The sequence below is a fragment of the Lepisma saccharinum genome, chromosome 20, assembly GCF_977018435.1.
Source record: "Lepisma saccharinum chromosome 20, izLepSacc3.1, whole genome shotgun sequence".
Taxonomy (NCBI): domain Eukaryota; kingdom Metazoa; phylum Arthropoda; class Insecta; order Zygentoma; family Lepismatidae; genus Lepisma; species Lepisma saccharinum.
In genome coordinates this window covers 13,064,743-13,187,030 of record NC_139248.1, presented here as the reverse complement: position 1 = coordinate 13,187,030, position 122,288 = coordinate 13,064,743, and the positions used below count along the sequence as shown (strand labels likewise).

The window sequence follows — 122,288 nt, the reverse complement described above, 5'->3', positions numbered from 1 at the left end:
AATTAGAAGATATCAGACTGAATAAAACACATTATATTAAGATCTGCTTCCACATTCACAATTTTTTTTTGTTGTTGTTTTTTTCACTTCATTGAGTTTAAGCCGTTATGGGCCTGGCTTGATTATGTAAAATTCAGGATTGTTTAACATTTTTCGTTAATACTAACATGGACCAATGAAAATGCTAGCTATTACTTATTAATATTTATTATTATTATTATTATTATTAAACATGATTTCTTAGTTGAAGGGAAAAAGTAGTCGAAAAAGTTAAATTTTGCCCCTTACAGAGGGAAATTGTGCCAAAAGATTGTGGCAACACTGTGTGTGCGAAGTTTCGTAGCGGTGTCATTGTAGTTATTGCTTCTGTGAGTGTATACAATGTTCAAAAAAATTGCAAACGTCACCACTTGTGAAGTTAGGGCTGTATCAGATTTCTCAACACCAGGAATGTGCGACCATTTGATATTCAATGTCAATTAAAGGAGGTTTATGGAGACAATGTTATTGATGAGTCGTCTGTTCGGTGCTGGTGTCGAAACTTTAACTCGGGGAGGGTGAACGTCCATGATGACGAACGTCCGTCTGTCATTACGGACGAACTGCTGAGTGCAGTTGACGAATTCATCATACTGCTGAGAAAACACAGCAACTTCTCCAACAATTTAAGTGGGAAATTTTCAACCACCCACCCTACATCCCGGAACTGGCTCATTCAGATTTTAATCTATTCAGAAAACTAATGGACTTTTTGGGAGGAAAAGAAGGGGTGGCTACTTTTCTCAATGGACTGGCGGCAGCTGAAGCTGAATTATTAAAACTCGTCAGACGTTTGACAAATGCTTAAAGGTACATGGTGACCATGTAGAGAAGTAGTTTAAAGTTTGCTGTTAACAGTTTTGTCAAAAGATATTTGTTAGTTTTTTTTGTTGTTTTTTTTTTAATTAAAAGACGGGTACTAGTTTCCGGATGCACCTCGTAGCTTGTTATATAAACTCGCTGAAAGACAAACATTGCCTATTTTCACTTTGGCCAGTATGATGGATACATAGGGCCTCGCCGATGGCGCAGTGGTAGCGTCTTCGCCTTGTAATCAAGGGGTTCCGGGTTCGATACCCGGTGGTGGCACATAGTGGTTCGGATCCCACTTTAAACTGTAGGTCCAGTCCCGATTAGCCTTACTGTGCATAAAGTGGACTTAAAACACCAAATCAATCAATCGTTGATGGATATTTATTGAAATGAACTAAATTGGTCTCTTGCCTTTTTATAGATAATCAAAATAACAATGATTCACTGTTAAACCACTTCTCTAGAATGGAAGAGAAAGTTCATGAAATAAATATAATTATGTGAGTGTGTGCAAGTTGGGAACTTGAAAACTCACAAAGATCACGTATGCGCAGTTTGGGATTCAAACCCGGGACCTCTAACGTCGTAGTGCGCTGAGATCACCATGCTTTTTACCTGTTGGATATTAGCGACAATGAGGATGACTGATGAATTTATGACATACATCGGTGGATCTCAAACTTTCTTTCTCATTGTACTTTTAGTCGTAACTAAACATCTATTGTGCTACAGGCACACGTCTACATGTAGACTATTTTATGTACGTAGATAACGTAATCTATATAAACAACATGACGAAAGGTAAAAACTTAGCTAAGGGCCCTGTAGAAGTAAAATAAAGTTATACTGCGTATCCGTTGACACTGTGTGAGAAAAACATTTCATACTCTTCCTTTCAATTTTGAACAATTTCTCGCCTAGGAAAGAAGCGCAGCAGGAAATATTTTAGTGTTTTGTGTGAAAAGGACTACTTTTACCTCACGACTGCCATCTGTTGTCTTTTTTTTTTTTGCATAAGATTTATTTTCTTTCGAAGTTGGCAGAAGAGAAGAGAGAAATTTTGTTGTAAATAAGATTCTTGTCAGTTCGTTAGGAACAAATATAGTTATAAATGTACTTGAGATTGTCTACGTAGTCTATGTAAACTACAACCCAATGTAATCTACGCGTTGGTTACGTGTATACAACGCATGTAGAAGTAAACTTATAGTGTATGGCACATCACTGGCTGTAGGTTTTCTTCGAATAGTGGCTTTCGAGACCTTTTTTTGGCTACATTTTTGGTGGGACGTTTCTGATATGTCGGAGGCGTGTATCTGGAATAGAGCAAAATGGCATTCGGGCTGATGGTAAACAAATAAACATTAGAATCCTACTTTTATTATTTCATTGGTTGTTCCTATGTTAACAATCTTTTAGTTACAAAAATAAAAATGTGAAACACATACATTCTAAGGAGTATATAAAAATCATTAATTTTCATATATTTTTTGGAAAATTTTTGAAAAAAAAAGTCAAGAACAAAAATAAGTTTGTAAACAAGCAGTCGAGTAGAATTTTGAAGTTTTTATTTTAAATACTCAGAGTTTCTAGTGTGAAGGATGTGCCTGCATAGTCACACAGTTTCTTCATGTCTGGTTGTGCATTTGAAACTTTCAAGCGGAGATTCGGTTCCAAATTTAGTCTATTATAGATTTCGAACGAGTATTTTATTTCAAAATGACAAAATCAGCCTTATTTCCTGTTGAGTGTTAAAGCTTTGAAGTCTGAAACAATGAAGTCTGATCTTCACACTTGCAGTAAAAATGTTAGTACTAGTATCCACCCCAGTTGAACCCTATGAACAATAAATTTACAGCAAGTGTTCTCCCCCTCCCCTATTGTTGTAAACAATCACACGTGTGCACATGTGTACATAAGTTGTAAACAAGTTTGACATGTAGTGAATAGAAGTGGAGGGTGAATATATATAATGTTCTTTTGTTATTCAAAAGAACGAGAGGGGAAAACTACATGAAAAGAAACGTTTTGTATATTTATATGCAGTAAACCCTCGTTAACACAAACTCGCTTAAGACGAACACTCGGTTAACATGAACAAAATGTTGCTCCCGGCAGGGAAGTATTATATCTTATAGAAAGTTTTATCGGTTAACGCGAATTTCGGTTACCACGAACTACGAACTGTTTTTTAGTCCGTTGCGTCATTAGATCTCATTTAACACGAACTTTCAAAGTTTTTCATAATTTTTTTCTGTGGTTCCTCTGTCGTTCCTCTACTAGGTATGTAAGAAATCACTCAACAATCTCTATCATCTTGTCAACAATCAACTTATACAGTATTGTAACCAACAGATTCAGATCAACAATGTGTTCAAATGTGTTTTTCTATTCTTTAAATAGCCAGTACAAGTAACATCAAGATTAAAACATGGGTACAATTGCTCGACAATCGCGATCATCGCGTCAACAATGAACTTATATGTATTTAACCAACAAATTCAGTTGTGTGTTCAGATGTGTTTTTCTATTCTTTAAAACGTAGCCAGTACGAGGAACATCAAGTTACAAGCAGTAAGACAGGAGTGATGGCCAAGAGGAAGCAGACAGGCATAGATCTGCAAACAAAACTGACAATCCTAGAGGAAGTAGACCGTTGTGCATTGAACAAAATGACAATTGCTGAGCAGTATGGAATTGCCAAATCTACATTATCTACAATACGTAAATACGTAATACGTATTGTAAATGGTTAATGTGTAGAAAGAACTGTATTGCAACAATAAGATTTGAGTCCCCGGTTAGCACGAATTTTTTTTTTTAACACGAACTCTTAATTTTTCGGTCCCTTCGGATTCGTGTTAACGAGGGTTTACTGTAAAAGGAAACCGGAAAATTAATGGCGGTCGCGTTTTTCACAATAGTGCAACCTCGAGAGCGCAGGTGTTTGGAAGATGAAACGGTATATGTATCGGAGGAAAGTGTGAAGGTATAGTTGCATTATGTTTCTACGAGGTACAGTTTGCATTATGACTTGGTGTATTAAGTTCCTTTTATTCACAAATATACGTATCAGGACTCGACCTACAGTTTAAAGCTGGATCCGAACCACTATGTACCTCCACCAAGAATCGAACACGGACCCTTTGATTACAAGGTGGCGACGCAACCGCTGCGCCATAGTCGGGGAGGCTTTCTTTCTTTTTTTTTTTTTTGGGTGATACGTTTCTACGAGGTATTATACCTTTTCATCTTCCAAACAGCTGCGATCTCTCGGTTGCACTATTGTGCAAAACTCTCGCATCATTCACCTTTGACACGCATACAATATAAACCCTCTTTCATTTTATATAAATATACAAAAAGTTTATTTTCATTTACTTTCAGCCTTCGTTATTATTATTTATAACAAAATAACATAATTTATTCACCCTCCACTTCTATTCACTACATGTCAAACTTGTTTACAACTTTAGTGTACACACGTGCACTTGTTTACAACAATAGGGGATAGCACTTAATGTAAATTTATTGTTCATAGGGTTCAACTGGGGTGGATACTACTAATGTTGTCCTGTTTGTATTCTCGACATTCCTGTTCAGAGCTGATCGCGTTCCCCCTCCAAGTCGTTCATGTATCCCTGGGGGTACGCGAACCACAGTTTGAGACCCACTGGCATAGATGATAAGATAAACACATGACTCTTATGGCCTGTCCAGGGTTTGACAGGGACCTCTGGTGTCGTAGCACGTTATGATGACCACTACGCCACCTAGGCCAGCGCTTGTCTCTTAGGAAGGTTTCAGAACGAAAAGATAAGCGACAGGCCACAAGAAACACTCGAGGCCTATCGCTTGGAAGCTAACTTTCAGAAAAAAATGCCCCCTCTCATACCGAAGCGACACGACATGCTGCATGTTTCGCTCGGACTGTCGCCCTGGTCTACAGGTAGCGCATGCGCAGAATGACTTTCTAGACCGGATGGGACTCGTGTCGCTTGTCACTTCGGTGTGAAACCCCCGTGTCGCTTAAATATGAGAGCTACTGAAGCGACAAGTAACACTCCCATTCCAGTCTATAAGAGAGCATTCACTGCGCAGACTGAGGCGACACAATGGACGACTGTGAAAACAACCCAGTACGAGCGATAAGCGACACGTGCAGATATTCGTGCCACTCCTGTACGAAAGTTGCATTCCTTTCTGAGCGTTCACTTGTCACGCGACAAAAGACAAACGTATTCTCAAGTACTATGAGAATACATTTCCGTACAGCAGATGGCATGTTCTCTTATATAAGGATTTTCATATGCAACAGAACAACATTTACTATGAAAAATGTAGAACAATTCCAATCAATTGCAATAATAACAAAAGTCAATAAATATACTAGTAGCAAAGAAAATTGAAACAACAGTCACCTTCACTGCTAATTTTGATGCGTTTTCAAGTGCCTATATTAGAGATTTTAGTGTATATAAATCCGCCACATATAAAGTTAAATCGCTATATTTTTCATTAATTGTTAAAAATGCTATTAATTTTTCCCTGGAAAAATAAAAGTTGTTATTTGTACGAGGGTTTTCACATAAGGCATGCCCTAAGGTTCGCCAACTAAAACAGAAACTTAGGAAACAAACAAAGCCATGTGTAGCATGTACATCGTACGAAACTTCTATACAGTTCTACAAGAAGTTAACTAGTGTTACCTTTGTAAAGATGTAACGATGTCCGGTCAAAAATTCCAAATTACAATAAGTGTGTATTTATTTGTAATTGGAAGAAATGCGGTTTTTCTATGATTGAATCAATCATGAAGCTGTAGTACTGCATTTACTTATTGATGTAACCTCGTATATATTTGTTAGTGTTCTTTCATGCTTGGGACATGGACAGGAAACGGTTTCTTTCTAAAGGGTTTGTGCGGGGCACGCTCTGCTCCTAACAAACGCCAAAACTAAATGCTAAGAGTTCTAAACCTTGCCCTCCTAACCTAAAACCTAACAGTTCCTAATCTACAATTCTGCTTAAGTCTAATAAAGCATATGTGGTTAGATTAGGAGGGCAAGGTTTAGAACTCTTAGCATTTATTTTTGGCGTTTGGTAGGAGAAGAGTGTGCCCCGCACCAGACCCATTCCTAAAGTTAAGTCAAAATTTAGAGTACGTTATAAATACGATAAGTACTGTTCAGTTCTATTGCAGCCAATTGCACAATTTGTTACATTTTTGCCGTTTATTTTATCTAAGAGACTTCTCCTCTAAGTATTTATTGAGTACATAATTTAAATTTTCTCATAAATTTTTATTTTTCTAAAACGTTTTAATATTTCTGCTTTAATACAGTATTAAAGGATTTCACAAAATATTACTTATCACGAGAAATATAAAATCGTTTTTAATTAACTTATGTTCCGACATCTGCATTCGCTATTTCGTAACAAACTAAACAATATCCAAGCATGTTCAAAAGGTAGGGTTTCTCATTTGTGGAACTGAATCCCGTGCATTAATTCAGGCATATATTTCCATCCTTTAATATCAACTGTCTCTACCAAAGAGAATATTAGATCGTTGGTTGTCGGAGCGACATAAATAACGTCGAATTCTCGAACTACTCCGTAGAACGTTAGAGAATGAAGATATCTTAAGATTGATTAAGATGTCAGGTGGAATTCAATTCACACAAGATGAAGGAGGATATGTAAAGAATATTGGTTATTCAGTGTTTGCAGTGGCGTCAAGGGAATTACGATTACGTGAGCTCATGGATGAACGAAATACTTTCCAAAGGGCTCTCATTTTTATCTTTCCTTGTTCATAGATTCTCTTCTATTCTATCTTTCTTCCTCTCTATGTCTCTTTTTCTTTGTATATTATATTCTCTTTTTTCTTCCACTCTTCTTGCTTCTACTTGCACTTTTTGTACCTTCTGTTCTCCCTCTCTCTCGGTTTCTCGTTCTATTTTGTTCTTCCTACATTCTCTCCCTCTCTCTGTCTCTTTCTTTGTACATTATTTTCTCTCTTTCTGTTTCTTCATCTCTTCTAGTTCCTAATCTTCTTCCTCTCCCTTTCTTCCTCCATATGTCCTACTTTTTATACTACCTTTCTCTCTCTCTCTCTCTCTCTCTCTCTCTCTCTCTCTCTCTGTTTCCCTATTTTTTCTTACTTTCTCTTCCTCTCTATGTCCCTGTAAATTATTTTCTCTGTTTCATCTTCTATTTTTGTTCCTACTTTCTCTTCCTCACTCTTTCTTCCTCTACATGTCCCACTTTCTATAACTTCTTCCTTATCTCTGTTTCTTCCTCACATTTCTTGTTTCTACTTTCTATTCCTCTCTCTCTGTCCCTCTTTCATTCCTTCCTTCTTCCTATCTCACTTTCTCTCTCGTACTCTGTTCCTTTTTCCTTCTCTCTAATTTCCTTTCATTCTATTTTCCTTTTTCTTTCTCTCTCTCTCTCCCTTCTTCATCTCTGTCTCCTTTTATTTCGATCTTTCTTTCTCTTTCTTTCTACATTCTTCTCTCTTCCATTTCTTCCCTCTCTCTGTCACTCTTTCTTCTTTTCCTTGTTATTAGTTTCTCTTTCTTTCTACACATTAAAGCTGCTTAACATAACTAAAAACAAAACGTGAGGACTTATATCTCTTTGCCCTAGGTTAAAAGCTGAGGCTGCAAATGGACACTCAGCTCATATAAGGGCAACATACGACCCTACAGAGACGTCAGAGCTCGTTGGCAAACAACATTGCATTTACTGGCGTGTATTGCGTGCTGTGGGGCGGGCGCCATGCGAAGGTCAATTCGAGCTGTACAGTCTGCCATATAGTTCTTATCAGATTTTTAACTTTCTCATTTGACTCCCGCCGTACATGAAAATATGACAAAATATAGTGCAGTGAATACTAAAAATACATAAGTTCGTCTTATGGTCAAACTTAAGAATCCCGGGTTCGAATCCCAGCGTTCTTTGTGAATGTCCCTTCACCAATTACATCAAATTCATAACTCATATTCATCTTCGCCTTTAGCCAAAAGCAGAAAAGCGAAGTAAATTAAAGCAAATCAATTAATCAAACTTAAGAAATTCCTGGACAACTAAATGACAAGTCTTGCTAAATATTTCCGATCGTAATTTATTGACTTTCTTTAAAATAGAAATGTTACTATCACACGGACGAAGAGACGCACATTACCCTTTTTTTATATATTTATCCAGAAACGAAAGTTTTAGCTCCAATTGAAAATTGGCGTAAACGCCCGAAGCGCTCACGGGAAAAGCCGAACGTCGAACGATCCATAGACGTAAAAAAAACTTTATAGAGGAAACTCACGTCCACATAATTTCGGACGAAGGTTGTTCAGAGTGAAGAAAAATGAGTTTTCGTAACCCCACCACTGAGCAGGAAGTACGTGTAGCAGCACTTGAACGGCATTGGTCGATTTTTAGACTCTGCGCTCACGAGATCATCAAAACTACAACGTCGATGCATATCGACCTAAGCAGCGTGGGTTCGAGACAGATACGGTAGGCGTCAGTATTTCCAGAGAGGCTATTGTGCGCTGTTAACGTTCGTCGAAGGTTATTGTATCTTTCTGTCAGGTAAGTCGGCAATATTGTTGTTGTTATAGTTATTATTATCTTCATTATATCCTAATGTGGAACTACTTTGAAATGCTTTACAAACAGATTGATTGATTGATTTAAAATTGTTGGGTGCGTCGCCACATTAGGCCATTAGGCCCTTCAATGTTGTAAAAGGACCTGAGCAAGACAAGCACATGACATTAAAAAGTAAGAATATACTAAATGCTTCCTCACAAGCAGTGGAAGAGACCAGCTCAAGCTAAAACCTTTTGATAATGCTTTGTAAGTAGCGGTGATATGAAATACAGTGGCGACGGTTGAGTGCCAAAACTGGGGGAAAGGATAATTTCTCTCGGTACTCGGTTCTCAAGGCTTAGAATTAAGAGGCTATAGTTCGGGACAAAGTGAGGGCAGTTTCCCCCCCCCCCTTAAACGTCGCCACTGTGAAAATACGCTTGAAAAATACACATTGTACTAAAAAATGTGCGATATGAAAAATATAATTTTCAAAGAAGGCGGTAAGATGTCGTTGTAAGTCATTCAGGAGTTACTGTCGGTGAAACAGATATTAACTACTGTTTTTTTTAACAGGAACCGTATTTTTTTTGGTAGAATCAAATTCTACGTAAAACATTGACACTTTTAATCCCAAGAGTCTTGATAAAATTGTACATTTAACAGTCCTTACAAACAGCATTTGAAAATGTTAGTTCCTATGGTTTAATTTGGTGACAATGAGATAGCTAGTGGGATGCTTTGCCAACACTTCGATATATCGCTTTCACTTCGAGCACTGCAGGGTGCGAAATCCTGGGGGGACGGGAGGATTTCCCCCAACCAACAATCTTTGCCTCAAAAATCCCCCCACCAAAAATTTCCCGTGGGGAGAGTTTTTGTTATAACAAACAAAAGATAAGGAATTACTTTTAGTTTCCAATAAACTTTACTAAGAATAATATCGAAAACACACAAATTAGTGTGGTTGCGAGTGTTGAATGCTTTCTCTCTCAAGAGATCATTAACAAAAATACATCAATACGCACAATGAAAGTAAAACAAGAATGTAAGACAATAATAACTTGAAATCTTATTGATTTATATTAACATAAAGCAAAAAACTAATTAAAAACTTATATATAATAAAACCACTTCAACTTTTTCATAATTTATTAACATCTTTAACCGGTTAGTAAAGGAAGTAGTTGCTGCTTCATAATGAAATGTTCTGTGTCATCACCAAGCTTAACAGGCTCGAGCACAGGTCACAAGAGTCCCAGGTTCGATCCTCAAATTGAACAAAATGTAGTACAGTAAAACCTCGTTAATCCGGATCCCGATAAACCGGACTTCGCTTAATCCGGACAGGCAAAAGGAAAAAAAATAGCAGAATGCAAGGTTTTAAATGTGGCTAGAAGTCAACAATCGCATTGTATGTACAGTATTGCTTTATATTTTTCTGTACTGTATAGGTGGGTTTCATGTGACGTCAGGATTCGCACAGCCGCCATGTTTGCGGCAAAGCTGTTTGTCGTCTGCAAGGAAATACCCAGCACGCAGCGTTCGTTACACCTGCGCCAAGTGCACGTTTGTTGTTAGTACTGTGTAAAATGTCGATAACATTGCATAAAAATGCAACGAAAAGGGTAACTCTAGTTCACCTGTGTTTATTTACTTGAACCAGCTACATGGAATCAGTTTGTTTTCGTATTTATTAGTGGTTCGGATTCCGCTTGAAATATTTACAACCAGTAAGTAACCTATGCTTCCCGCTCGGGGTGGGAGAGAGTGGTCATGGACGACCTTGAGTACAGATAAACTGAAAATTCCAAGACTCAGCCATTATCTTCTGTTTCCTTTTAACGTGTGTTCAAGCGCAGTAATTTGAGTTGTTCAAAAGCAGTAATTTCACTCCTTGCTTTAACAATTTGGGATATCCAGGCCTCAGCGACGGAGTGGTTAGCACACCGCACTACGATGCTAGGGGTTCCCGGATTCGAGTCTCGGCCTGGGCATGACTGATCTTAACGACTAGCCAAATATAGCAGAAAAACGAAGTAAAATAAATCAATCAATATGAGATACTTTGATATATCATTAACATACTTTAACCAAGCAGTGCTTTTTTCTGACAGTACGCAAAACCTACTACCGACACCTTTACTCATGAATAGGATAACAATTAATAACAGTTTGTGTTAATGAATGAAATATAAATAATCAGGTACAAGCGTGCAATTATCAAGATGAATTCAAGTTTGAATGTTATCATTTTTATCGTCAAACTTATCAACACCTTTCTACCAGATAAAACAATAACGAGAAAACGCTACTTTCAACCAGTACAATCCATTTGTACTAAAAGTCACAGAGAAATGTGATATATGAACTCACCTGAAAAGAAATGTTTACCCCACCGCACTGTACTGTTTGTTTTGTTCATTATTGTTGGCACGATTTGTTCTCGCCAGGACGTGCGTATTCTAATCAACAATCGGAAAATTCTGTACCGTGAATTGCACCTTCTATTCTTTCTTATAAATAAGCTAGGATAAACGTGAGTGCCTGTTAGACCTAAACAACATAATATTGCATCGTAAAGAAGGTTCAAATCTCCCGCCCGCCAGCTTGAATCCCTCGATCCCACAATGCAACAGTTTGTGACGTAGGTCAAACACACCTATAGTGTATTTAGGCCTATGCCCTTTAAATACACCATAATAGACGTGTTTAGTTGCTATAAACGGATATTAAATGCACTTTCTACTATTCTTTGAGGTTATTTCAGTTAATCCGGGCTTTCGTTAAACCTGTCAACTTATCCCTCCCATTAGTCCGGATTAACGAGGTTTTACTGTATACGTGTATATGCTGGAAGAGCTAGAAATTTTTCCTTTCATATTTTCAAATGCAGAACTTATTTTTAAAAGGCCAACAAGAATAGTTCAAAACTTAACAAAGTATGCTAGTTGAGGTCCATTTCTTACAATTTCGTGTCTATTCTTCTGTATGAGTAACTTGGACTTCCACGATTTTCCCTAACTTCCTTTACAAAGGTGCGACATACTGATACTATTAGTAACTCAATTAACTTCCTCGTAATTTCAACGTATTCCTTACTGTCGCGGTTAGACCAAAAGCTATAGAAAAAAGATAATCAAAATACTGCTCGTTCTGCCACCTATACTTGTTATTGCGAAGTTTGAAGATCGATAGTGTCTGTCTCAATCTGAACCTGGCACGAATTGAATATTCACTTCCCGCCACTATTATCAGATTGAACCGGTTGATAAACACCCCCCCCCCACTTTCTTTCTGCTCTTTTTGAAGATTACCACGTGACGCAAAATCGATTCGTGTTCAGTGGAAGTGTCATTTATGGCACTATACGTAATACTTCTGAACTCACCTTCATTGCAAAAAGGGTTCGCAAGAACTGGAAGTCAATGTTGCCAACCCCGAAAAATATATCTGAATTAAAAATAGAGAGACAGGGAGCGAGAGGCAGATAGAAATGAAATAGAGAGAGAAATTGAGGACTAAAAGTGGTAAACGTTGTAAGTGCCAAAAGCGAAAGTGTTGGGAAATCTCATCGTTCCGCACATCAGCCCGTAAGAACATGCACACTAGTGACCTCTTTACACGCCCTTTGAACTACTTAGAGGGCTACCAGCCACATTTTACGTTTACCACATTACGAAGCATGGCACATTTCACAGTTTAACGTGGAGAACGGTGTTTGAATTATTGTGGCACATACAGCGTTTACCAATTTTAGTCTTCAGTTAAGAAAGAGAAATATTTATTGACTTGCTTTATTTTACTTCGTTTTTATGCCACTTTTGGCTAATTGCGAAGATGGGAATGAGCGATATCATGGAATTGATGAATGTACATTCAGAAACATCCATGCCGGGATTCGAACCCGGGACCCCTGGTGTCGTAGCGCTAACCACTCCGCCACGGGGCTGGCAAGAATGAGAAATAGAGAGTATGCCTCATCTCTCTCTCTCTCTCTCTCTCTCTCTCTCTCTCTCTTTCTCTCCCAGACAAAAAGAGGAATGGAGGGAGAGAAAGATGGAGTGAGACAGGGAAAGAGTACACTTGTCAATACTTCGTCCACCCTTGAGACCCCGAAACGAAATTCGTTGGGAACGCCACTGATGCAAAGTAAGAAATTGCAAGAAGCACTGACAAATCTCTGAATACGCCACTGGTTGCAAAATACGGAAATTGCTTGCTTGGTTAGCAGAGTGAAATCATTTTTCCTCGTGTAAAAACCCTCCAACCTTGATACAGATGCATCACCGCTGTGGAATTCCACGGGACAATGGTGTTTCCTGTTTCAATGTCCAAACGATCCCACACGTGACAAATCAACACGTGTCAATTCGTCACACAATCAATGCTAATGCCTTCGCGACAGCCTTCCGCGATTATAAACAGCAGGAGGACAATCATTTGTTGCTGCTGATTGTTATTTACTAGCCTGTGAGTCACTTCCGTCTTATCTCAACGAGGAGAAAAGAGCAGTGGTATCTCAGTTATACGTAGGGAACGGAAGTTTAGGTAAATAAATGTTGTTGTTTTTTTTACTGCGATAAGATAGAGACCCTCGTTTTTGCCAAAATTCTGATCATAGCCTTATATGTCAACACAGCAAATTTTATTTTTTTCATAAAAGCACATATTTTCCAGTTTTCCGTATGTAAATACATATTTTGCAAATTTTCATTTTTAATACATAAAATCGCTCATTGACTTCAGCTACCTCGAAATCCAAGAAGGAAAAATGTTTATTCTCCGCACCTCTTTCATATCGAGAGCGTTACGTTTGTTTTGTCTTTGAACACACTCGCTGGCAGACTTCTACGATCCTATTGGGGGAAAATATTACCCCCACTGGATCTAACGCACAAGTGCTAATGTCTAAATGTACAGAGATTTTGTGGGGAAAACCAAGGTTTTCAAACGTTGTGCCAAATTGCATGTCTTTTGGAAGGAGGTGAAGTAGAGGAAGAGGAAGCTTTGGAAAACTTCAGCGTTAGAGGCATTCGTGCTTCAAATATGCAAGAATTGTTTATTGTGACGTGGAGCGATCTTTCTCACAATATAAGATCCTTTTTAGAGATAATCGTCACAGATTTACAATAGAGAAGTTGGAAAAAACTATGGGGATCCACTACACATAAAGTTCCGTTCCCTAACGTATGAATACATACTTACATACACACACATAAAATAGTGTGTATATATATATATATATATATACATACACGTATAAATATATATATATATACATACACGTATATATATATATATATATATATATATATATATAGTGTAGTGGTATCGTCGTCGACTTGTAATCAAGGGGTTCCGGGTTTCAAAATCCGGTGGAGGCACACAGTGGTTCGGATCCCATTTTCAACTGTAGATCGAGCCCCGATTACCCCTTCTGTGCATAAAGTGGACTTAAAACAACAACTCAATATATATATATATATATATATATATATATATATATATATCTTCGAAAGTCGGTCATACACTCTAGGAGTTTTGATCATCATATGCCGCAATGTAATCTACGAAGTCTTATTTAACATAAAAAATGCATAATTTTACCTTTAGCATATAAAACTCATGTTTCTAGGGTAAGAACATAAAATGTTCATATTTTAGACAATCCCGACAAATAAAGCTTCCTTAGATAGATTTTTCATATATTTTATTACATAGGGCCTCCCCGATGGCGCAGTGGTTGCGTCGTCGCCTTGCAATCAAGGGGTCCCGGGTTCGATACCCGGTGGAGGCACAAGTGGTTCGGATCCCACTTTAAACTGTAGGTCCAGTCCCGATTAGCCTTACTGTGCATAGAGTGGACTTAAAACACCAAATCAATCCAATCCAATTTTATCTCATCTCCTGTGTGTGCCTAATTTAATGGGTTTCCTTAGCGTACCCGTTGAACAAAAATTTCAAAATTACAATAGCATGTAGGCAATAACCCTCGAGAGACTGCCTGCCCCACTCCCATCGACAGAAGTACATGCGTAATCAAACAGTGTCGACGATTTTCCTCTAGTTGGCACAGGTTTCCCTAAACATTACCATGGTACCCAGGGCCGTACCCAAAATATTTTTAAGGGAGGGGCCAGATCCAAATTGTGTGTATATATGCAACCAATATACGTATATCTACGTAAAGGGTTACAAAATATTTGTAATGTTTTTATTTAGTCTTCGGCTGAAATTAATTCTTGCTTTCTATTAATAATGAGTAGGGCACGGAAGTTGAGGAAAATCCTTTTTTTTCCTAGTGTCCGAAGACGAGGCCCAACATAATATATGTTCATTTTGGGTCATTGTAGGCCAGAAAAAGGTGGGTTTTATTTGTCCTCTTTTGCCTTTTTCGGCGTTTTTTGACATATTGGTCCTTTTTTTAGCCTTTTTTTAGGTCTTAACGGCTTTTTTTGCAACTTCACCTTCTTTCGACTACGTTGTTACTGCCCATTCTCAATTCGAATCATCATCAGTTCATCACCTCTTAAACATCCTTTCTGTAGTAAAGAAATAATAATAAAAAATAATATATTTAAACCATCCCTGAAACGAGAGAAAAACATTTTTGGACGACTGAAGCAGGTACGGTACAAGGTCCTTTAACCGTAACTTGTCTGGAAGGTCGCGCTGTAAGTGGCAACTTTCTCTTGTTTTGAAGCTTTCAGGACGGTGTATACGACCAGACAGCACGCGCCTACAAAGATCTCAAGTCAGATAAGGAGGCATATTCATTAAATATGTAATTAAAACTGAAGTTATTAATTAATTTGGATCACATTTATACGTCCTTTTTTCCGTTTTTAGCTCCTTTTTTTATATTTTTAGGTCTTTTTATAGGTCCTTTTTTTTGGCAATTTATAGGTCTTCAACTTCCTAGCCCTAATAATGATATATATGTATAATTAAAATTTCATATTTATAATGTATTGCATTCGTATTTTATCTTTATTTTTGTATATGTTGCTAAGGCCACTACCCAGGGTGTCTTAAAAGAGGGCGTGGTAGGAGAATTTCAGTTATTGTTTTAGGTACACTTAGGCTAATCCGCACTGGACATACAGTTTGAGGTGGGATCAGAACCACTATATGCCTCCACCACGGTTTGGTAGACAAGGCTTAGCATTATGCAGGGGCGAAAGTAGAAAAAATATGGGGGCAACTGTCCTCCCATGCCCGCTAATCGCCGCCAATCTTGTAGCCTTTCATCAATGTTACAAGACTAAAACTACCAAATATTTCAGCGCAAACAGCAGACCTTAGGAACCTACCTCTCTCAACAACAAACGTATTCATATTTACAAAAACAAAACTGATTTTTTTTTTACTAATTTGTTATTTTCGAAGCTTTGTTTTTGTTCATATTAAAAGATTTCATGGTTCGATGGGGGGCATGGCCCCTCCCCTGGGTACGGGCCTGATGGTACCCATTCGTACACCGAGGACAGAAGGATGGCGCCTTAGACCGCGTGGCAACGGTGGAGGACACTACATAGTAAGGACAAATGTAAATATTAGCTCGGAATTAACCTCCCAGGTGCTTATGTATTAGCCAAGGAAAATTTCCAGCGCGCCACAAATTCAAATGTTTATTTCGATAAAAACAATTCTCGGTAAGAATGTAGAATACAGAGAATGTCTCCAATTTCGTTAATACTTGGTATACTAACTACTTTTGGCCTTCTAATCACGAATCTGTTCTTAAAATGCAGGGGTCACGTGTGGAAATTTTACATTGTGCACGGGTAGCTCCACAAACCATTCACGGATAGCCCCACGAACAATTTCCGGTAAGGTTAGGTTAGGCAAACTTAGTTAAAATTTTGTTCGTAAAACAATGCGATACAGCTCTAAAAAAATCCACTTATATCGGCTTTTTTTCGATTTCCACACGTGACCCCTGCATTTTAACAACAGATTCGTGATTAGAAGGCCAAATTTAATTAGTATACCAAATATTAACGAAATTGGAGACATTCTTTATATTCTCATTACTAGCTGTTGAAGCATTTGAAAATTAGATCTTGAGAGGAGACCACAGAGCGATTTCAAACAGTACGTAATGATCACACTCATGGGCGTCCGGAAGGGGGGCAAGGGTGCCACGCCCCCACCCCACCCCCTGGAAAATGAATGTTTACCTAAAAATTATATATTTCACACATAGTTTCATTTCAGTCACAGTAATTTATGTTAATCATAAATTCGTTGAAGAAACATGATAATTTAAGAGTGAAATAGTGTTTTTTGAGAGGGCATCACTATTTTGGAGGAAAATATGTGTCCTTTGCCCCCCTAGAAAAAAATTATCTTGCTTGCCCCTCCTGCGGACGTCCATGATCACGCTTCCTAAGAGGCACCAACACGTTGCATTGCTTTCCAAACATGACGATAATATCACACACACCGAAACATGCAAACGCGTACAACTGCATAACATTTTAAACACAATGAAATGTCACACTTATAGAGACAAGTTTCGAAATACTCTACAAAGAATACATACCCATTGCCGTGTGTTTAAAAAGTAAAGATTCAACTACACTCTATACCCTGTCCCAACTATCTCTGGAGCAGGCGAACGGAAACATGTCTCTGCGCAAGTACTGACGTGAGACGGCCGCAACAATGAACATGTAAGAGGAAACGGGAGTGCGTGGAGGGGAGAACAAGTGCAGTTACCAGCCTTCGCAGCAGAGTGTACTGCTTCTGCTCCCTCCCCTTCTCTGACGCTATGCGCTGCCTTTCTCCATACCTGGGACAGGGTATAGTTCACAATCCAAAGATATAATCACTTGCTAACATGGCCACTGTCGACGAAGACAGTCATGCACAAAAAGTTATCAATTCTCCATGTTCAGAAAGAAACCAGTTATTGACCAACAGGGACCAAGTCGTCTACACATTTTGTTTAATCTAAAGATAATTTCTTGACGCAATGCCACCAACAAATAGCTTAATCAGTTCAAAATAGAAAATCACACGAAAAAAATTGTAAGCTTCCCACCAGGAGACTCGAACGTGAGCTCGTCATGGAGACTGAAGCCTTACCTCCAGCGAATTTTTTTTTCCAGTCAGCTTGTGAATGCGGGTTCATTTCTTGCTCTCTGATTGGCTGTTGGAAAGTTATGGTGCTCTAACCTAACGTACAGCGCAAATAAGATATTCTCACAATCAGAGCACCGTAACTTTCCAACAGCCAATCAGAGAGCAAGAAATGAACCCGCATTCAAAAGTTGACTGGAGAAAGAAAGAGCGAAGCCCCACATAGCCGCGGCACGCGACAGGAAACAAAGTAACGAGATATGTCGACATCAGCTACGAATTTGCTAATCATGTTCGTGACATAAATGCTGTATATTCTAGCCAAGTAATTTCGCTACCAGTCGTATACAGAATAGGGATGGCCAAACGGATCCGGGTCTGAAAGTTTCGGATCTGGATCCGGATCCGAAAGTTCCGGATCTGGATTCGGATCCGAGAGTTCCGGATCCGCGGATCAAGGTTCCGGGTCTGAAAGTTTCGGATCTGGATCCGGATTCCAGAGTTCCGGATCCGAAAATTTCGGATCTGGATCCGGATCCCAGAGTTCCGGATCCGAAAATTTCGGATCTGGATCCGGATCCCAGAGTTCCGGATCCGAAAATTTCGGATCTGGATCCGGATCCCAGAGTTCCGGATCCGAAAATTTCGGATCTGGATCCGGGTCCGAAAGTTTCGGATCTGGATCCGGATCCGGATCCGAGAGTTTCGTATCTCAATCCCATTATAATATTACCACACCTTAAAAGGTATTATGATCTTCGATTACAAAGAAATTTTTCGTTAGTCCTACAATAATTTTTTTCAAGTGTTGTTCCTAAAATACTTTGCTACGCATCGGCTAACACACTCGTGCACAAATGTCCGAGGTGATTTTGTATATGCCATTGAAACGAATATGTATTCATTCGAATGTATTGGAAATGAAAACACACATAAATGTGAGACATTCCATTCCAGGATGAAACCTTTAACACATATAACAAGATAGAAATGTTATACAAAAATTATACAATTGTTCTACAGTTACAGTTTTACAAATTAAAATAAAACATTATAATATATGCAGTGTTAAATAATTACAAAGTGTAAGACTAACAAGGGAGGTTATCTAAGTGTCCCCCTCCGATTTCCATGAAACTTGGCAGTATAGTGGGGCCCAAAGGAAGAATTACGTGTTTTTTTTGTTTCAGCTAAAAAACGGTTTTAGGGGGCAAAACCCCCTCAAATGTCAAGATGAGGACAAATTGAAGTGAGGATCTGACCCCTGTGTCCCTCCCATTTCCATGAAACTTGGCAGGTGTATAGTGGGGGCCAATGCAAAAAATACGTGTTTTTTTGTTTCAGCTAAAAAACTGTTTTAGGGGGCAAAACCCCCTCAGATGTCAAGATGAGGACAAATTGAAGTGAGGATCTGACCCTGTGTCCCCCTCCGTTTTCCATGATACTTGGCAGGTGTGTGTATAAACGGGCCCAAATGAAGAAATAAGTGGTTTTTTTTTGTTTCAGCTAAAAAAACGGTTTTAGGGGGCAAAACCCCCTCAGATGTCAAGATGAGGACAAATTGAAGTGAGGATCTGACCCCTGTGTCCCTCCCATTTCCATGAAACTTGGCAGGTGTATAGTGGGGCCCAATGGAAGAAATACGTGTTTTTTTTTTCAGCTAAAAAACGGTTTTAGGGGGCAAAACCCCCTCAGATGTCAAGATGAGGACAAATTGAAGTGAGGATCTGACCCCTGTGTCCCTCCCATTTCCATGAAACTTGGCAGGTGTATAGTGGGGCCCAATGGAAGAAATACGTGTTTTTTTTTCAGCTAAAAAACGGTTTTAGGGGGCAAAACCCCCTCAAATGTCAAGATGAGGACAAATTGAAGTGAGGATCTGACCCCTGTGTCCCTCCCATTTCTATGAAACTTGGCAGGTGTATAGTGGGGGCCAATGCAAGAAATACGTGTTTTTTTGTTTCAGCTAAAAAACTGTTTTAGGGGGCAAAACCCCCTCAGATGTCAAGATGAGGACAAATTGAAGTGAGGATCTGACCCTGTGTCCCCCTCCGTTTTCCATGATACTTGGCAGGTGTGTGTATAAACGGGCCCAAATGAAGAAATAAGTGTTTTTTTTTTGTTTCAGCTAAAAAAAACGGTTTTAGGGGGCAAAACCCCCTCAGATGTCAAGATGAGGACAAATTGAAGTGAGGATCTGACCCCTGTGTCCCTCCCATTTCCATGAAACTTGGCAGGTGTATAGTGGGGCCCAATGGAAGAAATACGTGTTTTTTTTTTCAGCTAAAAAACGGTTTTATGGGGCAAAACCCCCTCAGATGTCAAGATGAGGACAAATTGAAGTGAGGATCTGACCCCTGTGTCCCTCCCATTTCCATGAAACTTGGCAGGTGTATAGTGGGGCCCAATGGAAGAAATACGTGTTTTTTTTTCAGCTAAAAAACGGTTTTAGGGGGCAAAACCCCCTCAAATGTCAAGATGAGGACAAATTGAAGTGAGGATCTGACCCCTGTGTCCCACTCCGATTTCCATGAAACTTGGCAGGTGTGTGTATAAACGGGCCTAAATGAAGAAATACGTGTTTTTTTGTTTCGGCAAAAAATTTGTTCTACGGGGCAACCTTCAAATGTCAAGATGAGGACAAATTGAAGTGGGGATCTGACCCCTGTGTTCCCCTCCAATTTCCATGAAACGTGGCAGGTGTATAGAGGGGCCCGAAGGAAGAATTACGTGTTTTTTTTGTTTCAGCTAAAAACTGTTTCAGGGGGCGAAATCCCCTCAAATATCAAGATGAGGACAAATTGAAGTAAGGATCTGACCCATGTGTCCCCCTCCGATTCCCATGAAATTTGACAGGTGTATAGAGAGGCCCTATGCCCCCTGTTTCTTCATATGCCATATTTACGTGGTTTCGGGGTCAGATCCCCACTTCAATTTCTCCTCATCTTGACATTTGAGGGGGGGGCCTCTATACACCTGCCAAGTTTCATGGAAATCGGAGGGGGAGACTTAGACCTCCCTAGTAAGTGTATTAATTAATTATAAATCGCACACGCGCACACACACACTATATATATGTGTGTATGTATATTATATATATATGTATATTAGCAGGTAACAATATGTTATAAGCAGATTCTTACTTTCCAAAGAAGCGCATGTGGGATGGCAAAACGGATCCGGACCCGAAAATTCCAGATCCGGATCCGGATTCGAAAGTACCTGATCCGGATCTGAAAGTACCGGATCCGAAAGTTTTGGATCCGGATCCGAAAATTCTGGATCCGGATCCGAAAGTTCTGAATCCGGATCCGAAAGTTCTGGATCCGGATCCGAATCTGAAAATTCCGGATCCGCGGATCCGGATCCGGATCCGAAAGTTCTGGATCCGGATCCGGATCTGAAAATTCCGGATCCGCAGATCCGGATCCGAAAAATTTTAGGATCCCTAAGGATCCGGAACCAACCGGATCCGGATTTCGGATCCGCCAGGATCCGGATCTGGCCACCCCTAGTACAGAGTAGAATGCAGTAAATATCTTCTTTCTCCAATGACATCAAAAAATCGAAAAACTACGAGGGGTATCAAAAAGTTCGTGCAATCTCCTGGAAGGAAACAAACTAGAAACCCCCTCGGATATGTGTATTGTAGTACAATGGTCCTTCTAGGTCAAGCACACAAATTTTTGTCTGTTTTGGATGTTTATTGCTATCCTTTATTGACAGATGAATAAAGAAAAGTGTCGTGATTTACAAAATTGAGGCACGGAGCGTCATCAAATTCCTGCATCTCCACGGGAAAGCAGCGATGCAAATTTACGATGAGATGAAAGCAGTGTACGGGGAGGAAAGCTCATCCTATGACATGGATTTCAAATGGAAACGGCAGTTCCAAACCGGTCACATGGTAATTTCCGATGCCCCTAGGACAGGGAGACCGTCCTTCACAAACGATGCCACATTGATGGAGAAAGTGAAGAAGATGATAATGGAAGACAGGAGAATCACGATTGAAAGTGCGATGTCTGTAATCGGTGTTAGTTATGGGTCCATCTGGAATATCATCCATCACCAGTTGCACCTTCATAAAGTGTCGGCACAGTGGGTGCCAGAATTGCTCACCTCTTTCCAGAAGAGGACTACAGAGGAAGAAGCACTAAAGATGTTAGGCCGCTGTGAGCTGGATGAAGAGGATTTTTTCAGCAGACTGGTTACAATGGACGAAAGCTGGATGTACCTTTATGACCCAGAAACAAAGGAGATGAGTAAGCAGTGGAAACACAGCTTCTTAACTCCCCAAAAAGGCAAGAGTGCAAAAGTCAGCTGCTAAGGTGATGCTGTCCGTTTTCTGGGACTATGAGGGAGTCATCCTGACGGACTACCTGACACAGGCTCACACAATCACAAGTGACTATTAGTGTAATCTCCTAGCTCGGTTACGTCAAAAATTGAAGGTGAAAAGGCGAAGAAAGCTCACAAAAGGAGTCCTGCTATTGGCAGACAACGCACCAGCCCATTCTGCCCATGCATCCATTTCGAAAACAGTTCAATTAGGATACGAAATTTTGCCCCACCCTCCATATTCCCCAGACCTGGCACCGAGTGACTTCTTCCTCTTTCCGGAAATGTGGAAAGGACGCCACTTTGACACGAGGAATGATGTCATTTCTGAGGTGGAACAGTGGATTCAGGCCAAAAATGCAGTGTTCTATAAAAACGGCTTACGCAAGGTGAAAGACCGCTGGCAGAAATGTGTCACCAAGCATGGCGACTATGTAGAGAAGGACTAATACCACCATGATTTTGTACTTGTCCAAAGTTGTTTCCTTCCAGGTGATTGCACGAACTTTTTGATACCCCCTCGTATAGACACTCGTTTCATCAGCGATAATGCACACGTTTGTACCAAGTAATGACATTTTCAACTTCTTACAAACTGCCGCTTATTTTCTCTCTTATTGAAATATCTGTCTTTAATTCTCTTTGATAAAGCAGCCCATTAGGGTGTGCCTAGGCACACCCGGCACACCTCGTAGCTACGCCTATGATTACAACATAACTTTGCAGCAACACAGAATGAAATCATGTTCGAAAACAGAACTAATCGAAAAAGAAGGAGATATTTTATTTAGCTTACGTGAGTTGCTCCATTTTCCCCTTTGTATTCACGAAGATACGTCACGGAATTGAATCAGCACGCAACCCTACCTTTCGATAGTTTCCGATCGTCAAATTTCACAGGGAGGAAATCTTTCATACGTCACAATCAGGTCGCAAGTTCTTGTTCACGTGACGTATACTTTCTGAACGAACAGATTCGAATTTTCATGTATCGAGGTGTAACGAGAAAGTAAATATTAGATGGCAGCATATATGCTAGAAATAATTCTTGAAGTTTTCCTGGCGGCGAATATTGAAGATGTTTTCTCGGGCAATCAGCCAGGTGATTTCCGGATAGGCTTCCGAGTTTTCGAGAGCTAACGCCACTCTCTCATCTATGAGTGACGTTAGCTCTCGAAAACTCGGTATCCTTTCCTTAAATCACCTGGCTGATTGCCCGAGAAAACCTCTTCAATCATTATCAAGTCAATAATAATATTCAATGTTATCAAGCATTTGAGACCATGCAACAAGCAGTAAGAAAAAACCATGTAAAAAAAATTCGCCCAACGTGGGGCTCGAACCCACGACCCTGAGATTAAGAGTCTCATGCTCTACCGACTGAGCTAGCCGGGCTTGTGAACATATACGCTCGAAATTAACATATTATGGACAGACTTTGGAACTGCAATGATCACATATGATCCTCTGTGATAAGAGTTGCTCTCCAAATAGATGTGAATTTACGAAATGTCATGTGGATCTTTTTTCGCTTCAAAACTGTGTTGCATCTCCTCTGTAGGACCGATTTCTGTCTTTCTCATGCAGTGCAAATCAGTATAAATGATGACGTTAGCGTTCGTAAAGGGGGGAACCAAGGGGCCAAGGTCCCAACTCCTGGAAAGTAAATTTCATTCAATATTTGAATCGGCAGGTTTAAGAAGGGAATAAGTCCAAAAACTAAATTTATGAGAAATCTAAAAGAAGTGTATAAGTGGTAGGGGTTCAATTCCTTCATACACCTTACGTTGATTTCAGGGTTGTTTATCTTCCTCTGGGGACTGCTATTTATATCTTTCTTCACACTCACGTGTAGAGCTACTCTTTCCGATGATGTCGAGTACAAAAGGTCATTTTGCCATTTTTTGATCTTCATTCCCTTCTTAAGCCTGCCGATACAATTGCCTATGTCAAGAATGTAATTTGATTTCAACGCTCAAGCATGTAATTTGATTTCAAAGACAATATTTTGCACTATTTATTATAAGAGGGCACGGCCTTCGGGAAGGAGAGGGATCGGATCGAACAAAATAGCAACATTCACCAAAAAAAAATATTGACTTTTCTTTTACAAAATTGTGGCTGTTTTCAAGATAATTTCTAACATGCTTTTAAAACATGTACAATTCCAAAACAGGTAATCTTTAAGCCAATTTTCATTGCTTTGCAGTTTGCACTCATTTTGTACATTTTTTAAAGTTCTTACAAAGTATAAAACAGGTTTGCCATGGTTTCGATTCTATCGTGTGGACAAAATAAACTTTCACTTTGCATCTTTCAAATTATTTGAGGGGGCTAAAAGAGATACAATTCGGATCAAAGGTCTCCACCCCCGTTCCTGTGCCAGTTTCTTGATCTATCTGGCTACCAATAGCAATTACACAATTGATAATAACAATCGATATTGTATTTGTCCCGTCTAGTTAGTTTCAATTTCTGACTTTCTTTGCACTTAGGTGTCTAGACCAAGGGCGCCGCAGGATTTTTTCTCAAGGGTGGGAGATGGGGAGAGTCACAGAAAATTTTACTATTGTTATTATTGTTTTATTTTTGTTGATTATTAATACTACTACTACTACTTGTTTTTTTTAATTACATGCATTTCTAATTTCCATATTCTGTATACTATCTATATACAATTTGCATAACTGTATACTTAACATTAATTAATGTAGGGCAAAAAGCTGTTTTTTATAGTTAGATAAACAGTGCAAAATCGACTGTAGGCTTAAATGTAACCCAACTTCAAATAATATTAATAATAATACAGTAAAACCTCGTTAATCCGGTCCCCGATAAGCCGGACTTAGCTTAATCCGGACAGGCAAAGGCAAAAGGAAAAAAAAAAGAGCAGAATGCAAGGTTTTAATGTGGCTAGAAGTTAACAAGAGAACTTCCCAAAGGAAAGGCAGTCAACCACTGATGAAATTCTGGTTCAGACTTTGTACTGTACTGTATAGTGTATTTAGGCCTTTAAATACACCATAATAAACGTGTTTTGTTGCTATAAACGGAGTTTTAATGCACTTTCTACTGTTCTTTCAGGTTATTTCAGTTAATCCGGACTTTCGTTAAACCGGTCAACTTATTCCCCTCCCCGCCATTAGTCCGGATTAACGAGGTTTTACTGTACGGCCTGTATGTCACAGAAAACAATACTTTTTGTTATGAAATATCTATACAACTGCACCATTCGAATTACATTAACTCTTTCCAGAAATCTCGGGTGGGGCACCATGGAAAAATGGTTACAATTTGAAACACCAAGTCGTCAACTTCGTTGACTTGGTGTCACGTAGTGTACTGTTGTCTGCACCACGTTCTGGAGCGGTGTAGGGTGTGGTGCATAATCACATGGTACGTGCTAACCAATCAAATGAACGATGAAAGCTACAGACAGGCATTTGTTCAATCATTTAAACTTGAACACCGCATTTCGTTACTTGGTTAAACATGTTTTCGTTGCACCAACCTGACACTGGGATGAACCTGCACTCAGGGGTACTCCCCCCCAAAGTGTAGAAGATTCCTCCCCCCTTTATGCACAATTATGTACTCAATTCTTTTTCCGTCAGCCAAAATTTGCGGAACAATAACATTCAGATATATTTTAGCAATGTATATTGTATATTACTTTGAGTTTTGACATTAATTGAAATAACATTTTACATAAATGATGATAACTTCTGACGTTGTAAAGTTGTTTCAGCAAATATATTGATAATTTCCTAATTTTGCACCACTTTTAAAATTGTTAGTGTGCTGAACCTTATTCTTAAAAGTTTGTCTGCTTGATTAACCTTGTATTAATGCAAAGAGCACGTCCTCTCCCCTTTCCAAATCAATTCTAAAGGCATAAAGAGATCGTGTTTCATTTCAATCCCATCGCCGCGATCACCACAGGCAGCTAGAACAACTGTACATAATAACCATAACTAAAAATCAATAACAAGCCCAGAGGCGCAACCACGATTTTTTTGTCTGGGAGGGGGGGCAAGTACCAGGATAAACGTACCAATAATAATTTTAATAATAATAATGTTAATGAAAATAATGTTATTATAACTATTATTATTATTATTATTATTATTGATTTGCAAAATCAATAACAAGCCCAGAGGCGCAACCACGATTTTTTTGTCTGGGAGGGGGGGGGCAAGTACCAGGATAAAAGTACCAATAATAATTTTAATAATAATAATGTTAATGAAAATAATGTTATTATAACTATTATTATTATTATTATTATTGATTTGCTTTATTTTAATTCGCTTCTTGTGCCACTTTTGGCTAATTTTCGAAGATGGGGATGAGTGATGATATGGTGAAGTTGATGAATGGACACTCACAAACATCCATGTCCAAGCCGTGGACACTAAATTGTGTACGAATTCAAAGCTTCTTTAATAAATAGTATATACAGCATATAATATTTAAATACATTACACAACCAATTCATCCATCTCACAATAAACCAACAGCAAAAATTACATAAATTGTATCTGAATTGTGCACGCTCCCTTTCCTCCAAACAATTGTTCATCCATTTAAAACACAATCAATTAAGACAAGTCTTATTTCTCTGTCTGGTGATTTACGATGCATTACAGCGAAGAAATAATAATTGCGAGCGAAGCGAGCAAGAAATTTTTTGGATCCAATTATTTTGCAGGCTGAAATTAATATGAATTTAATAGGGTGCAAAATAATTTCACGGTACTCCATGGCATTATATAATTTACAACTATTGTGCCTCCCCGATGGTGTAGTGGTAACATCGTCGCCTTGTGATCAAGGGGTCCCGGGTTCGATACCCCGTGGAGGCACATAGTGGTTCGGACGGAACCCACTTTAAACTATAGGTCCAGTCTCAATTAGCCTTTCTGTGCAAAAAGTAAACTTAAAAAAACACAAATCAATCATTCAATTTTACAACTTTTTTTTCATTTAGATCGTTCGGCACTCAGGGCCGTCTCCCGTTGTCCCCTAGCTACGGGTCTTAACTTGATAAGATTAAGAAAAGCAGGCATTGCGAGCGAAGCGAACAAGAAGATTTTTACGAAAAGTATTTTTATTTGCATAAAATGTGAAGTTCTGGGCGGTAATTGCCCCCTGCAGGTAAACTTGGCCCTCAATGTTTGCCCCCTTGGCCCCCCTAGAACTCATTTCCGACCAAGGTTGGGGGGGCAATGCCCCCTGCCCCCCTGTGGTTGCGCCACTGAACAAGTCAATCAAACGAAACGATCCCCCCCATTTTTGAGTGAAGATATATAGAATTGGTAGCTAAACTATAAAATTTTGTCCCCCACAAAAAAAAATTCCCCCCTGTGGGCACCCCTGCCTGCACTACACCTTATGTTAAAATGTGTAGCGAAGTAGGAGGGGGTTATGCAAGCCATGCAAAGGGCGGGAAAATAAATAAATTACGATTTATTCATTCAAAAATGAAGATTTAAATGATCAAATTTAACAAATTGTAATAGCTACACAACAGTACATACTACACATGGACTTGTTATAGGGGCTATAATGTTTCAGCTTTTAAAGTTGAATTCCAAACAACAATATGATTCCGCCGCCACCAAGTACGCATGCAACAATCGGTATGTAGACTACTAAGAGAAGTTTATATTTTATAACTCGCCACGTCCACGTTGCATGGCGCTTTGTATCATGTCATTGTTTGATGGATCGCCTTCGAACAAAAGAAATATTACAAGTCCTTACGCACGGAGCAATACTACACGTGGATGAAGAAAAAGGACACAGGTAGCTTTTAACATTGCAAGAGGTATCAAGGAGAGAAGATGAAGAAAAAGAAAAGATCATGCAACCGAAACCACATTTTTTTTCTACTCAAGACGGGTCACGCAATACGGAAATAGCACCGTCAATTGTTTCTCGATCGTTGAGTTTCTTGTGGCTTAGAAACCTTCAGTTCTTTTTTACCCCGCATTTCTTACAGCTGAAATTACGATTATGGGTAAGCCTGGTGATCGAAACATGATTTTCAGTTTAAATTATATTCTGAAACAATCGAGTCGTTGACCTGAGATTGTATTTGAGGGGGAATTTCCCCCTCTGCTTGCCAATTTTTTACTCCGGGGGAAGGGGCTACATATGATTCACATACTGTACCAGTGCGTCAACGGTAATTACTAGAGCGAAATGCATATTCTTTTCCAGACTTCTAATGGTAAGAAGAAAGGTTATACTTCGTATTATATACCTTGATGAGCTATTTAACTAAAGTTGAAAGTGCTCATAAATGCTTATTTCTGCAGGAAACGGTTAAAAAACAATAAAATTATATTTTATGATTAGCTTATAATTAAAGCAATAATAATTCTAGTGTATTCTGGAAAAGACACGTAAATCACAAACTGCAATTTTTAGTTGGTTTCTTATAAGTCTCGCTGAATCAATTGAAGAAAATATTATACACAATTTTATATTGGGCATGTGTAAAAATCATAAACAGTGATGATCAAATGTTTATATCATGTATGTAATGTTTCCTATTAAAAGAATAAACATAAATAATTGTATACTGTAAGATTGAAGCCAATTATTATCACCATTGTACAGTCAACGGCAAAGATAATGGTAGGCAAATTGTCCACCACTATTTTCATTAGTTTTTTTTCTATATCCTGTGTTGTTTTAAGGAATGAAACTATGTTGGTTCGAAGCAGGCATTGTTCTCTGCTTATTGACGTCTTTATTTCAATTCACTGTCATCACATTGCGTAATACAGACCGAATTAAAATGGTAGTGGACAATTCGCCTACTGTTTCTTTCGCCGTTGGGTGTACTATTTAATTTCATGTCACGGTCTGATCAACTCTACAACTCTGGCGACGCCAATGGCTGGAAGATATTGAAAGAAAAGTTAAATAAACGAACATGAGAGAGGAGGTGACTAAACAGAAGACAAACGTAATGGACATAAAACAAGAAACTAAGTCTGAGTCGATATACCTATATTACTCTCACCAATACCGACGCTTGAAAATTGTAACAATTAAAAGTTAATATTAGTGTATAAGCATTCCACTCTAATTATATTCATCAATTTACCAAGATTTGTGCTGTAAAATATTAAAGAATTACATTATAATATTGAATTATATTGAAATATTGCATATTTTAGATTTTTTCACACAAAGAATTACATCACAATATTGAATTACATGTTACGTTATCACAAACTTAAGTTTTTTCACGCAAAGAATTACATCACAATATTGAATTACATGTTACGTTATCACAAAATTAAGTTTTTTCACGCAAAGAATTACATCACAATATTGAATTACATGTTACGTTATCACAAAATTAAGTTTTTTCACGCAAAGAATTACATCACAATATTGAATTACATGTTACGTTATCACCAAATTAAGTTTTTTCACGCAAAGAATTACATCACAATATTGAATTACATGTTACAATATCACAAAATTACGTTTTTTCACACAAAGAATTACATCACAATATTGAATTACATGTTACGTTATCACAAAATTAATTTTTTTCACACAAAGAATTACATCACAATATTGAATTACATGTTATGTTATCACAAAATTAAGTTTTTCACACAAAGAATTACATCACAATATTGAATTACATGTTGTTATCACAAAATTATTTTTTCGCACAAGGAATTACATCACAATATTGAATTACATGTTACGTTATCACAAACTAAGCTTTTTTCCACAAAACTAGTGCAAAATGAAAAGAAACTTCGAATTTTGCATAATTTCCAGGATAATGAAACACCGCGAAAGTGTCGCTCGTTGTTTTCGAGAAGCCCGTGAAAAACCAAAATCGGTATCGGTAAATAAATCCAACCGATACTTTCCGATACCGATACCAATACCACTGATATCGGCCGATACTGATACATCGGCGTCGGTATCGGCTGAGCCCTATAGGAAACAGCGGAAAAACACTATAAATATTGAAAACAGCCCTGTTCTTCAACTCACTGTAGCAACCAAGTTACAAGTCTGGCAGTATTAATGAGCGCATAATCTTAGAGCAGTTACTCTCGCGTGCTTAAGATAACCCTCTTTTCTGCTTCACGAAACCCAGTGACATTTGGATCATCGATTTCACTGAGCATTCCGTGCAACTTGAAATTGCTCGGCTCCCACACATTTCCCTTAAATTGCACCGTGTCTGGAAGCAAACCCATGTTTTGCAGCATAGAAGACAACGTGTCCTCATGCCTTGTACTTTAGTAAACGAACAGCGGGGAAAGAATTGATATCGTGTCAGACACAGAGAGTTACGACTTTTTTTTTTTTTTAGTTGCAGAAGAGAAAACAGTTCCACCATTGTTGCTGGTAAATGTTTGCATTGTATACTGAGTTTACATAAATTGGCTGCCATGCATGACAACAATGGCGTGCACAGAGAGGGAGCTGATGGGGCAACAGCCGTCCAGAAATTTTGAGGAAATCGGGATTTTATTTTTGTTATTTAGCATCGCGGCGTGTAAGAGGTGACAGTGGCACCCAAATGCCAACCTCCCTTCAACGTAGTGCACCCTGGACTGCACATTTGCAGACTAGCGAGGCTCTGGCGCCTCGACTCACGGCCAGTGTTGTGCGCTGGCGTCCTTGTGTGTTTATGAATGTCCTTTCATCCATTTAATCTTATCACCATTCATCCTCAACGTCGCGATTAACCAAAAGTGGCAAAAGCGAAGTAAAATACCTTAATAAATCAATTATTTAGAATATTTTTAAATAATCACAGCAATGACGATTAAATTGACATTGATGGATACTCACAAAGAACACCCGACCGGAATTCGAACCCGCGACCCTTGACGTCGTAGAGGGCTGTGATAAACACTCTGCCACAGAGGTCGACGTAAAGTGGTAAATGAAAATCCACATTAAAATGATCCTAATTATCATTCTTGTCTTTGAACAACTTTCAACATTTTATTGTGCATAACCCAGCTATAAGTCGACGCGCTAGCTACGTTAACGAGCGGCTGGCTTTGAAGTCCACGGAGCGCGCCCACCAGCTGCAACTATCACATTCAACGCACAGTGTTACCACACATTTACCTTGTCCCTCCGCGCACAAGCACCTTCCCACGGTCTCCACATTGAAGTTGCAAAGTACGGCAGCAGCGTATCCGCAGTCATGTGACTGAGACTCCACGTGGAGTAGACGAGCAGAATGACAGCTGCGCCCATTGGCTGAAGGTTGAGTGTGATTGTACGAAAACACCTCGCCCGCTATTTATCCCCACCCAAATTCGCGGCAGCTTTCTTCAGTTCTTCGACGTTAACGAAATAAAAGCCCTTTCCCCAAAAAATCCTGCCTATACGATAGTCCGTGACGCATTGGTACCTTGTTATAGCTCTGTGGAAGTTAAAACTAACTGTTACTCTTTAAGTAACTCTCAGTTAACTTCTTCAGTAACTCGCAATAAAATTAGCAGCTATTTTACGATATTTTAAAATCACCATTATGCTTTAATTCGGGGGTAGATTAATGACTTGGTATGAATTCCAATTTTTAGTTATATTTTACCTCTCTGGGTGATGCGTTAAATTAAAAATTGATATGTAGTTATTTGTAGATGTCAATAGGAGCATCATTCCACCCCCTTACTGTTATGTCTTATTCTTATTTGACATAAACATAAAAACATGTCAAGAGTGGAACTTCATAAATAAGTATATTTAAACTGATAAGAAGGTGGATTACATTTTAAAACATAAATCAATACAACCAGGATATGTAAACAAAGTGCATCATTGTAACTATGCACAGACTATTACCATAGAATAGTTAGGTTAGGTTAGGTTAGGTTAGACCATAACCTAACTATTCTATGCTATTACATTGGTCATAGCTGCCAGTTTACCATATACAATATTACATTTTATAGTATATATATCACTTACCCTCTTCATTCTCTCAAAAACATGACGGAAAAATTGACTGATAAATTATTTCTTGCTCTTGGTTGAACAAAAAACATTGTTTTTCTAATTTAAAAGGTTCTTTTTTACGGTGAAAAGGTAAATAAAAATAACTCTTTCAGTACTTGAGGTACATTCGCTCTTTTTGAACCTTGATTTGTCCAGTCTTTTTTAATTATTGGTGCGTTTGGTGTTTTGAACTTTGATATGTTCGGTCTTTTGAATTTTGGTGTGTTCGATACATTGAACTTTAGTTCTTTTGAATTTTGAAATTCTCGATCTATTGATGTTCGCCTTTAGTAAAACAATTCTTTGCACTTTCTTCAACTTAAGAAGGTAAACTATCCGATTGGTCCTTCTAAATCTTGAAATGAGGAAACAGCATCTAAAATCCTTAGAAATGTGTTTCAGTCTCATAATAAAGTCATTACCTTATGTATTGAATTTTTAACTTTTGAAAACGGAAATGGAAGTTTGGATACTCCATTGTTGTTCATATACGTAATGAATGCACAAGTGTAATACTAGTTTTAGCCGTAAAGGAATAATGCAATACAAAAGAAGGGATTGTGAAATATCCGAATTTAATGATAAATTTAATATTTGTGAATTTCTAAAATATTTATAATTCTTAATTAATTTTATTCGTAGGATGTCCGTTGACTTATACTGGTTGCAGCTAAGTGCGCCATGCAGGTCTGTGGCGTTGGTGGCCAGAGCTCTTGGTGTCGAGCTGAACCTACATGACGTGAACCTAATGGCTGGCGAACAATTAGCACCAGAATTTATTGAAGTAAGTTTACAAGGAAAATGTTATATTTAGTACATATTATGCATAATTTCCTGTATGTGATTTCTTTTTTTTTTTATTTGACTAGATTAGTCACGACGGAGATGAGTGGATGGAACAAAATAGAAAACAAATGAAATTTTGTCTTTAAAGTAGGATTCAAACCTAAAGGAGCTTTCAGATCGAAGCGACAAATCTCGCTTGGAAACTAATCCACAGAAATCAATGAAGAGTTTTAAACCGAAGCGACACAAACTGCACGTGCAGCCTAATATCGCTTATCGTGTCGCCGCGGTGTGTTGGTAGATCATGCACGGTGAATGCATGTTCATAGACTGAATAGACTCGGGTCGCTTGTCCCTGTTGCTTCGGTCTGGAAGGTCCTTAAGACACGCGAATTTGCAATACCCACATTAGGACGTTAAACAAAATTTTCTCTAAGAGCTCGCACCCAGACTTACATACGATAATATAACTTTCATTGAACGTCCACGAGAAAAAATCTTCAATTTTTTAACCAACTTTAAAAATATTTTTGGAATTATTAAATAATAATTTTGCAACACGATAGTAATGTATTACTTAAAAATATATGTTATGAATATCAAATTACTAATAATGACGACACAAAATTTATAATAGTTACTAGTGTCATCTGTGAGCTATATATTGAACTATTGCTTCGAGTACCTTTGGTGACTACAGGAGGTTTGTCACTTGTAAGGTATCTAGAAGCACTGTATCATTAAAATCAGAGATAACGACATGTAAACTATGGACAATAAGTTGGGTATTCGGATAACAGAAACACGAAAGATTGGCTAATAAACATGTCAACACATTTTAGTAGAGGCACCCGTAACACCCTAAATATATTTTCTTTCTTGCATATCATCTGAAAAGACATGTTCATTATTGTTTGGTGTTAAATTCCTTGTATCCATTTTTGCCATTGTCGAAATATTTCTAAAGTCATTTAAGAATTCAATTTTTATGGTTAGATTCTTTTTTCGTAGTAAGGTCAAGCATTTAGCCATATCGTCTTTGTTGTACACAGACTATATCCATTCATTATATACCGTGCGTCCATTTCGATCTTCAGCCGAGAGATCGGGAGAAGCGTGGCGGGCGGCGCTGACGGAGATGCCGACATTTGCGGCCTGTAATGCCCGCTTATTTTTATGGACATATGCAGACATTTATATAAATATTGCAAAACGAGCAATTTAGAACCTTTTATTTTATTTTGATGCTAAGAGAACTAAACCTGGTCTGTCGAACCTAACCACAACAGCATTCATTTTTAACCAAGGCAATAGTAAACAAATGGCTGTTGGCAGTAAATATCGCTAAAACTCCGCAGTATGTATTAACAGACATACGAGGGCTATTTTTTTTTTTTTTTTCAACCTCCGATGGCGCGCCAGGTGACCCGTGAAGAGCTAGGAAGTGAGGCATCGGGCAGCGTGATTAGCGTTCCCCTTGCCACTCCCACCACCACTGCCAAGGTCAACGCTTCAGTTGAAGCTGAGCAACGGGCATGTAGAGGTGTCGGCTACAATCGACTCTCCCGCCAAATGCGAGGTGTGTTACTGGTTGACTTTATGGAGCTGGGGATCACAATCAATACGGCTGCATACTGTGAGACATTCCGCAGACTACGTAGAGCCATCCAGAACAAACGGAGAGGCATGCTGTCTTCATTGGCTTGCTTCATGACAATGCCCGACCATATGTTGCTGCCTCAAACTCAAGACCTTCTTCAACCATTCCACTGGGAAGTGTTTAATCACCATCCCTGCATCCCATACCTGGCACCGAGTGACCTTCACCTTTTCCCGGCAGTGAAGAAGTGGTTGGGAGGATGGCTTCAGGACACCGTGCAGACAGGCGGCACCTTTTTTTGCAGAGGGTATTGGATTGCTGGTGCGTCAGTTCGATAAATGTCTGAATCTTCTTGGTGATTATGTTGAAAAGTAGATTATATGTGTATGTAACTTTTGTCTATAAACCCATTTTGTTATTCACTGTGGTTTTGATTCTCTGCCACATTGAAGGTTGAAAAAAAATAGCCCTCGTAAATCGAATCATGCGACATGATGAAATCGCAATAAAACAAAGGAAACTTGGGTCCAAAATAATAAACATGCCATGTCCATTTGCAATGTTACTAGTCGAATTTTTGAATGTGCAGCGATATGGTTTTGTGCACACAAAACACAGGTGTACATTTGGTTATACAGATGACCTACAGTTAGAGGACCGTCCTCGTAATGTCTGTTACATGCCTGTAAGGAGAAAAGTTGTCATATCTTCGTTATTATTTAGCCATTTAGTATGCCGACGCGCGTGGTGTTTCATCTCAATAAAATGTCTTTCTTGAGCGCTACTAATTGCAGTTGAGCTATGTCCTCGTATTGTATGTGATCTGCTCATGTCCTCGCATGGTAGGGTAGACAAATCTATGTGTGTGTGTGTGTGTGTGTGTTTATATTGTGTTATAGTTGTGATGTGTTTGTGTGTGTCTTGTGTAGTAGTTGTGATGTGTTTGTGTGTGTCTTGTGTAGTAGTTATGCTGTCTAATGTGTTTGTGTTCGTCTTGTGTAGTAATTGTGCTGTCTAATATGTTTGTGTTTGTCTTGTGTAGTAGTTCCTCCATTCATATCGGGGGTTAGGCGTAGAGCTGACAACTCTGCACTGTAAAAAGCCATGTCAAGAAACAGAAATATAAGGCCATGGATGTTCCCAAGGTAAAATATTCCGGAGGTAAAATAGTCCCCCGTTCGGATCTCCGGGTGGGGACTACTTTGGGAGGTCCCTGGACTAAGGATAAGATCTACGTTAGGAATACGGATATTAAATTAGGCACCTGGAATGTTCTGAGCCTTTACCGGCCTGGGGCATTTCAGTGTACAGTTAATGAGATAGTGAAGTATAAATTAGATGTAGTAGCTGTCCAGGAAGTTAGGTGGCCAGGAGAAGGGAATTGTAAAACTAAAAATTATACTTTTTTCTATGGTGGTACTGAAAATCATAATTTTGGAACAGGCTTTTTCATAAATAATAGAATTATCTCGGCTCTTAAAACAATAGAATTTATTAATGATAGGATATCATATGCAGTTTTACAGGGTAGGTGGTGTAAAATTATTTTAATAAACATACATGCACCAACGGAAGATAAAGATGATAATACTAAAGATGATTTTTATTCAGAGTTAGAACAGGTCTTTGATAAATTTTCTCAGTATGATATGAAAATTCTGTTAGGTGACTGTAATGCACAGATTGGCAAAGAAGAGACATTTAAACCCACGATTGGTAAAGAAAGTCTTCATGAATTAAGTAACGATAATGGTATAAGATTGATTACTTTTGCAACCTCAAAGAATTTAATTGTGAAAAGTACCACTTTTAAACATAAAGATATCCATAAATATACCTGGTCTTCTCCAGATGGTAAAACTCATAATCAGATAGACCATATTCTCATTGATAAGAGAAGGCATACTAGTATAATTGACGTTCGTACACGTAGAGGTGCTGACTGTGCCAGTGACCATTATTTAGTAATTGCTAAATTAAGAGAAAGACTCTCAGTGATAAATCATAAGCAACAAAATCTAAAAGTTATAAAATTTGATACAGGAAAGTTTGCTGATGAAAGAATTAAGAAAGATTACCAAATTAAACTTTCAAATAGATTTGAGGTTTTGCAGGATTTAAATGATGATGAAAATATAAATGAAACAGACGTAAATAAGAATTGGGAGCACATACGTAATGCAATAGAATCAGCAGCTAAAGAAACTATAGGATACCATAAACCAAGAAAAAGTAAGCCATGGTTTGATAATGAATGTCATAATCTAATAGAAATAAGAAATCAGGCTAGACTTAGGTGGTTAAATAACTCGGATGATACAAATCTAAGCAATTATAATAGAATAAAGCGAGAAGTTAACCGCACGTTTAGAAGTAAAAAAAGAGATTACTTGAAAAGCAAAATTAACGAAATTGAAACAAACAGCAAAAATAAAAATATCAGAGATTTATATAAAGGTGTAAATGAATTTAGAAAGGGGTGGCAACCTAAAGTAAACTTGATAAAAGATAAAGATGGTGATTTTCTAGCTGACCCAAGCGATATTCTAAATAGATGGAAGAACTACTTTAATGACCTTTTAAATGTCCATGTAGGAGATAAATCAGAAGTAAATGAAGTACACACAGCAGAACCTTTAGTTCCAGAACCTAACTTGACTGAAGTTAAAGATGCTATTAAAAGGCTTAAGAATAACAAAGCACCTGGCATTGATTTAATACCAGCTGAGTTAATTAAATATGGTGGAAATTCATTAATATGTCAAATTCATAAATTAATTTGTTTAATATGGAATAAAGAAGAAATCCCTCAACAGTGGAAAGAATCCATAATTGTTCCTGTGTTTAAAAAAGGTGATAAAATGAACTGCAATAATTACCGTGGAATTTCTCTACTCTCAACAACATACAAAATATTGTCTAACATTCTTTTAACAAGACTAACCCCATATGCTAATGAAATTATAGGTGATTATCAATGTGGATTTAAACGTAACAGATCAACTACAGATCAAATTTTTCACATCAGACAGACACTTGAAAAAAAGTGGGAATATAATCAAAATGTCCATCAGCTATTCATTGATTTCAAAAAAGCATATGATTCGGTCAAAAGAGATAAATTATATAATATATTAGTAGAGTTTGGAATACCTAAGAAGCTTGTTAGTATGATAAAAATATGCACCAGTGAAACAGAAAGTAAAATTCGTGTGGGTAATAATATGTCTGACAAATTTATAATTCATGATGGGTTAAAACAAGGAGATGCATTATCTCCATTGCTCTTTAATTTTGCCTTAGAATATGCTGTTCGGAAGGTAAAAGAAACTAAAGAAGGACTAAAATTAAATGGTGTGACTCAGTTGTTAGCATATGCAGATGATGTAGACTTACTGGGGGATGATATAAATACGATTAAGAATAATGCTAAAATATTTTTCAAAACTGCTAGAGAGATAGGTTTGGAAGTTAACAAAGAGAAAACTAAATATATGCTTACAGGCCGAAACCAAGTGTTAGGTAATAATCAAAATCTAATTATTGATAACAACTCGTTTGAACCAGTTTCCAAATTCAAATACTTAGGAGTAATATTAACAAATGAAAATTATATTAAAGAGGAAATAAAAAGTAGGCTTAATTCAGGAAATGCATGTTACTTCTCTCTTCATAAACTTTTGTCTTCTCGTTTAATATCTAAGAAACTAAAAGTTAAAATATACAAAACAGTAATTTTGCCTGTAGTATTATACGGGTGTGAAACTTGGTCCCTTACATTAAAAGAGGAACATAAATTGAGAGTATTTGAAAATAAGATTCTTAGGAAAATATTTGGACCTAAAAGGGATGAGGAGACAGGTGAGTGGAGAAGGTTACATAATTTAGAACTACATAATTTGTATTCATGTCCAGATATTATTAGAATAATTAAATCAAGAAGACTTAGGTGGGCAGGCCATGTGGCACGAATGGGAGAGGAAAGAGGAGTTTACAGGATTCTTGTTGGGAAACCAGATGGTAAGAGACCTGTAGGAAGGCCAAGACGAAGATGGAGGGACAACGTTGAGATGGACCTAAAGGAAATCGGTAGGGATGGAAAAGAGTATATAGATCTTGCTCAAGATAGGGACAGATGGAAGGCCTGTGTTGCTGCAGCCATGAACCTTCGGGTTTAAGAAGGCTAGAGAGTTAGTTAGTTAGTTATTGCAAAACGAGCACTAACCTGTGTTATAAGATTACGGTTTTAATTTTAGTAGCTTAGTGGCTGTATGTGCCGATGATTTTGACACGCCCACCTCTTGTGAAACACGGCGTAGAGGTTTGGTTGGAGAACGTTCTAACGCTGCACCAATATCATCGAGTTTTGCTTCGGTTAGAATCCGTCGTTTTGCTTAGGTGTTTTAAAATTTAACGATCCAGTTTCTCGTAATTTAAGGACAAGATGTCTAACCGTATCTCTATGTGGAGGTGAAACGCTTGGGAATTTCTGTACAAATTGCCTACACACGTCTCGACACGAGTCTGTTTTCACGTACGTGTCATACATAAAAAATCTTTGTTCTAACGTGAACCTTGAAGCTGGCATTCCAATCGTCTGTCTCACTGACACAACACACATACATACTGCAATAACACAAACAAGTAACTGCAAGTAACCAAGAATAGCACTCTTGCGCACAGTACGAAATTAACACGCTCTTGGTTTACATTTGCTCGCCACTATATTCACAACTCGGTCTTCATCTAGTCGCGAAGGAACAAAAAAACTCGAGCTCGGATATTGCAAGGAAGCTCACGAAAACCATTCAATTTTTTACGGTTTCGTCTGCAGCGTAATATTGATACAGTGTTGCACATTCGAAACCTCCAAACGATTCCCATGGCCACAAAACTCTTTCAAGGATATAAACTTAAGCAGGACGTTCCTGGTCAAAACTATGATTAAAATGCTGTATTATCTGTGGCTCTTAACATTGTTTCTATTGCGTATTTATTTGTGTATATAAGGGCAGAACTTGGATGAATTACAGAAAGAACTTTTGCGTGTTATAACACAGGTTAGTGCTCGTTTTGCAATATTTATATAAATGTCTGCATATGTCCATAAAAATAAGCGGGCATTAAAGGCCGCAAATGTCGGCATCTCCGTCAGCGCCGCCCGCCACGCTTCTCCCGATCTCTCGGCTGAAGATCGAAATGGACGCACGGTAGTTCCACATTGTGTCCACATGCATAAGCTAAAGAACAATATTTTTGATAAAGTATGATTTCTTGTAATATACTATTAGACACATGAAACATAAGATTGTTTACCTTTTCAGATCAATCCGCAACATTGTTTACCAACGTTAGTAGACGAAGATCTGAAGTTGTGGGAAAGGTAAGTGGGAGAGTGTGTGTGTGACGCATGGTGCGTGTCAGTGTGTGCACGTATGTGCGTCTAAAAAGATAATGATTTTACCATAAGGTTACTTACTTCAATAATAATCCTTTCAAAAACCATATTCATGGTATACAATTGAATGGTACAGAAGTAAAACCATGAAAGTCCACTTTTGGAGAAAATTCAGATTTTGATACCATTCTATTCTAGGGGTGGTGTACTACACCACATGCCTAATTTTAGGAGAAAACGCTCGTAGTTCCACATAAACCAGCATCAAAAAAATGTTTTTCTGCTTTATTCTGTGGCATTTTCAAACTTCAAATTGCATTCCTGTAAGAAGTTAAAAAGTGTACTTCAATTGTTTTTCACCGGTACCCTTGAATTACAGATAATACATCGTGCATACACACAATAGTACCTGGTGACTATTAATCTAGTAACAAGAGGTATCAAATATACATTTCATAGATTTCAAATTTAATTTTTTTATGCTGGAAATAATTCATTTCCCTTAATTTATTTTGCATTAAAAAGTTTAAAATGTGTCGGCCTGTGTTCTCTTTTTCTTGATTAAAAATAGTCACGCGAAAAGAAACGAACTTGCTCTGAAAATATGACAAACTAATTATACGCAGTTCTTAAACTTACTGAAATTGTGATTCCTGTGCCCACTGCCCCTTTAATCCCAGATTAAATAACATACCACCTTGACAGTGGCGAATCGACAACGTTAACCGCGCAACAAAGTATTTGGCTCTTCTCCAACGGGTAGTGTTAATGCGATACGCGTCCTTAATCCTCTTGTTTTACCGATTCGATTAAGAAACAACTCCCGGTCGAAAACGGGTAATCTGAAAAATGACATGAGCGGAGAAACTTTCGCTTTTCGATAACGAATCTCAAATTACATCGACAGCTACACAAAAGCTTGATACTTAGAACCATGCCCAAAAGACTACAGCAGCCACAGCCACGCTCAATGGGCGCCAAGAGAACAGTCAAAGTCTCCCTCTCTTGTCAAAGAACCTCTACACAAACGTGCTTGGTATCACACCTCGCGACAAATAACCTAAGGTCTAAATCACCATCCCTGAGACCTTCTGTAAACAAACGGTCTCACCGATTCGATGTATCACTCCGCGTCAGCTGATCCATGACCGCAATCATCTGCTGTTACACTCATAGTTCGCTGCACCTATTCATTTTATATAAGAGCGTCTGAATGTGAGAACCCGTTCTCAAAACATCAGACGAATATGCAGCCGCATACATTGTTACTCTCCCGGTCATTCTCTCTTTAATAAACCTTAAAACTGCAGACACTGACACACCACTGCACTGGGATACCAACTTAACCACTTCATTTACTGGTTTCTCAGGATACTACTGACAGAACGTTACATAAATATTGAGTAGAATCTGTTTCTCACCCCTTTTCAAAGGCTGTCCTTGCTGGTGTTTTGAAAACAAGCTCGGAGTAAACGGAGACTTTCCCTCACGCATAGAACTCGGCATGTTATTTTTCTAAGGCTAAGTCAGGCAATATTACTAAGTTGCACTACTTCCTTGCTGTTCACATGATTATTTTTAGAAAATAACCAATGTTATAAAATATCATTATGTACACAAATCTCTAAGCTCATTGAAAGTTATATTACTACAAAATGTTCACACTTATCGTGCCTTGCCATGTCACCAAGTTATTTTACGAAGTGCACTATATTTGGCGGAACAAAAATCGTTATTAGGATGCTTGTCAAAGTTTCCAACCGCAATAAATTTTCGAACTTTTTGTCTTGTTTTGATCATCATCAATATATTTATTGGACTTACAGCAATGCATATGGCTGTTTATGCCCATTATATATTTTATTTACGTAAGATACAATTTACATAAAATGTACAAACAAATTTCAAATACACTCCTATCTATATCAAACCTTAGAAATATACATTACCATGTTATATCATTTTGTCTAAAAAATGCAAGTAAATTATATTTAAAGAAAGAAGCCAAATTTATGGGAAATGATTACTGGTGCAAAGAGTTAACCATAAAGGTGAAGCAATAAGTAAAAAAAAAGAAAGAGCATTGGGTTTAAAGTGAGACGTCATTTGCGGCAGCGTATCCCATACTACAAATTTGCCATTGTTTTACCTTACGTAATGAATCCTGTAACAACGCTGGATTTTCGTGTGGATTATTTTACTTCTATGAGTTTGCAATGCTTTCTGCATGCAGGTGGTTTTGTTTACAGAAGGTGTCAGGGTTTGTGATTTGAACTATAGTTCTCTCCCCTCTCCGTGCGGAGCAAGTCTCAGCTTGCACGGGAACAAGACGAGTACGCACAGGTACCCACGAGGGGCCAATAACTGACGGTGAGAGGGAATTGGTTGACAAGAAATGACGTCAAATTGTACCAGTAGCGTGTTCGGGAATTTTGTACGGAATGATATGAGTGTATCTGCGCGGTATTATTTATTTTAATCGTCATTAATAATTACAATATTTTGACATGTCCAGCGATCTTTTGTATGCCGCTGCGTATGTCGTTAATTATAATTATTTTCTTTTAAGTGCCAAGCACAGTATGAAACCTAATTAATACAGCACTACGACAAATAAACGAGTACAACAATTTTACAAGCAAAATATGTAAGATATAGAACAATATATTTATATTCCATTACATTTTACTTTGTACCCTTCAACAAAATTTGCAACTACCAATGTACAAAATCATTACAACTGATACGTTTATTTTAGGTATTTAAAAGCTATGTTACTTAAGAAGTATTCACTATTGGCCAAAACAATACATTGAGTTAGTGTTGCCACAACCAATGAATCACATTTTCTTTTCCTAGGTACAAAATGTCTCTTTTCATACAAATTTTCCCTCCCTCTGAGATAAGTTGAAATATCCATCGCAAAAATGAATAGGTTTTATTTTCAATATCACTTACAAAACGCCAATTTAGATAAATTGATTCATTGAATCAAAAATAAGAAGGAAGAAGTAAGATATTTTTAAATGTATACATGTATTAATTTTATTAAATTGTACACTTTGCGAAAAATATAATACGAAAATGTGTCACAACAGTCAGCATTAGATTAACATGAGCAGTGTTAAAAATTTTAACATTTAGTTACTGGGAAGTTATTGACTATTCTAAACCAATTAGAAATTTTAATTACAGTCCATTCGGAGGGCAATAAACAAAACGACAAAGTGGAAAATGTATTTTACGCTTCAAAATAGGTTGAATCTTGCAATTTTGGTATTTTCCCGTTACACCTAAAATTATATCGCTATGGGAAATTTTCCTCCATGTAGCCACACTGCATTATGTACAAAATCATTTTAGACTTTCTTTCTTGCAACGTTCGTTACATATAATTCAAGATATTCACAGAATACATACTATCTATAGAAGGAAAAGTTTTCTGTACATTGAACTTGCACAAGATGACTCTTGAATGTAAAAGTCCAAAAGTCACTACCATATTCTACAACATGACTGTAGCAATATATACACAATCTGATCTCGTTTGTCTGAATCATAGGGCGGTTCATGCACTTTATTTTTCTAAAGATTATCTTGTAGTTATGTCCTTCCGTAACTCCAAATTAGCTGTGCAAGTGTAGCATCCTAAATAATAATAAAAACAGCGCCCTCTCGTTTCTTTTCTTTCGTTCTTCATACTTCTCTGCAATATCTTGAAATTTGAAACGACGCCAAGACGAGACTATTGTTTGAAAATCTGGGCGAGAACGATATCAGACCCATCGAGACTTGCCGAGACGGTAACCAAGAACGAGGCACATAAGCAAGACCGAGACTTAATGTACGAAAATATCATCTCGTTCGAGGTTGCAATAATTTAGATTGTAAAGTATATGAGAGTTTCGTCTGAATCAAAATTGTCTTACTGTGTGGCCATTTCTAATACATAGTAATAAGGGGGAGGCAGCGATAAATGTGTTGATTACTGTGCAAAACAAATTCTGTTACTTCTTTTAATGTACATAAAATATGCTATTAACTTCTTTTAATATGCAATAACTTCTTTTATATCTTGTAATGTGCAAAAAAACATGGTCTTACTTCTTTTAATATACAAAACTTGCTTTTAAATCTTCTAATGTCTAAAAAAAACATGTTTTTCTTTACTTGTTTTAATATTCTAAAAATGCTTTTACTTCTTTTAATTAAAAAAAATATGGTTTTACTTCTGGCAATGTGCAAAAATATGTTTCTACTTCTTTCAATGTGCAAAAATATGGTTTACTTAATTTGATTACAAAAAATACGTTTTACTTCTTTAAATTTGCAAACAAATAGATTTACTTCTAATGTGCAAGTCCTTTACTTCTTATAATGTGTAACAAAAACTGTTTTAGCTTCTTCAATTCTTCAAAGGTGCAAAAATATTGTTTTTTACTTCTTTTAATGTGTAAAAGCTATATATTTTATTTCTTTTAATGTGCAAAAAATATGTTTTCACTTTGTCTAGTGCGCCAAAAATATGCTTTTACTTCCTTTAATATGTTGTTTTCATATTTTTGCATATTTAGTAAGTTATTTTAATATTTTGGGGTGAGATCCAGACTTTCCATTCGGCAGCAACACGAAACCGAGACTGAGATCATGTATTTAAAACAGACTGAGAATGGAGGCTGAGATCGAGTCTAGCTTCCATAGTTTCACCTCGGTACATGGGCATCGCCAGAAATATTTGCAGGGGGAAGGGGGTCAGTCCATAGGTAAAACTTGATTAGCAGCAGAAATAATAATAATTATTATTATTACTACTGTTATAATTGTTATTTTACAATAACTATTGTAAAGTAATAAAGATAAAGAAATTTTATTCTAAAATGTTGTTGTAATTATTATTATTATTATTATAACCTATTTCATAAATGGGGAGACTTAGCTACTCGACCAACAAGTTGAGTAAATATCTAACACATTATTTTTATTACATTTCATACATCATAGTTTTTACACTTTATTAAATTTTACACACCTCGTTTAAGAACAACCTTGAAAGATTATGGGGAATTTTATTCATAAAGTTTATGTTTTGTGATCTCTTACATAAAACTATATTTTTTTGAATTTTGGAAATTGTGAAACTATGAATTCAATGGTAGTTCCTGTATTTTACACTAAATTCTTATGATATAATGCCGTTTTTACTTTTATTATTCTGTTGGAATTCTATATGAATGAACTTTATTTCTGTTATTGACAATAAATCAACACGTTTTTTGTAACTTGTTGTGACAATTTCCGGGGGGCGCTAAACCCCCCCCCCCTCCCGACACCTATGTCTCGATACCTTCTGTAGTAATGCCTGTATAATATTAGTTGTGTCCCATTCTTTACTCCTTCTCATAATAATAATAACACACATTTTTATTAATTTCTTGCAGCCGACCTATCTTGATGTATCTGGTAAATCAGTATGGAGGGGAAGAATGCTCCCTGTACCCCACGGAGGCCAAGCAAAGGGCGGTCGTCGACCAAAGACTCTACTTCGACATGGGAACTCTCTACCATAGATTTGCTGAGGCTTATGTAAGTAAGAACTTGGGTACATGGGATGTATGAGTATTACCATGCAAATTGTCCATGAATATTTTCATTATTTTTTTCTCTTAAATCCTATGTGTTTTAAGCGACGAATTTTTATGTATGCTGGTGCAGAAGTTGTAAACAGTTTGTTTTGAGTTTTCTTTTAATTCTTGAAGCTCTTATTGGGTCAAATAAAGTGCACGAACATGGTGATGGACAATTTGCACGGTAATACTCGTGGATCCCACTGTACAACTTAACAGGGGTGAGAATCTTCACACACCATAACAGACACTAGCATGCCTGTCAAGAAGAACTAATATTAATATCCCTGTCCGTAACACTACAATGGTTCATTTGTTCAGTGTTTAAAAGCACCTAGTTACAAGTACAGTTACTCTTTTTTGAGGAATTATAAATATAAGTAGCTACATTTAAAAGTAAGTTGTAACAGAGTGAAGTTCATTTTTCCGATAGAAGTAACTTTACAACACTTAAATTGTTAACTTCTAACGTGGGGATACTAACTTTTGATACCTCTGTTTCTAACAAAGTGCCCTCTGTGGATGCTAAGGTGGAAGGATTTTCATGGCATCGATGAACGCTAATTATAGAACATCTATGCTCTATTGCAATTCGTAATTTATCATCGCGCGCTAAGACTTCACTATTTTTGATGGACTAATGCATGCATTTGGAACGTACCAGTCGAAATAGAAATAAATAATTATGGAGAAAGTATTTGACTGGCATACGAACGACCTTTCGAATTAAAATCGTTCAAGCAAAACTGACTCTTCCTTCCATCATTTTTTTTACACTGCAAAATCCTTGGGGGGATTCAGCCACCAACAATCTAGTTGTACAAGAACGAAGATAAGCAATTAGTTCCAAATTCAAATATACTTTGCTAAGAAAAAAAGAAAAACATATGCAGTAGAAAGAACGAAGAATAATGTGTGTGTGTGTGTGTGTGTGTGCATGTGTGTGAGAGAGAGAGAGTGTGTGTGTTACATGCTTTCTCTCTCTCTCTCTCTTTCAAGAGACTATTAACATATCTAAGCCAATGACAAAATATGCAGAATAATAGTAAAACAACAATGCTAGACAAATATAAGTATGAAATAAAATTGATTTATATTAATAAAATACAGAAATTAAACGAACATTTGAACATAATATAGCAGTTTCCACTATTTTGTATTTTTTTTTACATTTTGAACCAGTTCATAAAGTAAAAAGTAAGGCTAGAATTCTAATGACCTAAAAATCACCAAAATATGCAAAATAAAATATCCTCTTATGACCCAAAATTTTACAAAATATACACTATAATTTGAAAATATGCCCTTATAACTAAACTATTTCAAACATCAATATCTAACTTATGCTGAAATATTTTCATATCCATACTATTTTTAGTTCACTTTATGGGCCCTGATGAGTTGAAATGCACAATGAATACTTTCTCTAAATTTACAATTAAAAATGAAAAAGATTTTGCTGCAATCAAAAAAAAAAAAACTCGAGTGAACCTGGAAGTAAGAACGAATCCACTTCGAAAATGACTGTATATTTCTTGAAAAAGGGAAAATATGCTGAATATGACCGCAAATCCATCAAAATATGCCAAAATATGCCATTAAAAAGCACCTTAATTCAATTAGTTTCTTCACAATATGACCTATTTAGGGAACACATCACCCTTACCAAAAGAAATATGCTAAGTCATAAAAATCCAAGCCCTAGTAATAAGTTTAGATTGCTACTTTATAAATATCTGATACATAGTATAAAAATAACAAATTAATTCCTTTATATATATTTAATAATACATATGCTTAGATATTAAGGAATTTGCCTATACATGTAACATTATGTGGCATTCCATTATCAGGGTGGGTCCCGCAGACTACACTTTTTACATTAAAGTAACTATTCTACTGAGAGTTAAGCAACATTTTTCTTACAGTTTCCGTGCAATGAAATATAAAACTTAACACTGTTGATTAAACATAACTGCCTCTAAAATACTTTAACAGATTTGTAGCTATAACTGAACAATTTTGTGTCACGGATGGGACAGGCAAAACACTGCCTCTTCACTTAAAATAAATTGATTTTAATTCTTGTGAATTGTCAAATGATGAAAAATAAATTATTTAAGAATGAGAGAGAAGGTAATTTACCTTTTAATATTCTAGTAAAGTTGAGGATGGGAATGTAACAGTTAAAGGAAAAATAATTGTTTTTTGGTGTCACGGATTTGACACAATGCAAAACACAAGTATACATTTTTTTAAAAATAAACGAATAATGTGTGAAATACTTTCTACAATCTAATTTAGTTATGTATAATATTTGATTTTTTTTATGAAAATGACAATTTTACATTGTTCACTCACAAAATAGGATAAAGATACAGGTTTGCATTTAATTTTAAAAATGGTGGTTCAGGGGCATTTTCACATGTACCATGTAGATGCAATATACATATAGTATACATGAGTGTGTGTGTGTGTGTGTGTGTGTAAATTAAGATTTCTATCCCCAATAGTATGCAATGATTTGTCACCTTGGTTGTAGCTGATATAAATATGTACCAGAAACATAAATTTTTTTAAAAAAAAAAAAACATTTCACATGCCAAGAGTACAAAAAAAAATCTTTGGTGGCTGCACAAAGTCTTATTTTTTCTGTTCCGCCTTTCAGTATCCCGTTGTGTTCGGTGGTGCAAGTTCTCCAGACGAGGAAAAAGTGTCCAAACTAGAAGAAGCCTACCAGTGGCTGGACAAGTTCCTGGAAGGCCAAGATTGGGTGGCTGGAGAAGGCATCACCATCGCCGACTACGCCATTGCTGTCACTGTATCCTTGTCAGAGGTATGGATACTTCTGATTCGAACAGAATTTTTATTGTTCTAGTGGTCCCTTCCCTTTGTTCAGTACTAAAACATGCTGGCCTTTAAGTTCAAGAATATATTTACCATTCACATGAAATTACTGATGAGATTGGTATGGTTAGATCAGTTGAAGAAATGATCTCTGTATTGGATGTATCTTCAGATAACACTAGTAAACATGATTCTTTTCACAAGAAATCTTAACACTAGCTGACCAGAAAGGGCGGTAGAGGAGGGGGACTGCCAGGCCCACCACCTCTTGTTTTTCGATTTTTTCAACTGTGAATATTTTTATAAAAATTGAAAATAAATTACATTGGTGCTTCCAATGTTTCTGTATTCCTTGTGTTCATAAAATAATAAAAATAACGTACATGAGGAAAATTGACATTTGGGTTTGGTGCGAGGCACACCCAGCTCCCACAAAACGCCAAAACTAAATTCTAAAAGCTCCTAACCTACCCCTCCTAACCCAAACTCATCTTCAGGTGTGGAGCTTTTAGAATTTAGTTTTGGCGTTTTGTATATCTCTTTTGGCATGTATGTTCCGACATGAGACTCATGCCTGTAACAGTGTGCTACAATTGGTTGGTAATGAAATTGTTATAATTACAACATAAATTCACTTATATAAACATAAAAAGTACTGATGCAACATTAATAATTTTTTGGTGTAGTAGGCTAAATGATAAAATATGTTTGTGACACCCATGTACCTAATATTTTTATAAATTATGGTAATTTTAGTAATTATTATATAACTGCACCTATATAAACAACAAATGAAGCAGTGATTGAATAACAAAATTGTTTCTTGAATTTTAATAATAAAAAATGTGTGGGCCTGTGAGCCCCACGCCCCCTCAGGTAAGTAAGTTTCTCGTACGATATGGGTAAGGGATTAACAGTGACATTAGTGCATTTTTTATCGTGAATTCAAATATGTAATTATAATGTTTCCATCAGACGTAGTTTTTTCTACGGTTATTATTATTTTTTTTTCAAATTCTAGTCTTCTTTACGTTCTATCGTTGTGTATTCAGAGGACTGAGGCCTGTTAAGCTGAAAGATAGTTGTCCTCATGACTATGGAAGCTTGCTTGTCTTCTAACATGTTCAGGCATGATTGTAACATTTCACTGCTATGTAAGCAGAGAACAATTATTCAACTGGTGATCTTGATAAGAGCTCAGCCCCGCACATATGCTGTGTATCCTGTACTAGACTTTCCAGAATTTTTGTAGAGGGGGTGGGGGGTAAGGCCACTGATAAGAGTTGAAAGTTGAAACAGTAACAATACTAATTATAATTATTATGGTTATTATGTTATCTTACAATAATAACTATTATAAACTAATAAATATAAACCAATTTTATTCTATATTACTGATATTATTATTATTATATCCCTGGAAAGATTCTTCTACTCGATCCACCAAATAGCACAACTGTTTTTCATATTTTTTTTAAAAATTCATAAATCCAGTTTACTAAAATGCATAGCTATTCTATTTTGTTACTAACATTTACACACAAATGTTAGGGGGAAATGTTAGTCGTGAAGTGTGTGACCTCACATATATAACTCTAATTTTTGAAAACTATTAGGTACTCTTTGAATTAAATGGTAAAATATGAAAACATAGCCTGGTTCCTATATTGTATGCTATTTTTTTTTTCGATCTAACTCAGCTTATACTTTGATTATTCTGTTCAAATACTGACTAATTGAACCTTTTTTTAAAAAAAATATTGAAATAAACGACATCAATTTCCTGGAAGGGTGTCGATGGATCGGTTCGACCCCCCAGAGTCCATATTCAAAGAATCCTCTTGTGGGAAACTTCATGGTGTTTTATCATGAGCTTCCTTGCATACTTCACATAACACCACATTTCTTTCATCGCAAAAAAAGCCACAGATGTTTACCCTGCGATTAATTTTGAAAAGTTCTACTACGAGCATTCTTTGTATCCCGTTCTAAAATAACCACCTCCTGATTTACTTGAAGACTAACTTGGTAAATCAGCAATAGCCGATTTTAAATCTGTTGTATCGGAACACTGGGCGAGAGTATCCAATTTCATCCATGATAAATAAGAAAACTACAACTACATTAGACCAACGTTCACGCAAATCCAAACTCATTCAAGTGAATTTTTCCTTGTGAGTTGTGTTTGGTTATCTCCACTCCTCCCTTCCCTCACCCAAGAAAATCGACACTGACGCCCCACCACCCGAGAGATCAACTCTGCCGACAGTCTGGCTTCTCGAAAAAGACAAACATAAGCCACCTGTCTCGCGGTAGGAGATACGAATAAAGTGTGCACCAACTTATTTTTATTTTAAAAATCTGTTACTGATTTCTAGGGCTCGGAACTTGAAGACCTATAAATTGCCAAAAAAAGACCTATAAAAAGACCTAAAAATATAAAAAAAGACCCTAAAAACGGAAAAAAGGACGTATAAATGTGATCCAAATTAATTAATAACTTCAGTTTTAATTAGGCTACACATTTAATGAATAAAAAAAATAAAAAATTCTGGTGGTATGGAACACACAGTGCGAGAAAACTATATGAATGAAATGCATCTTCTTTCAGACATTATATATTTTTTAGATTAACATAATTTGAAGAATCATATTTGAAGAATCATATTTGGCCTAACCAATTTCTTTCTTTCTTTTTTTATTTCTTTACTACAGAAAGGATGTTTAAGAGGTGATGAACTCATGATGATTCGAATTGAGAATGGGCAGTAAAAACGTAGTCGAAAGAAAGTGAAGTTGCAAAAGAAAGCCGTTAAGACCAAAAAAAAAGCTAAAAAAAGACCAATAAGCCAAAAAACGTCGAAAAAGGCAAAAAAGGACAAATAAAACCCACCTTTTTCTGGCCTACAATGACCCGTAATGAACATATATTATGTTGGGCCTCGTCTTCGGACACTAGGAAAAAAAAGGAATTTTTCCTCAACTTCCCAGCCATACTGATTTCAATAAGAAATCCACAAATATATATCACATACACACAGCAATTTACAACAATAATAATAACAATAATAACACGACAAATTATTGGGTGGGCTCGGGCCCCACTGTCTCATGTACGTTGGCGCCCACTGCCATAATATTAAGCATACAGTTTGTTTCTTCGGGATAAATAAGGTTTGTTCCACTTTTCCTGACAGTGAAAATAGATAGTTCCATCCATTGCACACAAGATTGCTGTGTATGCACTATTTGAGTATTTACAAATAGATTACGTCACCGTCTTAATCAGGGGCATTCCACAAAAAAGTGATCCTACTTCACGTAAATAGCACAGTTAATCAATCTAGAAATTATTATTATTATTTTTAATTGCAGTAAGATTTAAATGTTTGTGAATGCATATAATTTACACATTTCAGCAACAAAAATTTGATTTTTAAATATTTTTATTTAGCGTCGCCTTTCTGCCAGTTTTGGCTAATCGCAACGATGAGGCACTTTGCGCTAACCACTCCCCCTACGGAAGACGGCATCAACAAAATTTATTAGCATCTGTAGCTAATTCACAGACAAATTAAGTCAAACCTTGCTACAGTTTCAAAGCGTCGACATTTTCGTTAATGCTTTTCATGCATTCAAGCTATGCCATCATACTCAAGTATTTATTTATTTTATTATTTGCTAGCAGGCACCACATAGTACTTCACAATTCTATGAAATCACTTCATTACGAATCTTTCGATCCAATCGCGTGTCTAGAACCTTACATTTTGTTTGCGAAAGTCACACTCGTAACGCTGGAATCATAACTTTCGTTTAGATATCACGTGACCCACCCTCTATTTTTTCTTCTCAAGCACAAGATTCAGTTGGATTTGTAAGTATGTGATGGGTTTAATTTTACTAATACCTTCTGTAACAGTGCGCCATTTATACACGACTTTAACAATATGGTATCACCAACAGTATATAAGATATAATCTCACCTCACTACTTCTCTTCTGGTTCAAAGCAACCAACATATATTTTTTACTCGTACTTACCTAATGCGTCATGGCCGATGAGAATAGAAGAACAAGCGTCACTTCAATAATTCCTTTTCTGACGTTTATGTAATACCAGTTGTTTCGATCGAGTTGATTCGATTTTGTATTTTGCACAATTCACAGTAGCAAGACAAGAAACAAATAACAGCTTATAGTCAGGACACTAATTTTCCAGAACATTTTAATCTAAAGGATTTGAAGCTGTAAAGACATCTCCCGGAATTTTATTCTTTAAAGTTGGCAAGCCTAATTGGAGATTCTGTACATAACATTGTTCTTCCATATTTCAGGCGGTGGATTTCGATATCTCAAGGTACGAGCATGTGGCGGCATTCTTCGAAAGAGCTAAGGAGAACATCGACGCTTTTGATGAAATCAATCAACCCGGTATTGATGGTTTGAAGGAGATGTATCAAAAGGCAATCCAACCAGCCGAAGATGAAAGCTAGATCATAACTGATTCTGTAAATATTCCAAGAAGAAAGAGTTAAACACTGTGTGCATTGTTGCATACAACAATAACGGGCAAGAATTGTTTTTGCAGTCTCCTGATCGAAAGCCATCTGGTGACATTCAGTAACTATAGAGGAATTCTCAATTTGGATATTTCTTTAACTATTTTTTCGCTGCAAGGATATCATTTACTAAAGTTGAGACTTCTTCAGCAATACTTTTCATTTTCATACTGGGTATGTTCAATATATCAACACAGATCTCCAAGTTGAACTAAAAGTAATTATGAAAGCTTTATTTCATGATGCATGAAGAAGTACAAAAGGAAGACGGTGCAAAGAAAATTCAATTCGATCATTTTATAATGGTTATACTCTCATAGTAATTTACTGTCGCTGTACATAAGTTTCACATTTATGTTTATTAATAAATATGTACTGATGAGATGAGATGAGATTATTGTCAGCCAAAGACAAGTATGCTATAATCCATGATTATTCTCACAGTCCTTCAAATATCACAACAATAGCGATTCGTTCGTATGTATATTTTCTTACAAAAATTAATATGAAAAGTGCTTATGAAATTGTGGCAATATAGCTCCTTGTAGCATCTCAAAATGTTCTCTTCAAAATGTTGGCTCAACACTGAAACAAGGAAGAAGTGAAATTATAATATTCAAACAGCATTCTAACTACGAACGTTCCAGTATATATAAAAGGTATTCCCATAATCAACCAGCAATATTAGCATGTGCTAGCATAATCATAAAATAAAAATGAGAAAGAAGAAAGGAAACCTACATAAGCTTGTAATTGTGTTTCGGAAGATCATTGTAAGCTCAAACAAGTTTGTTCAGTTCGTTCAAACTTGCATGTCAATCGCAAATTCATATTGTCCAAAACAAGTACTGTTCTTATTTTTTAATAACAAACAAAAAATATTTTTCATGAACCAGAAAAGCTGATCAGGAGATTGCCAAATTGCAAGTTGATGAATAATTTTGTCTGTTGGTGCAAATTTTACATGGGTTGTAGATTGAATACTACTAAGTACGTATGAAGGTGAATGGTAAATTTGCAGCCTTTCACGATTTCCGTCCAATACTGTAGGCCTTATTTGCACACCTGATGCCCAACACTTGTTGTTAAACAACACGTTTTAGAAATAATATTGTAGTTTCTGCAGCCGCATTTTATTTATTTAATTGAACAGTATATTTTGCGTATTTGAAGTCCACAGCGTGATGATTGAACACATAGATCATCTCCCTTAAGTCCTTGAAAAATAAGTCAATTATATGTTTCCATTTTTAAATACAATTACGAATTAGTATTACAAAATTAAAGAAAGCATAGTGTCAAACGTAATAGGCTATGTATCCTTCAGAATTTTTTACGAACAGATATAGCACACTAAACTTAATTCTGTAGAAGTCCATTGTAAATCTTTAGTGTGAAGACGATTCTACTGGTACTGTGCTCTTTGTTACTGCATATAAGGCCGTATATAAGAGGAGGGTTTAACAATACCTACAATACAATACCTCTCCAACTAGTTTGCACTAATTGTGTAATAAAATAAAAACATCTCAACGTTTTTCAAAACACTACATCGGTTGAAAAGATGTTGAAAGTTCAATAAATATCTCACAGAAAACAGCATACTCACACACCCAAATACGTCTTTGTCAACAACAAAAAACTTCTTTAACAAAGTTAATTGGAAAAGCAACATTTTTATGATTAATATAATTTATGTATGTCAAGCTTGTAATTGTTTGGAGAGAAAACTTTATTGGTTATAATTTAAAATTGATTATTAATAAATGAATAGTAACAATTAAACTATGACTATTAAAGTTGTACCGTCCTTGCGTTAAAATCAGTTAAACCTCATCCATTATTTCTCTATATATACGGCCATGACTGCTATAATATACGTGGTATATTGAACTTACGAAGTTGCCACTAAATGTCAAGAATCAGTACCGATTTAATTTTGTAAAAAAAAAGTAAAAGCATGCTAAAAACAAGTGTACACAATTTCTTTGAAAATTCGGTGTCGAATTCTTACTTTAAGTTCTTACAATATAATTTCATATTATCTTATTTGACAATGGAATTTTAAATTAACGTGAAGTGTAAGGGAGTTCTAAGTAAGAAAATGGTCCATATAATGTTTACGTCATCACTATATTGGTTTAATAATTTTTTTTAGGGTAAATGCACAATATACCCATCTCTTGTTTTTTCGATGCTAATATTGACTACCATGCCTCAATAAGGAGTTCTGTGTGTAACTTAGTGTTCAATGAAGTAAAACTTTATTTACTAATTGCTTTGACTTTCTATAGCAACACTCAAGTCTTTGTTTGACCTTGATATTTAGTGATATTTATGTGCTCGGATGAAACCTGCTCATTCTTCTTCCAAAGGAATAATTTAGTGAAGAATAACTGCTATGTTGTGTTTGAGCTTATAAGATTTGTATTGATAGAATAAAATGTTCAAAGAGTGCCTTATTTTTATTAATATTTCGCCAGGTCTTTAATAATTTACTACGTGGGTGAGTAAAGGTTCTGATCTTTCACTATAGCCGAGGTTGAGAATGTGTGGGTCCATACCCCCATCAGTGGCGTACGCAAGGGTGGGTTACGGGTTTAACCCATCCTTGAGTTTGTGAAATATTACGAAAAATGCTAAGGGTAAAAATGAAAAACTAAATATGCTGACCAAGGCAGTAATTTATTTTATTAAAAACATAAACTAAAACGTAACGTTTCAACCTTCTGGCAAGGTCTTCTTCAGACTCTGTATCAAGTACAAAAGTAACAATGAAAAACTAAATATGCTGACCAAGGCAGTAATTTATTTTATTAAAAACATAAACTAAAACGTAACGTTTCAACCTTCTAGCAAGGTCTTCATCAGACTCTGTATCAAGTACAAAAGCTACACAAAAAGGGCATTATATACAACCTTAGTGACAATGAAGTTCGACCAGTCACAAATATAGGAGTGCGTTGTGAAAGAAGGAGAACACATGCATATGCTGAACATATTTTATTCAGCAGGCTACATGGAACAAAGGAAAACATAAATTTCCGCTGCAACGCAGCAATGTATGGTGTCCACACAAAATAAAACATTTTCGTCCATCTACACGTGACATTGAAGTTCGACCACTGTTAGAGGGGATCCTGTTTACCATGGTGTGACGCCGCCCCGTCGGCGAATAACTGTGGCAATGCATCGGGGCATGCTGCGGACGAGTCGTTCAAGGTATTCCACATCGATGCGGTGCCATTCCTCCTGCAGGCAGGCGATAAGAGCAGCCACTGTCGTGGGTCCCCTCTGTTGCACACGTCGCTTAAGAACACGCCACACATTCTCAATGGGCGAGAGGTCGGGACTCGATGGTGGCCATGGCAGAGTTCGCACGTGATGGCGAGTCAACCATTCTCTTGTCAGCAGCGCTGTATGAGGCCTGGCATTGTCGTGTTGAAAGATGAGACGCCGCCTGTGGAACAGGTCCCTTCGCACTGTGGGAAGATGCCGCTCCAGTATGCGTGTATAGGCGTGTGCATTCACAATGCCCTTACAGACGTGTAGTGGGCCAACCCCAGATGCCGTCATGCATCCCCATACCATCACTGACGCAGGTTTCTGTACCCGACGTGCATAACATTTTGCTCCATTCTGTTCCTCCTTCCGACAAATGATTGGTTTCCGTATTTTCCCGTACACAACATAGAAAATGGATTCATCCGTCCACAAAACCCTGTTCCACTGCCGAAATGTCCATCCCCGGTACATTCGTGCCCACCGTAGTCGATTGCCTTTGTTTAACATGGAAAGGAAGGGTTTACGTTTCGCCTTGTACACTCGGTAACCGCATCGCTGTAGGTAACGGCGAATGGTTCTGGTTGACACTTCAATGTGAAAGCGTTCTCGAGTCCACAGTCGTAATTCGGCCACAGAAACATGATTGTTGGTCTGGATATAGCGCCTAAATATCCGTAGGTCACGCACGCTCAGCAGGCGTTTTCGACCGGGGGCCTTACCTGGCTCTGTAGTACCCGTATTTTGGTAGTGTTTGATAATGCAGTGGACGGTTGACTTGGGTAAGTTCAGTTGGCGCCCTATTTCCCGTTCACTGAGTCCATCCCGTTGCAACTCCACCACTCTTCTCCTCACGGTGTTGTCAATAGGTTTGCCCCTAGCCATGGTGATGATGCACTGCGGTTCCTCGGTGCACAGCACGCACTTATATACTGCGGACTCCCTTATCGTGTCCGTGACGTCATGCTTCCGTCGAATGCGCCACTATCTGGAATTTTCTGTATGGGTCTGGTGCCTGGTCGAAGTTCAATGTCACGCGTATAGTTCCCCGTTTTCTTTCTTTACGTGACCTTGGGTGCAACATGCTGGGATCACGATTCTTGCCTGCTCGCGCGCCTCCTCTTACACACATGCGTCACTTCTGCGGGTCACCCATTCCACCGCCTATGCCTCTGTGCATTTAATCACGTATTCCTTTCTGGTCGAACTTCATTGTCACCAAGGTTGTATATACACAAACATTACTCCCTCCAGACTATTAGAAAGTTGTTAGGAACTTTCTAGAAGGTGGCTTTCACTTTCCAAGTGTACTTTCACCTAAAAGGCAAAACATAATTACTTTCATATAGATATGCAAAGTGCTTAGGAAAGCGGGAATTAAAACTTACAGGAAGGGAGGGAGAAGCATCTTAGGAATAGCGAAGAATGCAAGCAAGAAAAAGGAGAACAGAGAAGAGGAAGAGGAAGGGATTATCTACGAAGTGAAATGTAAAGAATGTCAGAGTGTGTACATAGGAGAAACAAAAAAAAACGCTGAAAGACAGGTTGAAACAACATAGGGATGATGTACGACTTAAGAGAGAGAGAAATGCAATATTTAAACACACGAGAGAAACAGGACATGACAGAGAGTGGGATGAGGCTAAGCAGATAGGAAGGGAGAAGAGAATGTTAGTGAGAAAATGGAAGGAAGTCAAGGAAATAGATAAGAAAGGTGAAGAAGACACAATGAACTGGAATGGGGGACTGAAGTTAAACAAGGAATGGAAGAAGGTGTTAGAAAGAGTGTAAAGGACAAGTGAGAAAGAGGAGAGGAGAAGGGAGAAAATGAAGGAAAAAGAGCGTGAGATATTCTATATGAATATCTCTTCACATTCTATATGAAAGTAATTATGTTTAGCCTTATAGGTGAAAGTACAGTTGGAAAGTGAAAGCCACCTGCTAGAAAGTTCCAAACAACTTTCTAATAGTCTGGAGAGAGTAATGTTTGTGTATATATAATGCCCTTTTTGTGTAACTTTTGTACTTGATACAGAGTCTGATGAAGACCTTGCTAGAAGGTTGAAACGTTACGTTTTAGTTTATGTTTTTAATAAAATAAATTACTGCCTTGGTCAGCATATTTAGTTTTTCATAATCATGGAAACAAGGCTTAATGGTGTTATAAGGGGAAAAAAATTAAATGGCCAATTTATCACAGAAAAAGTTCTAGGACAATACTATTATTATTACTACTACTACTAATAATAATAATAATTTGAATTATTATTTCCATGCAGCACGGAGAAAAGCACAGCATTCCAAACACGCGTCTTCCAGAGTGAATGGCTTGAAAATTAACATGAATTCTTGAAAGTAAAATATGAGGGCTACTATGATTTAAAAGAGAGAAAAGTTGTTTTGTATCTCAGTTGCAACAATCTTCAATACACTGGCGTACACAGGATTTTATTTTTCGGGCTGGAATAGTAAATATGGAAAGCACATGGTTTCGTTTTGGAGGGCAAGATGCATAATAAAATATTTCGTATTTTGTGAGCTTTTCAGTCTATTAAAATTGTATTCAAAGACAAAAAATGGTAATCGGGACTCACTTTAAATGAGGTTTTGCATTTACGCATTTTGATTTTTTAGTTCTTAACGGATTTTTATTTGAAAATTTTGATTTTCTCAAAATTTCGGTAGGGGCTGTAACCCCATCGGCCATCCCTCTACGTACGCCAGTGTTCAATGAACATGTATTTTTTTTGTGTGTGAACAATGAGAATTAACTAAAGAAAGTTCTTGGCGGCTAATGTTAAACAATTGCTAGGCGGACAAGAATAAAGTCACGAGTCCGCCTTCCCATTGTTTACCGCAGCACGTTTGAATGTCTCTCTTTAAAAATGTCTCATCTTGTTGGCTAGACAATTATTCAAACGACAATATGCTTAACTATTGCAAAATGTTTTGTTGGTAAGAATAGTGAGACAATCCAGATGTGAATTATCGGGGACATTTATGCAGAGAAGAAGCCGGAAAAATTCCAACCAAGTCCGGGAATTGAACAATGACCTCCCGCGTGGTTGTCAGACGTTCAACCGACCAGACCACCGCAGCTCCTTGGATGATTTCCACATACTTTCAATATTTCAATTTATTTTAATATATTTTCTTGTTTGTATGGATTTTCTTCACACTTAAAATGTCTCACCTCGTTGACCACACAATTATTTCGTAACAAAGATACAAAAAAATACTCCCAGAATTTGATAAAAATCGAATGACTAGAAAGTAATTTCGTCCTATTGCTTTCATAAATACTATATTTATGTAGATCTCTACTACTTAATAGTAGTAGTGGTATTAGTAGGATTATTAGTAGTAATTTAGCTAATAAATTATAAGTATTATTAATTAATTATGAGTATTATTATTTAATTAAAGTATAAAAAACAATGGTAATGTAAATTTGGAGAAAGTTTTAGAAATAACCCCCCCTGATAAAATCCTGCGTACGCTACTGACCCCCATACACCTTACGCGCCTTCAGTTTCTTTCCGTGTATGCTACTGACTAAATTTTCAGTGTTTTCGAAACGCATGTTTTGGAAACACTGCAGCCACAGCCTTCTAGAAATTTCTTTTTAAAAAGGATGTTTACATTCAGGTGGAGTGTGAATTATCTTTGTTGAGTTACAAAGAAGTGCAAATACTCAAATAACACTTCGAGCCAGCCCTGTGTATTTTCCTTGGGGCAAGACCTGATCCAACACTGTTAAATTGCTAAGTCCTGAGTTACCAAGTCTTGGTCGAAACTGTTGATAAAAAAATAGATAAAGAGAATAATGAGCTCGGGCTCCTTTCAGAAGGTCTATATTGTTGAACTGCCTAAAGGTCTCCTTCTCTGTCCACAATATATACGAGGGTTGTTCAAAAAGTACCTAAACCAGTAGCGTACATTTGATTTTATTTGGAGACTTGAACCTGGAGACCTAATCAGGGTTGTGCAATTAGGTGTAAAAAAAGGGTTTACTACATGACACGTAAATTACGCGTAGAAAACGCGTATAAAACGTAAAGTACGTAAAAAAAACTAGAATCAAACATCAACATTAAGAGAAAACCTGGTTTTTGCGATGGTTATTGTTATGTATGGCAGTTGGCAGTGGCAGAAAACAAAAAAAGGGTTTTAAAAAAACTTTCCTTCCGAATTTGTGTGCTCTTATATTAGAATTTTTCAAACTGCCATATTCACATTCACATCATAATTAGCCTGTGCAAGTGTACAATACGCATGAAAAAGATATTTGAAGCTGTTACAAAACTTTGAAATCCAATGCAAATAAATTGTCGATAATCGTTATGTCATAAATACAAGTACTAGTGCAAGACATACACTTCGCAACATCTTATTTGACCGCCCTGAAAAATTTCAAAGTCCGGAATTCGTAAATTTGGCAGCATAGCGCTTCAGAGCCAACTAAGAGTAGCCAACTTTGCAACATTTCTTCTTGCTGAATGAAAACGCTCTTGTGATTTTTTTTGTTCATTCTTTCACATTCCATAAAGTAAAGATACCCTAAAGCAGTAATAAAATATATGAGTAGACAAAAAAATGTTAAGTAGAAATACGAATGTGGAAAATATTTCAAGATTCTTCGTTCTGAATTTGAAAATAGGAAAATGTATGTGCATTGTGAAACACTGAACAGATTCTCATCCACCTGGAAAGAATTGCGGTCACATCTGAATGCAAGAAGGCAAATTTATGATGATTTTATGCGAAATGTTTAGTAAAGATACTTTGCAACACCACACGATTCTGCAAAGTGTGTCTTTTCCTTGGTTCTTGCCGAAAAATGGTTCGAAACTCCGGCACAATATTGCTTCAACTGAGATTAACGTGTTTTACTGAGCTTTCTGTTAGCAATCGCCTGGAGTAGTTGGTTAGATAACAACACTTTCGCTTTTTTTTTACTGTTTTCGTCAAGATCGAAACATCGTAGGTTCAAATCCCACCCTTTCCTTATTATTTTTTTCCTTTTTTTTTACCGAGTACGAAGTGTTCTAATAACGTAATATAATATTATATGATATTACTGTAAATATTTATGCGATGCATGCTCAGTAGCGGCGATTGGGTTTCAAAACTGATGGGGCAAGGTGGGGGAGGGGGAGGGCAAGGACAGTTTCTTTCCCTTGGTAGATAATGTTTAACAGAGTGCTGGGTCATCTGCCCCTCCACACTCCATAATCGTCGCCACTGTGCATGCCTCAAGTAATGCTTCTACTAATGTTTTTAATCTTTCAGTGATTGGCAGGATTTTAGGAAATACTTTTCCTTTCATTCAGCTGTTATAAGTTAACACATATTAAGAACTTACATGTCAACTTTCTGCATCCGGAAATGCTGGACATAAACCGCATAAATATCAACGGAAATATCCAAGAAACGTAGATAAGCATTCTTGTCCAAAGCCGTTTACTTCCCGAAAAATATTTTGCAAAAAAAGTAGGTTTGAACAACCCATGATCTTCCATTCCATAAGCAAATGATCCCCCTACACCACACGGTTCACGTTATTTTATGCGCTCGGTTCTGATCCCACTTTAAACTGTAGGTCCAGTCCCGATTAGCCTTACTATGCATAAAGTTGACTTAAAACACCAAATCAAACAATTCATCTCCTTTCAGAGTGGGCCTTCTATGATACTGTAGTCTGCCAGCATCCGAAAATACAGTTCTGTTTCGCGTATACCAGAGTGTAATTGCATTTAATATTGTGACTAATTTTACTTTAAAACTACCGTATTTTCGTTTGATGGTGGATTTGCTAAAAGGACCATGTCAAGAAATCTAAATATGTAAGTTTTATTAGTAAAAGCATTTAAAATGCACGAAACAACAGGGGACGAGAAAAATAAACCTCAAAAATAAGTAAAAATGCAACAAAAACTGTTAAAAATACTGACAAATAAACTAAAAGCCAAAAAAGGCCGAAAAATGCAAAAAACAAAATGTAAAATAGAAAGTGTTTTCCGGCTCTAACTGAAGGGAAACGGACATGATATCAGGTTTAGCATTGTTCTTAAGGGTCAGAAAAAAAGTAGATTTTTCATCAACTTCCGGACCCTAATTAGTAATTATGACCATTGAAAAGGTTGGAGGTAGCTTACTTAAAATTCTCTTTCTGAGGGATCGTATTGTCCCATATCTCCACTTTATAATACAGAAAAAAAATCAAGTTCATATTTCGAAAATGACTTGGAGTTTTCCACCACGAAAATATGTTTTTCATGGTTTGAAGTTCGTTAGTATTATCTTTCAAGGTTTCCATTGTTTTAATTTCAAACATATTTTATATTTCATACCTTGAATATCCATTTCCTCTCTCTTTCCATACAGTCTTTGGAAAAAAGCTGAAGTTTCTTGTCAAACGGGGTCTGGTTCAAATTACTCCTTTTTGCTCTCCTGTTCCTACTTTAAACAAACAACAACATACTTCGTAACTAAACGATTTCTTGTTCAAAACATGGAATTTTTACACAATTTACAAAATATGACAAAACGCCAATAGACATGTTCATCATTTTTCCCTTTCAGCGATTCTCGATTTTATCTGAATTCGTTTCCTCATGAAAATTGCCATGAGGAAATTATAGAAATGACATTATGTGTGAATTGGTTTCTTCAAACTGGTAGCAAATTTTAACATGAGCTATCTGGAGAAGAGGTAGCGTGCTTGATATTCACGAGGAAGGTCGTAGGTTCGATTCTCCACCTAGGCAGGATTTTTTTCAGGAGTATATCGGTGGGTGTAAAGTTTATGCACCGTGCTAAGAAGTTAACGGTCTCTGTATTTTCCTACACGAGAGGAAAGGAAATAGTAAGAGAAAGTTATTTCGATGATAGGAGGAAGCCACATGCCACGTGGAATGAGCAGAATCAAGTTACATACAGCTAAGTCTGTAATGGTGGTTTCGAACATTGCAAAGTTAGTGCGGAAAGTTTGTTATATCTGATACTCGTACTTTCTGTTCAAAGAAGACAAACATTTTAGATACAAAGCCGTGAGGAATTAATGATCATTATGAGGTTTTGAATTTTTTGTTTGTCACTCACTATACCTAGGTATAAACACTTATTAGTAGTTTCTTATCGAATCGGCCTCCGTCGCAATAACAATTTACTTATGTTAATTAACTATTTACTATTAGTTTTAGACGCATGGTAAGATGGTGGTGAGGGGATTGAAAACAGTCATTACGAAGGAACGGACATACAATTACCAATCTTAGCAATTTGAACTCATTAAACGCTCTCCTTCGTTACAGTACTGCACAATTTACTTAACAAAACTGTATATCTTTTGTTTAGTATATCGAAATCAAATAATCAATATTTTAGGTGTCAGTGAAGAACAAACAATACATAACTTAAATAACATTACATTTTGCATCCTGAATACATATATGTGATTTGTGAATGAATCATGATGTGTGTGTTAACACAACATATGAACAATAACTAAAAAGAAAAGTTTTAACTTTAAATCCTGGAAATCTCCCACTTCTATGGGGAAATATGCGCAGAAGGGACGTCTCTCAAATGTGCATCGGATTCATTTTTTAAATATTCTAATATCAACGGTATCTGTTCAGCAAACAAAAAAAAAATAAAAAAGAAAGAGGAGAGGGTGGGATTTGAACCAGCGACCTTTCACGCCTGACGAAAAATAAGAATAGCAGCGCCTCACCAACTACTCTACGTTAACTTAATAACGTATACCCTTAAAAACATGTTGACGTTTATGAAGACTCCCACTTTCCTGTGTTTCAAGCACATTTTCTAGACAAGTCGTGTAAAATATATGTTTTTGAGAACTGTTCGATATTATGCAAGGTATTGTAAATAAAATGTCGCATAAAATCCTCACAAATTTGCTTCTATCTGCACAAACTTGATGGCAATTTCCTCCAGGTGCAGAAATACTCTATTCAGTGTTTCAAACCCCCAAAATTTCAAGTCGAGCAAGCAGAATCGTAAATATCCCTCAAAGGTTCTTTTTACAATTTATTATTTCTGTTTGATTGTGTATTATACGTAATAGCGGTTTGTAGTTTCTAAGTTCATGGAAAGTGTTAAATTGACAACCTATCACCGCAGCGTTTTTCGTCTAGTGGAAGGACCTACTCAAAGTTGGCTACTCTCACCTGGAGCCGAAGTGCAATGTTGCTAAGTTTACGATTTCTGGACTTAGAATTCTTTCCGGGCGGTCAAATAAGATGTTGCGAAGTGTACATATCAATAAGTTTCTCAATTTTTAAAAATATGTTAGTGAGGGTAAGGGCGTGAGGTGGCTGTATAAACAGTCTTCAGGAAATAATGATTTTGTGCTGAAATATGTAAGAAAATTAAAGTTTAAAATTTAATATAATTAATGCAGTTTTTATATTACTATTTTACGAAAGAAAATTAGTTTTTTTACATTTGGGTTTTTACGCTAAGAAAATTACACCTAATTTACGTATAAAATGTAATTAGTAAATCACGTTGCCAGCTCTTGACTGAATCGCCAACACTATATTAGATCTATATGTGTGTGTGAGCGTGGTGTATGTAACTATGTACATTAAAATTATAATAATAATGCTGCACCTTTATTTTGTAGCAAAGGAATGAACTTAAATGCATACCAGTGAACAGCCACACGTACCCAGTTTCATGGGTTCTTCGATGGCGTAATAGTAACACCGTCGACTTATAATCAATAGGTCCCGGATTCGATTCCTGGAGGTACATTGTGAGTGGTTCGGTTTTGGTTGAGATGGGTGGGGTCTCCCTGATGGCTTGGTTTGATTGGTTTGATTTTGTGTTTTAAGTCCACTTTGTGCACAGTAAGGCTAATCGGGACTGGAACTACAGTTTAAAGTGGGATCCGAACCAATATGTGCCTCCACCGGGTATCGAACACGGAACCACTTGATTACAAGGCGACGTTGATACAACTACGCCGTAGTTTATTAATGTTACTGTGGTACTTTTTTTAAAAAGTTTGAGTACATATTTGTGCTCAATAGTTAAGTTTCTTAATTTGTTGTAAATTTCACAGCGACAGTTGAATATGCCCACTTCCTGTTTTCTTATTGTCAGGGAAGTACTTTTACAATAGAATAGAATAGAAATAGAGCGAGGTTCAGCCTTGGGATGCTCTGCCCCCTAACTATAGTATTTAAGAGTTACAATACATATCTTTATAATACTAAAATCAAATACGAGTATATAACATAAATGAATTTGACATAAATGAAAAAAAATTAAGAGAATACAATGGCAGATACATTTACACACACACATACACATGTACATACGCCATCTCCAAATCGAGATGAAATGAAAATAACATACACACAATTTACATTTGCTGTGTCAGATAAGTGTTCGCAAAATACAGGTACCTGCTTGAATAACATCTTGCATTGTCTGTCATAAAATACCCTTTAGTCAGAATGTTATGGAATATAATCAACTTTCACAGCAAAAAATGTATCATTTTCACAGTGCTTTGAACAAAATACATATGAGTCATTCCATATGAAATCAACACAGCCCACAACCTGACCATCTCCGATTTTAATGAAATTTGGGGAGTTGAAACTATGAATGGAACTTGGTAACTATGAAAATTTTTAGTTTCGTGCGTCTTGTAATTGTTAAATTATTCAAGGTCAAAGTTAGCATAAATTGCCCTTTTTGAGCCCGCTTAGCTATACTAAACCTGCCGTAACTCCGACCCTATTTCGCCTAGGAAGATCAAATAAAGCTTATTGTACGGGGAATTGAACAAGCTTTCCACTTATATATAACAAACCTACCTTTGGATAAAAATATAATTTTGTCACGTGACCTTGACCTTTGATCTTGAATATCTCAAAACATGTCATCACCAAAAATCGTGAAAAAAATATATTTGGTCCCTCATACCATACTCTAAAACATACCAAAAAATCATTCTGGGACTGCAATGGGATCAGAAGATACAAAATAATATGTGTAACTATGTGATTGATAAAAGCCCCATTACATGAACTATGAAGAGTCAAATGTTCCTTAACACTCCCTACAAAATGTGAAGGAGTTATCCTGGGTATAATTGGTCATGAAAGAAATAGGTTAGGCACAGGGAGATCCCTAGCCGTGTGTGTCAAGCGCAGATCCGGCATATTGTTGACCGCCATATTGAATTCAACGCAAAAATTTCAAAGGAAAGGGGGTGATGTGATATACAGTATGTAACATTGTTATTCGTACACATAGAATTTCCGAGGAAAAAATGTCATATCTACTAGTAAATATAATCATTTTCATATGTACCTGGAAATTAATATTAATGAAGGTTTCAAAAACAAATGTCAATAAAAATGTGTGTTCAAAGTACATAAACAGAGCATATAATTTGTGTGAAAAGAGAAAAACACGCTGTTTCATGCAACATTGTTATTCGTACAGTCAAGAGTTTCAATCTTCTTCGCATACAGCGCCACCGCTATTCGGGCGATTTCGTGCAGTTTGCAACTTCGTAACAAGTTTGATCATGTAGGCGCGCTCCCCGTCAAGCTGAATGCTGGCGTAGGTATTGTTGTAGGCCTATCATCTATCTATCAGCGTGTTCGAAATGGGCAAGGTGAAGGAATTTAGTTCCGATCTGAAGGATGTTATTATAAAATTGGCCCTTAGAGGCTATTCGTTAAGAAAAAATTGGACAAACAGTCAATAAATCACACTCCACAGTTCAATACAAAGTAAACAAATTTAGCGGAAGATTCAACACAGAATGTGCCGAGAAAACCAAAAGAGAGACGGTTGAATAAACGTGATGAACGCTTTATTTTAAAAAGAGTGCGAGAAAACCCCCGACTAAGTGTTCCTCAGTTACGACCGTTAGTAGAAAATGTTGCTGGTAAGACGATGTCCGATCAAACTGTCCGACGTGCCTTGTGGAAGCATGGATATCATGGCAGAATACCACGAAAGAGGCCGTATGTAAATAAGGTGAATCGCAGAAATAGACTTTCATTCGCGAAAGAGCACATCCACAAGGACCAGGAATTTTGGGATAGTGTCATATGGTCAGACGAGTCCAAGATTAATATATACGGGTCAGATGGGATAAATAGGGTCTGGAGAAAATCAAATATAGACAATGATCACATTAACACAGATCCAACAGTTAAACACGGTGGTGGGTCATTAATGATTTGGGGCTGTATGTCGTCCAAAGGTGTAGGTACCATCCAGTTTATTGGTGGTATCATGGATGCATATGTCTAATTGGACATATCGAAGAACAATGTAAAGCAGAGTGCCCAAAAAATGGACATGTCGCCTATCTACAGATTCCAACAAGAGAATGACAGTAAGCATAAGGCGCGAGTTAATATGAATTGACTAATATGGAATGTGCCCAAACTACTACAAACACCAGCTCAAAGTCCAGACTTAAATCCCATTCAGCATTTATGGGCTATTTTGAAAAGGCGAGTCCATAAAGCAGGCGCCAAGTCCAAACAAGAGTTGAAAACTGTTGGGAAAGCCGAGTGGAATAAAATAAGCTCTGAAACATGTCGGAAACTGGTTAATTCTATGAAGAACAGGGGTGAAGCAGTACTTGAAGCCAAAGGATACGCATCAAAGTATTAGAACTGTCAGTCAATTTGCTCTGAATATACTTTTTTCTTTTATATTATTAAGTGTACGAATAGAAAAGTTGTACAAAAAATGGCATGTTTCTCTTTCAGTTTCATTTAATTTATTATTGTCATTGGTTATACAGAATGCGGGTAAGATTTTATGTTCCTAATGATATTAGTTATTGATTTGTAAAGAAACAATTTTGATAGAGTGTATTTACTTTCAGATATTAAAGCATTTTCTTTGAAAATCCGGGTGTACGAATAAGAATGTTACATACTGTATCAAATCAGGCTAGAATTTCACGAGAAATGAAGTGACGAAGGTTTATACAACATATATTTAACCAGCAAAAAGTTATACGCATATCTTTCACTTACGATATATGCACATTATAATGTTGTCAGTGTTCCTGTGAGCACACTCGTTGATGTCTCTCACACTCACATAGAACATTTGGCAATGTAGCAGGTGCAACAACATCGCAAGCAGCAACTATGCCTTCTCTCAGATGGTCAATATCACGGACATTTAGTGCATGCACCATTCTCTTCAAATGTTTCTGAAGGGAAAAGACCACGTAAGATGTTAGATCTGGGGAATACGCAGGCCTTTTAATAGATTCCTGTTTGCCCATCAATCTACCTAGAACTTTACCATGAAGAAATTGCCACAATGTCCATATAGTGTGGTCACTCTCTGTCCTGTTTCAAAACTCTGGAAAAGTGCCATATCCCGTAAGCAAGGATGAAAAACCTGTTCACTTAACAAATTCAAGAAGCCCTCACAATTTAAGGTTCCGTTGTTGAATATGGACCAACCATTCCAGTTCTCCATACACTATACCACATCATTAGCTTACCAGCAACAACCTTTCGGCTGGGCAAATCACAGGTATTGCATATTATTTTCATTAACTTCATCGTCAACATAAAAATTAGCCTCGTCACTGAAGAATTTTTCATTCCAAAGGAAGTGTCACGTAATTGTTTGAGATACTTTTTCCAATATTCTTCACTATTCAACTATTTGGTGAATGTCGCTGATTAAAATCATATGTAATGGTGCGTGTACTTATTTCTCTCCCGAGATGTCAGCGTGATCAGCGTGACACGTTAGGAGCATTCCAATGCTTTGTTTTTAACACCTCGAAAAGGAGAAAATTGTTACAAGCATGCAGTAATAACTTTTTGAAGTAACATGCGTCACTTCAGATCCAAGAAATGTAATATAAGCTTAGTTCAGCGCTCTCGTGTAAAATAAATACTTCTCCTATATGAAGAAATTAGAATGTAGAAATGCTCATGAATGTCGTCCCAGAGCAAGCTGTCCTTTTTCCCACAATTGACGCACGCGCAGTATGCACCGCATACGTTCACTAGACGCCTCTGGTATAATTCATGCGCCATTTTCGCCACTTATACCAAATTTCGAAATACGACTAAGGATTTTCGGTGTTGAAACGATTATGAAAACTTAAGTTGTCTACAAACGATGCAAGAGTTCCGTTTAGTATCACATAAAAACTAGAGGCAATAAACATAAATTAGTATAATTTTGAAATTCAACACCCTTAAATGAATGAATACTTAAAAATTTCAATGTAGAGCAAGTATAATTTCGTAAAATTTGGGGAAGAGGTCGGCCCCGGAGTGTCCATGCCTGGTGACATCAAAGTTCAAACGGACAAGGGAGCAAATGCCCCTTTGCCATTCAGTCCAGTACGCCCCTGGTGTGGCTTAATGGGGCTGTTCATTGCCAAACTTTTCCGGTGGCGGCGCCACCCCTGTTTTGTCCCTAAATAATTTCGTTCGTCATTTGGTTGCCCTAAGCTTTACATTGGAGTTCCAATGGGAAGGCTATTCAAAAGTTATTTTCAACGAATTTAAGAATTTCTCGTGTAAATCGATAATAAAAATTGGTTTAGCAAAGCTTTAAGATTATGTAGCCAGTCATAAGTTTCCGAAAATTACATTCTTCTAAATCTAAGGATTAATATATTAAAGCGCAACGGAATGGTTGCGAAAACGAGCTAAATATAGTATGTTTATGCACAAAGAGCACTAAACCTGACGTCATTTGGTCGTCTCTAGCTTCCATGTGTCGATAATACAAAAATTTAGATTTTTACACTATGCTTTTGTTTTTTTTGGTTGCGAGCATGCATGTGTAATTCAACGGCGGGAGTAGGAATGGAAGAAACTCCCAAAATTTTAAAGAAGAAATGTATTAAGTGCGTAAACGCATGATATATATTATTATACACTATGACTGGCATTATGGCCTATCCGATAATGTAATAGTAACGTATGTTTTCATTGTATTAAGCAGATATTCTCCCCTCGTATTTTCGTCCTTCTTTTTCTCGGTAACAACAATTTTAAAATTATAATTCCTGTAAATAAGATAGCCCCAGAGGTTGCGAGACATGAAACAGAAGAAAACATATTTTTTGTAATAACTATTCTTGACGATAAATGTGTGTATATAAAACAAAGGACCATATTTACTAGCTACGTGGAAAAGTATGATATCACGTGAAAAAAAATCAGTTATTAGAAACAACTGTAAAAATAAAAGTACAGTCGCGTGGAATTATTATGCATTATTCTTTACCGGATTCACAACAGAAGATCACTTAAATTGTGAAAATTGAAAGTGACGTAAACGAGTGCTGTGCAAATTTTAAGGCTCTTTTGAGTTCCGATATCTTTCCTGTTTTTGACGAACGTCTTTTCAAAAATCTTACTTTTACAGCACTGATTAATCAACTATCATGTTCAGACATCATTTCTGAGGTTAAGATGACATTAAACTTGCAATTTAATGTAATAGTAGCACGTTCGGCATCAAATTTAAATGGGAGAACAATTGCCGATCAAAACCGTGGGGACTCAACAGGGGTGCTGCCACCTACAATAGTTTGCTTTGACCAGGACCATTAAGAACCGTGATACACAATACTCCCACGCTACCATTTCTCCAAGTGGAAAAGTACCGAAGTTCCTTGCACTCTTGCAGAAGGCTAAGGGAAGTGGGACAGCTGGAAGGATACGAAATCCAGGGTTTTACGCCAGAGATGCAAGCGCCTGGTACTACAAGTAGTGTTGCCAACTGCTAATAGTATAAAATCCCATTTGCTGAACGTTTCTTCAAAGTTTTGTTTTCAAGCAAGTGTTTTTAAGTTGCACCAGAACTCCTCTCCTGGAAATCAGTTTGGTGCAGAAACTCAGTTTCTGCAGCGACATTGGACATCCATTTTATTTATTTAATAAACAATATAAAAGTCCATCCTTGTGTTACATTAATGCTTGTAAACAATAGATGAAGAGGAAAAGATAAAAATCTTGTAAATTTGCCTCCTTTTGATCAGGAAATTTAGAAAAAAATAATACCGGGTGTCCCAGCAGTCTTTCCCTGATTACAAACTTTATTCATATCCGCTATATGCAAGGTAGAGATGTGAAAGTGGTGCTAAATGTTGGAAAACTAACCAAGTTTTTTTTTGCTGCATGTTTGAGTAACGTGGCTGTAGTGTAGCAGTGTCAGTTCCCAGAAAACCGGAAATGTTCACAAATCAGGAAAAAGCTCAGCAAGACCCGGTCACCAATAACAGTGCAGAGGAACTTTCAAATGTACAGAATTCTTTCGTCTAGAATATCTACCATCAATAAGTTGGTATTTAAAAAATGGAATTTATCTTCATTCGCAAATCCTGTCAAGTCTAAGAAACATTGTATGGAAAGATGCCACCCGATGTCAAGAGCATTAATTCTGCATTCCTTGGCAATGACACTGCTACACTACAGCCACATTACTGAAATCTGCAACAAATAAACTTGGTTAGTTTTCCAACATTTTGGCACCTCTACATTGCATATAGCGGATATGAATAAAGTTTGTAATCAGGGAAAGACTTCAGGGACACCCGGTATATTTCGGTCAGCGCTACTCGTTTAAGATGTAAATGACAACCTAATTTCCTGAAATTATAAACGTAATACATCTTGCATTTAATACACCCAATTAGCCCAGTAAATGAAGGACAGAAAATGGTGTCGAGCTGAAATAATTTATAAAAAGCTAATTTTGCCCTTTCTTCCTTCCCAAATGAAATCCCAAAAGTCCCCAAAAATCCTATGTGCGAATCACCTCCAAAATGGTTCGCAACACATGTCCTTTCTTCGTTAATAACTTTCGATAATTTAAAGCTATCATTCCTGTTTTCACTATTTTACATAAGAAATGTTGGAGAATCAGATTATGTATTAAAATATCCGGAAAATACGTATTTAACGATACTAACAACAAAAATGTTATTATTTATTATCATACAATTGTATGGAAATAATAAAGTAACATTTTTGCCTTCTGCAAGAGTGAAAGGAACTTCGGTACTTTTCTACTTGGAAAAATGGTAGCGTGGAAGTATTGTGTATCACTGTTCTTAATTAAGCCACATCAGGGGCGTAGTGGGCTGTATGGCAAGGGGGCATTTGCTCTCTAGTCCATTTGAACTTTGATGTCACCAGGCATGGACACTCCTGGGCCACCTCTACCAGAAATTTTACCAAATTACCTGCTCTACATTGACATTTTAACGTATTCATACATTTAAGGGTGTAGAATTTTAAAATTATACTAATTTATGTTTATTGCCTCTAGTTTTTATGTGACATCTACCAAATGGAAATCTTGTATCGTTTGTAGACAACTTAAGTTTTCATAATAGTTTCAACGCCGAAAATCCTTAGTAGTTTTTCGAAATTCCGTATAAGTGGCGAAAATCGAATTTCTCACATAGGTTCAATTTATGGTCATTTTGGCTCGAAATTGACCCTAACGTCCATAATTACGAACTTGTATGCAAATGTTCACCAATAATAGAGTTGTTTCCTCTAAAAAAAAAAAAAACTTGCTTAAATTTGAATTTATCATATCCATGCAATAATTCACACATATTATTGTGACTGAAATGAAATTATATGTGGGAAATATATAATTTTAGGTTGACTCATTTTTCAGGAGAGGGCACAGCCCCCTTTGCTCCCACTTATTTTTTAAAAAAATCCTGTGTCGCATAGTGGCGTCGTCGCCTTGTAATCAAGGGAACCCGGGTTCGATACCTGGTGGAGGCACATTATACAGTTGTTCGGATCCCACCATAAACTGTAGGTCCAGTCTCGATTAGCCTATTTGTGGATAAAGTTGACTTAAACAACAAACAATAAATCTATACGTATATAGCACTGTGAATGAATGAAAAATCTCCATCTATTGCTCACTTCTTTCATATCACAACATTTTTTTTTTTTTTTTGCCTACAGATGACACCGAATTACATAAATAACTAACTGCAATATTTTGCAAGAGAACTTTCTTCAACATTAAATCCACTCAAGAAGTAACAAAAAAGAATTAATGTATGTAGCGCAAAATACATATTTTTATGTGTAAAGTATCAATCCAAAGTAAATTGTAAGCTTAACTATAACCTTGCTATAAATAAATTTAAAACTATTATTATTTCACCAACCTTGTAGAGAGAGGCGTTCACAAAGAATAGCCAGATGTAATGAGAAGCAAGTAAGAGTTAATTTTGACTTCAGATGAAAGATAAGAAATAGCCCAGTCTATAATGGTTTCATGTCGAAAATAATTCCGTAAAAGCTGATTTTTTTGTCAGTTGTTAGAACACTAGTAGTAGTGCAAAATCCCAAAAGTTGCCGCCCCTCCTCTCGGCGCTTCCCCACAGCGACCCCCAACATCAATTTCGCAGACTCTCAGTTATTGACTTCTATCTCCGTAACCAATTGTCGTAGGCAGATAATATTTATTCAGTCTTAATTCTCATTCGATGGGCTACAAAAAAGGTTCAGTTTAATTTTTCGACAATGTTGGTGGTTTTGTCGTAATTTAAAAAAATAATCTTCAAAAAGTGAATTTTTCTAGTCCTTTCTGACGTTTTTGGCTTGTAACTTTTTAACAAATTAAATGATAAAAAATTGTTTCGAATAAAAGTTGTATCCCAATTTATAAGCTTTAAAACTATATAAGTTTTAATATATTTTAATGAAAGTTGCGCCATAAAATGTGTCTCAAAATGGAGGACAGCACCAAAAAAGTGTGTATTTATCACAGTCCGGCGGTTAAGTCCGGAATCATTAACTTTCGATAGAAGCATGAGACTTGGTAGAATCAATTGTTATACCACTTAAGGCATGTTCAGTCGAGTAGCAAATCGCCATCTGCGTGCTGATGGTCGCCATCTTGAAAAGAGTCCGCCTGCCATATTGGATATTTTTGATTTGATATCTCGGGAACGGTGGCACCTGTCAACTTCAGGATTTTTCAGAAATGCTCCAAATAGTGTAAGCTTTCATAATATATTAATAAATCTATTTTTGAAAAAATAAAAATAGTGGTCTTGTAGAAAAACTCACTATAATACTTTATGTGAATAACTCCGAGTTAAAAGTCTTAATATTTCTCGAACCATACATTAGTATTGTATATTTGGTAACGTTACGAAATGTTGTTAGAAGAATTTAGATGATCTGACCCTTAAAATACTATTTTTTGTATTTATAAATTTACCTAAAATAACGTTTTTAAGATAAATTCAATTTATGTACAACACAATTTGATTTTTGAAAGTAGAAGTAATTGAAATTCTATTAAATTGTTTTATTATTTGAAAGAAAAAGCATTCATTGTAATTGATACGGAAATACTGACATTTGTTTTACAAAATATTTTGTTATGACTTTCGCATTAGATCGGTTCCCTTTATGATCAGGTTTTTAATTCAAATCCTTCACGGATAATATAATACAGACAAGATTTCCATTCAGCACCAAACACCTATACTCTATCCTGGGAATATCTGGAGCAATCCCGCGCATAACGGAAAAGAAGAGGAGAAAGCGAGCAAAGCCGTACACGCTGATGCAAACAACTGGCAACTGCGGTCCCTTTTGCCTGTCCACGCAATCCCGTTTCGTGGCAAAATTTCATTGTTCGTGCCCCACTTGGGCAGAGACTTACTTTCGTTCTCTTGCTCCATAGATTCCCGGGACAGAGTATAGTACTCTGTGCTTGGTTGTAATGGTCTTGAGCGGAAAAATCCACTGCAGATTGCACAAAGTTTTGATGTATAAAAATAAGTTTATTTCATGAAGGCTCTTTCCCAGGTGAACAATGTGAAGTTCTCTCTCCATTTAAGTTGTTACGCTGAGAGTTTTGGGCTTTTTTAGTTCCTTGCATTCACTAGTCTTCCAAATTGAGATATCTTGAGTAAGGTTCTGTGTTACAATTGACAAGGTATACATCCTTATGCAGTTTGTAGAGTACATACGTTGTAGTCTGATGGGCATGTGCTGTTTTCCTCACATGTCAAGCTCTACTAAATGAATCCCTTGTACCAAATAAGAAGGAATTTTAGTTTGCTCCAGAGTGTATACCTAGGCTCCTCCAGTAAGAACACCGTCATGCATTTTAAGGCAGTCATTTCAAAGTGTAGCCTCCCAACATGATGACTCTCTTATCGTCTTCATATAGTTGTGGCTAGCCGGGAATCACTGAAACCCAGTTCGATATATTGATATATATACACGGTACGTATATTCAATATCAATATGCAAAAGTTGGAACTGTAGTGTTTTCAGAAGATTTACGGTTTTTTGAGTGACGTCAAACCCATGTTACATCATTACGACTTATTTGGTCAAAAAGAAGCAAAAACAGCAGTGCTGTTACATCACGTGAATGGTTTGAAGTTTGGGTATCCACTCATTGCTATCAACTCATCTAAAGTGCGTGTCAAATCTCCTGCATATGGCCTTGAACGGCTGAACAGCACCTGCGAATCACAGACGTACGGCGTTGCCTACTTCCGTGACAAAGCGTTTCGCTCAACCACGCTGTCTCTTTTCCGTGTGAGATTTCGACATGTGCAAGTTCTTAATACATCAGATCTTGATAGTGCGGTTGGAAAGCAAGAAAAATGGTGGGGAAAATCACTTCCGGCGAAGAACGTGCTCTTTGGGGGTGCGGATGCTACATTAATTCCCGAACCTAAAACGCCCCAGACCTCAAGTTTTTAAGCCCTCGTTTGTCTCTAATGGCGTCTTTAAAATGGCGGTCATAACCAAGATTCTATTCCTGTTCATTGCAGTTATTTATCATTCATGACATCTTATTACCACCTAATTTGCAGTTTTTAACTGTATTATGATAATAAGAAATTAAAAAGACCCACTTCATCAAATATTACTCGATATGGCTGCCAATATGGCCGCTCAAGGTCTAAAAATAATCCTTTCAGCTATCTGATAATGTTTGAGATCAAACTGCCACGTCCTCTGACGTGAGCATCTGCCAGCTGAGCACAGGGTAGAAACAATGAGATATCTCTGGACACAGATCAGGGTGACTAACAACTACGAATATATGGAAAGAAACAATAGATTTAACCCACTACGGAGGGTACACTTCATGATATATTCTTGAATAATCATGTACAAATATTAGATAACTTTGGAAATATTTTCATACAATATTTTTCTTCTATATTTATTTCTTATTAATTGTAGCCAATCTTCTTCTTTGGGCTTTTTCTTCTTATAATTGCTAAGGCTTCTTCTTCTTGTAATTAATAAGGCATCCTCTTCTTATAACTACTAAGGTTTCATCTTCTTGTAATTACTAAGGCTTCATCTTCTTGTAATTACTAAGCCTTCTTCTTCTTGTAATTATTACATATTCTGTATTTTTTTTTCTTTGGGCTTCTTTGTCGATCTTATTCAAATTGACGGAAATATTAAGAAAATCGATCTCCCAGACAAACAAAGAGAAAGGGGTTAGTTAAAGATCGCCGCCTGGCCGGCGCTAACCTTAACTTGGAGCTGCGATGGATGCGCCTACCAAAAGTGCTTGGGTGCCTGCCGTGAAATGGCGCTACACCTGGGAAAAACAACCCAAAAGCCGCACGAAACTCTCAGTTCGTGGGAACCGTAATAGACCCAGAATCGTAATTACAATTCGACTTCTTTACTTTTATATAATGATCACTTATGCTATTGCTGAATATTAATTACCCTTTCCACCTTATTTATATCCTGTTATTGTGCTAAGTTCATTTATTTCTTCCATTATAATTAGTATTAATATCTACAATCATTATTTCACCACATCAGCGCTTTCCTTTTTCTCTTTTTACAATGATATACGTTTTCTTGAGTGCTGCCATCTCTGGCCCACTTTTTTAACTGCTTTATGCATCATCAAATATAAGCGTCGTTCTTTTTGCATTCTGCCATCTATGATCCTCTACCTCAAACAACAACAATGCAGTTTGTGTACGTGACAAAACCTTATGTTTTGCAGGTTCCAGAACTCAACGGTGGCATCAAAAGTAGTGTCAGACTAAGCCCACGAAATAATATTAGTTCATTTTTTTATAATCTGTATATAACAGGGTGTTTCAAAGGTCTGACACGAAAGGACAAACTGCGTTATTAGTCCAGATGGCGAGAAATGGAAAGAGGGGAAAGTTGTTGGAAATATGAGGTTTTAAATATAATGTGCTTGAATTTTCAACGTAGCATGTGCCGTTGAGGCTGTACGCTGGTACTAGCCTCAATGAGAACTGACATTGCCCTGTTGCCACATGCTTCGTCCTTAAAATGAGCATTTACGTTATCGCAACACCGTAATGTACTCGGTAAATTGAGAATGATGGCGCAAAATTAAAGGCAAAGTAAGAAGTATATATGTGTGTGTGTGTGTAAGTGTGTACAGAAACACAGACACACTTGCACACATACGCACAAGCACACAACTACAAAAAACGTAATTGTGGCTAATGTTTTCTGAAATAGAGGTTGTTCATTAGGGTATAGTGATATGAACAAAGGATAACATTTCGAAACAAAAAGGGTCTTAATTTTTTCCCTTCTAATCAGGGTAGATCACCACTAAAATATATTTTCGCTCAGACAACATCTTCTGTTGGCACATACCGGAAATGCCAACAATTATGACGATTAAGAGGGTAAAGGTTCACGCAGACTTCGTCTTCGGTGCCCTATGTTCGCCGTATCTAGTACGTTATGTGTCTCATTGAATAAGCAAAGACATTTGGTACCGTTCATCGAAAGGAAGGAAGCAGTGGACCAAAACCAGGAGGAAAAATATTTAAAAAATGTAAAGATTTGTGTGTCACGGGTTGCTATCTTCCGTCATCACGCTGCTTCTCCTCCAGACGCCTCTGGCACACAGCCAAAGGGCCAGTGGCACGCATGGTGGGCATCGATATCCATATCCAATCCTTAGTCTCATTTTGGCGATACAAAGATACCTTTACCTCTGCTGGTTACTCTGTCTTCCCTTGTCACCACACCTTCTTCCTCTGAACTACCTTCGATGTGTCCTCCACCGTCACAGCCCGGTGGTACTATAGGGCTACTGTCACAACGGCTACTGTGGCTAATTTACTGATACAGTAATTAAGACCTCCCTCGCCGCCGCAGCAATTATGGTTTTCATTATGTCTTCTCCGCATACAGGGAACGTAGTCTGGATCATCTACACCTTCATCGTCGGAAGGGGCAGTGACTTCTTGGACGTCCTAAGGAGGTACTTGCGGTTGATAAATACGAGTACCCTGTTGACACGTATTTTTAAGTCCTTTGTATCTCTCTCACGATGCCTTGCAGTGCCATCAAGTTCTTCTGGATGGTCTTAGCGTTTGTTCCTATCGTGTGCAGCAGTCTCTTCGATCTCTGATCTTGTAAGAAGTCCGACTCTATTTTCAGAATTTTCACGGTACACTGGCACTTAGTATAGTCCTCACAATTACAAGACGAAGTGTAAAAAAACTTCCTCTCTGTAGCTGTTTAAAATGACTCCACTTTCTTCCGAAACTGTTTCATCCTCTGGACCTCCAATTCTGGTAGCTTAACTTCCCCAAAATTCTCTGTTTGTCATTCATTTTCTTCGGAAGCTGGCGGATTCTTCCATTTCTGACTGTGGAAATGGATACTCTCGCCTACAATTTCTTGATATCTTCTAGCTGGAACGAGCTCTGTCACTTCACTAAACGGCGGTTCCCGACCTCCGACGACTAAATCTTGTCTGTGCTGAAGGTAACGCCTCATCACCTCTGCTTCCCTCGGAAGATGAGAGCTTGTTAATGTTGATGAATCGCCCAAGAATGGACATCGCATTTGATTTGATTTTAAAGCCCGGTTTATGCACAGCTATGGCATGCAGTGTATGCGAGGAGAAGCAGCGTGATGACGGAAGATAGCAACCCGTGACACACAAATCTTTACATTTTTTAAATATTTTTCCTCCTGGTTTTGGTCCACTGCTTCCTTCCTTTCGATGAACGGTACCAAATGTCTTTGCTTATTCAATGAGACACATAACGTACTAGATACGGCGAACATAGGGCACCGAAGACGAAGTCTGCGTGAACCTTTACCCTCTTAATCGTCATAATTGTTGGCATTTCCGGTATGTGCCAACAGAAGATGTTGTCTGAGCGAAAATATATTTTAGTGGTGATCTACCCTGATTAGAAGGGAAAAAATTAAGACCCTTTTTGTTTCGAAATGTTATCCTTTGTTCATATCACTATACCCTAATGAACAACCTCTATTTCAGAAAACATTAGCCACAATTACGTTTTTTGTAGTTGTGTGCTTGTGCGTATGTGTGCAAGTGTGTCTGTGTTTCTGTACACACTTACACACACACACATATATACTTCTTACTTTGCCTTTAATTTTGCGCCATCATTCTCAATTTACCGAGTACATTACGGTGTTGCGATAACGTAAATGCTCATTTTAAGGACGAAGCATGTGGCAACAGGGCAATGTCAGTTCTCATTGAGGCTAGTACCAGCGTACAGCCTCAACGGCACATGCTACGTTGAAAATTCAAGCACATTATATTTAAAACCTCATATTTCCAACAACTTTCCCCTCTTTCCATTTCTCGCCATCTGGACTAATAACGCAGTTTGTCCTTTGGTGTCAGATTTTTTAAACACCCTGTATATATACAGATTATAAAAAATTGAACTAATATTATTTCGTGGGCTTAGTCTGACACTACTTTTGATGCCACCGTTGAGTTCTGGAACCTCCAAAACATAATGTTTGACCTCAAACATGATCACATAGCTGAAAGGATTATTTTTAGACCTTGAGCGGCCATATTTGCCGCCATATCGAATGATATTTGATAAAGTGGGTCTTTTTAATTTCTTATTATCATAATACAGGATCGGATACGGAACGGCGATCCTCCGCCTCCACTCGCCACTCACTTTTGGTACCCTCTCACTAAGTTCTTCTTTGTTGATCTTATCTGAGTGTGGTATCCGTATCCCGGAATAGGATATAAGGATTAACTTTGTAAGTGGAGAGGTCAGAAGTTACGTAAGAGAGAAGAGGCAAGTGCTCTGAGTCTTGGTACCTAAGATTTAAACCAAGACGTTTTTGAAAAATCTATTGTTACGCGCTAACCACTAACAAAATTAACCAAAACTGGACTGAGCAACGCAACAACGCAGAATCGCTCCACGTGACACCTGTCACGCGGATTAAACATCACATGAATTATAATACGGTCAGGATAAGTGCCTACAGTCGGAGTTACCAAGAATAAACCTAGGAGGATTTGATTCATGCACCTGAAATGACGTTACATAATACTACGGTGGTTCTGAATATACACATATATTAAAGCACAGATAAATACACAGTACATCTTGCCCTCTTTCACTCGATCTCGCATTCATACACACATTCCATGGCATATTGCGACAATATGACATTTACAAAGGTTAGATTAATTAATACTTTGACTATACTCATGCTATTTCTTGGCTGCATTGCCGTTTACAATTTACCGTTTATGGTTTTAAGTATAACGTGAATAATTGTTCCTTGTGCGAACCCCTTTTATCTTTTCTGAAGGTATAAATATATTCAATGAACTATTGTTTGCTGTTAACATAAACTCTGATCTATAACATTGATTACTCCGCCGGAATAACGATGTCTAGGGATGCCATAGCACTGATTTAAGTTATGCAATGATTTGATTTACGCAGATTCGCGGTAGATTGGCGTCATCTCTCTCACACACGCACATGGTTGGATCTTACCTTCGCTGCATTCCCTCTGACCTGGGTAGGGCGAAAGTGGTCGTACAGTTCTGGAAGACGTCCGCACTCCAGTGTTGCACTTCGCCGTTATCCTGGTTGGCGAAATTGGATCAGTCGGCAGCTCCATCTGGCATCATCGGATCCTGGCTTCACTTGTTCACTTCGCAGGGACGTCCAGGACGATACACGTACACTGTCGACTCCATACGACAACTAGCGCAGTAATAGGTCAGTCCTTCGCGGTCACTCGTAAGTACAGATACGTGGCTTTGGCGATGAGACGAACATATGCGATGAGCCATTCGCGGTGTCACATGGATATCAAATGTTATTAACTTTTACTACTTAGGACGTTGTTTCGGACGATTGACACAGGTGGACGTGTCTAGCGTTATTCTCACATAACCACACGTATGTTCACGGCTGCGTTAACGGCGAGGGGGAAAACGACCCCCTGGTTCTACTCTGCTCTACTCCATGGCTCTAAAACACTCACTCGAGGAAAAACAAATCCAGACCACGGGTCTGATCGCGACTTTGAGCTAGGTCGCGCGTAGCTCACACTCCGGTGGCGATTCTAGGCAAACTGTTTTTCGCTATTCCGAATCATCCCTTTTATTCCAGATTTGAACGAGGTGACACTCTAGCCTCTGTGTTCAGGTGTCAATTTATTGTTTCTGGTGCTTTGACCGTTGTCCTCCTATCCTGGTCAATGCTCACTCCGGTCCTTAACCTCTGGTAGCAGCCCCTCGTGCAGAGATTAGGCTAAATCCTCGGCTATTGTGTTCGTCACGGACTGAGAGGGCCATCTCAGTAGGGTATCGTCTTCATTGTATCCAGCGATAGATCTTTAATAATTCATAACTCCCGTAGTTCTGTTCTGATTAGGCTGAAATTCTGGAATCTGTACTTTCATGATGTGGTCTTCCGCTGGTTAAAATCTCATCCAATTCGGTCCATTGGTTTAGAAGTTGCTCTTTTCCTGCTATTCCCCATATGAATGCATGTAAATCCGGATTCGGGCGAAACACGGTGGTTGAGCAAGTTAGTGTTGGCTAAGGCAGTCGCTAGACACCTTTATTCGCGACGGATTTTTATATTACCAATTGTAATTAATTCTTAATAACGGGCAATTAGGTTAATTACCTGTTAGTCAATATTTGACCGTTATACTATATTGTGAAATTGAGTAGATCCAAACAATAAGCAAGATATGAAATATAAAGATACATATAACATAGAAATAAAATAATGAATATATAAGAATACAATATAAGAATGAGAATATAGAGTAAGATATTAGAGGAATCATTAGATCCCATAAATAAGAATAATAATGGCACTTGATGAGGAATCCTTAGATCCGAAGAAATGTAGATATTCATAAGACTTATATTGAAGAGACATCCCCGAGGAATAGGGAGTTCTCAAGCCTCCTCTTCTGTCTTCAATCTTCTACTCGCAGTCCTCAACTGGTAGACAGCATCTGGATACTGGAAATATATATAGTGGTTTCAGTCATCCAATTCTGGTATGTCAGGTTCTCTTCTGAGAGATGTAATGTAGTGCTTTCTTCTATTCAGGGAAGCCGGTCCTTCTTCATAGTATCTTATTTCATTTAAGCAATTATTTTGTGCAGAGCTGCTTTCTCCCATTAATTGGGCAGCAATTCTTATGCTCGATCTAGTCTTAGTTCCTGTGGGTTCCATGTTTTCAATAGATGATGATATTGGAACCACTTTTCGGGCTCGTGACTCTTGATGGTGTTTGAATTCCATTTCCTCAAGCGTAGATATCAGCTCAGCCAAAGCATTAATTGTAGGAAAGGTTCGTTGACAAGTAAGTTGTTGTCTTACAAGGTCTGGTTCTAACTTAGCTCTAAGTTCCCTAATTTTGGGGTCTTGGAATTTATTGCAATAGAACACAGCGTATTCTGGAGTATCAGTAGTCTTACATACTTGTCACTGGTCATCTAGATTAAGGCCAAAGCGTTTCAAGTATATAGCTTCGTATGTACTGATCCCGAGTATTGTCTCCACTCCTGTTGCCATTTGCTTTGTAGAACCAGGTCAATGACCTGCATGGTATTCACATTAATTCCCAACAGCATGAATATCTTAGCTTGGTCTCCCTTCCGAAACCAATATCTAGAAGCGTGTCTTTGAACCTCAAAATCAAGAGGCAAGACACCAACTAGCACTATAGTTGACATAGTTGATGTACGAAAGGCCCCAAGAATTCTCAACAAGACGTTGCGCTGTGCCGATCTCAGACGGTCCCGGACAACTTTTTTCCTAGAAAGGAAAGCCCAAGTAGACGCTGCGTAACATATAGTTGTAACAAACATTGCGATCTTGAATGGTATCTTAAATGCAGTATTACCCATGTTTAAGATATTGTGTAAAGCTGACTTGGCCTTAGCTGTAACACTGTTCACATGAGCTCTTAGGCCCATTTGAGCTTCCATGTGAATTCCAAGGTATTTGACGACTTGAACATTTTTAATTGACGTGTTCTGATACTTGAATATAGGCGCTAGAGCCAGTTTCCCCTTAAGGAGGATTTGATATGTCTTCTCCTTAGCTATGGTCAACATTGATTCCTCAGACCAAATGGCCACTTGATTCAAGATCTTATTAGCATTGAGCTCCAAGCCTTTAAGAATGTTCAATCCGGTTATGATTAGTAGATAATACAGTTAAAACTGCAAATTAGGTGGAAATAAGATGTCATGAATGATAAATAACTGCAATGAACAGGAATAGAATCTTGGTCATGACCGCCATTTTGAAGACGCCATTACAGACAAACGAGGGCTTAAAAACTTGGGGTCTGGGGCGTTATAGGTTGGGGAATTAATGTAGTATCCGCCCCCCAAAGGACACGTTCTCCGCCGGAAGTGAAATATTTTCCGGTGTTCCGACCTCACTATGAAGGCTGAAAGGTACTCAGCTTAAGTAACTCACTCACTTTCTAGCATTTCTAAACTCGAAGGTTTATGGCTGCAGCTACACAAGCCTTCCATCTGTCCCTATCCTGGGCAAAATCAATCCAATCTTTTCCATCCTGACTGATTTCCTTTAGGTCCATCCCAACGTTATCCCTCCATCTTCGTCTTGGTCTTGTTTCATAGATATTATGTGAGAGGATAAAAGTTTATGAAGAGAAATGTGTTTTGAGCTTAAGGCTATCCGGAAATGTGTAGTTATTGGGAAATATCCCAATCGTTTTTACTCGCTTTGACACGGTTAGAATGGGACATTCTGATCCACTTTTGTCAACATGAGGATGTAAGAATAATAAAATTTCTGCATCATGAAAGAACCTCCAGCACTTATAGCCATAGGGATGGTATCTTTGTAAGTGCCTTTGTTGTCAACCCAGCTCTGCTGATTTCCGACGGAGGAGTACAGAGCGACAGAGGTCCTTGGATACGTCAATGGCTGACAATGTATGTAAGTATTTGCTGGTGATAACTAGAGACAAATCTTAAAATACGCGACAAGTTAACAGTGAACTGGACATTCCAAGTGTTGAATGGAAAATCTTGCCTCCATACATTATGCGAATGTGAAGGATACGATTTTGAGAGCTGATCAATGAAGAGAGACGAACTTATGAAAAATTCATAGCAAAATATTTTCTAAATAATTTTCACTATTTTCATATCAGTTACAGTGAAAATGTGTTTTTCTTTCATTCATATTTTCAGAAATCAAATTGGGTTATATATATATAAAATCTTGTATTTCTCTTCAAAAATGTTATTTGAGATAAATGTATAATTACAAAAAAAAATAGTATTTTAAGGGATCAGTTTGTCTAAAGTTTTCTAACAAATATTTCGTAGCGTTACCAAATATACAATATTGTTGTATAGTTCGAGAATTATTAACACTTTTAACTTGGAGTTAAGTTATTCACATAAAGTATTATAGTGAATTTTTCTACAAGACCACTATTTTTATTTTTTCAAAAATAGATTTATTGATATATTATGAAAGTTTACTATTTGGAGCATTTCTGAAAATCCTGAAGTTGACAGGTGCCACCGTTCCCGAGATATATCAAATCAAAGATACCCAATATGGCGGGCGAACTCTTTTCAAGATGGCGACCATCGGCACGCAGATGGCGATTGGCTACTCAACTGAACATGTCTTAAGTGGTATAACAATTGATTTTACCAAGTCTCATGCTTCTATCGAAAGTCAATGATTCCGGACTTACCCGCCGCACTGTGATAAATACACACTTTTTTGGTGCTGTTCTTCGTTTGGAGACACATTTTATGGCGCATCTTTCATTAAAATATATTAAAACTGATATCGTTTTAAAGCTTATAAATTAGTCTACAACTTTTATTCGAAACAATTCTTTGTCGTTTAATTTGTTCAAAAGTTACAAGCCAAAAACCAGAAAATACTAGAAAAAATTCACTTTTTGAAGGTTATTTTTTAAATTACGGGAAAACCACCAACATTATCGAAAAATTTAACAGAATCTTTTTTGTAGCCCATCTAATGAGGATTAAAACTGAAAAAATATTATCTGCCTACGACCATTGGTTACGGAGATATAGGTCAATAACTCAGTCTGCGAAATTGATGTTGGGGGGGCTGGGGGAAAGCGCCGCGAGGGGCGGACTTTTGGGATTTTGCACTACTAGTAGTGTTTTAACAACTGACAAAAATTCAGCTTTTACGGAATTATTCCCGGCATTGGCTTTTTTCCCTCCATTGACTGGGTTAAAAGTGTTATCACTAGGACGCGGGAAATTATGGAATTACGTATTATTTTCTGTTAGGAATTTTAGATCAAAGCAGTGAAATGTTGGCGATTAATGCTAAAAAAAAAAGCCTAAAATCGTGCATTTTAAAGTATACATATTTACCTATTTTACTCAAAAGTACATATATTTACAATTTTTTCTCCATAAGTACATGCAAGCGACTTCTATGGCGAAGTTGTTAGCAAAGCGCCCTACGACGCCAGAGATCCCGGGTTTGAATCCCGACCTGGACATAGATAGTAATTGTGAGTGTCCCTTCATCAATTTCATCATATCATTACTCATCCTCATCGTCGCAATTAGTCAAAAGTAACAGAAAAGAGACGCTAACTAATCTAATGAAATCAAATCAATATGCATGACGGAATGTTTGGCTCAGAACAGACAGCTTCTCTGGAAAGTATGATTGATTGAGTTTATTTTACTTCGCGTTTTGTGCCTCTTGGCTAATTTGCGAAGATGGGGATGAGTGACGAAATGATGAAATTGATGAATGGACATTCACAAACAACCAAGCCCGAGCGGGATTCGTTATATTGTAATTATTAGTGCTTGGATATTTATGCACTAAACAAACCGCAAAATATGCATGCAAATATGCACTAAAAAGTGTAAAATATGCACTTTAAAAACCGGTTTAATTTATAAATGCTGTATATTACAAACTATGAAAGATTACATGCCAGGCAATGAATATGCATTATTCTGAATGGTCATTCGCTACACAGATTTTTTTCAATTAATATGGTTCTGCGTTAATTGAAACACAATACACTACAGATCAAGATCATGATTGCATTTGATATCAACATGTCTCACATTTTCGAACCTGAAACTCCTTCTGTTTCAGCTAGAATAGTCTTATATTCAGAAACACACGTTCCACTTCGCAAGATACAAGTGGACTGTATTTCAGGGCAACAAAGTCAGACACATCGAGTTCCAGATCATCCACACGTTGTCCATTTGCGATAAGAAACTTACACGCGGCGTTGCCAGCTTAGTCGACTGTTGAGGTGAGAATGACGTACTTGCCACATTTCATACAATCCAGGAAAAAGGACAGAAGAGATGCAGAAAAGATAAAGAAAAGAGAAGAGAAGCGAGGAGATGAAAAGTAAATACAGTATATGCTCGGTGTTGGTTGTGGGTACAAAAATATGCACAACATCAACTTATTTTCATACAAATATGCACCTGCATATGAAATATGCATTTTTAGTTAAAAATCTTAAATATGCATTCGCATATGCAATATGCAATATGCAAAATGCATAATTATCCGAGTCCTAGTAATTATGCTAAATTAAATTAAAATAATATCAATTGAAATATTAAAATTAATTAATGTTATTGTTATTATTACATAAAAAGATGGTATAAGAATAGAGATATGACAGCACGTATTCATTATCTAGCTTAAGTGTATGAAGATCGCCAAAATTTGCATAAAAACAACCACCCTAGTAAGGAAATTACTGTCAAATAGATAAAGAATTGAATATTTATTAATTGACATAAAAAAGACTGTTAGTTCCAGTTGATGAAAAGTAAAGTTCTTGATTAATATTTTATGATGCATATTATCATTGGTAGTCAAATAAATAACCATCCACAATGCAACTTTAGTACTTGATGAATCTTTCGGGGTGTCCGTACCCCCCTCCCCCAAATACGTACTTGGGTACAATATAATTTTAGCTATTAATTTAGTCATAAAGTTTATGTAGCGTGTCTACTGAGCGCACCTAACAATCGTATTTTTGGAATTTTGGAAACTGTGAAACAATTTGTTCTTTGGATTGAAGGCTACACATTTTATACTCAATTTAGCAAATCACTGTACAATTGATTGATTTTACTTCGCTTCTCTGCCACTTTTGTCTAATCGCGAGTATGAGGAGTGATAGTATGATTAAATTGATATTGATGAAAGGGCACTCACAAGGCTAGGCCTGGATTCCAACCCGGGACCCCTGGCACAATAGGGCGTTTTGCTAACCACTGTGCAATTTTGTACACTTGATCTAATTATCATTAATTTGTTATTGTTACAGCTGAAAACAGGCCCGTAGCCAGGAATTCTTTGTAGGGGGGCTAAGTCAATCCTAGAGGGGGCAAATTTATAATATATTGTGTCCCATTGGCAGATATGGTAGGGAAGGGTACACAGAGGCACTTGCCCCCCCCCCCCAAGCTATAAGTAACAGAAAAGGGATGATATCTTGAAACTGCAACAAACAAAAAAACTTCGAGCAACATCAAATAGCAATATTTCGATAATGACCTTTCCAGGTGCCAATGCATTCTCTTTATTTTTTTTTCCATATAGATCGTTTGGCTCCCAGGTCCGACTCCCGCCGCCATGGCTCTGAACTTGGTCTAAAAGAATAGCAGAGGTTGCGAGCAAGAACATTTTACAAAATGTATTTTTATTTATATAAAATTTGAAATTGAGGGGGGTCAATTGCCCCTGGAAGAAAAATGCAAGCAACACATAAAAACTAATTCCATTATAAGTATCAAATTGTCCTGCTATTCTTAGATTCCCCTAGACTTGTTTTTACTTCAATGTTTGCTTCCCCTAGAATGGACTTCCGTCCAAGGTCGGGAGGGGGGATATGGCCCCTGCCCCCTGTGGTTGCAGCACTGTCTGTGAGTGTCATCAGTTTCACATCATCATTCATTGTTGCAATTAGCTAGAAGTGGCAGAAAAGCAACGCTAAGTAACAAAATTCAAATATCCACTCCCTCCCTCTACCACATGAATCACTATTACAAAAAAGGTAGGTAGACTCGGGAAACAAAAATTTAAGAAGTTCCAAGTTCATATCAAAACATCCAAGAAAAACATTCGGCACCTTTAATACAAGACTACTTAAAATGTCACAACTGTTCTAGATACTGAAAATTGTGAACTCATTTCCCGAAGTTTGAATCTGGAATGGAATTTTTCCCACCAATCCTGATACGACATACTACGGAATCCCATACACCCTAATAAATCACAAAATCAATAAATGTCTTTGTTACGTTGCTAGAGTAACACCTGATATAATTGTAAACATTAGTGAGAATTTCAGGTACGAATGTGTTCTGTATTTTTCACAGGGGGGCAAAGGAGGCTCTCAGGGGGGGCCAGTTTCCACCCCCTGCCCCCCTCTAGCTACGGGCCTGGCTGAAAATTAAAAGTGTGAGTACGGAAGGGGGTTCTGACCTTAATGAAATGGGTGCGAGAACCCTCTCGTAGCCGTCTAGTGTCGCCTATGATACTACGTTAACAACTCCCCTAAATCGGAAAAGCATCCAAATTTGGTTAGAAATATGCTAGTTGGTAACACTGGGTAAATGCTCTACCAAGGCCAAACTCCTTGTTTCCTGCAATTGTAATACCAACACTTTTACGCTCACCCCTCATCAGACACTCGAAGGGGGAAGTATTGACCTTGAGACGTGATTGGCTGAGGGGGAACGTGCCTACCCGGAACGCACGAATGCCCCGCGCTGTATCACTTCACTTGGCTACGTCTCCTCTAGACAGTCAACACACTTTCAGAATTAACTCGCCGTCTCAGTCCAGTCTGTGTTGTAGCGGCGTGTGAGGTGTTCAACTAAACTGTAAGTATGCATTGAATGCTTCCAAGTGCAGTGGGTATTAAACATAACGCATATTTATGCTTCTTTATGTTGATTTTAAATCTTTATTCCGGTGCTAGAATCTTGTTCTTTTGACACGATTCGCGAGTTTGACTTTGCCGCATTCAACATGTGCCGGGAAATGTTACGTATGTAGCTATGGGTCAAAGTGATAAACATGAATCGATTTCGGTTATTTTTCAGCTTCAATTCTTGTTTTGCGAGAATTGGCATTTTGCGCAGTTAAGAAGTTTTATTGATTTTAGTAGGCCGTAAAGTTTTCTCCTGAAATTGACTTAATTTTCTCAATTTTATTTTCAGAATCCGTAGCTCTACGTTCACATTAATTCATAGTGCATAGGTTTGTTACAACAACCTACAGGCTTTCTCGAGCCTCCCCGATGGCACAGTGGTAGCGTTTTTTGCCTTGTAATCAGTGTCCAAGGTTCGGATCCCACTTTAAACTGTAGGTCTAGTCCCGATTAGTCTTCTTGGGCATAAACTCAAAAGAAATACAGACCAAACCCCACGCGCCTAACCTGTTCGAAGTTTAATATTGGGACAGGATGGGGAAATCGTGCAATGCAATCTGAAAACCTACTCTGCATTTGCTTATATTGCAATTAGACTCATCTAGAGAACGCGGGTCATTGGTTTATGTAACGAATTCAGGTCCTACCCATTCTTAAAATTTCTATAAATTTTGTTCAGTTGTCAACCACCTCACAAATTCCGTATTCTTTTAGAAATAAAGCTGAAACAAGAAAACTATACAATCCAACATAAACTTACTGGAAAACCGAATTAATTATGCTGAATTATTTCTTTGTCGCACCGCTCAATTGTACTGTCGATTTTGCGATCCTGTACTCCATTCGTAAATCTCCTCTCCTTTCTTTGTTGAAGCGTAATTTTTACGCGGATACTGGGACTTCGTAGCTATTCAATTGTAGATTTTCAGATTATTCATACGTGCACGAATAAATTTACAAAATAGTTTCATAAACAGATTGGCAATGCAATGAAATATACTGATAAATGACCTGCGGGGTCGTTTAGTTTAGTTTAGTTACGTCACTGGGTGCGTGCATCGTTATCAGAATTGTATAATCAAACTTGGGTCAAATTACGTAAACTTGAAAATGTAAATGTTCATAGCAATGAGCTTGTAACGTTGCTTTTAAACATATTACAAGGAAAATATGACTGGTAAATTATTTAAAATCTCTGAACCTATATCTCATATTCTAACACAGAAGTTTATTTGCGAGTGTAGAAAGTCCGAAAATCAAAAGATTGATTTTTTTCTTGTATTACGAAATTGTAGACTTGAGTTCTAATCAATGTATCCCTTTGAAATGGGGACACACTTGGTGACTGAAAACATTGTTTTTGTTTGGTTTACGATCGGATAGGTCTTACAAAAATTAGTAAAAGCCAGGCAGTTATCCAAATTAACAAATTCTTGTAAACTTCAAATTGTTTTTTTTTTTCTTTTTTTATACAAAGGCCGGACTTCGGATTACAGAAAACAAGTAAAGTGAATGTGCTACGTACAGCAGGGGACTGGAAATTTGTTATTAATGCACATATTACGCCCTTTTCCAATAACTCTGATCCTATTCTTCAGAGTTCAGAATTATGTTCGGAGTTGTAGGAAAAATTGGAAACATGAGAACTACTGCCTCCCTCAGAGCGTGTGCAGTTTGGGGTTAATGTGCCAACGTGGCAACTGTGTTTGCTGCAAGAGCATTAGTCACACCCTGCTTACTGTGAAATGCGATAGCTTGACTGCAAGGATGGTGCAGTGTTGCCACATTAAGGAAAATTTCCCTTTTTGCAGGGAAAATTCGTATTCACATTTTTTTACCTGATACTTATTTCTAATCCTTTGAATATAAGCCTATTATGTGTTTTTTTTACGTCGCTCTTTTACTTCTTTGCTTAATAGCGATGAATGAAGTTATGAAATGGGTGACGCAACAAATTTTTTTCACATTCACAAGCATAGGTGAACGGTGATAATACTAAAACTATTACTGCTTCTAATTATCACCTTATTACTTTTGTTATTACACGATTTCTTTAGATGAAGGGAAACATTGGGCGAAAAAGGGAAATTTTATCCCTTGGGATGGGAAATTTGGCCCTGAGATTGTGGTAACACTGGGATGGTTTGGTTGTTACGAAAGCGTCGCCCTGAGGTATGCGACAGAACAATGAAATGCCTTTGCACAAACCGGTTGCTGGGTTGATTCAATTTGTACTGCAGTGTTTTTCTTTCTCGTGAAGTTGCATTCTCATCGGTAAAATGCATGTCGTTCGCTTTCATCGTAATTCCCCCGTTCTTACGAGGGGGTGGCAAGCAAGGAATTCTCCAAAGCGCTTGTTTTTCGGTGCCGGTCTTTAATACTTTGTATGACATCTATTTCATTATTGTAATGCTTAATGATGAATAAACATAGATTGTTGATAATCAGTTGTTTTCTATAACCAGCGCAAATGAGATTAATTGAAATACTGTGCGAAGGAGTTCATATTATAGCGTCTCTCGTTTTGTAAAATCTTGTTCTGATCAAATAAACATTGTAGGGATTTAAAAGTTAACTCCATTGATGGTATTCACCTTGTAGCTCGCAGTGTTGTTTTTTTGGTCTGCTGTCGGTGGACCCAATATTTTTTGGGGGAATTAATTTCAAATTTCCACAATTGTACCGTTAAGGCCAGGTAGTAACACATTAGTATCGTTAATTGCAGTGACGTGCACTGAGGAGTAGCTAGTCTAGCAGAGAGATCAATGCCATATACAACACTTTTATTTTCACGCGCTTCTCGTCCTTCGGTGGGATACGCGGGTCATCCTTACTATTTATCCAAATATGCATAAAAGCAACATACAATAAACTTAAAGGAGCGGAAACAAGTTGGAATAGCAAAATAAATAAATGACATCAAAATGTGGAGATGAAATTCGAAATTATCATAAACTGTAATTATGTAATCAGATGACCTTAAAATTTTCCTGCAATTGTGGTATTTTTCATCGAAATTCCCTTTTCCCTAAAATATCGGTCCGACTGATCTTCCTCCGCCCACCAGTTCCAGGTAGACAACCACCCGAAGTGAAAGGGAAGATTTCAGACTCTACTCCCTTGACTCCTCTCCCCCGCTCCAATGGTTGAAAGCCCGTGCTTTCAGGTCCTCCAGTCTCTATAGGAACAGATAGGGGATTGGTTTCCATTAGATTCCTTTGTAAATCCTCTAAAGAACTCGGGGGGGGGGGGGATTTTCTGCAATACTTATGTTCTCTGTATCTACACAACTGTTTGTATGGGATGTAAAGGGTGTTTCATAAAGTGCGAAGTTTTTGAAAATGCAATAACTCAGCCTAAATTGCATGAAAGTTGACATTTTGTTTTTTTTATTTTACATATTCACTACGATTTAATAATTTAAAAGTGAAAAGTGTCTGGCATATGCCCTTATGCGATTTAAAAGTGTAAAATTATATCTGGCATATGTCCACCTCCGTTTTGCAAGCAGGCAGTAACTCGATCAGTGAAGTTCACCATGACTCTTGTGCAGACGTCTCTGTCGATTGAACCAATTAACCATTGGATTTCCCCTCTTCAATTCGGGGATTATTTGAGATTTTGGTCCGGAGGTGTGATTGGCCCCTTCTTTTTGAGGATGGGAAAGAAAATGGTTACGGTAAACGGTTCTCGTTATCGGGACATGATCAGAAATTTTGTGTGGCCTGCTCTGGATGAACTGGATACCGTGAGTATGTGGTTTCAGCAGGACGGGGCTACCTGTCACACATCCGAGACAATAACCTTACTGCAAGAAAAGTTTCCTGGCCGTGTGATCTCACTTCGTGGTGACCAGGAGTGACCTCAGAGGTCTTGTGACCTCACCCCATGTGATTTATTTTTATGGGGTTATGTGAAGTCACAAGTGTATATGAACAAACCTCAAACAATCCCCGAATTGAAGAGGGAAATCCAACGGGTAATTGGTTCAATCGTCAGACGTCTGCACAAGAGTCATGGTGAACTTCACAGATAGTTACTGCCTGCTTGCAAAATGGAGGTGGACATATGCCAGACATAATTTTTCACTCTTAAATCGCATATGCTGCACACTTTTCATTTTTAAAATTATTAAATCGTAGTGAATATGTAAAATAGTGAAAAAACAAAATGTCAACTTTCATGCAATTTTGGCGGAGTTATTGAATTTTCAAAAACTGTGCACTTTATGAAACACCCTTTAGTTTTATTTATGAAATGGGAACTTTTGTGCAGACAATAATGTTATGCTTTCTTTTTTCTTTTTCAAATATGGAATATATAATGATTAAATAAATATTTGCTCACCCTCTATCTCGCTTTTGGTTTAGTAGTGTTTTATTTAAATATACTAATTTCTAGGACCTCCGATGAAAAAAATAATGGGTAAATCCGTATTTATGTGGGCAAGAGAACACGTGTTTACTTGCTTTTCTGCCACATCTGGTTATAGCGAAAATGAGTGATGTGATGAAATTGATGAAGGGACCTTACAAAGAACAATCCAGGCTGGGATTTGAACCAGTGACGATCGCGCATTCTTGTTTCTGTGTTGTATTCTGCAGTGAGTAATGAAATAACTTGGAATGAAAAATGTATTCCAGAACTCAAAAAGCCAAATGAATATTATTGAAACTACAATACCTGTTACCTGTTAATGAATATTATTGAAACTACAAAAAAGTCTTTTGTTACCTGTTTATCTCCTCTAATATATTGAATTTTTGCCACCCCCATAACTTTTCCTAAATGTATAAATTTAATTGTGATAAGGAGCTTATGGAAGTCATGAGGAACAATTATAAACAGAACTCTGGACTCCTGATTTCACAGTGACTGTGAAAGTTTATTAAATTTAACGGGTGAAGGGTGGATACAAAGAAACTCATGCACAGGTCAAGGCTCGAGCCTGGATGTTTCAGTAAAGAGATCATGGGATGGAGAAATTAGGGAAATCAAGCAATGCAAAATATTTGAAAAATCGTTAATCATATACAAATGTGTTCCGAAAATTCAAATTAAAATTACCACTCAGGAAAAATGCTGTTTGTTTTACCGATACATATTTCCACTAATCTTTGTCAACCTCAGTGGAGGTACATAGTGGCTCGGACCCCACTTTAAACTGTAGGTCCAGCCCCAATTAGCCTTTCTGTGCATAAAGTGGAATTAAAACACTAAATCAACCAACCGTGGGGGCAGTGGTGGCTCGTGGTGAACCAAAGTGGAGGGGCGATAGCTCACAAATTTGCTCTATTGATTTGCTTTATTTTACTTCGCCTTTTGTGCCACATTTCGCTAATTTGCGAAGATGGGGCTGAGTGATATGATGAAATTGATGAATGGCTACTCACAAAATCCATGCCGAGGCCGGGATTCGAACACAGGATCCCTGGCGTCGTAGCGCGATGTGATAACTACTCCGCCACAAATTTGCTCTACTAGTAATGTGAGTTTAAATTATGAATTTTGTATAACAGCCAACGTGATAAGAAATTGATACTTTCGTGTTTACAGAATATCATGTTTTACACGTTTTAAATTAATTATTTAACAGTAATGCAAAGTAGATGGAAGAAGAAACAGAATTCTAACAGATTTAGTCGTTTAACAGAGGGGAACATTCAGAAGAAAGGATGTTAATTTTTACACAACTTGATAAGCACAATGACGAATATTTACATGTATTGATAGTGGAAATTTCTAGTAAAATGTTACACAGAAAATGTCTCCTGTCCAACATGACTAATTGATATGTGAAATAGGGCACCAAAATAAATATCTCACTGGAAAGGTGATATCTGCGTTACCAGAAGCTCTAAAAACTTCAAACTTACCAGAAATCTTCAGACATGCTTGTAACTGAAATTCATCCTTCTGTCCTTCAATGCGAAATTTGTGAGTGAACTCATGACCTCCCTTCGTTGACCCTTGTTCTACATTCAAATTCGGACTAGATTTTTCCAGACTTCAGACTTCTGGTAGAAAATCTTCGCAACAACTTCTCCACACTGTTCATCGCGACAAATGCACAACTACAGCACACAACTACCGAAAAAGCTTCACTTTTCCATGGAAAACTAAGAAACAACAAGTGTAAATACTATCGTCTTCCCATCCGGTCGTTTTATTGCTTTGGGGTTGCCAGACAATTTTGCCAAATTTTAAGAAATTTGTAGTTTACAGGTTCCTGTAGCGGCTCTTGGCGAGTTTAGATGACTAGTTTCTAATTTAATTAACATCGGCCTTGAAAAAAAATTGGAACTTTGTTACATTATCAGGATTTTTTCAAACGTGCTAATCAAAACCTGTATTTAAATCTATGTGATGTAGGCATACTCCACATCATTGTAATCCAAATGTAGTGTACTTTTCACTAAACTCTGAAAAAAATACAACGCATATATACGATAATTTTGGGTGTAACAAGAATCTATAGCAGACTTCCGTGGCTAGCATACCGCATTACAAAGCCAAGGCTCCTGGGTTCGAATCCCGGCATGGGTATATGTGTTCTTTGAGTGCCCCTCCGTCAATTTCTTATAACATCAGTCATCCTCATCCGCGTGATTACCGAAAAGTAGCAGAAAGCAACGGTAAATAACAAAATTCAAGAGTCTGTACTTTTTCAGTTACCGATATTTTCTTTCCTCATTGGAAATTGCGTTATTTATTGCTCTACTCTTGTCATAACTGGATAAGAAAATGGAATACAGAATGATTTTTTCAACGGTTGGTAATTTTCTTTCTTATGCTAACTTCATTGCTTCTGGCAACTCTTCATTGTTTACCGTTCTCCGGAGAGGGGGCCAGTTTCGCCTAGGGGGTGGGTTTCGGACGACAAACCCTCCGTCCTCCCAGCCACAGATCCCGCGCATGTTATTTTTCCAGTTCCCTCGCGGCCGCGCCTGAGAATGCTCTAAGTACAGCGCCTAGAATAACGTAGTGTGGAAAACGGCATGCTTCTGCGCTCTCTTGGTGGTTCCACTCGAAAATGATCCGCTAGAGGTGCTGGTGTTGACCCCGGTGCTTGGTGTTAGACTGCTTATAATGGAAGTAAATGGAGTTTTCGCTGCAACGTCTGATTCTTTTCCTTGAAACATTTATATGAATGTGATAATTGCTATGATATTTGGTACAGTGGTCGCGAAGATATTAACGAACATTCTAGACAGTGGACTACGTCCTGTTATCGTCATACTTTCATTAATAATACGGGAGAAAAAATACGCGTGGAATGTTCTTGGCAACTAAATTTTTGTGTATGAATTAGGTTCATTATTATTATCATCATCATAATTTCTTTTAAAGATATACACACTGAAACATTTGTATTTTTTATATTTACTGTCTCTTTTCTTCCTCTTTAAACTAATCGCGGCGATGATTATAATGATTGCATGAAACGACAAGGGGAACCCCATGAAACTTTAGTGCCATCGACATGAGTGTAAGGCAACTTTCAAACCAGTGGGACAAGCGACACGGGATGTTCACACTGTCACACTAGTGACACACACTTCCAGACTGTAAAATAGCATTCATTGCACATGAGGGTCCAAACAGCAAACGACACGTTCATATGGAGTATTCGCGTGCTACTTGTTACTTCAGTCAGAAAGCTCCTTAAAGGAAGGGTGCTGAGACCAAAGTGACGCGCTACAGGGGGAGTTCCCAACTAAGTGACAAGCGACATGGTGCCTTCAGTCTATTAGCAAGTGTTGCTTGTGAACAACAGATAGCCGATACGATAAACAGCACATTACAACAACAGATCTAGGCGACACGATAAGCCACACGTGTCGCTTGTGCGTCGCTCAAACTGGGCCATTTCCTCAATAGCTTGCAACATGTTGCCATGGTTTGTTGTTCGCGCATACGCGATGCAATGAGTGTCTTGCTTTAGTGAGATTGCGCACCAAAGCGACAAGCGGCACGCGCCACTTATCGCTTGAGGATTTCACCAACCGAACGCTGGCCTGTGCTTCCCGTCATGCCTCTACGATGTGAAATGTTGCTCTTGATTGGCTCCTTTCCAAGCAACATGTGTCACTTCGGTATGAAAGTTGCCTTGGACCGAATGACCCGTGTCGCTTTGGTGTGAAATCCTCGTATCGTTTGTCGCGTGTCGCTTTGGTGTAAAATCTCCTTGAGGAAACGGTGCAGTCAGAGCTTTTGTCCCTACGGTTCGAAAGGCTGCATTGATTTCAGACTGCTCGCTTTCAAGCGACATTTGTGATTTGTCGCCTCGGTATGAAATATCTCTCAGGATACTATTTATATTCTAATAACATAGAAAAATAAACTCTAATACACAGTCCAAGACCTGACGTCCGGAATCACATTGCAATGTTTCTTGTTACGCATGCTTTTATTAATTTTATTTTACTTTTCTTTCCAAATTAATGCCATTTCGTGACTGCAAATCACTCTACAAATATAACTGTTTCCATCAATTCACTTACCGCCTTTCTAGAGAAACAAATCTACACAATATATTCCAAAAACTAACTAAGCCGCATTACTTTCATAACAAAATTAGCACCTGGGTCGATCGCACTGCCATCTACTTGTCATCGTCTCGGGGAACCAGTTTCTTGGGTCGTTTTCCACACTACGTTATTCAAGGCACTGTACTCTGTCTCGTAAAGTGGGAGGATGGCGCCCCGCCACATTTCTCTCAAAGTTCCGTATTCACCCGCACGGTGGCGTGCAAACTTTGCAATTGTCGCGGAAGAATGAATACAGAACAGACTAACAAACGATCTACAGGGTGGTCCATATGTCTTGTTACCCCATCGAATCAATATCTTGTTATCTCTAATTCAGTGTTTCTTTTGAAGAGATGGCTGACACAAGCTCCTACAATGTAGAAGAGCGCCTTGTCAGTGTTTGGGCCCATGAACGTCCACATACCAGCAAGACCATGGAGGATGTGCGACGAGATTTCACAAGACTATTCCAAAAAAATGCACCACCAAAAGTGACAATACTGCGTTGGGAAAAAAAACTTTTTATGTTGGGATGTATCAAAGACAAACCGAGGCCTGGCACCAACCAAAAGACAGAACACATGTGCTGGAGAGGAGGCATCTGTGCTTCGGTCACCACAGAAGTCACTGCGCAAACGGTCTGCTGAGCTTGGAATCCCGAAAACAACAATGTTACAACACACGAAGAAGGATCTTCGATTGAAATCCTTTAAACCAGCAACCGTCAACGAGCTCAGTGATAATAACATGCGTAGACAACATGCAGCATGTGGAAGAATGTTGGAGGTATTTCAGACACTCCCGCAGCAGGCTGACCTTTTCTTCTCCGATGAATGCGCAATATATCGAAGTGCACGTGCAAGGAAGGTGTATTTCTGGTCCAAGGAAAATCCGCATTATTACGAAGAGCTGGAAAACAACCCCCCACATGTGATGCTCTGGGTCGCTATGTCCGCTAAACACTTGATAGGTCCCTGTTTCTTCGATGGCGTAGTCAATCAACACTCCTATCTCGCCATGTTACGGGCATTTTTTGTTCCACAGCTCCAAAGAATGAATCTCCCGGGACGTTCCTGGTTTCAACAGGATGGAGCACCGCCTCACTATGCCATCGCTGTCTGGGAATATTTAAGTGAAGTGTTTCCCAATAGGTGGATAGGACGCGGATCGGTACATCATCCGGCGCCTCTGGATTGGCCTTCCAGAAGCCCTGATCTCTCGTCTTGTGACAATGTCCTCTGGGGCATTATTAAGGAAAAGGTATCACAACAACGATACCAAAAAACAGAACAATTAAAGGACGCTATTAGGGCAGCCTTTCAGACAACAATCACGAAAAATGTGCTTCGTAAAATCTCACACAGGTCATGTCGCCGTGTCATTTCGTGCCATGAAAATAATGGTCATACTGACCTTTTGGATGCGTGAACAACATCCTGGTTGACGCTGAATCCACACGTCTTACAAATTGTTATATTGATATTATCATAATATAAAATTATGTAAAATTGTTGGTGTCACACGACATGTGGAATGAATGGCTACCTTATACTTCATTATATTATATTGTATTATTATAAAGTTATATTATCAAGTTATGTAAAATTATGGGGGTTACAAGACATATGGACCACCCTGTATAAGCAATTGAATATTTGCAATTCAGACAATGTAAAAGCTAATATATAAATGTTAATGTAATGTTCACTTGTGGTTGCACACGGCAGTGCGGCGTCCGTATCGTCCTTATGACCGGCCGCCCCTGCATGGGGGAGTGGTTATCACAGCGTGCTTACCAGGAGTTCGGGTTTGAACCCCGAACTGGGCATGGGTGTTCTTTGTGTTTGTCCCTTCATTGCTTTTATTGTATCATCTTCGAAATTAACCAACTGACAAGAAAGCGACGCTAAGTAACAAAATCATTGATAGCTTGATTTGGTTTATTTTGCTTTGCTTTTCCGCCACTTTTGGCTATTCGGAAAGATGATACGATAAAATTGAAGACACACAGACACCCATGGCTAAGCAGCAGAGATTCGAACCCAGGATCTCTGGCTTAGTAGTGAAATCAAATGTTTTTATTTTCGAAAGGGGAGTCAGAGTTAAGTGTACTTTATTTTATAGCACTCATTCATCATTTTGCAATCTTTTCCTGTTTTTGAAGTTTTTTAGGAATACTTTTCCCTAAAGGGGGTGGGGTATGATTCACACCAACCCCACTTGGTCATGCCACTGATTGCTACCCCAAGTGTCGACGTGACTGGTTAATTGCTCCTAGTATAGTCACTATTTTGTTTGGGGTTCACCAGCGATAAAATGAAATCCTATCTTGCCAGTGCTGGTGAGAAATCAAAGCCAATGAGAGGAGACTTATCATCCCTGCAGACTCCAAATTGGAATTTTAATGGCGAGGACTTTCTAGTTGGAGTTCCCGTGACAACCAGAAATAGTTTTACTTCAGTGGAGGTGAGCTAATAAATTATCCAGCCTCCAAATTGGAGGTGGCAGATTGCCACCACCATTAATTTAGTTTGTGCAACAATTTTCATTAACAAATATATTGAAGTGAAAATATTCTGATTTATTGGAATTTTTCAGTGTCTGAAATGGAATATGCCAATGAAAATGAACACCCATCAAATTAATTTAATGGTAGTGGCCATAGGAAACTAAAAGATTGCATTGGATTCAGTCGTCAACTATGTAATGTAAACCAAATTTTATGTCTAACAATATTACACAGGCCTCTAGCCAGGCGGGTCCCCCCCCCCTGGCTACTTGGGGTAGCAATCAGTGGCATGCTCAATTGGTGGGGTTGGTGTGGGTCATACCCCTCCCCCCTTTAGGACAGAGTATTCCTAAAAATAGAACGTCAATAACATGAAAAGGTTGCACGTAACCTCCACCTACATTCGAAAATAAAGATTTGATTTGACTACTAAGCCAGAGATCGTGGCTTCGAATCTCGATCGGCTTGACCATGGGTATTCTCGGAGTGTCCCTTCATCAATTATATTGCATCATCTTCGCGATTAGCCAAAAGTGGCGGAGAAGCGAAGTAAATAAACCAAATCAAGCAATCAATCAATGATTTGATTTCATTTTTGTTACTTAGCGTCGCCTTTTTGTCACATTTGGTTAATTGCGAAGATGATACGATAAAATTAAGGAAGGGACAAACACAAAGAACACCCATGCCCAGGTCGGGGTTCGAACCCGGAACTCCTGGTGTCGTAGCATGCTGTGATAACCACTCCCCCATGGTTGGTTGATTTGGTGTTTTAAGTCCACTTTATGCACAAACAAAACAAGGTAACAAAACACACTTTTGTAGTTTCTTCAATAATATTCATTTGGCTTCTTGAGTTCTGAGATAAATTTTTCATTTCAAATTATTTCATTATTCACTACGGAGTACAACACAGGAACAAGAATGCATGCTCATCACAGGTTCGAATCGTGGCCTGGATTGTTCGAGGTCCCGTCATCAATTTAATCACATCATCGCTCATCCTCATTTTGGTGATAACCAAATGTGGCAGAAAAGCGAATTAAAATAAACCAAATCAACAACAATATGAACGTGCGTTCTCTTGCCCAACTAAATTCATCCGTTGGAGGCCAAAATATTAGTATATTTAAATAAAACACTACTAAAATGAGAACGAGAGAGCCTGAGCAAATATTTGTAATTTAATCATTATATATTCCATATTTGAAAAAGTAAAATATTGTTTGCAATAATGTCGGAACATAACACATTCCCATTTCATAAATAATAAAACTACATCCCATAAGGTTCTGTAAATACAGAGAACATAAGTACTGCAGAAAATTTTCTCTTGAGTCCTTTAGAGGATTTACAAAGAATCATGGGAAACCAATGTCCTATAGGAGATAGACTGGGGAACCTGAAACCACGGGCTTTCAACCATTGCAGCGGGTGCGAGGGGACAAGGGAGGTAGAGGCAAAAATCTTCCCTTTTCCTTCGGGCGACCATTTCTACCTGGAACTGGCATGGCTGAAGAAGAGCGAGCTAGGCCAGTTTTGCTCGCGGATCACACGGAGGGACGAGAAGCGCATGAAAAGAAAGTGTTGCACAGAACTGTGGCTTTAACAAGACAATAAATATTGTGATTTGAAAATAATTATAGATGTGAGATTGATTAATCTATCTCTGCTAGACTAGCTACTACTCAGTGCAAGTCACTGGTAGAGGGCCCTTTGGAAATATTTTGCAGGGTGACCAAAGATTCGGCACTGCATCTAATCTTTCTTCTCGCACTGTTGAGAAAAATATTCAATACAATCTAACCACCCACCCCTAAACATGGGTAGCGAGCCTTGAACATGGGTAGAATGTATACCACTGCATGTCTTATATGCTATAAGCTCATTGTCATACTGATAGCTTTCTCAAGCATCTTGTGCGCATTTAAAAGCAGTCTCTTCCTGCGTATTCTGTGGTTTGCAGCAGCCAGTGTGTGGTACTGATCACATGACCACTATGGACATGGATGTTATGGGGGAGGGGGGGCTCATTACACCAGGTAATGAACAATGGAACAACTTAATATGCATTTCAATAATACTAAACTTGTATGCTAAGTTTTACTGTTGCTGATAACCATACTGCACATGCAAGAACATTTAACAAATAACTAATCATATCTAAGATCAGTGGCGGTGATTGGGTTCCAAAATTAGAGGGGGGGGGCAAGAACAGTTTTCTTTCCCTTGGTACATGTGGATTAACATAGTGTGGGGGCAAAAAAGGGGGAGGGGGGCAATTGCCCATGCACCCCAAATCTCCTCCACTGTCTAAGATTAAAACAAATTGAAGTTTACAGCTTGTGTATCTAATCTTTTCTCCTTGCAGTTTACAAGATGCCAATAGATTTCTATTACCTGCCTGGAAGTGCCCCCTGCCGAGCTGTACTCCTGACAGCCAAGGCTGTAAATGTGGATCTCAATCTAAAGATGACCCAGCTAATGCAAGGCGAACACCTCACACCAGAGTTCATCAAGGTAAGCCATGCATTTAACAATATCTGAATTTTAAATTCCAGCAGTGAATAAAGGTGAATGTATAGGTGTTTAGAGCCATTTGCGATTAATTCACAACACATGTGGTGGTGCAGTTTCTTGTACACGGTAAGAACATATAACTGCCACCTTAACACCTTCATTGTTACAGGGATAAGGGAATGGAATAAACTGCCTGCACCAATGATTAACATTATTTGCCATCATAGTTTTAAGGATAAACTAAAGAACCTACTATTGTGCCAACAACTACATTGACCAACATCCCAAATTTTGACTGACACCCGCAGAAAAGTGGTAGGGGGTTGTAAGTATGGATTTTTATATGAACAATATTATGACAATACTTCAACATAAAGGAACCATTTGTAGCTCTACAAGAAGCATAGTCAATGGACCTTTCAATCAACTGAAAACCAAGGTGTTCAGGATGGAGGGTGGAATGTGCAGCATGGGCATTTCCTGGAAACACCAGCTCTCTTGATAAAGGCTTCGGTCAGCTCTAGGGAAGGGAAACTGCCATCTGGAAAATGTCAAATTGACCTCTTGTAACGAGTGCACTCACAGTCCCCGAAATGACTTGTACAGGAAACCGGTCGTGACTCTTACGGTCCAGGTTTTCAAGTTCGGTACTGAGACGGTAGTTTATTGTCGTGCTATTGCGAGGCAGAGATAAATACCTTGAAATGTTGCACTGTTTTGTTTACCTTGGATATGTAGATTCGAACAATCATAACACACTAATAGCATAATATCAGATACCTGAAAAACGTCAAATAACACTGACGAACTGTAAAAAGTGAATATATATTGTAACAAAAAAAAATATTGCAAACTATTTACATAGCCTCCTCAAACTCTCATTCATTCACTCTTTTTCACACCTCTGAGGTATTTTTACATGTGAAGTATAGATACAAATCATGGATCTCATTAACATATCATTCCTTTTTAGTTTTAAACCTTTGTCAATATAGGGCATTTGTCTGCCAGCTCCTGTGCTCTTAAATTAAGTGCCAGCCCTCGGAAAGCAGTTAACTAAGACAATTGGGTCAGCGTGGTTAAATCTTTTGTTCGAATGAACGTATGCATCCAGTCGTAAGCACGACATTTAACAAGTTTCTCGGACGGGGGTAATACACATCAGCCTCTCTCGTCCAATGAGAACTACTACACCATTACATAGTGATGCAACACTTAATCAGCTCCAGCTGCCGGAATACACAAATCAATCGTCGGCGCAAGCAAAAATTACATTAATAACCACCATGCAACAAATAATACTACTTCACGTGCACGACCTTGCAATAAAAATTAAGCTTTCCACAATTAAGACTCATCAGTCAAGTATTGACAAGTTAAATGGTGCAACGGGGTGGTCGGTTACACAAAAAATGGAGCACAGTTTGACAATTTATATTCAATAATAAAGTAATGAAATGGAGCTTCTAACCCTCGATGCAGACAATTAAATTAGAACATCTGAACCTGCAATGACCCTTTTTTATAACAATACCAAAAAATTAAGACACGGAAGTTAGGTTCGGGGTCCCTGAGTCACTTTGCAAATAAGTGAGACTTCAGCGTTAACAGTACGGTGTTGATACTAACAATGCACGTTTACATGGACATAGACCCTCTGAAGAATACTGTACTGGACTCTGCTACATTGCGTGGTCATTCATCTCTCCTGGATGAGGGACTTGCACACGGTTCCTTTGTGGCGAAATTGTTCTAAAGAGGTCGATCGCGACGAAGAATGATTGTGACGATCTGGTGTACTTGCACCTCCTCAGTACTTCGGGCATTCCTCTTGTCACTAGCATCGGGTGTACGTGGTCACGTGCCGGTCCAGAATCTATCTAGTGTCGGGCATCAATTGGATGCCGATCTGCAATCCTCTCTCTCTCTCTCTCGGTCTCTCTCTATGAAGTCCGGGTAAAAACTGTCTGGAATCGTAGTACTGCATATTTATAAGATTCAAATTCGTCTGTTGAAAAGCACGCTAAAGTGGCTTGGCTTCGGTTTCCGAGGAGATGGAAATGACCTCTGTCCATTGTCTTGAAACGCGGTCACCCGCGCGTCCTCGATCCTTGCAGGCTTGGGCTCCAGCTGATTTTCCTGGTCATCCGTGAAGAATGGGTTCGCCCACCAGCTGTGACTTCTAGCCCGGTCTCGACGAAAAAAATCCTTCCTTTTCTCAGTTGGTGTAAATATGTCATCTTCTAAGCAATGACTGTCACTCAGGAAAAAACCAGTCTCCCAACTCCAGACGTCTGGCTCGGATACAAATTTATCCACAAAATAAATCAGACCTCACACTTTTATATTTGAACATAAAATGAATCGATAAACAAAAAATAATTTATATGGAACTGAGTTTCACATGTCACTGGATACCGTGACACTCTTGCCCTCCTTCCACGGAGCACATACTGCACACAGTGTTGACAGTTCAGCATTTGAAGACCTAAATAAATATTTCTTAAATACATTACACATTTGTAAATTAACCCCCTTCCCCCCACGAGTCAATGAAAGTTAAATTTCGTTGAAATTTCCTTTAGATTCTTTCGTGTGAAAAATATATGATAAAAGTAAGGGAAGATATTCAAAGATACAGGTTTGACTTCTTGTAGTGAATTGTTACTGTGGTTGGCAACACTTTTCTGTAAGTTTGGCGAGATGGATGATTTTGGAGTGGTAAAGAGAACAGTAAAATGCATTAGGTCAGTCTCAGTGTAGAATCTCAGTTCATGTTGGCGTTCTGCTTAGTGTAACAATGTCTGAAACTTGACTGCAAAATTGGGTGCAGACAGAACATAGAGAAAATGAAACCAGACAAAGAAACAAAAAGTGGTGAGTATAAAAGCAGTGACACTATATGTAGATAACAATTACTTTCAACTGATATAAGTACCAGTATAAAATTTACTGACAAAGTATTAGATATGAGACTGCAGGTATTTCATGGGGAACCTAAGTGATTCATTCACGTTTATAGTTGATGTATGTGACCCATTTTTGTGGCTCTAAAAGGGTTCTTACCTTTGTAAAAGAAATTAATTATGTTAGAGTTGTAAAGGGGGGGGGGTTGCATGGGGGTTTTGCAAGTTGTCATATTTCCAGTTATTGAAGGTTGTTCCTAAATTTGTAGATGCAATTAAAATGAAAAAAAATAACAGAAAGAGAAGAAAAAGATACTGAAATCAAAATGGGAAAAGTGGAAGAAAAGGGAATTATGAACAAAAGTAAAAGTTAATCTAAATTTCATGTAACTTGAAGGATTGGGCATCCACACCAGGGCGCTAAGGACAAATGGGCTGCTAAACATGCAAAACAGATAAAAATAGCATTAAAGTCGGTGACCTGTGAAATTACTGGCACCCTATTAAATTAGTTATTGTCAGTTTGCAAAGATAGATTTAGTAAAATTTGTCTTCCTCTTTTTATCTGGTCTGTTCCCCGACATAATGACATATTTTTTTTTTTCCAACTTTTCAGAAAAAGCAAGGGAAGTATAAGGAATTAAACATAAAAAAAATAAATATTTACATTAAGTCCCAAATTTATATCTGACCATAGGCGCACCAGTGGGGGCAAGATGTCTCTTACCACTGCCTGCTGGAAAACTTGGAGAGAATAATGCTCTTCATGTTGGAAACTGAAATAAATGCTATTCAATTATAAATAAATGAAAATAAAGAATTACCTCAAATTAGAAGTGAAAATTCCTTACCTTCCATTTGCAGCTAACAGGCCATGCATTTATTTCAGTTTGTGAATCATTGTTTAAACACAGATTGGAAAACACCAGCAGAATTTGGAACTCACTCACAACACAGAACTATTAAAATTATATTATATATGCATATTTTCTAACTGAAGCTAGAACAGGAGGGGGCAGGGGGCATGTGCTGAGGTAGAGGAGACGCAGACTAGCAAAGCAAGATTGTAAAGAGTAACCATCATGGGATACTGTGAAATGAAAGTATTGTTGCTATATTTAATTAATAATATGCATTATCAGTTTGCAAAGAAATAGTTCTAAAAATTTTCTTGCTCGCTTCACTCGTAGTTTCATCATTTGTCATATATCTGTACTTATTACTACTACTGACAGGCAAGAGCACGCAATGCATGCTCACCGATATTTCGTTGATGAATTGGGCAACCCCCCCAAGGTAATTTGAGTTACACCTGCGACAAGAACCATACAAATTCAGTAAAACAATATTGCGCAAGTGTTCCTAATGTCACTATAACTAGCTTTCAATGTTTTTCAATGTCATCTCTTGTGTTTTGTCTAATGATTGATTAAATCAAGTACTGAACATTATTGGAAAGCAATACTTGAAACTGACTGAAATGTTAACATTATCACAAATCTATTTTCAATCTTTTCCAGCATTTGATATATTTTTTCTTCTGATATGTTATGTGAAGGGAGGAGGAGGGTTAATCTCTGGAAACATCTGAGCAAATTGAATTGGAGCGAACATTTTTAAAAACTGTCCAAAATATGCCCTTAACATCTCCACTTACACCCCAATATTTTCAACCCCCCCCCCCCAAATGGAAAAATCCTGGATGAACCCCTGCCTACATCTTAATTGCACCTGCACTTACACATCATATGACACATACATATCACTCCCCCCCCCAATACCACCACAATGCACTATTAATGACTTATTACTTAATCTTTACTCCACAGTATACGTACTAATCAATTCAATGTATTATTTTATCATGGTATAATCTTTATCATGATCATTGTTTTTTGTTTTTATTGATTTATTGTATCTGACAAGGGTTGGTTCTAAGAATGGCCAATAAGGCTGAAACCTAACCTGATTAAGGGGAGGAGTGACAATTTCACACTAGTTGTACATCTATTTCAATATTGTCAGAATGGGCACTGCTATTAAAGAAAACCCCAACAGAATTTGAGAGTATGGATTTCTCCCAATGTTGCAGTGGAAGAATTTTTTAAAGTTATTATACGATGTGTAAAATATATGATGAATAAGTGTTACAGAATCTCATATTCCTTACAGAGAATAAACTTCAACTTAAATTTAAGACTAATCAGATGGGAGTTTCAACTTTCAAAAGCCTTATTCAACGTATCTTTTTCTGTTTGTGTACTTTTCTACGGTACTGGATGTTTGATATTCCTGAGAGAACAAATAAAAATAATGCTCCCATAAGGGCAATGTGCCAAACCTGATGTGCATAGAGCTAAATTTCACCTTAAATGGAGTTAAAACTGATTTCAAGGAGCTAGATTTTCGAAGGCTCAATAAAGCGAGTCCTAGGGTAATGTTAGGTGTAAAAAGAGGACAGGTGGTGCTGCTATTATAGTTAACTTTGAAGTAAGGACAATTTATTCTTAGTTTTCAGTCTAGAACTGGCGGCAACAACCACCTCAATTCACTGTAGTCGTATGAAATCGAAAATAAAGTATTCCCAGATAACAATATTGTAATTTTCATGCCAGCCTCGGTGCTATAAAAAAAGCTAGCTGGGTAGGTAAGCAGAGGTGCGATGCAGCAAATATAACTATTGCATCACATGCAAAATGTATATTTGACAAAAGTTGGTCTATGTGGGCCGGAGCCAGTGATGACACCATAGTGGGATACGGGTACAGGCACCCCAGTACACAAAGAGCCAGACCTGGCTCCAAAAGAGCTGAGTTGGCAACAGTGCTTGCAGCAGCCGCAGAGAGCCTAGCAGAAATCCTTCCTCATGCCCTTGAATCTTTAAAGACCATTCTCTTCTGTGAGCGAACTTTTAAAGTAGATGCAAAATAAAAGAATGAAGGTAATGAACTTGGAACTGGAGTTTTTCTTCACAACACTTGTAAAAAAAAAAAAAAAATGCCATGTGACATTTTCGTGGGGTCTATTTACCTTACAAATTATGCAAAATTCGATTTTTTTTTATTTTGCACTAGTTTTGTGTAAAATAACTGAATTTTGAGATATATCAGCCTGCAAGTAAATATTCTGATATAATTCTTGAATTATTACACAATTTTGCCAAATTGATGCAGAATTAGTGGAATAATTATAAATAAATATTACTCAAATATTTTGAACAAATTTTAATTACAATTTTCAAGCATCAAGTGATATTGGCACAGCCCTAGAAAAAAATGCAGAAATTATAATCATTTAGATGATTAAGGGATGTCTAAAACAAATTGAGTTAACATCAATGTTTGAACACACATTTTGATTAGTGTTGGGATGTTTGTGTATATTGTGTAGTCTGGTTTGTGGTAATTGACAAGACTCTTCTCATTTTTATTTTGTTTCCCAATAAAACTGGGAAATTTACTCTGTACATTTTATGCTGGTATGATAACTTTTCATTTCCTCTTTTTTTCCATTTAGATCAATCCGCAACACACAATTCCAACAATTGTTGATGATGGTTATTCATTGTGGGACAGGTAAGAAATTGTTCTTTGATACATATCAAATGTTTGTTTTAATATTTTTGAAATCATACTGAACTTAAGTCTGATACCATGCAGATATTAATGGCATGTCTGAAATTTTCTGGAGTGCATTCTTTCTTGGTAAAGCGGACACGATCAAAGCCCAGACTTGCATCTCCAGATGTGGGAGTTTCGAAGTACAAAAAGCAGTGTTGCCATATAGCCTACCTGATTTTTGCTAAATCTAAATGACACCTACTGACAACATGCAAAATTTGCTCACAGTTCAGGGAGACTTTAGGAACAGAGAATTGAAGACAGTATCATATTCTGAAAATTTGATCTGTTTTATGCATTAGTGAAAATAACTGCTGAAGATTATAATTTTATTTAAGACTATGCTGATCAGAATTTGATGTAAATTGCGTTTAATTCTGCAAAGTAGTTATGGCAGTAATTTTTATTCACAAAGATTGTAAGGGGAAAAAAATTGCAGTCACTTGGGCACAAAGACATACATTGAATTGAGAAAGTATCAACAGTGTCAATCAACTGTTCAACCCTATAGTGTTCAGCTTTATGTGAAAAGTTGTGTACATTTCCATGCATTTTAAGCTTTCATGTTGGTACTCTGGTTAGTGTATAACACCTTTTCATTATTTTGCAGCCATGCAATTTGTGCATATTTGGCAAATCAATACAGCAAGGATGACTCCCTCTACCCAAAGGATCCAAAAAGCAGGGGAATTGTTGACCAAAGATTATACTTCAATATTGGAACACTGTACCTAAGATATTCAGAAGCTTATGTAAGTTATTCTATCAATTTAAACATCTTAAACTTGCAATTTGTCACATATTTTGCATAAGTTTTTTTTCATTCTGTATTCTCTTGGCATTTCCTGAAGACACTGGATTTGTCACATTATGTATAAGGGTTGCCCAAATTAAAGTGAGACTCTTGTTTGTTTTCTGTAATGATTTATTGGTTGGAATATATGAACATTAAGGAAGTAAGTGATCCATGGGTGTCATATCCTCTACACCTAGTCACCTTGTCTGTTCAAGCAAGTGTCCAACATGTCACAAGGGTATGGATACCCTGAGCGAAGAACGTCTGGTTGACTGCATAACCAATCTTCAATGGCATGACTGACCTTGGCATCGTTGGCGAACCGATGGCACTTCGTTTTTTTTAGTGGCCCAAAGATGTGGTACTCGCAGGGCAAGAGATCAGGGCTGTAGGGAGGATGGTCAAGGACTTTCCAAGGGAAACACCACAGCAGATCATGGCACACCTGTACAATGTGTTGTGTGGGTTGCCTAACTCTGAGCGAACTAAATAGCAAGAAACACAGGCAAAGTCATGCAGGGAGTGAGTATTTTAGGACATGTCCAATTTTATTTCAGTTTCGTTACATACGCCACCTACCAGAGCAAACACAAAGCTCTGCGTAGTTAAGCTATGATGCTACGACAAAGTGTTTCATTTGGGCAACCCTTATACATGCGGAACAGTTTCATGTGAGGGATTTTAAAATGGGGGAAACTTATCCCATGCCAGGGTTTCTCATTTAGTCGCCCATATCAAATTTTCTCAAGAAGATAGTTGAACTGTTCATACATAAATATCAAACAAATGTTAATCTTCTAAGGTTCTTACCAATTCTTAATGCATGTGCTGTAGTTTCCTCCTGTGTGAAGTGTCAGTTCTTTAAGTATCTAGCAACGTTAAGTGGTGCTTTTTATTGTCTATGGCTAGGTCATTCTCCTTGTCACACTACTGAAGAGTTATAATCAGTGAGCATTACAGGAACTTTCTGTAGAATAAACTTTGTCCAGTTATTTGTCTGAAGCTACTAAAACTTCTGGCGAGATCAGATTGTGCTGCACCCCATCTTAAGGTGGTATGCTGCAAATTCAGAGGGGGAACTGTTTGAATGGTGGCATCAGTGCTACAGCACCCCCATAGTATTTTGCATGCAAGAGACTTGTTTCTCGTAAGCCATAAGATCGTCTATGGGGACATTGCTTAAAGACTTATCAGCATAGGGCAGGCCATAGCCTGGGTCCCTCAGTCTTGTATGGAGAAACTATTCTGCTGACATGAGGAAATTGCCAGAAATTTGGCAACATGTTCTATACTCGGCTGGAGACTATTGTGAAGGAATGCAGTAAGTTCGACCTCAGCAATAATGTAAGTACAGTTAATGAGCAGGGGTAGAAAAATATAGGGTGCCCAGTTGTCATGGTACCTCAAAGTTTCCACCTGGCACATGCTTTTTCAAACTAGTACAGTATGTTTTCTGTATCACATGTATAATTAAATCACAATAATAAATATTCTGTTATAATTTTTTGAATTTGCTAGCCAATTTTAAAATCTGCGGAAAATGGTTGGTTAGCCATATATTAGAATGTATTACATATTTATTACATACTGGTAGAGCCTTCCTTGGAAGGTCACTCTCGTGCAAGAATTAATTACTTTAATCCAATCTTGTACTAATTAATAAATTGTTTTTTTTAAACTCACATTTCAAAATCTGTAGCTTTATTTTAGTTGGATTCATGGCTTTCTTAGCCCTCATTTGCAAAAGATAAAAAAAGAATGCTGGCTCCAGAGAAAAAGAACATGGTCATACAGGCTAGCTCCGCCCCCCCCCCCCTCCCAAGCTGCTTGAAAGTCTAACAAAAGGCAGGTGGGGACCAAGCTGTTCAGGGTTCAATGCCCAGCCATACCTGCATGGTCCACATAAATAGGAAATACTATTGAAATGATGGAAAAAGAGGGGGTTGTAAGTGAAATTATATCTGAATTCTGATCGTTGAACTGTAATTATGTGGATATGTATTTACATGAAGATTCACTACATGTGTCTGCGAGAGTGTCAAGTCCACCACTTTCTTTTGATTTTGGTCACACTTACTCTAATATGCTGTCCACTAATGCATCCATTGTAGTCAGTCAGGGAACCTGGTCGTCTTAAGTGTCCATGATGTCTGTCACAGTGGGGAAAGCTTCTTCACTGGCCCTATGACACAATCTGCTGCTTCTGGGGGTGTCGCTCACTGCATCATGGACGATGTGCAAACACACTTTCTTCACCTAACTTATGAACACTGACTAGTTACATATACTTTTATATGTAAAAAGAGGCATGTTTATCTCTTTAACAAAAACTATCCCTTTAATCATAACTCAAATGTTAAATGCAGTACTATGAGCACTGACTGACATGGACCCCCCTCTTTACAAGACTTTTCGGCATAACTTCTCAACACTGACTGAATTATTCACTGCCTGCCAAAATTCATAGTTTGGTTTGGAATTTGAAAAAGTTCAGTTCCTATTGGCTGATGTGACAGGAGGTAGGTGCGGGAGAATGGAAAATTTTGAGGCCTTAGAAGGACAATGGACTAGGGGTTTCTGCGAGAGAAAGTGGGCAAATATAGCCAGCAATCTCCTTTTGTGGGCTCTCAAACGAGGGCAAGACAAATGACCTTCGCTTAGCTTCACTGGAGCTGACTGGGACTTGGGAGTGCTCATTAATAATAATGTAAAAGAAAATAATATTGATAAGTCACCGTACAGGAGTATGGGTACAAGGGTCTGCCTCCTGAATTATTTTAAATTTTGTCTACCCCCGCTTATGGGCATGTAATCACTTTCATGAAACCACTGTTGCCATTTGTCACTGGACACCCCATACCAGTACGTTAATCCGGTCGCTGCACCACATCAGTATCGTGTAGAGCCACCTTTCACCGCAATTACATCCGCAACCCTTCGAAGAAGACTTTCCACCAATTTTCGATAAGTGTCGATGGGAATCTTGCCCCATTCCTTCAAAGCAACAAACAGCTCAGTGGTGTTTTTTTGGGCATAATGGCCTGGCTCTCAAACGGCACTCCAACTTGTCCCAAAGGTGTTCAATGGGGTTGATATCTGGACTTTGGGCTGGCCAATCAAGTTTTTGCACACCCATGTCCTCGAACCACGTGTTGATAATGCCTGCTGTATGACATGGAGCATTGTCGTGCTGAAGCAGGTATGGGCCAATACAGAATTCTTCCCACAATGTCGGTAGCGCAGAATTGTCCAGAACTTTTTGGTATACATTGGCATTCATGTTTCCCCGAACTAAAACAAGAGGACCAAGACCAAAAAATGAAAAGCAGGACCACACCATGCTACCTCCACAGATTTCACTGTGGGTACGATAGTCCTGTAAACAGAGTTCACTGGGCATACGACACACACGCACACGTTCATCAGACCGCCACATCTGGTAGCACAATTAATCACTCCATAGGATGGATTTCCATTGGTTGAGACCAATAGTGGCATTCCTTGCACCACTGTAACAGATGGGTCGCATTGTGGGCTGTGATATGCAGCTTGTGAACTGCTGCGTGACCATGAAAACAGTGACTCTCCCGGCGGACAGTATGATTACTTGCAGCACTACTGGAAGCTGATCAAAACTCCTGTGCCACCATCTGTAAAGACTCCTTCCAGTTTGACTTCACCACAAGTTTCAAGCATCTATGGTCACGATCTGTTAATATTTTTGGTTTACTTGGTCTGGGTCGGCATGTCATGGCCGCCCTCTCGCTTCCACTTCACGATAACATCACTCACTGTTGACTGGGGTATCTGAAATTTGTTTGAAATCTTGTGGGTCGAATGCCCAAACCTGTGGGGTCCAATGATCATCACTCTTTCAGACTCGCTCAGTTTGAGTAGTCTGTCCATATAGACTGCTGTAGCTGGTATGAATGTATTCTCAACCGGCAACGCCTTTTATAGGTTGTATGATGTGTACAGATGATCCTGAGCACTTTTTGAGGGCTGTCCGGTGACGAATGGCAACATAGTGTATCTTTGTATCTTACTATTGCTACGTCGAGGTAACTTTTTCCGCTATGTAAAAAATAAAAATATAATTTTTTAATACGTATAAAATGTATTTGGGAATTATTGTGTTTTTAATATTCTAATCTCTTCTAGTATCCATTCATGTTTGCTGATGCAAAGACTGTAGAGGAAGCAAAGTTGGAGAAGTTGGATGAGGCTTTTAATTTCCTGAACACCTTCATCGGAAACAACCAGTATGCAGCTGGGGAGAAACTCACAATAGCAGATCTGGCTCTCGTTGCTTCAGTTTCTACTGCAGATGTAAGTATAACTAGATTACAGGGTAGCTCCTCATCGGGAATTAAGTGTGAATTATTGGCTCTGGAAATTGTGTAAATTCTGCTGCTTTTAATTTTTCTCAGATGTGAAAAATTCATAAACTTTATTAATCCAAAATCCCACTGAATTTACACATATTGATGAATGCCCTTTATTTTTATAGAGGATGGACAAAGAAAGTTGTGTTGAAAAACAGTTTGCTTTGTAACAAACTAAAGATTATTACTAGATATCTTAAATTTGATTTTTTTCTATTAACAATTTTTGTAGATTAGTAGAGGCACATATTTTTGGTAAATAAAAAAGCAAAATTTCGGTACAAAAACTGAGTCAATTTCAGGTTCAAAAGCGGTAAATAAAATAAAATATCGGTGTTATAGCGGTGAAAAAATGGATGAAAAGTGGTATATAAAAAGACATGTTGGTTTTAAAATTGTGAATATAATCCTAAATTTGATTAAAAACTACACTTATTCCACAGAATTAACATTTCACTTCTAATATCACATTGATGTAGTTATCATAGCATTGAGTTTATTTCTGTGTAAAGGAGTCCAATTTTGCTTCTCCAATATTAACAGCAGAATTAATCAATGTTCCGGGAATTGCATAACTCTCAGGATAATTCAGACCTCAGAAGGTGTTGCGTCGGTGAATAAACCCTGAATTTCGTGTTTAAGAGTTAATTTCGCTTTTTGCAATTCATTTCGCATTATTTCGTGACAAAATATGGTCACAAAATGCATCTCACATCTTTCAAAAACATGAAAAATTAACACTACAATGTGTTTTTCAAATTTCGTTTTTTCGTCAAAAACAAAATATGCATGCCCCTATAGATTAGTATAGGTTGAGGCAGTCAAATGGGAAGACTTAAGAAATTTACAAAAATAGAGCAAATATAAGTTATTTTCTGAACATGAATGTACTGTACAAGAGTGGAAATTACTAGTGTACCTGAAAAATGTTCATTTTTTTTGTCAGTAAGATGGCATCCTTGGTGTTGTACATATTGCTGTAAAGGTGGATTACAAAAACTCATATGGTTTTGTTGATCAATGTGCTTTCCGTAGAGTTTGTTACCCGTGTGCTCCTTGGTTCCAGCAAGATGGTGAAACTAACCATACTGCCAGTGTCTCTATGGATGTGCTTGCTTGCATTTCCTGGTCTTCTCATCAGCACATTCGGCGATATTTCATAGCCTGCCTGTTCACCCAATTTGGCAGCTCCAGACTTTTTTCTTTGGGCTCTCTCTAATCAGTTACCTCAAATCCAAATTATTCAATGACAACCCTCCAAGAACCAGGGTTTGAAGGAGCAAATTCAGCAAGAGATCCACAACATTCCGTTGGAGATGCTATGCAACGTCATGTATAGATTTACTCGGAGAATGTGTGCAAAACCAAGGATGCCATCTTACTGACACCATATTCAAAAAATTAACATTTTTTCAGGTACACTAGTGATTCAACTCTTGTACAGTACATTCATGTTCAAAACATAATATTTGCTCTATGTTTTGTGATTTTTTTTAATCTTCCCATTTGACTGCCTCACCCTATATATCCTGTAAATTTTGTGACTTGTGTTTCTAGATGTATTTGTAGTCTGAATATGTGAAATGGCAAATGTAAACTCTGCACATAAGTGTGTGTGTGTGATATATATATATATATATATATATATATATATATATATATATATATAAATAAATACACACACAGTGTTCAATTAAGTTAAATTAGAATATTTGGATACATTGAATCGCAGACTCTTTATATTAACATATGTGGGAGTGGGGGTGCAAGAGGTGGTAATACACAAGGTTGAAATAGAGAACATCAGTTTGTACCCTTGAATTTTTGGAAAGTTCTCCTTGAAAACTGGAAATTATACTTTAATTTTATCCTGGTTCTGGGGTAGCCACTCTGCATGAGCAAAATGTTGTTTTTGCATTAAAATTCTTCATGTTTTATTTTTCTGATGCTCTTGTAAATTACACTAATTGCACAAACTTAATCTTGACCAGTGATAACTGGAGATTGTACTTCCATTTTTCAATGTCTGGCAAAACTGCAGAACTGTCACCTTGCACTAAGTTTAATGTCTCATGAATATTTGCTAAAGACTTGTGACCTACAGGTCATGAGGCATTGAACAGTATGAAGTTTCGATCTGCCTTGCTCTAATGACCAGTTTTTTTTTTAACAAGGAACTCTCAAATTTCTTGTTGATGTAAAGGATGAATTAACATGCACCTTCTGCTTTTGGGGCTTTAGCTTAGTCAGTTTATAACCTATTTGACTTCTCAGGAGATACAAAGGCTTTATTGTAGGACCTAGCCTGTGCGTGGTCTGTCATGTAGAATTTGCTGTTTTACCTAGAGTTATATACTTGGAATAAAACAATTATTAATTTCTCTTTAAAGCTTTATTCAAGCTGGGGTGGTATACATAAGCTTTTAAAACACTGCACCTGATATAGCTTGTAGGTCAAAACCTATTATACCCTGTCCCAGCTATCTCTGGAGTGAGCAAATGAAAACAAGTCTCTGCGCAAGTAGTGACGAAAGACTTCTCCACCAATGAACACGTGATACACATGAGGAACGGGATTGCGTGGAGATGGGGGGAGTGACAGCAGTTCCCAGCCTTCGAGCAGCATCAGATTCGAGCAGAATCTGTCCACCCGATTTCCTTCCCTTCTGACGCTATGCGCAGCCTTGCTCCAGAGATTGCTGGCGCAGGGTATACCTTTTTCAAAGTATAAATCCCTGATCCTTTGGTGATGCAAAGAACTGCACCTTACAGATTTTGGTTTTGAAGTACCCAAATTGGCTTGCATCAAAATCTACTTGGAAGACTTAACTGCTAAGGTACTACTTTCAGCGATCACTGAATCACTAGCCTTATGGCAACCATGAGTGTCCACTCTGAATACAGAAATTTCCCCTTTTATACAGTAAATTTGTTTACATTCATAAAAGATGCCATAGTTGTTTATACATTCACATAGTTACAAGTGTTTTGCAATATTTCACAATTTTCTTGTATTCTGCAAAAAGTAAAAATTCTTTTACATTATTTTTTAGTAAGAAACAGTTGGAAAAACCTTTCCATATATAATAAAATATTTAAAAACAATCTTTTTGAGAAACAGGGTTGGCCGCAAGTGTAACAACTTTTCTCAGATTTTGGCCAGTGTGTGGGGTGGGTGCTTACCCCCCCCCCCCCCCATGTCATGGAACCTAAGATGACTACTGGGAATTTGTCATACTGACATGTCATCCCATAACTGGTTGGATGGTGGCACACTTCTGCTGAGGCATGTAGGGGTGAGGCCAGTTATTAGTAGGTATGCTCTGGCCCTCGCAGGGTGTTGCACTATGGGTAAACACCTGTTAATACTGGTTTTCCACCATATATCAGGGCCTCCCTCAGACCAAGAACTAAAATATTGGTTAAACTTTAAAAAAAAAAATCTGAAGTTAAGTTCTGTGTGAGGAAGACCCTGATAATAGGATGGAAACCTCATGTGTAAAGTGTTAATGTATAATAAAGCTGCCTTGGGCAGCATCTGTTGTTTTTAACATTGAAACAAGGTTTAAGTGTTGCCAGCTCCAAGTTTAATGTGACATTATTTTTTTTTAGGTATGTGGATATGATGTGAGGAAGTACCCCAATGTTGCTAAATGGTACGACAACTGCAAGAAGACCATAGTTGGATATGATGAACTGAACCAGTCAGGAGTTGACATGTTTGGTGGATTGTACAAGGATGCCGTGAAACGCAAATCTGCATGATAATGTATTCATTTTTTTGTGGTAATTATATTGATATGATTTTTCCAAATTGTTGTATTTTCATGAGAATTAAATTGCATATTTTGCATTCTTAATTATTGTATTGCTTAGTGCAAATATTTGTTTCAGTGCTTTCCTGAATCTTATATTTCAATACGTGGAGAGAATTTCTCATAAAGTGACTTGTGCCAAAAATATTCAGTGATTCTGCGGAGAATAATTAGTCTGTTTGGGGGGGGGGGAGGGAGTCAAAAATTGCAATTGCACAGCAGTTTGTTATTTTTGTAATAGTAAACATTACAGGAAAGACAATGTTGGATCACTGTTTAGTCTTTACACACACCCAGTAAAATTATATTGATAACATTTTCTGTAATTGATTCAGTTAATGAAGGCAACAGAATCAGTTTGACTTGAGTCTTCTCCTGAACATCCTAGAATTATTACTCTTGCAGTAGTTATCTACACTAGGAAACCTGTATTTCCCAAATTCACCATGTATATCTAGCTTTTTTGTGGGACTAGTGCAAAAGAGTTTATCCTCTCACCCAGCCCCAGGATGGCAGCTCATTAGTATGTTGCAGACGTTGCGCTAAAGAAAAGTAATTTTCAGTTACAAATGTCCTTGCGTACAAATTGTTAATTCCTTGGATTTGTATATTTTTCATCATGGTACTTGTGAATTTTATTTCATTTTTGTTTAGTCTCTTATCTACCATTTTTAGACTAGACTAATCACGACTAGTTATATGAAATTGATGGACATGCATGCAAAGATTCAAACCTGACCCATGATAACTGTGAAACTTAGTCTACTGTGTGGTAATATGGTACCTTTACAGAAAGAAAAGTATGGTAGTGCACCACATGCGTGTGCTTTGTGTCTGAGCATTCTCAGGTAAGGTAGATAGAAAAAAAAAAAACCTGCATGGGAGGTGGTTTCGTAATTGAAAATCTATACAAACATGCAAAGCTGGCCTCTTCCCAAAAAACTAAATGCAGTTTCTAGAAGCAAGAATGCTAGCATAGGAAAATATCAACACTTGAGAAAAATTAAATCTGCATTCTATATCCTTATTCACTTGACATAAGCACATAGTAATGCATAATGTAATTTTCAACATGGGGGGAAAGTGTTCACGCATGAGTTTACTTCATGCATCCAACAGAAAGTACATTTGAATTACAATGTAGTATTGCTAATCAAATGTGTTTTAGATTTATGTATGTTACTAAAAATTCCTGAAAACTTGGAAAATTCTGGCAACTTTTCTTCAGTATTTTTCCTTCCGTTACTAGAACTATTTCTAGTGTCCAGCAATCTTTGTACTGTTCAATAAAGGTGCAAACATGTAAAACCTAATATTCGATTAACATGAATGCAATGATTTATTATGTTGACTGAAATAATTAGAAGATAATCTAAACTAGGGTTACCAGATGGGTCCTAAAAATGGTCTGGGTGGGTTTTTAGGAGAATTGGGAATGTCTTCTTTGGAGGTATAGACAACTGCTTCTAGATTTGTAACAAAATTTTAAATTTGTAAATAGTTAATATGGTTGGTTTAATTTCAAAGTAAGGAAATACAACACTCTTAGTTGTAAGCACAAATACACTTTTCAACAAAGAATGAATATAGTTTATGCAGTTAATTATGTAACGTTCTCCATTCCAGTGTTTCTTCACCTCTTTTTAGGTACAAATATTCTCAGTAGTTCTGTTCAAAACTCAATTTGTTCTTTTAAAGTTAAGACAGTTTCACAACTGTATTTGTAATACTACTGGCATAGTATTAGAATATTCAGACATTTGCCTGTAATTATAAGTAGTTATACTGAAACTGTGTGAAATTATTTTACAGGGGCGCTTGATCTAAAAGATCACAAAAATACTAGTAAACACAAAACTTGTTTGAAGTGCTGAATCTAACTCTTCCATGAAGAGTGTGTATCAGACATGGTGAGAGAACCATTTGAATCGGCAGTGCCAAACCTAGCATAATTTGTTGGCTTGCACTGCTTAGTTTGTCATATTGTAGCACCAAAACCACAAATTTGTTAAATCTTACTTTGGAGATAAAAGTTCATAGGTCATAATGTTAGTATAGGAGTCGACAAATGGTAGTCAGAAATTGCACTAGGTGCAAGTCAAGGTTTGCACATTTGTGGTTTTGGCATTGGCCCAGTGATAATAGAATTTAGCATTATGAACACTTCCCCTATGCTGAAGGCTGATTCTAAGTGAATTTCAAAGCTAGATAATGGGAGAAAGTGATTAATAATTTGAAAACTTGTCTCTGGAAATATTAGGCCTTAGTTGCCATTATTACAGAATTTTTCCACACCTTGTTGCAGGGCTGGCACCAGTCATTTTGATGGCCTGGGTGGTGTTACTTGCCAACCATTGGAAATTAAACACCTGAATGAATGAAGATGGTAAATTTAATTTTGAGAGATTCTCAGTTTTACAAAATGCACAAAGAGCTAGATTTGTTTTGTGAAGATAGTCTGATGGATGCAAGCAATGCATGTGCAGCTTTGATTTAAACTTCACTATTGCTCTCCACAAAAAGTCAAGGTTGGAACTTCCCCTTGCATGCACACCCCTGGCCCTCAAAGGTTGCCACACTTCTTCTATGATACACCTTGAACACATTGCACATTAATTATTGTATGCAGTTCATTTAGTCTCTGCTGGTGTATTGTGTAAGGATTACTCGTTGCTTATTGACACTGTAGGTGGATGGCGTGACCTTGACTGGACTACTTTCATGAAGTCTGCTTTAGTCATATAATTTGAACAAAGAGCACTAGGTGAGTGTGCTCATGAAATTAAATAAGCAATGGTGGCAATAGATTTTTGGTCAGAACAGGTCTCCTACTGGATAGTGCTTGCAAACTTTCCACGAACAAAATACTTTAGATTTCCTAAAATCTTGCAACTGGTTTCATTATGTTCAAGAAGTTCACTTATTTTCATTAGAATGTACATTTTTATAAAAGCTGTGACAGCCCATGTAGAAGAATTCTTCACTACACTTGATATTGAAGATAATTTTATTTTACTTTATTTCATTAAAAATACAAACCACTGACAAAGGATCTGGAATTTGTCATAATTTAGTTCTGCCCAGTTTTTAGCTACCCTAGGATACACACTAATACAATGTAAGTGTACAGTAAATGGCACTAGGCAAATTATCAAAGTTCATTCACTCGAGCTTTTCAATAAGCAGATATTGGTGGCACAACTTTATTTTGGGGGCCTCATTGTTAAATTTCTAGTTAACATTTTGTTCAGTTTGCCCTTGACTTAAAAAATTCCAGATTCTTTTAGAAATATAGCTGTGATAAAAATACACATCCCAAGTAACCAAAAGTGATTGGGCCAACCGTACTGAAAACTGTTGGCAAAACGTAAGAACATACTGTTGGACAACAGTAATTTTGGCCGTGGTTCCAACATGTGGTTTTTACGTTAAGCCAACGTATGGTTTTATGTTGGACCAACATACTGAAAACTCAAGAATGGATAGTTTTGTGTCCTGGATATATATACATAATTTATTGAGGCCAAATGTAAACAATAGTGCAAATCATTTATGAAAAAAAAGTACAGCACTTTCTCAGTTACATGGTATCAACAAAAATCAATTCCCAAAACCTCTTTCATCCATGGCAGCTGACAAAGTACTGGCGAGTTAAAAATAGCTTGTACTTTCATTAAAAAAATATATTTCAAGCATGTGCTGTGACTGATATATTCGAAAAGAAAGTTGCATGTCATTTACTTTACTCTAGAATTTACAGCATACTCTTGAAAGTTGTTTTAGCGTGAGCAAGTTGCTTCTAAAACTGATTTTGACTCACTTTTCCATTGTTGGGCAAACGTTGGCAACCACCGTTGGTCCAACACAAGACCAACGTGGTGTCAACCTTTCACACTTAAAAA

At 37.5% G+C, this 122,288-nt stretch overlaps 2 protein-coding genes and 1 non-coding gene across 3 annotated transcripts; 2 read left to right on the top strand and 1 right to left on the bottom strand.

Annotated features, from left to right (window-relative positions):
* Positions 1–8,337: 8,337 nt before the first annotated feature.
* Positions 8,338–118,580, top strand: LOC146003828 (uncharacterized). Its single transcript, XM_083142253.1, has 11 exons — positions 8,338–8,451; positions 32,533–32,674; positions 39,601–39,659; positions 45,113–45,257; positions 47,967–48,134; positions 52,482–52,638; positions 102,716–102,864; positions 109,287–109,345; positions 110,001–110,142; positions 114,348–114,515; positions 118,184–118,580. The coding sequence occupies exons 2-11, from the start codon at positions 32,534–32,536 to the stop codon at positions 118,334–118,336; spliced, it is 1,341 nt and encodes a 446-aa protein (XP_082998379.1). The 5' UTR covers positions 8,338–8,451; position 32,533; the 3' UTR covers positions 118,337–118,580.
* LOC146003829 (protein GVQW3-like) lies at positions 21,368–21,871 on the top strand. Its single transcript, XM_083142254.1, has one exon. The coding sequence runs from the start codon at positions 21,368–21,370 to the stop codon at positions 21,869–21,871; it is 504 nt and encodes a 167-aa protein (XP_082998380.1).
* Positions 23,205–23,277, bottom strand: TRNAK-CUU (transfer RNA lysine (anticodon CUU)). The gene has a single exon. It is a non-coding gene; the product is annotated as a tRNA-Lys (tRNA).
* Positions 118,581–122,288: the final 3,708 nt, after the last annotated feature.

Coding starts and splice junctions, on each gene's coding strand:
- LOC146003829 (XM_083142254.1), top strand. CDS start 21,368: ATGAAAGCAGTGTACGGGGAGGAAAGCTCATCCTATGACATGGATTTC.
- LOC146003828 (XM_083142253.1), top strand. CDS start 32,534: ATGTCCGTTGACTTATACTGGTTGCAGCTAAGTGCGCCATGCAGGTCT. Junction 52,639..102,715: donor ACCAGCCGAAGATGAAAGCT/AGATCATAACTG, acceptor TTCTCCTTGCAG/TTTACAAGATGCCAATAGAT. Junction 114,516..118,183: donor CTTCAGTTTCTACTGCAGAT/GTAAGTATAACT, acceptor ATTTTTTTTTAG/GTATGTGGATATGATGTGAG.